Raw genomic sequence first — 140420 nt, forward strand, 5'->3', positions numbered from 1 at the left:
TTAAAAAAAAAATAAAAATGACAAAACATTTCCCAGGATCTCTGCTGAGGAATGTCACAGGAAAAGAAAAATTATTTTTGTGATCAAGACACTGAACTTCTAAACACCCAAACTGCACATCTCTGCAGGGCACCTTTCTGCAGGGTTATTAATAAGAAATAATTGTTTTAAATTCAGAAAAGTCTGTGCGCTTTCTATTCCCTTCCAAAAGCCCTGCATCGCTTGTCCTTAATGAATAATGAAAGATGCTTTTGTATTGCTTCCCACCCATAGGCTTTCAAGTGATTTTTAGGCAATAATAAATAGGACTCTGAAGAAAATCAGGGCTTGATGAAAACTTAATTCTGGACTAATAAGAGAAGCACCTGCTGTTGCACAAGTTTACAGACGTTCCTGGGGCTTTGGTGGGTGGAGAATTTTGGTGAAAGTTCTGAATGTTCCAATCCTGAGAAAATGTCACTAAATGATTCTGAAATGTTGTGTAGCTCCAAAGGAATTAGAATTTGGAAGGAAACTGGGAGATGCCATGCCCAGGACAGGCACTTTGATGCCCTGATCACAGCACTGCTGCAATGCCCTGTCTGATCTCACTCTGAGGGGGGATTTATCATGGAAAGCCAAACCCAAAGAGGACATTGTTCTCTGAGGAGAGAGGGAGAACAACATCCCACATCAGACTGGGGGATGCGGATTTCATGGGAAAACAATGTATTCCACCAGGAAGCTGATGTGGCTTTCAACCCTGCCAAGGGTTGGATATCATGGAAGGGATATCATGGAATAATGGAATAATGGAATGATGGAATGATGGAATGATGGAATGGGTTGGATTTGAAGAGACCTTAAGGCCATCTCATTCCACCTCCTGGCATGGACAGGGTCACCTTTTACTATCCCAGGTAGCTCCAAGCCCCATCCAACCTGGCCTTGGACACTTCCAGGGATCCAGTGATGCCTTTTCCTGGTCTTCAAAAACTGAGAGCTAGACACGGCTAAGAGATAAGGGGTTTGTGCCTCGGTATTTTATTAAGGATCCCTCTTGGTGCACTGCTTTGCCAAGGTGGAATGTGCCGTAATGCACACACATGATATATCACATATACAATTTCTAGACCTTACAAATTAGCATATCTAACAAGGATACCCCAGTGGGAGGCCTGGACAAATGGTGTGATATTCCTCCATCCACGGTATTCCCTCCTGGATGGGCCAAATCTCCAGTTTACAGGGTCTGTTCTAGAGAGGACCTGGATTTCCCAAGATAGTGTAGGGTTTTCCAGCCTCCTATGAGGCCTTTAGTATGTTTGATCTCTTGGCCAAACAGAATGCTAGGCCTATGCTAAGTTATCAGACTTTAGGAATTACAAGTGTGCATGCTAGGAGTACCTAGGATACATAAAAGGCATATAAAAGGTATATAAAAGGTATACAAAAGTCAAAAAATTATCTTGGCATCACTAGGGACAGCCACAACTTCTCTGGGCACCCTGTGCCAGGGCCTCACCATCCTCAGAGGGGAGAACTTCTTCCTGATATCCAGTCTAATCCCTGCCCTCTGTCAGCCATGAGTTTCCCAAATTAATTAAGCTGAAAAAGCCAGTTAATTGCTCACATTTGGGTTGGTAGGTACCGAGTTCTTGCCTGCAGTTCGCAGCCAGAGAGGTCTTGGTGTTGACAGGAGAGTTCAGCTTACTGAGGGCTCTTTACCCAACTTTCTGAGGTATCTTCTGAGTACCTCAACACTCCCATCAGTCCCATCAGGAATCAGCACTGTGTCAGATACTTTTGAGTAACTGATCACTCAAATACCTCTATAATTCTATTGGGATCAGCGGGGAAAACTTCAGGGGGATTTGCCTTGATTTGTCCATTAATTATTTGTGCTGTGGCACTATCCCAGGCATGCAACAGGAATAAATTTCTTCACTGAAAGTGTTGTCCAGCCCTGGCACAGCTCCCCAGGGCAGTGGGGGGAGTCACCATCCCTGTAGGGATTTAAAAGCTGTGAGGATGTGGCACTTGAGGACATGGATTAGTCGTGGGCTTGGCAGTGCTGGGATAATGGTTGGGCTTGATGGTGATTCTATGATTTATGCCTCTGTGATGGTTCGCTCCTGCTGGTGAGCTCTTGCCCTTCCCTAACACGCTGTTGAGAGCAGCTGCATAAAATTATTTGCATTGGTGTGATCTGAACACCGCTGCCGTGAGCTGGGAGCACGCAGCGGGAGCCGGTGGAACCCGTGTGCCACCTCCAAGCGATGCTGTCCCCAGCACCGCCGGCGCGATTCCCTGCTCAGCTCAGCGTGTCTGTCCCTCTAGCGCCGGGGCTCTCAGCCTGGGCTTCCCACGCGTTTAGACAGTGACGAAACGCTGGACGTTCATTTCGGTCAGGAAACATCATTTTCCCAAGAGAAGCGTTTTCTTCCTGGTGAGTGCCAGGAGCAGACGGACACAGAATGGAGCAGCCGACCTGAGCATCGCGCTGTTACCGAGAGCCCCCGGGGCGGAGCGGCCGGGCTGGAGCCGCGGCTCCGCTCCGCTCTCGGCGGGGACGCCGCGGGTGCCAACTTCGGCTGCGGCTCCGGTGAACCGGGTGTAGGCAAAGAGCGAGCGGTGCCGGTGCGAGCGCTGGGAGCGGCTGCTCTGCAGGTCCCGGGCCGCGCTGCGGGGTCGGGACCCCCCAATACCGGGACGCCGAGCACAGCCCGACCCCGCCGCTCCCTCACGGGGATCCGCGCTCGGAGCAGCCCCGCGCGCCCGGCTCCGCCCGCGCCCGCCCCGCTCTGGACTCTTCCACCGCGCGGGCAGCGGAGCGGGATGGAGCGGGCTGTGCGGGCCCAGCGGCGCTGCCCCGGGCCGAGCCCCGGCGGCGCGGCCGTGTCCGGCTCAGCCCCGTGAGGGCGGGTCGGTGCGGGCCGCGCCGCGGCAGCAGAGAGAGCGGGCGGCGGGCGGCGGGGTGAGCTCTCCGCGGCGTGCCAGTTCCCCCCGGCGTGGAGCCGTGGTACGGTCGGCGGGAAGGAGCCGCGGTGCGGGGCGGTGCGCGGCACTGAGCCGGCGGCTCCCGCGGGCGAGGCGGGACGGGCCGGGCCCTCCGTCCGCACGGCACCGACCTGCCCGGCACCGACCTGCCCGGCACCGACCTGCCCGGCACCGACCTGCCCGGTGAGTGCTGCCGCCCCTTCCCCCGGCTGCTGCGAGGGGCCGCTCCCACCAGCCGGAGCGTGCGGTCCGTGCCGGCAGTATGGGTCCCCCTGCTAGTGACTTAGTGCCGCTTTATTTTTTTTTTTTTTTTTTTTTTTTTTTTTCCTTTCCAATCTTCGCTTTCTCCACCGGTTTTCTTGCGTGTGGTTAGGTTTTTCCGCCCCTTTTCCGCACGTTTTCCCCGTTTGACGGGAAGCGGCGATGCCCGCGGGATGGGAAAGTGCCGCGCCTGGAAGCGGCTGCGGGTGGGTCCGACCCCGCTGGGGCTGGCGATGGCTCAGGGGCTGAGCCCTCCGCGGGTCCCGGACGCTTGGGAGGGATGTCCGCGGTGTGACCGCACGATAGCGGGGAACTTTGTGCCTCCTGCAAATCGGAGATGCTCGGCCGCTCTTCCAGCGGGCCCTCGGGCGGCCGGGAACGGCTTCGTAGCGGGAAAACAGGCGGAATATCGAGCCCGAGCGGCTGAGCCGCGCTGCGCCCCGCGGGTCCGTGCGGAGCCCCGCGGACTCCAGCGCGCCGTGCCGGAGCCGCCGGAGCTTCTCTGTCGCGATCATGTTGGGGCTGCTGACTTCTGTCGGGAGTTGTATTTGGGAGCAGGTTCCCCAGGGAAGTGGTGGAGTTACCATCCTTGGGAATGTTAAAAATGAGCAGATGTGGCACTCGGCCGTAGGGTTTTAGTGGCCATGGGGGGACTCGGTCAGAGGTTGGAACTTGATTTTGGAGGTCTTTTCCAACCTTAGTGATTCTGTTGATTTGAGGCGATGTATGAAACTCCGGGTCTTACTCCAGAGCAGCTTTGGTGAGTGTGAAGCAGTCAGATCTGGCCGTGTTTTTGGAAGGGTGTCCGGCGGCTGATTCCCTCTTTAGACAGCTCAGGCGGCTGAGACACAATCTGCCGGGATGGACAACAGAGGGGATGTGCACCTTTATTTTCCTGATTTGTTCGTGAAGCGCAAGATCCCACCTGCAGGAGCGACCCATCTCAGTTGTGCTTGCTGCAGTGCTTCAGCACAGAATCCCAAAATCCCAGAATTACTTAGGCTGGAAAAGCCCGCTAAGATCGAGTCCAACCATTAACCAGCACTGCCAAGCCCACCACTAAACCATTGTCCCCAAGTGCCGCTTCTACACCTCTTTTGGATCCCTACAGGGATGGTGACTCCACCACTTCTGAGTCTAATTCTCCCATGGTTTTGGCGTGGGGAAGGGCTGGGAACCAGCCCGTGCTGGTTGTGGCTCCGGAGCCTTCCCACACTCCAGCGGCTGCTCGGGCTTTTGAGGAGGCTGCAGTCAATGGCATCGCGGCTGGCTTGAGCTGACTTTCAAGGCCAGAAGGAAACACCCTCTTATTTCATATTGAGGAAATTGTTGTCTTTCCCCCGCCAGTAAATCCCGTGTGGTGACCGGAGCCGGCGCTGGCCGGGCGGGGAGGGAGCGCGGCGGCAGCGCAAGTCGGACCCTGCTGCCAGCGCTTCCCGAGCTGGCAGGGGCGGCACAAGCCCTTGGCATTTGCCCTGGACCTCAGCGCCCTGGCTGAACCTGTTTTCCTTGGCTGTGTCATTAGCCGAGGGGGCTGGGCTGTGTCACAGCACCTCCGGATTGTCCCTGCTGTGCGGGGGAGGGCTGAGCTCTTCCACAGGTGCCTCCGCTCTTGGTCTCCCTTTAGCAGTTCAGCAGGAGATGGTGCTTTCCCTTACATTTTGCCCTTTTATTCTGCTCTTTGTTGGGATTTGGGCTCTTTGCATTATTCTAAAGGACGAGGAAGGAGCCTGGCTTCTAAGTGAGCTGCGGGGTGAGGACCCTGCACGGATGGGTGGAAAGGGAAGGACTGCTGTTGTCAGGGTGCTGAAGAGCTGTGCCACGGGCAGAACCTCAGACGTGTGACCCTGTAGCACCTTCGTGGGCTGCCTGCTCTGGCTGACAGCTTGTCACGAGGTTTATTGTTCCTGGAAGCCTTTTGTGACTTGTTTTTGGCCGCGTGTGAAAGCTTCCTTGGGGAGGGGTGGGTGTTCAGACGCTACTCCAGCTCTCTGAGCCGGGAGGAGTGCTGCTCTTACACGTCTGTCAGGCTGATACTGGAGATGGATTTCAGGGGAACGGCAAAGCAGAAAGAGGTGTGTCTCTTAAGAAGCACTTTCTTTAGAAATGGCTGATAATAGGCAGTGAGTTTGGGGAGGATGTTTTATTTAGGGATTGAAAAGAGAGGATTAAAGCTCCTGACAGGGAACAGTTTATGTGGAATAAGTGATGGGACTTGATCATTCAGAAAAAGACTCTAATGTGTTCCCATCACCAAGACAGCTTACAGCTCTCCTTGTCCCAAATCATTCAATAAAAGCAACAAAACTCCTTTTGATTTGAGTTCTTTGCTGGTAGCTGCAATAAGGAGTTTTCAGACCTAGCAGTAAATTTGTATCTGCTCAAAGAAAACAGCCTATGGGTGTAAAAATCTGTGATATGCTCAAGGTACTGTGGACTTATCCAAGGTGTTAATTATAAGCATTGGAAGTACCTGTGCCTGTCTTGGCGAATTGCAGCTTTTCCTTCCTTGCCCTCTCCCATCACGTTACTGGCACAGGGCTGTGCTTCTGGATTTGCAGAAGCACAGAGTCACTGCTCGTAAAATTACTGAAATAAAAAAGGCTCGTGCAGGGGAGAAGAAACGGGAATCAAATTTTAGGCTCAAATTGTGATTCCAAAACAAGTTGCTCATTCTTCTCACAGCTTGAGGTTTGTGATGGAAAGGTCGAAAATACCCAGCAAGAAAAACAGGCTGGGGAAAAAAAACTGGAATAAACTGAACAGAGTGAAATTCAGAATAAACTGTCATCAGAGAGTGTTTATAAACCTGCTGGAGAAGAGAGAGGGAGCAGCCATTCAGATCAATAACAAGTTCTTTTTTTATAACTGCAGAGCTTTAATCATATAGTTTAAAAAAATAATCCTAAATGTGTACAATTTTATACCTGTGCTGGTAGCTGGGGCTAAATCTGCAGAGTTCATGCTGATCTGGGTAATCTGAATCAAGCTGAATAGTAAAGAGGCTCTTAGGAGGATCTGAAACCCATGAGGCATTTTTCAAACCTGAGTTATGTCACTTTTTTTAGAGGTGCCTCAGGCAATTGCATTTTAAGAAGACAAAGCTTTTGTTTTCAAGCTGGCCTAGAAAAATGCCAAGGATGAATCCAAAGTAAGGGCTTTCAGAAGTTGTCATTTGTGATTAAGTTGATTTTGCCGTTGTGCACAGGAGGCCGCTGCCTTCTCTGGTGCGCCGAGAGCTGGGGCTATTCTTGTTTTTGCCACCAGTCCTGGTGTACCTGTTTAATTCCAGTGAGTACCAGTGCCCAGGGGGTGTCACCTGCAAGTGTGTATTTAATGAGAGGTCGGGTGTCTGCCAGCTCCATCTCCAATAGAAATGGATTGTAGGTGCATTACAAAAGGCAGAATTGAGGCGATAGCGGGCAGGGATTGACTTGGATGGGTGTTCTGCAGAATTAACATCTGTCTGTGTCTAGTTTAGCATTTGAGATGTTGGAAATAGCGAAGCCAAGGCTTCGAACCGTGAGCAAAGGCTGTTTCCTTTCAGAGAGACCAGCCTGCACGCACGCAGTGAATCCAAAGCTTTTCTTGGGGCTTCTCATGTTACTCGCAGCCTAAAACAATCAAGAGTATCCTGCTGTTGCCAGGCTGTGGGCAAATAAGAGGAGCTGCTCCTGCGGAGCCTGAGCTGTGGGAATATTGTGCAGGATGTAACAGATGATGCTGGAGCATGGATGTGGAAAAGTCTGCTGCCTGCAATCTGGAGTGCCGTGAGCTCCAAGTGAGATGCTCCCTGTTAGAGAAAGGTGAAATCCTGCGAGTATTGTAATGACTTCTTGTTCTTAAATAAAACGAGAGTAGCTTTTGTCTGAAAACCTATCTGAAAGCAGCTCTGGCTGCAGGAGCAGTGCCAGGGCTGTCTCACCTGGCCAGGAGGTGTCCTTGGAGCCCCCCTAGCCCTGGGAGCAGCTGATTCCTCAGCCCTGGCTCGCCTGGGAAGGGCTATAAGGGCAGCCTGAGTCATCCTTTTGGCTCTTGTATAACACCCAAACAATGCTGTTTGTCCTGCTGCTGAGGGCTCTTGGATTGCCCAGCACACAGAGGTGCGGGACTGGATGGACCCTCTTCAGGGGCACCTCTGAGCTGCAGCTTCTGGAGCAGCTGCGTCCTGCGGTTCTCACCCTGGCACCTCACAATCTGAATATTTTATTATGTTTTTTAAAGCAGACCTTGAGGATGTGTTGCAAATGTGAAGAGCAAGTGGTGCTGGCGATCTGAGACAAGACTTGGCCTTGCCTTTGCAGGGAAGGTCCCCAGTTGCTTTCTGGGCTTTTCCTTCCCCTCTGCTGCTGGAGCTGCCCAGCAGGATGTGCCCAGCAGGATGCTGAGCTCCGTTCCAGGAGCAGCCCTGCATCTGCAGCAGAGTATTTCCTTTACTGAACATCCACAGACTTTGCCAGTGATGTTGTACAACTGCCTGGTTTTTGTTTGGGTGGGTTTTTTTGGTTTGTTTGTTTGTTTTTTGGTTTTGTTTTTTTTGTGTGTGTGTTTTTTTGTGTGTGTGTGTGTGTTTTTCTTTGTTTCTTTGTTTGTTTGTTTTTCAATTTCTTCCAAAAGATCTGATTTTAAAATAGAAAACACAATGCCAGGTTGCTAGGGTTTATTTCTACCAAGAGTAAGGTAAATAGATGGGCACCCCTGGGCTGTGAGTGTGTGAATTCAGTGACTCCCGGGTGGTATCTGCAGCATCACCTCCGTGTGGGGATGGTACCAAACAACAGGAGCTGAGCAGTGCCAGGGCTTTATCTGATGCTTTTGCAAGCAGCTTACATTTCAACAAATACAGCCGCGCTGGGAATGAATGTGAACTCATTTTCAGGTTGCTACTGCAGGCAGAATAAGAATGGCCAGGTTAAATGTGGGAGCAGGAGTAATAACTGAGGCAGTGCAGCTCAGTCTCCTTCTGGGTCAGGACTCCCGGTGGCTCCTGCTGTGTCCCACCTTCCCTGGAAGGAAGAACATCTTCCCCTGGGGCTCTGCCTGCTGGCACTTAAACGGGAGGCGATTTCCACAAGAGAAGGTGCGGAGGAAAAGGTGGCAATGGACACTCGGAGGAAAAGGTGGCAATGGACACTCGCTATGGAATTGTTCATTTTAATGTGTGAATTCCTGAGTTCAGGATAGGCTGGCAAAGGTCACAGGGTGGACAGAGGTTGCAGGTGTCAACCCCTAGCAAAGCTCTTGATGTCTTTATTAGTCTAAATCTTGTGCTGCCCTTCTGTCTTTAGCAAACTTTCTTTTGGAAGACTGTCTTGGGAGCATTTGTGAGGGAAGAGGTTCCTTTGGAAGGATGTGGGGAGCGCTGGCTCTGCCAGTTCTGCACAGGTGTAGTGGTTTCACACTTACTAAATTCTGGTATTAGTACCCACTTTTTTTTTTTTTTGTGGGAGAGAGAATAGGAGAAAAATGAGAAGGGGTAGCTGTTGCTGTGGCTGGTGTGTCACTGGCACCTGTGTCCGTGCCCTCAGTGCTCATGGCTGCGTTCCACCTGGCCTTCAGTGTCATCCTGCACTTGCCAGGACTTCAGGGTGACTCTTCTGGCCCGGGATGTGGCCCATGTGTAGAAGACTGCAGGTGGCTGGTGCTCCAACATAATTGTTTTTATTTGAATCTAGAACAATGTCAGTGGTTGCTGTGGGGCAGAGCTGATGGTGCTGCCTGGCCTGAGCTGTGTTCCTGCTGAGGGGGAGCACTGGAGGGGTTTGGTGCTTCAGCAGCTCCTGGTTCCTGTCCCTGGAGCTGTGTCTGCTGTAGAGCAGGTATTTCTGTTGGTGCTGCAGCAGTCTGCAATGCTTGGAGCTCTTACAGCTCCCGAAGCTCCTTCTGAAGCTGGTAAAAGCTGTAAGCACTGCAGAAATCCTCTAGAGTTCTTCTAGTAATTTAAACTTTATTATTATTTATAATTTTTAACTTCTTCTCCAAAGCGTGCAGCGCTTATGTTCACACATTTCAACAGGCCAGTAAAACCTTGCCTCTCTCTGTGATGGCTCTGAGAGAATCCCAGGATGGTTTGGGTTGGAAGGGACCTTAAGGCCCCTCCAGTGCCACCCCCTGCCATGTCAGGGACACCTTCCACTGTCCCAGGCTGCTCCAAGCCCCATCCAAGCTGGCCTGGGACACTTCCAGGGATCCAGAGGCAGCCCCAGCTGCTCTGGGCACCCTGTGCCAGGGCCTCACCACCCTCAAAGGGAAGAATTCCCTCCCAATATCCCATCCATCCCCACCCTCTGGCAGTGGGAAGCCATTCCCCGTGTCCTGTTGCTCCATCCCTTGTCCGAAGTCAAGGAACTGGCTCTGAAATTTCAGTTTAGGATGCAAAATCCTGGGTGGAGCTCACGCCCTGCAGCCAATGTCCATCCTGTACCTCTGGTGGCACCTGGGCACCCTCAGGGCACGGGTGAGGGTGAGGAGAAACACCCCTTGGGAAGTTCCCCTGGCAGGAACCCTGTGCAGGTAATGCTGTGGAGCATCTCCAGCACTGGGGGAGTGGCTGCTGCCACTGCTGCACATCAGAGGTGGGATTTGTGTGTTTTCCTGTTAACGAGGAGCCGAGTGTTTCCCTGCAGCTGGGCTCCCCAGCCATTTGACTGCGGCATAAACAGCATTTCCAGGGAGGCCACGGTAATCAGGCCGAGTTTGCTGATACCTCCTGTGAGCACAGCCACACCTCGTGGCACGAGAGAGGCAGGGAGGGCTTAAATGATGTAATTAAAGTTGTTGGGAGAAAGAAATTAAATTTGGTCTCTCGCCCTGCTTGTATTAGGAGAGAGTGAGCGTAGCCTTTCTGAACTGAGCCATTCCTTACCTTCTGTTTGCCTTGGAAAAAAGCAATTTCTCTGTCAGCTTTTAGCCTGGCTCCTGAGCCCCAATTGCTTGTTTATCTTCAGCAGCTCCCCAAATCGCTTTGAAGATGGGCTTAAACATTGATCATCTCTTACAGTCCATTGTCTTTGTTCTGCCAGCAGACATTAGGAAAGATACTTTAAATTACCTTTTCCCCCCAAATTACCGGGCTATGGATATGAGCTGGGAGAATTAAAGCTCTTGCAGCCACAGTATAAATCAGCTGCTCCCACGTTTTTGCCCAGTTCTCCTGGATTCATCTTCTAGCCCAGTCTGCAAAAGCAGCAGGGATTCCAGGAAAGATAAAAGCCAAAGTGCAACTTAATTTTGAGGCAGAATCTACCAGTGTTCGGTTTGGGGAGCAGGATCCTGTTTAAAAATGTCTTTTTCCTCCCCTTATTGCAGCAGTGGGATCTTTCCTCTTGCTGCTCCCTAGGGAAGGGCTGGGGGGCTCCGTGGGGTGATGCTGTTCAAACAGTGGGATGCAGAGGTGAGGTGATGCCTGACTCTGGCACCTGCTGGTGGGGCAGTTTGGAGAAGAAACTTTAGATCTCTCCCTTTGCCATTTGAGCACTGAGATATGGAGGAAAAAAGCACTCGCTAACAGCAGAACATTTATTCTGTGTCAAACAGGCAGCAGACAGCAGAGGTGGTTAATTCAGCATGGAAAAGCCCAGAGCTACAGCTGAACAGGCAGGAAGGTTTAATCAATCATTTGGAGCAGGTTTCTGATGCTCCTTTATGCAGACACAGTTTTCTGTGGTGTTGTTGTTAACACTTTATTGGTAGCAGGTCACACCAGCCTCTCTCCCGAGCAGAGCAGGTAATTTAGATGCACAATCACCTTATTCCTGATGCATGTCCCAAAATACTGCTGAGAGGAGGTCCTGGAGGGTTGGGCTGAGGGGTTTGGCTCAGTGAAGGGGGATGCAGCAGCCTGAGCTGTGTGTGGGTTCGTGATCCAGGCTGCATTCATTGCTTTTATTATCATTTAGCATATCATAGAGTCACACACTGGTTTGTGTTGGAAGGGGCCTTAAGGCTCATCTCATTCCAGTCTCCTGCAGTTCAGTTTGCAGGTTCCATATCCCCATCCCCTTCCGTGTGCTGATGCTCTCTGCCTTTTCAACGCTTCGTTTGCAAGAAGAGGAAAAACAGTGTGACCTCAGAGTTAATAGATTTTAGCCTTATATGTAGCATAAACATCTATATTTTATAGTTTGTTGTGAGGCATTGGTGCAGGGGATTCTGGCTCAGCGAGTCAGAGGCTTTTTTACCCACTCAGTGATGTGAGTAATTTATGGCTTGTCCCAAGTCTGCGCTGCTGGGTTGCTGAGCTACAGCATGTTGGGGAGTAAATATTGCATGCTTACACAAAGCCTTTTCTCTCCAAGTCCCCAAAAAGAGGATGAACCACTTTAACAGGGTGCTCAGGCTGGGTAGGTGCCATATCCCGGGGCAAAATGCAAAAAGCAGCCCAGCAATCTTACAAATACAGTGAATTTTAAATTCTTTCCCGGCTTGGAACAAGAGGGGAGCATTCCTGAGCATCTCCACAACCTGCAGTAATGTGACAGTGATGTGAGAGAAAAAGCTTTGTGCAGTGATGGCAAACTTTAGATCCACTGAGTTTTTGTTAAAAGAAAGTGGTTTTGGAAGTAGATGCCCTCAGCCCATGCTGGAATTGTTTTCCCTGTTAGTACCAAAGAGGCTGATGCTGCTGAGGTGCAGGGAGCCAGGACTTGTGCTGCCAGTGGTTGCTTTATAATTTTTCCAGGTTAAATCAGGCTGTAAGCTTAGATTTTACTTATTTTTTTCTTACCCTGAAGCTTGTCAACTTGTTATTCTGCTCTTGAGTCTCACAGTCCTGAGCAAGAGGAATCTCCAGCAAGTAGACCAGCTGATAAAATTGATGCAAACAAATTAAATCATTTTATTAGAAATATGAAATACTCTGGAAGGGACCCACAAGGACAGAGTCCAACTCCTGGACACTCCAGCTATCCTGCCCTGTGCCTGAGAGCATTGTCCAAATATCCCTTGAGCTCTGGCAGGCTTGGTGCTGTGATCACCTTCTTGAATTCTTGTTCATCCCTCGAATTTTGCTTGCTCAAAGCTTTCTAGTGAGAGTAAAGGCAACCAGGAGGTCTGGATAAGGCTTCCCACCCTCTAGAACTGCTTTTTGTTCCCACCCTGAAAGAAAGGAGAAAATTAACTAAATCTGAGGGATCTGTGGGATTTGGTGTCCAGTGCTGACATTTGCCCTTGCAGCAGGGCGCTGTCTGAAGCTCTGGGCTTGGTGAGGAGCAGCGTGGCTCTGGCGTTGATGCTCTAAATATATAACAGGTAGGAGGGACTGTGACTTGGCCTGACCTTGGGCAGCAGCAGAGCTGGGAATGAGGCCAGGTCTGAGCTCCCAGTTCCTGCTCTGTGACGTTTCTGTGCTGCTCTGGCCTCGTGCAGACCCTGCAGATCCCGAGGTGCGGCGTGCCCGAGCCCGGGCGCTGCTGCTCCGGCCATGCCCACCCCATTCCTGGGGCTTTGCCCTGTCACAGCTGATTTTCTCGGAGGGATTGGACTCTGGGGAATGCCTGGCATGTGGGATTTCACTGGGTGCAGCGGCATAGCAGCTATTTCTGCCAGGCTTAGCATTGAGGAGCTGGCCCCGCTCTGGGTGCCCTCCTTGGCAAATCTGCCCGCAGCACCTGTGTCCTATTGCTGCACCGACTGATTTTCCTGCCTTTTTTGTCTCGGGGTTCAACTCTGTGAGGTAACAGACACCTGAAATTACAGCATCACTGAGGTTGGAAAAGACCTCTAAGACCATCGAGTGTAACTGTTTACCCAGCCCTGTGCTTGCTGCTGACCCACGTCCCCAGGTGCCACATCCACGTGGTTTTTGAACCCTTCCAGTGACTGTGCCACTTCCCTGGGCAGCGTGCCCCAATGCCTGACTGCTCTTTCAGTCAAGAGATTTGCCCTAATATCCAATCTCAACATCCCCTGGCACAGCTTCAGGCTGTTTCATCCTGTTGCTTGTTCCCTGAGAGAAGAGCCTGACCCCAACCTGTCCTAATGGACTTGGGCTTTGTCAGGTCACCTGGGTGCTGCAGGAGTGTGCAGCTTATTTCAGGTGAAGAGGTTCTGCAGCAGTGCTGGCAGTGCTGTGGTTGTCCCCTGATTCAGCAGCCCCAGGGCTCTGTCCCTGTGCTGGTGCCATTAATCATCCTGTGAGGATTCCTGGGGGATGGATGTCCATCCTTCACACTGCTGCCCAAGGGAACAAAAGCTGTGTCCCAGTCTTGAAAATCCTAGAATCCTGCAATGGTTTGTGTTGGAGGGACTTTAATGATCATCCCATTCCACCCCCTGCCACGGGCAGGGACACCTTCCACGAGCCCAGCTTGCTCCAATCCCTGGCCAGCCCAGCCTGGCCTTGGACACTTTCAGGGATGGGCAATCCTGGGAAGTGTATTTAAACAAAACAACCCCAAAAAAGATGGACGTGCTGCTCCCAAGTTCCCATCTGAATCCTGGTGCAGCGCTCCTGTGCACAGCTGCCTTTTGTTCCTGCACGTTCCCGGGCAAAGCAGGTGGTGTTTAATTTTTTTCTGCATTAAAAAAAAAAAAAAAAAAAAATCTGTGGCGTGCTGTGCGAGGCTACTCACATCTGTGCACTCTATGTAGGTCAGATGTGTAGTTGCTTCTTTACGAAGACTAAACTTGACAGCGTTTCCTCGCTGCAGCCGGCGAGGGAGGATCACAAAATTCACATGCTGCCTCCACGAGAAATGTCCTTAGGGAAGACCCCACGGAGGCTGTGTGTGCAGGTGAAGTTTGTTGCCTTCCTGGTGTGCTCCGGGTTTGTGACAATGAGCTTTATTGATGAAAGATTTGTCAGAGCCGTGTATCCAGGCTTGATTCAGTGTCGTAGCAGATTAGCCTTGCAGCTGGAAATGCTAAATGCTTCCCTGCCCTGCTTCCAGCAGCTGCCTCTTGCTCTGCTCCCACTAAAAGCCTTTTCCCTAATCTCTGCAGCCCTGTTTCTGTTGCTGTGTTTCTTCACATGCAAATGCCTCTCCCTCCCCTTTCCTCCCCCCCAGCCAATCCTGTTCTGGGATTCCTTGACCTCTTCTGACTCTGGCAGTGGTGGAGAAGAAAATAAGTTGGAAGCAGGCAACCTGTCATGCCCAGGAGCAAGTTAGGGACCTGATCTAACACCTTTTAGAGCAGTTGAGAGTGTGTTTGGTCTTGTGGGAGATGCTCCACCTGGATGAAAGTAACAGGGATCAAGGACACTGTTCCTGCTGATCTGCCACTCATCAGGCTCCTCTGATCTCCTCAGTCCGATCCCACCCCATGAAACAGGAGACCCAAACCACTCTGGCTGGTTTGTACATGTTGGGAGTTTCTTCTATCCTCGGTCCTGAAGTTCTGTGGGTGATGCAGAAACTTACTTTCTCACAGAAGGAGCTTTTTTGGAGGGAGAGCTTGAAAATGGGTCCCTAAACATCCATTAAAAACAGATAAACAGAGGACCTAAGGTTCATTTAAACCTGAAGAGGGAACTGGCTTTGCTGCCCACGTTGCTTTTCCTTAGCTGAGATGACCTTGGAAGCGACCACAGTTGGTGCAGTGGCAGGGGACACCATCAGAGCAGATGGATATCTGGATGTCCTTATGCAACCCAGTGCAGGGTGGAAGATATTTCCAGTATTAAAATTGTTCTGCCTGCTCCAAGAGCCTTACTAGGAAACATTTGAACTGAAAGAAGGGTTCCACCTGCCACCTCCTCCTCTGAAAACATCTGCAACAAAGGAAGGATTGTCTACAAGCGCTATCAGCTTTCCAGGAGACTCCAAATGGGATGGGAAGTTGTGTCCTGAAGCAGCTGGATGAGCAGCCAGGAGCTCGGGACAGTGGCAGTGAGCAGTTCCTGTGACTGGAGCAGTAAATGGTGGTAGGTGGTTGTGATTGATCCATGGATTTGGGGGCATTGCTCTTGGGTTGGAGTAGGCTTCCAGTGTGAGGAAATGGACTCTGGAATTCGTGGAGTTGCACAAAGTTTCATGGAAATGTGCAGCGTTGGAACCCTTGAAGGGAAATGGGAATAATTGAAAATCGCTTGTCCTACTCTACAAGAATTCCAGCTGCAGTCCTGATTCTCGGTGTGTAAATGAGTGTGAGGACATCCCAGTGCAGCTCTCTCTGCTGCTGAGAGCACCTTGCTAATTGCTCTGCTGCTGTGTTCAGCCACAGATCCAGGGATGAGATGTTTCCCATGGCTGCTCCTTCCCTTCTTCCTAAATAAGATGAAGAGTGCCTTGTTAGGGAAGCTCCAGAGTGCAACCAATCTCTTAAACTCCTGCTGATCAACTGAAACTAAGAGGGAACTAATGAAATCCCTATTGCCACAACACATTTGTTCTGACCTTTAAAAGGAAAATGTGCTGGTGAGTCAGGAGTCCCACCAGGAAAACTGGGCTTGTTTTGGGCAGAAGATGGAGTGGGGACCGTGGGGGTTTAAAGTGGAGGCAGAGAGCAGAGCAGGGGGTGAATTTGCTGTGCTCTGAGGTCTGGTGAGCTCACAGTTGAGGTCCCCTCAGCTTTTGGGGGCTTCTCAGCTGTTCTGGTTGTAAAGCAAACAGAGGTACTCAAGTATTTTGCAGTTTTCTCCTGACTTGATTTTAAAAGCAGGTATAATCTCCTTGTTTTTAGAGATGAAGAAAGGGAGGGAGGAAGGATCCTGTGCCATTCTCTGTGTTCACAGCAGAAGTGAAATGACTTCTTTTGGCCAAAACAATGATCCTCAAGCATTTTCATGGCAGAAAGTCCTTCTGAGAAAGGTTTGGGGGAAGTTTGTGTCTCAAGGGGAGTGAACCTGGCTGAGAGTCCCAGCAGCTCATCAGGGCCTTTGTTAATTGGTTGTAAATGCAGGTGTAAGAAGATGGCTAAGGCTGAGTTTAGTGCTTTGAGGAGGTTTTCCTCCTGAAAGTTCAGAGGAAAAGAGGATTTTGCATTCACCAGGACCCCCATCCATGGCAAAGTGGCCTTCAGCTGTTGGGGCTGGCCTTCTCCTGGCAAAGACCTTGAAGGTCTCTGTTGCCAAGTTCAGCAAAGCTCAGGTGTTTGGAGGGCACAGCCACTCTGGGGTTCTCTCTCCTTGGCTCTGGTGAGTGTCTCCTGGGCCTTTCTCGGGTTCCAGAGGAGCACGTGCAGCCAGTTCCATCCTGGTACCAGTGCTGTGGTGGTGGTGGACACAAGCTGTGCTTGCCCTTAGGGTGGTGGGCACCATCCTGCCCTGAGGATGCCAAGAACCAGAGGCTGGCCCTGCACAGGGACTGGGCACAGCTGCTCCCATGGTGCCGGGGAAATGATGTTTGTGTGACAGCTGGAGGCAGCAGCTCTGCGTTCTTGGCATTTTGGGATGGATTTGCTTCCAGAACCAGGCTGCTTTGCCCAGCAGCCTGCTTGTTCTCTCCCTCCTTAGAACTGGAATGAAATCAGTCCTCTGCCTGAGCTGTTGGAATGGTTTTTGTGACAACTCAGGAGGAGCAACAAGGGCCACAGAGGTCGTGGGATTGTCAGAAGTCTGCCAAACTCTGTCCCTGACCCTGCCACCACCCTGTGTGCCCCCAGTCCTTTTCTAAGAGGAATTTATTAACCTTCTGCAGTAATTTTCTGTCTGGCTGCTCCTTGTCCAAGGCAGGGGGGGATTGAGGTGGAGCTGCCCCTGGGGCTGCCTTTGGGCTGGATTCCACACCTGTCTGCCTAGAGAGCTTTTCTCTAGGGAGCCTCTCCACATGGAGCCTTGTCCATCCCTGTGGCTGATTCCGTAGCAAACCACCCTGGTCTGAGTCCAGAAGGCGCTTCAGGGTCTCCAGCACTCCACTGAGGTTTTCTCCATTAACCTGTAGTGTTAAAAAGGAGTAGGAGTCTCTGGTGCTCATTTGGGAAGTGCTGCCTTGTCCCTCTGCTGCCACTCCAGGCTGCCACCAAGGCTGTGCTTTGATTTGCCTCCATGCACACATGGATTATTTTGATCTTAAATCACCTGGGAATGCCACAGGAGCTGGGAATCCTGCATCCCCTGCTCACTCCAGTTTATTAAAATCCCCCATCCATAAACAATAACTCTTCAAAGCTGTGTTCTGCAGAAGCTGCAGCGCTGGGCCATGTATAAAACATGACCCTGCCAAAACCAGCCCGCTCCTCTGGGGGCAGCTCAGATCTGGCCATCCTTGAAATAATGCTCAAAACAAGTTGTCTTCTGCTTGTTCAGCAGAGCCTGAGACTCCTTTAAATAAAAATGTGACACTGGATTTTGTCAATAGGATCTGATTTGTCCCTTGGAATGGGAATTATTTCCTGACTGATGTCAGCAGTGCCTCTGGGACGGTGGGATTTAGCTGCAGATCAGCATGAGTTACTTGGTTTAAAGGAAGGCAGAAAACATGCCAGCCCAAGCAATTTGACCAAACTTTGTTTTCCTGTGTTGCAGGGACAGTGGGGAGCTCCAGCAGCTCCGGGCTGGAGCTGTCAGTCAGTGCTGGTGGCCATGTGTGGCACCTTCTCCCCCTTGGAAAGGGGGTCAGGAGATGGGAGAAGTCACTTTTTGTGCCCTTTTTGGGGAAGGAATGTGCTGATTTCATGGTGACTGAGTGGTGGGAGCTGGGGAGGGCTCAGCAGTCAGGTTGAGTGACAAGCCCTATTCAAAAAAGACTGGACGTGGCAGTGCCATGGTTGACTTGAGGAGGAGGTGTTGGGTCTTAGGTTGGACCTGATGATCTCAAAGGTTTGCTCCAGCCTGATTCATTCTGTGATCCTGTGAGCTCTACACATCTGGACTGTCCCATCACTGCTGCACATTTCCCTTGGGTGGAATTGCAGCTATTTCAAAGTGATAATCTGGCACAACCAGCTAAAATGTTGAACCAAACCCCATTCCTATTTGTGGTATTCACTGAGTAAAATCTCTTTCAATAAACTTTTGCTGTCCATATATACATCTTCCATTCTTGGTGGTTTTTTTTTACTCTTTTCTGTCCCAAGATAAATATCCCCAAATGAGTGGTCTCATGATTTCAAATTCTGTATTATTTTTTTGAGTGTTGCACTTTTCTTGCCTCTCTGCCTTTTGCTGCCTGGCCTCCTCTGGGGGATGTTGTTTTCAAGATTTATTCTGCAAGATTTATTCTTACAGCTTTTTCAGCAGGATGGCCAGCAGCAGGCATAGGGGAAAAAAAGCCTCCAAGACCTCAGGATTTTCATGTTTCTTGACCTCGGGAGCCCCAGTAATAAGCACTGCCAAACCTTGGAAGGTGGTGGGAGCGGGTGACCTTGTAGTGCATGTTTGGAGAGACTTGTGCTGCAATTTCAAGTTCCTGATGCTCTCTTTAAAATGCCCCTTTAAAATGTGTGACACCTCTGCATCTGATGAAGGTATAGGAGTTTTCTCTTATTATTTTTTAAATTATATTCTGATTTAGGCCCCGAAAGCATTGAGGTTCCTTAAGGCTCCCCTGTAGTAGGTGGTTTTAATTCCCATGTGCTCATTCACCATTGCAGCAATGAACTTGGAAAGGCGGCACAGGGAAGTGATTATGGTAGATATTTAAAAAAACCCTAACTAGATTTGAGGAGCCTTGGGGTGTTGCAGAGGATACATCCTCAGCCTTGGTCTCTGTAGGACCAGTGTGTGTCTGTGCTTCCATGTGAAGTCTTTTCACACTTTCTGGGCACTCTCGTTTCCCTGCTTCCAGTTTAATTCTGCTGTGTGCTGTCTGTGAGAGAATCCCAGGATGATTTGGGCTGGAAGGGACCCTAAAACCCACCCAGTCCCACTGCCTACCATGGGCAAGGACACCTTCCACTATCCCAGATTGCTCCAAGCCTCATCCCAGCCTGGCCTTGGGCACTGCCAGGGATCCAGGGGCAGCCACAGCTTCTCTGGGCACCCTGTGCCAGGGCCTCCCCACCCTCCCAGGGAACAATTCCTTCCCAGTATCCCATCCATCCCTGCCCTCTGGCAGTGGGGAGCTGTTCCCTGTGTCCTGTACCTCTATCCCTTGTCCAAAGTCCCAGCTGAGCTCTCTTGGAGCCCCTTTAGGGCACTGGAAGGGGCTCTCAGGTACTGGTTTTTGAAGATGTCCTGAGTTATCACCTCTATCTCTCTGTCAGTCCAGTCTGTCTTCAACTTGCCAAGTTCTTGATCTTTATGGTGGCATCTCTTGGGAGATGCCAGAGGTGTTCCACAGAACAAGGTATTTCCTTGTATCAGGAAGATTTTATTCACTGTGCAGCTTTTCCATGCCAGAACACTTCTGCAGCTGATGAGCTGAGCTTGGCTTGCTGATATTCTGGTCTGAGCTGGGAGTAATTCTGGTTTCACTGCAGCTGTTTTGCTACACAGTAATAGAAGAATGGAGCTCTGTGATAAATGGGGCTTTGACAAGGCAGGAGTGTTGGCAGACAGCACACCTGGAGCACGCGGCTCAGAAGAAACCTTCTTGTCCTCAAGAAGTAACCTTAGATTTTATTGTTCCTGAAAAAAAAAATTCAGGTTTCTCCTTTTCTTTGTGTTGTGCGGACTTTTCCAAAGGATTCCCTGCAGGGGTTTAGGCTGTGCATTTCAGGGAATGGGACACAGACCTTGGGGTGCTCCCTGTGCCCTCAGCCTGGGGGGTTTGTCACCGCAGTGGGTTGTAGGAGGCTCACCCCAGCTCTGTGGTGGCACAGGGACCTCAGAGCAGGGATGTGCCCAGGCTGTGGGTCAGCTTTTGCCAGGGGATTGTGCAGGATCAGTTCTGCTGCTCCAGGAGCTCTGTCTGTCACTCTGGTGCTCTGTGATCTCTGCTCTGCTGAGCTCATCCCGCCGGTGTTGGACCAGCACAGCCAAAGCCTTTTATTTCCAGGATTATCTAATTCCTTGTTTTGTATGCCCTGCAAGTGTGTGTGAGTCCCTCTGCTCCAAAGCTATTGAAGAGAGTCTCTCCCTAGTTTACTAGTTCTTGGATGGGATTCCAGCTGTTCATGGGAAATCTGGTGCCAAGCCAGGGCAGACAGGCGCAGGAGTTCTGCATTCCCTCTTGGAAGCCTCATCCCCAGCATTCCTGGGAAAGGCAGCACTGACCAAGCCAGTTGGGTTTGACATAATCTGTGTTTTTCAGGAGCTTCCTCTTCCCCTGGGCATCTTGGATGTTTTCCATAGTGAGGAGGGCCCACCCTCAGTGCCAGCAGCTTTCTGACAAGCACAGTCTCTGGAATGTGAAATCCAAGAATTAAATCCCGCCACACTCAGATGCTTCTGCTGCCCATGCAGGGCAGCTCTGCTCACAGCCCTGTCCCTTCTGCTCCTGCTCATGTGTAATGCTGAAAATCCAGGGCTATTTTTGCATCTTCAATTAATTAAGGAAGGATGGTTGATTATTTTCTAAATACCATCTTCAGGAAGAAGAGACTTTAGTGAAACTTCATTTCCCTGGCTGCCTTTGTCCTGTGGTTGATAATTATTTTTAAACAGCCCGTCATGTTGTGATCAGGGTTGTTGTAGAGTTTTTTTGCAGTTGTCAAAATGTCAATTCTAATGAAAATCTCCACAGACACGCCATACCTAAGTGATTTAAGCCTTTAGGCTAAACAGGCTGCTGGTAAAATGCTGCTCATTTTCAGATGAGTCAGAAAGGTTTGTGTATGTCTTCTTTTTTTTAATATATTTTTGTTTGGTTGGAATGTCTTCATCAAAATTGATTGTTGAAAGTTTTTTTTTTTTCCCTTTTTAAAGGCTAAGCAGCTGCCTGTCAGCTCACCCCAGAGCTGCTTGGAATTCAGCATCTTACACAGCAGTCGCATTTGGGAAAAGGGAAGTTCCTGTGTAATAACAATAATTGAAAATTAATAGTAGATTAAATTAATACATAATTAGAAAACACTAATGCTCCCTGTGAACAAAGTCTGATTCCTACAGGAGCCTTGTGAACTGAAGAGGGAAAGTGTATGAGGCTTTCCCTGGGCCCTGTCTATTCCAGCCTGCAGATCATTAAAGCAATTATAATTTCACAGAAGTTTGATCTGGAATTGATTTCTTTGTGATAATTCAATTTGGAGCCTTGCTTCCTCCGGGGAAGCAAAGGACAGAAGATGAAGTGTGTAATTCCTGAGCCGTGTCCTCAGGCCTGGGGAGGCTGGAACCCCCCAGGGAGGGACCAGGACCAGGATGGAGCCTGGGACTTATTAGGGCTTAATTAGAAGATCATCAATAGCAGCTTCCTTTGGGTGCAGCAGGGATGGATGGGGGGTTTGGGTCCCTGCATCCTTTAGCTGTGCCAGGGAGGGTCAGGCTGGATATCAGGGAAAGGTTCTTCCCCAGAGGGTGCTGGCAGTGCCCAGGCTCCCCAGGGAATGGGCACGGCCCCGAGGCTGCCAGAGCTCCAGGAGCCTTTGGACAGCGCTGCCAGGGATGCCCAGGGTGGGGTTGTTGGGGTGTCTGTGCAGGGACAGGAGCTGGGCTGGGGGATCCTGGGGGTCCCTCCCAACTCAGGACATTCCCTGATTCTCTGATCCTTGTGGGAGTGTATCCGTAGAATCTCTGTCCATCTGTTTCACAGCCTGTGGTGAAAAATTCTTAAGGGTGTTCTACCACATGAGCCCAGCTTGGTGTTTCCAGCCTGTCAGCTGGTTTGGATTCATCCTGATCACCACAGAGCCTCCAGAACCTTGGTTGTAGCTGGTATAAGCAGGGCCTTTGGTCCTCATGATCCTGGAATGGTTTGGGTTGGAAGGACCTCAAAGCCCATCCAGTGCCACCCCTGCCATGGCAGGGACACCTTCCACTGTCCCAGGCTGCTCCAAGGCTGGCCTTGGGCACTGCCGGGGATCCAGGGGCAGCCACAGCTGCTCTGGGCACCCTGTGCCAGGGCCTCCCAGGGAAGAATTCCCTCCCAGTGTCCCACCCAACCCTGCCCTGGGCCAGCCATCCTCTGGCCATGGAGGAGCTGTGGGGATGCAGGAACGGGCTGTGCTGCTGTTTCACTGGGGCACAGCAGGACATTTGCTGCTGCCAAGGCTCTGAAGGGCTTGTGAAGGCTCTTTTTCAGTAGCCAGCCCTGGGGTTGTGATAAAACAGAGAGAGATGAGGAGGAGGAAGAGAGGAAAGAAAACAAAACACAGGACAACACAATACGCAGCGGCAAAGCAAATTCCAGGGCAGAAGGGAAAAATTGGGACTTCATGAAAAATAATGATAAAGTTTGCTAAGCAGCTGCTGGGCTCCATCCCTCCCCTCCCAATCAGGCTGCATTAGGGGCTTGTGTGCAGCGCCACAGTCTGCTGAAACTAATAGAGGCAGAAGGAGCTATTCCTTGGTGAATTTGCTTTCTTCTTGGCCCAACACAACATTTAACTTCTATTTTTGTAGCTTTGTGTACAAACTCCCTCCATTTCCCTCATCTCTGAGGCTGTGTGTTTGGGAGTCCTGGAGGAGCTGCTACTCGAGCTGGGGTTTTGTTCCCACTTCTGTTTGTGTGAGTTGTGACTTCAGCTGCTCCTCTGTTCCAGGGCCTCAAAAAAAAACACCAATAAATGGAACCTGTTCAGAAAGGAAAGAAATTGAGAGACTTCTATCTTTAATTGCAATCATTAGGTTTGGTTATGATAATAAGGGGATGTTAGGGAAAGATGAATTTAAAAAAATCCATTATTTCAATCAAACGTAGGCAGGAAGGGTTCATGGCTGATTCCATAACACTTCTAAGTAGCGAGTGCTTATTCAATGAGTGCATTTATTTTGATCTATCTTATCCCTGTATTTAGTGAGGGAGGCAAAAAGCCATCTTAGGCCTGCAGTTGTACCTCGGACTGGTTTGGGTTGGAGGGAGCTTGGGGCTGATCCCATCCCACCCCTGCCATGGGCAGGGACACCTCCCAGTATCCCAGGCTGCTCCAAGCCCTGTCCAGCCCGGGCTGGGACGCTGCCAGAGCTCTCCGCGGTGCTGGGCTCACAGTGGTTTTTCATGGCCTGGCTGCTGCTGCTGTGGGGAGCTGGGGTCTCCTCGCTGCAGGAAAACGAGGGGGGACACAAGATGTTTCCAGTGTTAGGGTGATGTGGGAAGCCCGAAGAGGGGATCCCAAGCCCTGGGGTTAGGGGTTGTCACTGCTCCCAGGGGATGAGTGGCAGGACAAGAGGAGATGCCCTCAAACTGTACCAGGGAGGATTTAGATTGGATAGGAGGGAAAATTTCTTTCCCGCACGGATTGTCAAGCATTGGAACAGCTGCCCAGGGCAGTGGTGGAGTCACCATCCTTGGAGGGATTTAGAATCCATGCAGATGTGGCACTTGGGGACGTGGTTTAGTGTGGCCATGGCAGTGCTGGGGAGTGGAACCTGGTGACCTGGGAGGTCTTTTCCACCCTCAATCACTCAGTGGTCCTTTGGGTGTGGCACCTCCTCGTTATGATCCCAGTCATGATCAGTGGAGACTGGCTGGAGCTGCAATGAGGAATTTGGGGCTGAATGGCCTCTGATGTAGAGGGGAACCTTTTAAGTCACCTCTCCTGGATTCCTTTGAAGGCATCTCCCACAGAGCAGTGCCCTGAGCTGCTGCTGGTGCCAGGTGTGATGAGCAACCCTCCACTGCTGCCTGTGGAGAGCTTCTGGAGCTGGGGATTTGTCTGTAAGAAATTCTAAATGCTTCAGTATGTGACATCTTGACAAGAACATCTGACAGACTCCAAGTAGTGCTCACGGAATAAAAACAAATTTGGAGAATTTGGTGTTTTCCACTTCACTGAGGGGGTTTGCAGTGCCATTCACATAGCTGGGGATGTCAATAAAATGACACATAAAGTGGGGTTATTTTGCTGCTTATTTTGTTGCTTTCAAATACTGGTTAAAAAAAAAAAAAAACCAAAACTTTTTTTTTCTTTTTTTTTTGCTTTCACATTTCTCATTAGAAAAGAACCCCTCAAACTGTACATTTTCTTTCAGGAAAAGGGAAAGTTTTGTTGAGGATTCTTTCATTTTTGTAAAACCCCAGGTGCTGAGGTTACTGCTCACAAGGTTGCTGTGGCTTGGGCTTCCTCTGATCTGCATTTTTCATTCTTACAGTGCAAAGGGACAGAGCAGGATTATTTCTTTCACAGAATCCCTGACTGGTTTGAGTTGGAAGGGACTTAAAGCTCATTCTGTTCCACCCCCTGCCATGGGCAGGGACACTTTCCACTACCCCAGGTTGCTCCAAGCCCCATCCAGCCTGGCCTTTCTTTCTGCAGTCTAAATGTGTCCAGAAAAGCAATTTTGGTCAAGTGCAGGTCCACTGCTGGAGTTAATGTGGTACCTGGGCAGTGGTGGCTCTGTGGCTGCCACTGCTTGGGCACAAAGTTATTAAACATTTCGTTTAATAAGTTACTAATAACACCAAGCTATTGAACTTTGTGTCCTGAGCAGGTTCCGTGTGGGGCAGGGGTGTCTGGATGTTTTTTTCCTCAACAAGCAGTGGACACACAGAGGCTGTTCCTGGATAGAGCAGCTCCTCAGTGCTGGGCTGCAGACACCAGGCTGCTCTCTCCTCCTGGGCTCTCTCCTGTTATCACTCCCAGAAAGGGTGAAAATGCAGCTCAAAGGGTCATTCCTGCTCTGACAGCTCATTTTTCACCTGGCAGCAAGATTCATCTGTGTGATAACAAGCTTTAATATACTAGAAAAAATGTGACTTAAAGCAGCTGGGTCAAATTGAGCTAATTGGCTGTGACCTCACTAATTCAAGACCCCAATTAATTCGGTGTGTTTTGAAGGCTGGGCTTTGCTGCTCTCCAGGGCACTGCCCAGCTCTGGGCTGTGTAAAAGCAGCTGGATGCTGGGCAAGGACTTTGGGACCAAAATGAGCGATGGCTTTGTGGTTATCTGCCTGCCTGTGATTGAGGAGTGACTCCATCAAACCTGCTCTTTCACGAAAGGCAAAGAGTTGGTGACTATCTGAAATGAGTATTTTGGGAGGCTGTTTGCTCAGAGGTTGGGATCCTGGCACTCTCAGCAGACATTAACTTGGACTGGAGCAGCTTGGCAGTGGGATGAGCACAAGGCTGCCCCAAACTGTCTTGAGCTATTCCAGATGTTTCACCCTAGGAACTGTGAAAAGTGACATTGTTGCTTAGAGGGTCTAATTCTGGAGTGGGATTCACATCTGCAAGGACCAGTTCCTTGTAGGTGGAATCCCCAGACTCGTGGAATTTCACGCTTGGAGGCACCACAGCTGCAATATCCCAGGAACTGCCGCTGAATCTCACCTGAGCCACGTGCACACAGTACTTTCCAGTACTTCCTTCTAAGCCCTGTTGGGCACATGGCTCCAAAGCCTTCCCTCCAATGCTGCACCCAGCACATGGAGTCAGCTGCTTGGAATTTGTCCTTTGCTGCTGGAGCCACAGGCTTTGTTTCTAGCCCCCTTTGTGTGCAGGGGTGGAGCTGCATGAGTGGGTTGGATTGAAACAAGATATTGTGCTGCTGGAGGCAAGGTTTGAATTGGATTCCTTCACCATTTGGTAAGATGAGAGGTCAGTTTGTTTTGGGAGAGATCCCCAGGTGGATTCCCCATCCCAGAATCCTGGGGAGGGAAGGGTGATGCTCCTGGCTGTATGTTCCTGGATCCCACTCTTGCCTTGCTCTGATAAGGCCCAGTGTGGTTACATTTAGGGGATTTGAAGTGCTGAGCTGTTCTTAAAACTGTTAAAAGATGAAGAAGATTGGGAGACTCTAGGTTTAGGAGAATTGGGAGATTGCTGTTTTAGGAGCTGGATCCTGGCTGGCTGGGTGTGAGGCAGCTGAGCTTATGGAATTTGGGTACAGGCAGCAGCTCCAAGACATCGCAGGGATGCTCTGCTCTCTGAGCTGGGAGAGGAGGAAGGAGCCTGTGGATTTGGGAGCTGGGGTCTCAGCCTGTGCTCTGATAATCACAGAATTATGGAACATCCTGAGCTGGGAGGGACCCACAGGATCCCCCAGCCCGGCTCCTGTCCCTGCACAGACACCCCAAAATCCCACCCTGGGCATCCCTGGCAGCGCTGTCCAAAGGCTCCTGGAGCTCTGGCAGCCTCGGGGCCGTGCCCATTCCCTGGGGAGCCTGGGCACTGCCAGCACCCTCTGGGGAAGAACCTTTCCTGATCTCCAGCCTGACCCTCCCTGGCCCAGCTCTAGCCATTCCCTCAAGTCCTGTCAGTGTCACAGAGCAGAAATCAGTGCCTGTCCCTCTGCTGCCCTTTGGGAGGATGCTGAAGAAGGATAAAGGGAAAGTCTCTCTCAGTTGCCCTATGCCCACAGAGCTGTCCTCTTGGACCAGTCTGGATCAGTGGGACTAAACCTTTCAGCACCGCCCTGTGTCCATGGGAGGGGGCTTCTTTAGAGGCTGCTTAGAGCAGCAGTGGCCCTGTGAGATACTGCACATGATGCCTCTCTGCTCTGCCCCTGCACACTCCACTCCCTCCTTTCCTCCTGCCTGGCTCCTCTGCACCCCAGATCTTCTGTTTCTGTCCTTGCTTCTCAGTGGGCACCTCCATCTGCAGCCTGGGAGGTGGCATTGCCCATCCCAGGATCTCTGGCTTGCTGGGTACCACTCCCTCCGTGGTTCAGCAATGCCTTGGGACCTGGGAGTGATCAGCCTGAGCCCTACTGGAACATTTTCCCGGTGTGCCAGGAGCCCTGCAGGCTCCTGGTGTTAGGAAATTGCTCATCTGCACAGCTTGATCTCTGGTCTGGTGGAGAAATGCCCGTTGGAGCCTGCTGAGCTGGAGTGAGAAGGGTGCAGATGCACCGGGCACTGCTGCAGCCTCAGCATCACTGATGAGACAGCCCAGCGTCACTGGGAGTTTGAGCTATGCTGGAAAAAAAAAAACAGGAATCCTTTGCTCCGCTGCAGATTTTAAGGAGACATTACAGCCACAGTCTGGGTGAGGAGGAAGGGGAATATTGGATGATCTGTAGGGCTCAGGGCAAATTGAGCAGCATTTTTCCTATGAGAGAGGTGAGGTAGAAAGCATCATTCCTACAAATGGGAAAAAGTAGGGGAAATTTCCTGGTATTGGGAGGCTGGGTGGTCTCTGTGAACCTCTCTGGGTACAGCAGCTGGAGATGTGAAGCCTCTGTCTGCTCTTTCCTGCTCCTGTGAGCTCTGGACTGCAGGACTGTCTCTGGCTGCTTTTCCAGGCACAGCAGTGCCACCAATTCATTGTCTCTGCTCTCTGACCTGGTTAATTTATGGAGCAGCCCAGCGTGGAGGAAGGGCTGCTGCATTTTGATTTTTGTCCAGTTTTGAACTGGCGCCGTAGTTTATAAGGACTAAGAGCTTATTTTGTAGAATGAGAGAGAAAAATCTTCCAGGTCCATGTGCAAGGGTGGGTACTGGTGCCAAACAGCTCCAAAGCACATTTGGAATCCTATGACCTGAATGTAACATGGAATCCAAATGGGAAAAGGGGGGAAGCAATTTAATGGATTTTAGTCTTTTTATTGTCCTGGTGCTTGCTCTTTAAACTTAATGAAATATGCACTGCCATGAAAGCACTGTAGGGTTTGGATTTCATTTTGTTTGGGGTTTGTAAGAGTAGGGAATGACTGAATGTCCATGATTGTTATTCCTCCTTGCCCATACATCCCAGGAAGGAAGCCAGGCTTGAACTGCAGGGTTGGGTTTCTGTAGAAGGGACTTTGTGCCCAGTGAACAGATGGGTTGGGAAACTTGGCTGGGCATAAAATGTCTCATGGAAACTTGTTCTTGTGGAAAGATGATGATGGCTTCTTGCGAGAGGAGAGGCCACAGAGACAGCAGAAGGGCCTGGTGGGCGAGGGATGCTGTCCTGGTGGCACCTCCTCTTGGGTTCTGGGGAAGTTGTTGTGTGGGATGTGACATTCTCAGTGCAGATGTGCCTCTGCAGGTGGAGCCAGGACAGCTGGAAAAGTGGCTTGGGCTCCCTGGAAGTGTGAGATGTAGAGTGTTGTAGAGTCTGTCGTCTGACCCAGATAGCTGCTGTGTTCCCAGAGAGAGGTCTTGCTGGAGACAGCCTTTCCAGGGGTCTCGGGCAGCCTCGGCAAGGCACAGCCAGGGGCTGCAAGTGGTTTCAGCTCTCAGCAATGATTTCAGCTCTGCCCTGTGAGGTTCTCCCAGGCCAGCTCGAGGGACAGAGAGATGAAAGCACCGTGTAGCAGTTCCACAGGATAGCTTCAATTGTCCTGCAAAGGGTGGCCAGGGATGACAACTCCCTCCTGAGCAGGGTAGACTCTGGGGTATTTATGGGGGAAAGCCGGGGTGGTACCGAAAGGGAAGAACCAGTGGGTTTGGGAAGGTGCATCAAAGGATTATGGGTGCCTTGTTCTGACCTGAGAGAGAGAGAGCTGCCTCAACTAGGTCCTCTCTCCTGGGAGGGAGAGATGAGCTTATCACCTTCCATTCAAGGGACATCCCTCCAGGGCAAGGGCCTGGGACGCTCATCCACCTCCACTATTCCCCCTTCTGTATTTAGTAAAAAGGCATCCCTAACAGCTCTTTTAAAGCAACATAAAAGGCATGAGAACATAAGTAACACAATAAGGATCACAACAAAAATCCACAGAATACCTTTAACCAAAGATGAAACCCATCATGTCAATCCCCATCATGAAAAGTTCATTGACCCACTCTGGGTTGTTTTTCACTTCTCTGTCCTTTACTTGTTCCTTCAGTTTCTGGATGTTTGCATGGGTGGATTTTGAGTGTGAAGAAAGGTTGAAGCAGCACATCCCCTCAAAGTCCTGGCAGCCGTGTCCGTGGGTGAGCGGTAGGAAATCTGTGGCCGTGTGATTTTGTAAAGATGCGTATTTTGTAGTCTCCTCATCCCTTAAAAGATCACTCAGGGCAGCAGATGTCACCTTGGCCTGCTTGCTAAGCCAACACCCCAGGTGATTTAGCTCATCAAGGGCTTTAGCTGCGGCCACCCAAGGTAGAAACAATGAGACCACGACTCTCTTTCCTTTATTCCAGTTAGGAACTTGGCTATCACAATTTGTATCAAATTCAGTGTATGATCTCTTTTGGCACACCAATTCCCCCTTTTATTTCCAATTCTGAAGCAGAGTGATGTTTAGGGTGAGGGTTAATCCAGGCTGCAGGGACCTCCCTGGGGATGTGAGGGGATCCCAGCCCACACTTGGTCACCACAGATAAGAAACATTCCCCGGGGTAACACTTTGGGGTGGAGTGAGGGCACAGAGAGTACTGGACTGGTGTAATTACACTAGTTTACATTATTATAGACTTTGTTAATTGGTGATAATTTTCTGGATGTCTTTGAGGTTCATCCACCTCCACAAGGTGCAATAATGGAGGTAAGACTGTACTTTGTAAGCCATGATTAACGTGGTTTAAGTGTTAACATTGAAATGTGGAACAGCCAGACTTTGAGTGGAGCTCAAGTCTCTTCCTGACTTGTGCCTCATTTGCAATCCAATGAATTCCAAGGGTGTTACATTCCCCAGATATTTTTGAGAAGCCAGGCCCAACAGCAGGGGTGGATCAGAGAATCAGAGACAGGTTTGGGTTGGATGGAACCTTAAAACTCATCCAGGTCCAGTCCCTGCCGTGGCAGGGACACCTTCCACTGTCCCAGGCTGCTCCAAGCCCCAACGTCCAACCTGGCCTTGGGCACTGCCAGGGATCCAGGGGCAGCCACAGCTGCTCTGGGCACCCTGTGCCAGGCCTTGCCCACCCTCACAGGGAGCAATTCCTGCCCAATCTCCCATCCAGCCCTGCCCTCTGGCAGTGGGAGCCATTCCCTGTGTCCTGTCCCTCCAGCCCTTGTCCCCAGTCCCTCTGCAGCTCTCCTGGAGCCCCTTTAGGCCCTGGCAGGGGCTCTGAGCTCTCCCTGGAGCCTTCTCCTCTCCAGGTGAGCACCCCCAGCTCTCTCAGCCTTTCCTCAGAGCAGAGGGGCTCCAGCCCCCACAGAATCTCCAGGGCCTCCTCTGCACTCCCTCCAACAGCTCCAGCTCCTTCCCATGCTCAGAGCTGGGGCAGGGCCATTGGAGAAGTCTCCTCTCCGCACACACAAGGGAGAATCCCAAGTTGATACTCTGCTTCAACAAGACCTTTACATTTCCTAACAGTGCAGATCTGCTTCACTGCAAGAACCAGAAATACTCTTCCCAGCTGTTCTCCTCTTCCCTTAAGCCAGTGGGAATGGGAAATCAATTAAGGACAAACTGGGCTCAATCAGTGCGAGGAGGATGCTCTTTTGAAATCAGGGAGTTCTTGTATCTGCTGCACTGGCACCTTGGCACTGAGCTGCTCATGGATGGTGGGCTGGGGACGGGTCAGGGGTCAGGGTGTGCTGAGCCCTTTGTGGAGGTGTCTGGGCAGGTGAGGGCAGTGCTGCTGCCCTTGGAGGACAGGCACAGTCCTTTGGAGGAGGTGTGGACAGGTGTTCACAGGTGTTCCCTCCTGGGACAGCACTGCCCAGGAGAATGGCCGGCTGTAGTCTGAGGGGAACACGTGTTCTACCTGCACTGTCAGGGGTAATTCCAGAGGGGATTTCAGCTGGCAGTGTCCTTTACCAGAGGCACACATGGCTGCAGCCCTGCAAGGCGCCTTTGCCCTGTAATTACCTTGAAGGCAGTTATCTTTCTCCTGCAATTACCACCATGTTACACCCCCTCCCATGTCCCTGTGACTCTTCCCTCCCACCACAGACACAGATTTAGCACGCCCTTCATTCCCAGAAGACAAAGCAGTGATGGACAGTCATTCTCCTTGGGAAGGGTGGGGAGCAGGAGGGATTTGTGTCAGGACCCTCTTGGATCCGGTTTCCATATCTGTTGGATGCAGGAGCATTTCACTAGAGGACACAAAAGATGCTCATAGATCTGACTCCATGAAGTTGAAGGGTGAAAAGCTTTTATTATTTACAAAAACCTTGCTCATATAGGTTCTGAACAATGACCAGGGATTGGAGAACAAGGTTACCACCTCTCCATCCCACTGGCCAGGCTAGAAGTCCATCAGTTGACTCTCATCAGAAGGGAATGTGAAAAACATGATTGTTTACAGTACAGCTCGTGAGAATTCAGCTACAGAGCTGTAAACATCTCAAAAAGCTCACATAATACAACAACGGGAGCAGAGCCCAGCAGGTTCCTGTTAATCCACAGCTCCACCTCTGCAAGGGCACGGCTGGAGTGTCACTGAGAGATGGCAGCACGGGAAGGTGGGGCTTTCCCTTCCCACTCCCAAATGGAATTTCCAGGGTCCCAGCTCTCATCCCATGGGCTTTCACAGCCCTGTGTGAAGGAGCACAGTGAGCTGAGGTGCCCTGCTTTGTGCTGAGGAGGAGTCTGCAAAGCAGGAGCGCCCAGGGTGGGGGTTCGGGGGGAACTGGGCTGTGGGCACAGCAAAGAGAAGGTGCTGGGGCTGCTCCAAGCTGGGGCTGGTCCCTTGGCAAAGGAAGGAGCTCAGTCCCTGAGTTAGATCTTTCACAGTGGTGGTGGATACTTGGAACAGGGGAGAAGGCCATGTTGGGGTGCTGCCCGAGGGGGACCCTTTCCAAAACCTTTGGGGGTGTACTCAGGCCGTCCCCTCCGTGCTCCCACCTCTCTCCATCTGGCTGGGCCAGCAGCAGCCACGTGTGTCCAGCAGGAAGGTGAGCCAGGAGGGGACAGCTCCAGCTGCCTCGTGGCTTTGCTGACCCCAGCTGGACTGTCAGGTCCCCCTGCACAGCCCCACTGTGCTGGGGACGGTGGGGTAGGAAGGGACCTCTGTTTAGGTCAGAACTGTGTTGGGATGCAGGTGCAGGGCTGGATTTGGAGCCACTATGTGACCAAGGATTCACATCCCATCCCTGAATCCCAACCATCTGCATGATCTGCCCCAGAGCTGAGGGGCTGGGTGAGCAGCCCCTGGGCTTTTTGTGCAAGTTTGTGTTGCAGAAGCTGGTGGGGAGCTGCAGGAGTGCCCTCAGTAGATGTTACAGCACCCCTGCTATTCTGGTTTTGTGAGTACCTTTGGACTAAAACTGGAGGATTTCTGGTTTTAAGTGAAGTGGAAATGAACTTCTGCCCTAAATCCATCTACTCTAGGCCTGTTCTCGGAGTATTACAGGACCATCATCCTCAGAAACTTCCTGTGCATAAAGGGGCTCCAAGAGAGCTGGAGAGGGACTTTGGGCAAGGGTCTGGAGGGACAAGGACACAAGAATGGCTTGTAACTGAGAGAGTAGGTTTAGATTGGGTGTTAGAAAAAAATTCCTGGCTCTGAGAGTGGGGAGGCCCTGGCACAGGGTGCCCACAGAAGCTGTGGCTGCCCCTGGATCCCTGGCAGTGTCCAAGGCCAGGCTGGACGGGGCTTGGAGCAGCCTGGGATAGTGAAAGGTGTCCCTGCCCATGGCAGGGACTGGACCTGGGTGAGTTTTAAGGTCCCTCCCAGCCCAAACCATGCTGGGATGGTGCTGGGAGCAGCTCTCCAGGGGCTCAAAGTCTCTTGTTGGATGCAGGTTCCTCTGCACCAGCCCCTGCTCCAGACAGGAGGCTTCTCCCAAGCTTGTTCATCAAGTGGTTTTGGTGAAGAGCTCTCAGAGTTCAGCTTCAAGCAATGTTTGAAATTCCAGCTTTGATGCTTGTTTGTGATTGGCCTGGGAAGCTGGAGGATCCCCAAGAGTCACTTGGGGTTGTGACTGCAGTCACTGGGAGCCTGACAGCTGAAGGGGAGCAGGAAAAATGTTATTCCCACTAACACGGGGGAAATTTGAGTAGCAGGGACCATGAACCTAAGGGAAAGCTGTGGAAAAGGAAGAAAACCAGATTTTACTATATAATCTGACTCACCTGGTTGTGCAATTAAACATTTTGTTTAAATTAAGCTCCAAACATGACTGCAAACATGTATTAGAGTCCTTCAAATGTTTGTGAAGGACCTCCTTTGAAGTGCCCCTTAATCAAATGTTCTTGTCCTCCTGCGTTACATGTTTGTGTAACTGGTTCTCCCTTTTCTCACCTGCCAGAAACAGTTTCATGGAAAAAAAAAAAGAACTCTCCAGGAGAATCCACCATTTTTGGGCATTAGAATCTCCACTTTTTGACCTGCTGTCTTCTCTCTCTTTCAGCTTTTTTCAAATCCTGACACGAGTTTTCCCAGCTGGATCTGAGCCAGTGGAGGTGTTACAGGTGTTCCCTCCTCAGAGGCTCTTTGGTGGCCCTTTGGCCACCCCTGAGCCAGCCAAGGGAAGGTGTGGAGCATCCCTTTGGCTGCCACCTCGTCCCTGAGCACAGCCTGGCCGTGTGAGCTGTGCTGCACAGCCCTGCCTGGGTGGGAGGAGTTCCTTAAGGTGCAGATACTGCTCAGGGTGGCATTGCAGCTGTGTGTATCTGATAGCAGAGCTGGCTGTTCACTTACCAGTAAATAACTCTGTGGCTGGGGGCCATTTCTGGCTTCTTGCTTCATTTCCCCATCTGTAAAAATAGTCTAATGGAAAAGAGAATCAGGCTCAGGTCTCTCAGGAGAGCATTTTCTTGCTGCTTCCCTCAATGTTTTGTGCTGTTGGTGTTTTCCTGTGGGGTGCAGAGAGCTCTCAGCCCATTACAGGTGCCTGGTGCAGCGCTGTGCCAACAGCTATCCCAGGAGGAAATGGCCAGGGAGCTTTTCAAGGCTGCAGTGCTACAGGGTGAGTCCAAATCTGCTCCTGACCATGCCACAAGGTGCTTTTCTGCCCTGGGGTGAATTGAAATGACTTTGGGTTCAGTGTCCCTGCCCCAGCTGGAGTGTAAAAGCATCTGGTTGCAGCCTGGTCAGGCCAGGTTGGATGGAGCTCAGAGCAGCCTGCTCTGGTGGGTGCAATCCCTGCCCTTGGCAGGGGAGCTGGAATGCCATGGTCTTTAAATTCCCTTCCACTCCAAGCCATTCCCTGATTTCTCTGTGTAGCAGTTTCTCTTTTAGCTCAGGTGATTTTCTGTCTGACCTGACTCTTGCCCCTGTGGAGAGCAGCCTGGATCACCTCTCAGCTGGTGTTTTCTAGGATACACAACCCAGAAAGGGCAACCAGCTTGCTTGATCCTGATGCCCCCCAGCTGGAGCAGCAGTGGGGCTGTGGGATCTGAGTCCTGTGGGTCACTCTCCCATCTCCCTGCCTTGGCCTGCTGCAAAAGCCTTCTGATCCATTAGGATTTCTCCCAGTGACTTTCTCTGTGCTCGGTACATGAATATGTCATTCCTGTGCCCAAGCCACAGTGGTGACTTGGGGACATCCCATCTCCTGCTCCCAGCTGGCTGTCTGGGGTTCCACCAGGGCCTGCAGCATCAGCCTCCTGATTGTGCTGCTTGAATGTCTCTGCAGGAGGAGGAAATACTGGCAGGAACTGTTACGGTATTTTCCACGTGTTTTTGCCTGATTTCTGCCTTTCAGCCTGATGTTGAGCATTATGCACACCTTGCGGAGGTCCCAGAACTGGAAATGGCATTTGTTCCAGGTTATCAGTCAGCTCTGGAAGCCCCAGAGGCATCTGTAGCTGTCTCATGTAACCCCACCCAGGCAGGACTTTTTCCACCGTGTGAAATAACTCAGTGAATTTCTAATTACACAAATCTAATTAAGGGCTGGATGTAATGGCTGTGCCTAATCGTAATGATGCACCCACCCATTCCATTACAGAAAAGGAATTGCTTGTGTACCACAAACCACCCAGCTGAGTGCAGGATGAGCATCCCCCTCTCCAGCTGGGGCTGTGTGGATGGTGGGGACATCCCTGGAGGTCCCCTGGCCATGGGGAGCCTCCTGTGGCTGCACTGGGTTCGCTGGCTCCTTTGGGAGGGGGCTCTCAAGAGGTGCCTGTGATGATGAGGGTGAGGAACTGGTCAGAGCTTTGAGGCATCATGGTCTGTGCACGGTGACCAGGGGTGCAGGTGGCCACTGGACTGGGATTTACTGGGTTTTGTGTCGCAGCTCAGCAGTGGCAGAGCAGCAGTAGCACCTTCCCTTCAGTTTCAGACCAGCTCTGCCTCATCGGATGTGCTCTCCGAGGACAAAGTGGCACAAAACTTCATTATCCCACGCTGGAGATCTTTTGTTCTGTGGCTCTCAGCGCTGCACCTGGAGCCAACAGCATCTGCTGATGGGTAAAACTCCATGGATGCTCTTTTCCTGTGAGGAACCTCTGCCACCAGCCTTGAAAATGAAGTACCTGCTTATCCCAGAGCTCCAGCAGCGTTCCTGTCAGAAGGATGTGGTTCCTTACAGCAGGACACAGACTAATCCATGCACTGGAGTGCGAGTTGCAGAGGGATCAGCTGCACTTACAACTCTGGAGTTTTTTATTCATATTTTTGCAGTAGTTAGTGCTGAAATCACTCTTGCAGAAGAAATGGGATGTTATCCTTTCTTTACCTTGGAAATTTGTCCTGCAGTGTGACGACTGTGCCAAATTTCTGTCAGCCCTGCAAGAATTTGGGTATCAGAGAGGAGCCAAAGCTGGGACAGAGGGAATGATGACATGGCAGTGAGGTTAAATAGACAGATAAGTGATCGTTTTCAGTTCTGGTTGGGGTGTAAATCCATTGTGGTTAATGAAGGAAGGCAAATTGAATTGAAGAGCCCTGTGCGGGCGGCTCAGCCTGGCACAGAGCCAGTGCCAGAGGCTCCTTGTGGTGTTCCCTTGGTGTTCCAGTGGCTCCATCCTGGTGCCACTGGGGTTTTTTATGCCAGATGAGGAGAGCTGAGCTCTGACAGCTCCAGTCATGACACAGGGTGCCCAGAGAAGCTGTGGCTGCCCCTGGATCCCTGGAAGTGTCCCAGGCCAGGTTGGACAGGGCTTGGAGCAGCCTGGGATGGTGGAAGGTGTCCTTGCCCATGGCAGGGGCTTGGAAAGAGATTGTCTTAAATGTCCCTCCCAACCCAGACCGTTCTGGGATTCTGTGATGATTCCATTTGGAGCAGGCTCAGGGAGGATCCCTGTCCTTAGCACTGCCAGCCCTGAATTTTCATCCCTCTGCTTTTGGAGGTGGAAACTTTCCATGGACCTCTGGCTCTTGGGGCTGAGGAGGGGCCAGGCCCCAGCTGTGGCAGCTGTGTCCAGGGGTGGTGGGAGCACTGTGGGCAGCCCAGCCCTGCTCCGGGTCTGGGACATCTCCCACTGGTAAAGGCTGGTAGCGAGATTCCATCTTGGATCCCGCTGACTTTGGACAAGTTTGTTCCCAGACCTTGATGAACCTGGATCCTGACTCCCTGTGGTGGTGGCAAGGTGAGAACCTTCACCAGGGCGGTGCTTTCCATCCTTTGCCTTGTCCCTCTGCTCCTGCACGTCACCCTGCTTTGTGCAGCAGCTAAAAATAACTGCAGGCAAGGTGTGAGGCTGCCCTGGGGCAGGGGACAGGGGACAGCCCTGTGTGTGCAGGGAAACCAGACTCCTCCAGCTGCAGCAGCCTGTCTGTCACGCAGGCAGCAAGTGCCACGGGCTCTCTCTGGGTGCTCACTGGCTACAGAAATAAACAGGCTCTCTTAACGCCTTTTGCCAGCCTTGACTTTTAGGTTTGTCTCTGTATTTTTAGCCTCAGGACACTCTGTCCCCAGGCCCAGAGAGGACCTGCTCTGTCTCATACCTCCCCGACGTGTGAAGCCAGCTCTCGCCCTGCCCCGCTCCCGATTTAGCAGAGGGCAGGGGGGCAGTGCTGCACCTTCCCACGGGCTCTGCTGGATGGGATGGGAATATCCCTTTGTCCAGGAGGTTATTTATGGTGTGATTGGTAAGGTGGTTGTTCAGTGTGGAGAAAAGGAGGCTCAGGGAAGACCTTTGGCTCTTTTCAGCTCCGTGACAGGAGGGTGCAGCCGGGGTGGTCTCTGTTCCCAGGTGAAAAGGGGCAGCATGAGGGGAAACGGCCTCAGGTTGTGCAAGGGGAGGTTTGGGTTGGAGATTAGGGAAAATGTCTTCCCAGAAAGACTGGTCAAGCCCTGGAACACACTGCCCAGGGCAGTGGTGGAGTCACCATCCCAGGAAGCGTTCAAAAAACACGTGGGTATGGGGCCTAGGGACATGGGTTAGTGATGGGCTTGGCACTGTTGGACTCAATTATCTTAAAGATCCTTTTCAGCTTTAATGATTCTGTTATTCCAAGTGAAGGAAAAAAAACCCCAGTCTTGATTACATTCAGCACATTGCACTATTTCTTTGTGTTTCACTGAGTGGGGGACAAGTTTGGGAGTTTATTGTCATTTATTTAGAAATACAGAATGATTTAACACAATGCAAAATTAAATGTCACCTTGAATAAAAGTCCAAATCTTTTCTCATGTGCCAAGTGCTGGGATGAGCACACGATTCATGATGTGGTACTTCAGTCATGCCAAATCCACCTTTGCATCCATCTCTGCTTGTGCAGCAGAGCCCACCTTTCCAGGCAGCTGACCCCTTGGGTTGTCCTAGTCCTGGGTTTGGAGCCTCCTGAGCATCTTCATCCTTGTCCCTGAGCTGGCTTTAGGGCTGAGCTCCTCTCCATGGCCTGTGCTCCCTGGAGCCTGTGTGTGGCCAGCAGGAGCAGGGAGGTCATTCTTCTTCTGTGCTCAGCACTGGTGAGGCTGCACCTCCAGTGCTGTGTCCAGTTCTGGCCCCTCAGTTTAGGATGGACACTGAGTGCTGTGTCCAGCTCTGTCCCCTCAGTTTAGGATGGACATTGAGTGCTGTGTCCAGCTCTGTCCTCTCAGTTTAGGATGGACATTGAGTGCTGTGTCCAGCTCTGTCCCCTCAGTTTAGGATGGACATTGAGTGCTGTGTCCAGCTCTGGCCCCTCAGTTTAGGGTGGTTGTTGAGACACATCCAGAGGAGGGAACAAGGCTGGTGAGAGGCTTGGAACACAAACCCTGTGAGGAACATCTGAGGGAGATGGGGTTGTTTAGCCTTTCTGTCCCCTTTTCCCACCTTTGTCCACCTCTTCCATCCTCTTCCCGTATTTCCCACCTTTTTCATCCTTTTTTCCCGCCTTTCCATCCTTTTCTTCCCTTTTCCATCCCTTTTTTCCCCAAAAATTCAAGAATCCCCCCAAAAAACTCCCAAATCCCCCTCAAACCCCCCAAAATTACCCCAACCCCCCAAAAAATTGCCCCCAAAAAATCACAAGTGTATTTATTTGCCAACATCCTTCTTTCCCCCTTTCCGTCCCCTTTTCCCCCCTTTTCCATCCACTTCCCTCTTTCCCCACCTTTTTCATCCTTTTTTCCCCCTTTCCACCCTCTTTTCTCCTCCTCCATCCTTTTCTTCCCTTTGCGTCTTTTTCTCCCCTTTTCCATCTTTTTTCCCCCAAAAAAACCCCAAAAAACTCAAAAATCACCCAAAAAAACCTCCCCAAACCACTTCAAAACCACAAAAATCTCCCCCAAATCCCCCCAGTGACCACTCCAAAGATCCCCAAAACTGTCCCATGGATTGTGTGCATCCAGCTTGGCCTTGGGCACTGCCAGGGATCCAGGGGCAGCCGCAGCTGCTCTGGGCACCCTGTGCCTCTGGATTGTGCTGGCACACACCAGGCTGGCACAGCACCATGTGCTGCACAAGGCTTAGCTGATCTTCTTTCAAGCAGAACTCTGCACAGATTTTTGGGGGGCAGCCATACAGTTCCTTAAAAGAGGCTGCTGCTGGATTTTCCTGGGCGTTATTCTCTGCCCTCCATGTGCAACTGGTGCTTCCCAGCCTCATAATTCCCTCTCTGAGTGCCGAGCTGAACAGCTGAGAGATTTTGCATTTTTTAATGGCTCTCTACTGTGCCTGAATTAATGAAAAAATGAACTGAAACCAAGATGAAGGTATTGAAGGGAGAGGATGACAAATTGGCTTTGGAGCAAGGCAGCAACGAGCACTGTCAGGGGTTCACGCACTGACCTTTATCTAAACAGAACTGTGTGTAACAGATAAGAATATTTAACAATAATTAATGTCACATCAGTGCCGCGAACAAAATGACTGCATCAAACGGGCAAGAAATCCACTGCAAATTACTCAAAAGAGAAATGTCAGCTCCTCCATATCTGCAACCTGCCTCGTGCTGATGGGGCTGGAATGAGGCGGGAGGGCACGCGGGGAGAGGAGCTATTAAAAATGATTTAGGGACTGGGTGATGCGTGCAGGAATGGAAACAGCAGCAGCTCTGCCGGACCAGAGTGGTGTACAATCAAACACCAAACCGAGCTGGTAATTGGGCGCGGGAGAAATGTGTACAAACCAATTATCCCCAGTGCTGAAGTTCTGACAGGCAGCTCAGGGCTTCTCTTTCCTTTCCCGTCTGTCTCCGGGGTGTCCCGGTGTGCTGGGATTCAGCAGGCACTGCCCTGCTCACTGAGCCCCACTTTGTGTTTTAGAGACAGGAGCACCCCTCTGGCTGGGCACGTTGGAGATGGTTTTCATTCCCTTTCTGTGGGGGTGTCCGGAGGCTGGCACGGCGCTCCACAGGCAGGCTCGGGGCTGGGGAGGGATGCAGGGATAGCAGCTGTCCTCCTGGGCATGTCTGTGCTCTGCCACCCCGATTGCATTTCACAGTGAATGGTGGTCATGGACCCTTCTCCAGTGCTGGATCTCATCAGTGTCATGACAACAGCGGCTGAGTGAGGAGGGGTTAACCCTTCCTGACCTGCCTCCTCTGCAGAGCATCCCCTGGGCTGGACATTGCACAGAGTCAGGGAATGGTTTGGGATGGAAGAGACCTCAAAGCTCTTCCCATCCCACCACCTTCCATTGGCCCAGGTTGCTCCAAGCCCCATCCAGCCTGGCCTTGGACATTTCCACAGTCACAGCTTCTCTGGGCAGCCTGTTCCGCTCAATCTGCTCAGCCCAGACGTTGTGAGAATATTGGGAATATTCAGCTAATGCACAAGTCTGGTGAAAAGCTTAACCAAGTACCATTTTTATTCTAAATGGACCTTTGTGCCCATCCTAATGAATGATTTCCTCACCATAAATTAATTTACCTGCGTGGCCGCGTCTGGAAAGTGTTATCGGCCTCAGTGGGTAGAGCACAGAGCTGGAGCACAAGGTCACAAAAGGAGTCTGAGGAAGAGCCAGGAGCTCCTCCTGAATCCCTTGAATTTTTGGCTGGTACAATAAAGGCCAGTTTTGTTTTGTTGCCAGCATTTTGCCAGTGGAAGGAGGCAGCCAGGTGCCTCTGGATTAGCCAGGGTGTGAACAATGGCTTTCCAACTGGCCTGGTGACCTCCTGACAGCAGGAGAGAATTCACAGGCAGAAGCTGGAGATGTCAAGATATAAAATTGGGGACGATGGGGAGCTGTGTCTGCCCCTTGAAGTGAAACAGGAAAACCTGTCCCTGCTCCCATCCTGGCCTGGGACGTGGTTTAGGCTTTCCTGTCTGTTGCAGAAGGTGCTCCTGTTTGCCTCGTGCGAGGCACATCCTGCTCCCAGGCAGAGGCTCCTGCAGCAGGACAGTGTGGGAGGGAGGTGGGAGCAGAGCCAGCTCCCAGCACGTGCCCTGAGCAGCATCCTGGCCCCAAAGCTCGGTCAGGAAAGGTGGCTGGTGTGCTCAGTGGCTGAAGAAACCCAGCCCAAGGTGGGATGAGCAGAGAAGTGATAATTGAAGGATCTAAGCAGCCTGCCCATGGCAGGGAATTGGAACAGGATGATCTTCAAGGTCCATTCCAACCCAAACCACACTGGGATTCTGAGTATGGATCCGCGGGGGAGAAAATAGCACGTTTAAAGATCAGTTAAGACTGAAGCCATACTGAGGTTTTGTTTACAATGAAAGGCTGAGAATTTGCATCAGAATACAGGAGCAGGGCTTTGACAAAACAGGCAGTTAATTAAAGTGCATCAATTAAACAGGGTTCCTCACTATTTTGTCTCCCATGAGAGGAGGTGTAGAAAAAGTACTTGTTAGAAAAATAGATTTAAATAAATCCAGGGTGTTACAGGTAACATCTGGAGAAGCACAAAGGGCAGAGACCTCTGCTCTGGTGCTTCAGGCATCTCTTTTCCAGGAGGAATACAGCCCTTCCGGAGCTGAGCCACTCTGCCTTTGGCGTGAAGACAAGTGGTTTGGTTTGTCCAGGATTCCTGCCGGTGTCTCCCAGTGCTCAGGGGTCACGCTCACCCCCTGGTTTTTGTTTCTCACCCAGGAGAAGCTGGGGCACAATCAGATCCAAGCTCCCAGCTCCCATGGAAAGCTGGAGAAGTTCCTAGTGTGGAGGGAAGCATGTGAGGATTCTGATTTGGGGCTTCTTCAGAAGAAAAAGCCGCAGCTGTGGAAGGTGCTTTGGGCAGGTTGGAGCCAACTGCGCTGCCTTGAACTCCATGGAGATTCCCCAGCAGCTCCAAAGATGAACTCCAGGTTTCCCTTTCCTTAAAACAAGGAGCATAACGCATCCATGAGCTCTCCTTGCTCTTCTTGGAGTCTGCTCCCTGCAGGTCATCTGAAACCCTCAGTATGAAAGTGATTTATCACATCGCTCCTCCTGGTGCTGGAGCACGGAGAGAGGAGCTGGGAGCCCTGAGGGAAAGCAGAGACCCTCTCCCACCTGCCTCAGCTCCCCAGGCAGACATCAGCACCTTGATGTCCCCTGTCAGGGACAGGCCCCCAGGGAATGGCTGGAGCTGTGGCAGAGGAGCTTTAGGTTGGACATCAGGACAGCTCAGGTCACCTGAACCTTGGCTGTGCTGATGATCTCCCCCTCTCCATCCTGGACACCAGCACCGGCCCTGCCCCACAACTTCAGGGGCCATTTCAGGGGCTTCATTCTCTTCCTTTCAAACCCCTTGGCTCCCTGAGATGCCATTTCTTTTCACCCGTTTCAAAAGTCAGTTTTGCAGAGAGGTTTGAGGGGAGAGAGCAAGAGAGCACCCAAAGGGAGCAGGAGTTTTGGAAGCTGCACCACCTGATTCTCTCTGAGACACGCTCCTGCTGTCAGCCCTTTTCATGCACATCCAGAGCCGGTGCCATCTCACACCTGCTCCACACTTGTTTTTAAATGACACATCTTTATAATAGGCACTGCAAAGATGGATCTTTATCCCAAATTAAATGGCATTTTGTGTCTTTTAATTTCCTGCCCCAGCTGAGGAGCAAATCCCTGGGGTGCAAGCTCTTTAACGAAGTAGGAGGTGCCTGCGAAATTAAAGGTGATCTTGTTTGCTGGAAGAAAATCAGTGCTGATTCCTGGTGTTTCCAGAACACTGGCCTTGTGTGTGGTGTCCTGGGAGTGTTTGAGATGACTGGAAGTGCTGTTGTCGGGATCCCAGGTCGGATGTGAGAGTGTTCCATGTGGGAATTCTGAGCTGCTGCTCCAGCACTCGGATTCACTCTGACTCTTCCCTTTTCCTGGAGTCCCCAGATGAGCCTGGTGTCAGTGGGACAGCCCTGGCCCCACGTGTCCATCCTGCAGGGCCTTTTGGCTGAGCAGGAAGGGCACTTCTTGGAAATCCCACAAAAACCCCATTTGTTTGCAGGTGCTCTGCCCTCAGCAGTCAGCAGTGGGTACGGAATTGTGGCTTTCAGGAAATGAGCAGGTGTTTTTGTCCGGGTCTCCATCCCCAGGTGTGGTGCTGGGGTGACACTGGCTGCGTTCTGGGCCTGCTGGGACCCCAGACACCACATTCCAACCCCACAGCTGTGCTGGGCATTCTCCCTTTGCTGCTCCATCCAGCTTTAGCCCAGCGTGTGGAGTCCCCGCCCCGAGGACCAGTCCCGGGTTTTTAAGGGGCTGTGATCGATCTTAGTCAATATCTGCGCTGTTCATCCCTTCTGCCCTCCCCTGCTCCCTGGGAATGCCATCCAGCCCCGGGATTTATTGATCTTCAGGAGAACTTCTGTTTAATTTTTATGCCTGTTCTCATTCAGGGAGAGAAGGGAAAGGCTTGGGGAGCCCAGAGTGGAAAGAAACCAGCACATTTTAGCGCAGTTACTTTGTTCAAGCGATGCTGTGTTTCGGCAGAACACTTGCCCCTATTCTCCTTCACTTTTGCATTGTGGGTTGAAGTGATTCTGCAAAAATCATGGGATGGGGCCCTCTGGATCAACTCCAGCCTGGCAAGGCCTGGGCTCAGCTGCTTTAGCTGCCTGAATTCCACAGGACTCGTGCAGCAAAGGGGAATTTGGTGTAAGAGCAGGGGATGGCCTTGAACTGGAGGAGGGTAGATTAAGGTTAGAGATGAGGCAGGAATTGTTGCCTGTGTGGGTGGGGAGTCTCTGGCACAGGGTGCCCAGAGAAGCTGTGGCTGCCCCTGGATCCCTGGCAGTGTCCATGGCCAGGCTGGATGGGGCTTGGAGCACCCTGGCACAGTGGAATTTGGCCTTTTTCAGCTCCCTTGGTTTTGCTCTTGGTGAGGTTTTTCTGTGGCATCTCTTTGCTGCTTCCACTCCAGGTTATCAGTCAACTTCTTAGAGCTCACACAGGTCTAATTTAACAACCTTGGAGGCACAAGGAGCTGAGCATCCATGCTCTGCACCCTTCCCTGTGAAGAGCATCCCTGGACACCCTGTCTGGACCAACCCCACTTCTGCCAGTGGGTGCTGAGGGTGACCCAGCCAAAAAACACCTTTAAAAAGCCCTGCAGTTTCCACTTCTGAATCGTGGTTATGTGCCCACCAGGCACATCTCTCATGCTGGGCAGGTCAGCCAGGTATCTCAGCCACGGCAGGGAAAGGAAAGCACCTTCGTTTAAAATTCCAGGAGGATTTGGGGTGTCTCAGGGACACAGACGAACTGACTTAAAGCAGAGCATTTCAGTTTCATCAAGGAATAGTTTCAAGCTGGCCTAACCCATAGTAAAATCTTCAGTTTCAAAAGCACGTTTTCCAAATATTATATAAATAAAACTATCAAAAAGTTTTATACTGTGGGATATTTCACTTGGAAGAAACTCTGTTTTTCACCTGAGCCATCGTGCCCAAAAATTCCTGCATGCTTCTATCCTTGTCCTCTGCGAGCTTTTAACCTGAGGGAGCAGTTTTTGTGGGGTTTCTGGTGCCTGAGCCAGCCCAACCCACGCCCCAAGTGCTGAGCCCTGGGAACACAACCACCTCTGTCTGCTCTGCTTCCAGCTCTGTGCTAAGCAGCTCAGAGTCTTAGCTCAGAAAGTCCCGGCTCTGATCCTTGCAGACAGCAGCAGCTTTGCTTCCCAGCGCTGCACACCCTCACAGAAAGTCGTGGATTATCTGCTTACCCTCCCTCCATGTCCTGGTTCCTGCAGGGTGAAGAACCACAGAGAGGAGCTGCGCCTGCTCCCGCTCCGGGGACGGGAGAGTGACCGAGCCCAAGTGCCCAGCCAGCCCCGGTGAGTGACAGTCTGTGTTCCTGGCTGTGGGCTGGGGGAGACATCCCTGTGGCTCCCAGCTGGGGGACACAGCCCCGGGATTTGGGGCAGCACCGACCGGGCAGGAGATGAGCTGTACAGGTCCCTTGGTTCTGGGGTCTGTCAGTCTGAGGATTCCTCCCTTGGAGCCTGCTGGGAGAAGCTGATTTTCCCTCACCCTGGCCTAGTGGGGTGTTCAGGGAGTCAGAGGTTGGTGTGTTTGCTGAGAACCTCCCCCTGTCCCCGGTGCTGTTGGCGGTGGAGTTGGGATCGCTTTGAGCCCAGGCAGGCGGTGGAGTCACCGTCCCTGGAGGCATTCGGGATGTGGCACTCAGTGCCAGGGTCTCGTTGACAAGGAGCTGTTGGGTCAGAGGTTGGACTCAATGATCTCAGAGGTCTTTCCCCAGGTTAATTCTGTGGTTCTGTGAGTCTGCGATTACTCCCCGTGGCTTGTTCTGGACACGAGTTTGGGCATGTCTGCATTTGAGATTCATTGCTCGTGGTGCTCCTGAAAGTTCTGTTTGCAGTTTGTGGAGATGGAAACGAGTGTGACTTGTGGGTGACCTGGAGGGGAGCTCTGCTCCTGACCCCGCTGGGCACGTCCCAGAGCCAGGGCGTGCAGGGAGCACGTGGGGGAAGTGGTGCCCGTGGGGAATGCTGTGCCTGGGGCAGGCAAGGTGCAGAGCTGGTGTGAGGGGCTGGGGGCAGAGTTTGGTCAAACCTCTGGTGCTGTCTCTGACAGGGGGGTACAGAGCAGCCCCTGGCACCTGGGCTGGAAGGGAACATTCCCGTGGTATTTCCTTGTTGGGGCTGTGTTTGTCAGTGCTAAGGTCAGGACAGAGGAGTTCCCCAACCCCAAAAGGTACTGTGGTCCTCAGGCCACATTTAGGAAGTTTAACATCCCCCAGACCTAGCTTGGTCAGGGGGGCTGAGCTGAAGTCACCTCTGCAAAGCAGAGGTTTTATGAAGGGATGGGAAGGGATTTAGGGATCGGGTCCAGTGGCAGCATGACCTCAGGGTTGGGAAATGCTGGCCTGGGAATGACTGTGGCTGCTGGAAAGCTGCTGTGCTTCCTGAGCCATGAGGTCAGGGAGGGCTCTGCCTGCTCTGCAGGAGTTTCATTGTGGTAAGAATGGATTAGCAGGACTGCAGGGGAGCAAAACCTGGAGTTTGCTTCAGCACAGGGTGAGGATTTCAGGATGTCCTTGATCTGTGCTCAACTCATGGCAGGAGGATGCAGCAGTGTTTTCAGCAGTGGATTTTCTCTTCCAGTTTCTGGGCAGATGGATGAAAGCAGAAACTTTAAAAAAAGATTAACAGAGTGGGTAAGGAAGGGACCTTAAAAACCTGCCATGGGCAGGGGCACCTGCCACTATCCCAGGGTGCTCCAAGCCCCGTCCAAGCGGGCTGGGGGCACTTCCAGGGATGGGGTTCTCAGTTTCCAGTTCTGAACTTGTGTTTTAATTGGTATCACAGTTGGACTTTTCCTGTGGATATTATACAGAAGAGAGAAAAAATAAATGTGATCAGATAAAACTTCTTATCACAGAGGCAGGAGCTCTGCTGCTGTGTTGGACCCCCGGAGATACCACACACAGTAAATAAGGATCTTACTTGGAAATCTAATCCAGGAAACTCCAAATAACAGCAGGGAAAAGATTCACCTGAACTTCTTCAAATCAGAATGAGGCGGCTGTGGGAGAAAGGGAACTTGGGTTTGATCAATTTGTCTATAACCATTTTCTGTTCCAGCTTAGTGTACCTGCCCATGGTGGTAGTGAGGATATTCTGACACAAAATATTTTGGCACACAGATACGTTGAACACCCTTTCCTGCATGACTGACAGCTACTGTACCTTAATTCCATAGACCAGGATTTAACTCAGCAAATGAAATTGTGGGATTCAGCAGCACTGAAGAAATACATGGATTTTTACTATTGAAGACATTTTTACAAAGAGCGCTGCCAGAAATTTTTCCGAGTTTTGTTTTGGCTGTTGGCATATTCATTAGAGTTTTGAAGTGTGGACCCTTCTTTCTGTACAAGGTTCTTACTGTAAATGGAGAGAATTGTCTTTTATCCAGCAAGTTCTTCCCTTTTGCAGGACTCCTGGGCCCCTGAACTGTGCTGGCTGATGATTTGCTCTTTCATTTTTCACTTCTCCCTGCACTCACTGGTGGCACACAGAATAAAGGTAGATTCCAGAAGGAGCTGCAGAGCTCCCTGTTCCTTGGGAAATATTTCAGTGGGGAAATATCTGTCATTCAGGCAGTTAGAGAAGAACATAGAGGGTGACTGAAGAACGAGGAAGGCTGATGAAAATGCCCATTATTCGGGGAATGCAGGGAAAGTGTTGGAAATAGCTGTAATTGAGTCCATCCTCACAGGGCTGGGAGTGCCCCGTAATGAGAGGACACAGAGGAGCATCCATCCTTAAGTGGCTCAGCAAAAGGGCATGGCTGAACTTTTCTGTGTGTCTCAGAAAAGCCCAGGGTGCAGGGGGCCATCAGGGCTCTGAGCACAGATAAATCCAGGCTCTAATCACCTGCTCAGGTCCTTATCAGCTCGGCCAGTTCTGTCTGGCCAGGATTAGGGGTCACCGGCGGCCCTTGAGGCTGCGATCTGTGGTGACCTTCTGAGCACCCCGTGGGCCAAGGAAGGAAGGGATGTAACAGCTTCTTAATTTAGAGAGCACTGGGTCAGCAGGAGGCTGCAGACCCTGGAACGCGGCGGGGGCAGGAGCTGGGAGGGGCGGCAGTGTCCGGGGCAGAGGAGCCTGTGGGACCCTCACAGGGCTCATGGTCGAGCCTAAAAAAGCCAAACTCTAGGCCTGAGCTCCCCTCTGTGCCTGAGGTGCCTCTGCCAAGGAATGGCGTGGAAAATGGATTTGTAGGGAATTCTCAGAGCCTGACAGAAGGCTCACACAGTCTTGTGCATCCGTACGCAAATCTTGAGATAAGGTATGCTAACTTAAAAAGGCCGTGGAATAGGACAGACATTGCTGAGAGAGGAATGGAACGAGAAGCAAGTTTCAAATGATAACCTTGCAAATAGACTAAGTATTTTGGAGAAATAGAACTATGGAAGATGTATTGTAGTAGGTCCCACGAGGGGTAATTTTAGATGATTGGCTTTAAGGCATTAGCAGCATTGTGTAGCGAAACCTGATAGGCTAAGAAACATAATAATATGTTTATTATGGCTTATAATAGGCTTATATTGTTATTAGGAAATAGTTTGGCTTCTGATTGTGATGGCGTGAATTGTAACATCTGTACCGTCTCACCATTCACATGAGGCTAAAAATGGAATAAAAGTTTTTTAAATGCCTCTCAGGAGCCCCACCTCTAGGTCAGAAAAAGGGTTTTTCTGACAGAATGGGTGGTTGGATCACTCAGGTTGGAGCTCATTCCAGAGGCTCCACAGGAGCTGTGAACCATTAGAAACCAGGCTGTGGAGGGCACAAGCAGAAATTCCCCCTAGAATGCACTCTGCCCAACCTCCATCTGCTGTAAAAAAATGTTCAAAGACACAAAAAATATTTCCGAGTTAAAACTCATGTTGTAAGTGGGCTGCCAAGAAGCACTGCCCTTGTCTGTGCTGGGAATGGTCTCATGGCATGGACACTTCTTGGCAGTGGTTGGCTGGAGCCTGTTCCCAGGGGTCTGGAGGGGGTTGGGGCTGGAGCAGGCTCACTGCTGTCCCATGGAATGGGCTGTGGAGCCCCCCTGGCAAAGGCAGGCTGGGAGGAGAGCTCTCCTCACAGAGACCGCGGTCCCTGACCACTCTGCAGGGAAGCTGAGGAGTTTGGGGATGTTTGTGGCACACAGTCTGTAGTGAAAGCAAGGCACAGAATTCCAGAATGCCTTGGTTTGGAGAGGCCCATCCAGAGACCCATCCCACCGTCCCAGGGTGCTCCAAGCCCTGTCCAAGCTGGCCTTGGACACTTCCAGCACGAGGGATTGTTTTAGGTTGAGGATGATTTGGGGTCACTGGGTGTTTGCACACAGCAGGAGTGGGGTGTGCAGGCTCAGCCCCTGGTGTTGTCCAGCCCTGGAGTTCTCAGGATGGAGCCATCCCCCTGTGCCCCCAGTGCCTGGGGGAGCTGAGCTGGGCTGGCTCGGAGTGGGGATCCAGGCAGTCCCAGCAAGGATCAGGTTTTCCAGAGACAGCCAAGTCCTGACACCCCGAGCTGCCATGGTGACCCTGGACCTTCAGAGATGGGACACTGCGTGAGTGAGGGAAGAGGAGGTGCTAATTAACCCTTTATAAACACCCCCATGGCTCTGTCACACGTCCTTGGGCTTACCTGGGCTTTTAAATTAGCCAGTGAAGTGCCTGAAGCTCTCAGCTCTGCCGAGGCAATAGGAGAGATGCCAGGTGATGCAGGGCAGGACCCTCTGCTCAGGACCTCGGTGGTGCAGTCTGACCGGGAGGTCGTGTGCCTCAGCTGGAATCTGGGCAGGGCAGAGTACTGGGTGTTATGTGAGGGCTGTAAGGCTGAACAGAAAATCAGCAGAATCGTGTCTGATCCCTCAAACACGAGTTCCAGCAGCAAACATGATCCAGTGCCTGCTTCGGGATGTAAAACCTGGAGAAGCCACAGAGACTTGAGCACATGTGGAATTGTTAACCTGTACATTCAGGGAAAACTCTAATGCTCCAAGAAAGCCATGGGTTAAAAAAGCATCTCCCTAAGCCAGTGATTCATCTCTAGAGCTGAGCTGGTTTTCTGTGATCAGCCCAAATGTTTGATTCTTTTAAGAGCTGAGCAAGTGATTCTTAATGAACACTCAGTTTTCTGCAAATCTTGATCTTACTGAAATATGATGTCGATTTAAATTATCTGACTGGGGGATTTTTTTGTTTTCTTTTTTCATTCCTGGATTTCTTTTTTGAAATCATCTTGTTTCTCAGAACCTCTCAAGACTTGGAGGTTAATTCAGATTAAAGTAGTGCGTGAATGGAAAATAAAAAATCTTTTTCCCAAATAACTGCTTGTGCAAACACCAGACAGATGATGGCACGAGTCCCTTCTTCTGCTGTGCCTGTGCCCAAACTTTGGGTGAAAATACTGGCAGAATGTCCTCTCCTGACTGGGTGCAGCTTTGTGGCTGCATTCCTCAGTTCTGGACCTGGAATGTGAGTCAGAAAGGATGGAATCAAGGGGCTGCCTTCAAATGAAAGTACAAAAATAGATCTCCCTGCACATCTTTACTCAGCTTCCCCTACAAGGCTGCACTGACGTGTGCTGGATGGGATATGATGGCTCTGGCCTTGGCAGATGCATCAAATACGACGTGTGAGCGTGGATTTTAGGGGGGTTTTAAGGAGACAAATAAAGGTTGGCAAGAAATGCAAAGAAGATAAACAGTGAAGTGGCCACAGGCCTTCATCTATAGGAACCCAGGCCTGAGATTTGTTTCCAGCTTGGCCTGAACTGGAGATTTCAGGAAACAAGCTGAAAAGTTGCTTCTTCTACCATTTTTTCATCAAATGTGCTGCTTCCCTGAGGCACTGACCTTTCACAGGCAGTGCTGTGACAGAAGATGTGGTGAAACATAAGGGACCTTGTGGTGCCTGGAGAGGTTGGACTGTGCTGTGCAGAGCGTGGGAGATGATCCACACTCCCTGTGACTGTGATGAGCTGTCTGATGTAGGGTGCTGGGGCTTTTTTCTGCTAAAAGCCTTTCTTTTTAGTTTCTTCCTGGGGATGGAGATCCCATTGGAAAGACAGGGTCAGTGGATCAGTGAGGCTGACTTTGGGATATGCTGGGCAAGCTTGGAGGACTGATGTGGGTCCCCAGCTTTCCTGTGCTGGGTGAACTCTGCAGAGAATCCTCAGGGAATGGGCACGGCCCCGAGGCTGCCAGAGCTCCAGGAGCCTTTGGACAGCGCTGCCAGGGATGCCCAGGGTGGGGATGTTGGGGTGTCTGTGCAGGGACAGGGGCTGGGCTGAGTGATCCTGTGGGTCCCTCCCAGCTCAGGGATATTCCAGGATTCTTTGGGACAAACCCTTGATTGTGGGCTGTTCCTACCCCTTCCCAGGAGAGAGACACAAAAGGGCTGTGGCAGCCTTGGTCTCTTGCCTGTTTTTCCTGTTGTACTGGGGAAGAGCCCTGTGATCAAACCTTGTTTCATTCCCCCACATCCTTCCCTCCAAGCCTGGGTTTGCTGTGCTGTGGGGAGCCAGGACATCTGCACCTTGTTCACCTGCCATGGGGTCTCCTCAGAAAATCTTGGAATTGTTATGCTTGGAAAGGGCCTCCAAGATCATGGAGCCCAACCCTTAACCCAGCACTGCCGAGATCATCACTAACCGTGTCCCCAAGTGCCACATCCATATGGTTTTTGGATACTTCCATGGGTGGTGACTCCACCACGGCCCTGGGCAGCTTCTTCTGATGCCTGACCACCCTTTTAATGAAGAAATTTTCCCCAATATCCAATCTGAATCCCCCCTGGCACAGCTTGAGGCCATTTCCTCTTGTCCTGTCCCTTGTTCCCTGGAAACAGAACCCAGAGTTGTGGAGAGCCAGGAGAAATCCCCCCTTTTCCCCTCTTTATCACAGCTTCCCTGAGCCTGTAGGAGTGGGATGCAATGAACCATCCCTTGGCTTCCACAGCTCTGGTCCGAAGCCAAGGAGAAGTTTGTCAGGGCAGGGAGAGGTTTGTGGGCCGCTGAGCTTTCTCTGATGTTCTCTGTTAATTATCCATCATTTCTTGCCCTACTTTCCCTACAAGCCTTCCCTGCCTGCTCAGTGTCTGCTGGGACTTGGGAAAGTCCTTGTGCTTCTTCTGGGCTGGTTGCTCAGCCCCACAGAGACGTTCTGAATCTGTTCCTTGTCCAGCCTTGCTTGTCACTGTCTGTGCCTTCATCTTCCTTGTACCCCTCCTGCTAGATCCAAAAAGTCCGCTGCATTCTTTTTTTTTTTTCCCTCCCGTTTTCTTGTCATAGCTTCGAATGCCTTTATTATTCCTTCTTCCCTCCTCTGGCAGAGGTGTCTCTGCTTCTAATCTTCTTAGCACTGAGGCAGCCTGTTCATTTCAAAGAAAGCTGCTTTAAAGGCAGGTGTGAGCCAGACTTGGCCGATTCTTTCTTTTCCCCTGTGGCTTGAAGGGCCTGAAAGTGTTCCTGTAATCATTTCACAGAATCCCAGAATGGTTTAGGTTGGAAGGGAACTTAAAGCTCCTCTCACTCCAGCCTGCCACGGGCAGGGACACCTTCCAGCGTCCCAGGTGCTGCAGGGAATGGACTGCAGGGCTTTGGGCTGGCCCCATGCAGCTCTTGGGTGATGGGCACGGGACACCAATGGCACTTGAGGCAAGTTCTGCTCCCCCCATGCTCTAGTGAGGTGCCTGGGCTGTTCTCTCCCAGCTCATGGCACTACTGTGTTCAGAGTGGAACAGCTCCAGGTTCCAAGGGCTCAGCCAGGACAGTCCTGGAGGAAGCAGGCTGTCCCCTGTGCACTCACACCGGGCGTTCCAGCCCCCACGTGGCTGTGAGTCTGTGCTTGTTCTGCGGCCTCCCCCAAATCCTGCCTGTGCCAGCAGCCTGCAGAAGGAGGCGGCGGGATCCACCCCACAGCTGGGCTGAGCTGGGCTGCAGCAGCCAGGGCTGCAGGGTTCAGCTCAGGAGATGCGGGATGCCTGCGGGGATGGCTGCAGGGAGCCTGGGGTGCATTTGGGAGAGCCTTCGGGGAGTCCTGGGGGCAGGCAGCTGCAGTCTCCCCCCTGGGCTGTGTCTGTGCAGACAGCCCTGGGCACAGCCAGGGAAATGCCCCCCTGGCAGTGCCCCACGCTGCAGCAGCACCCTGTCCCTCCCGTGGGGCAGAGGGGCAGGTGGGGGAGCTCAATACCCCGCTGCATTTTGGCTACAAAAGCCGAGGAGTGAAGATTGCTATGCCAGCACCTCCTTCTGCAGGAGACTTCTTTTCTTCTCTGATGCTTTCCTACTTCCCGGAGTCTAGAGATGCATCTGTGTTGTTTACCTGACCCTCCATGCGGTCACAGCCTTTACAGCCACTGCCTTGGCTCCTCTTACACTTCCCAAAGCCTCTTCATTGCCTGGCTCCTCTAGTCCTTCCAGGAGCACCCATGTTTTATGCCTTGGTTATGCCTCCCTTGCTTTTAATTAATTTTTCACAGTACCTTGCTCGTCCCTGTTGCCCTTTTTGATTTAATTTATTGCTCACTAGCCATCACAACACCTGGGCAAGCCTTTAATTTATCTATTCCTGTGTCCCTTGCCCCCCCCTCTGTCCTCTCCCATTATTGATTTCTCCAGTTTGGTTTCACCCTGAGCTTGCCAGTGTCATCTCCCACCCTTCCCTCCCACTCAGAATTGCCTGGCTGAGTTTTCCCCCCCATTTGTGACCTTGCTGCTTTGTAATTCGTGGCCCAACAAGGCTGGGATTGCTGCTTGTCAAATCCCTTCCCTTACCTGGGCTTGGCTGCCACCCCAAATGTCTCAAAATGAACACTGGGTAATTCCCATCCCATTCCTGAGACAAAGCTCCTTTCCCAGTGAGTCTCATCCAGATGGAAGGGCTTGATGGCCACGACCTGGTGTCACTTCTGTGCTGTTTCCTGCAGGCAGGGAGGTGTTCCAGGGACAGGGCTGGGCTGGGCTTTGCTTGGTTCCAGCTCTGAGCAAGCAGGGAAGGCTGTGCCCCCAGCAGCTCTTAATTCCTGCCATTATCCTGGAGATGAGGATGTGCAGCTGAACGTGCCCTGGGGAGCCCTGGCTGCTCCCAGCCCAGCTCTCCTGCTGCTCCGAAGCTTTTTCCTGGTCTGCATTGAAGCAGTGAGGAAATTGTGGAAGGAAAGAGGGATTAAATTACTTTCCTTCTGTCTTTTAGCTGCCCTGTGGCTGCCACAGCTCAGCTCCCGAGAGCTCAGACAAAGAGGGAACCCCTGCTTTGAGGAATTGAGGGCTTTTATTTGCCCCCATAAATGGTCCATTTACTTCCAGAGCAGTCCCTGCCATTACCACAATGGCTTTGGAAGGCACATTACTGCAGATGTTCAGGTTATTTTGTCATCTGTGGCCATGTGATTTGCAAGCTGAGCCCGAAAGTGGGAAAGGGGTCAGAGGATGGGAAGCGTATGTTTGTTACAAACACGCAGCAAGGCAAGATCGTGAGCTATTACCTGCTCCCCTGTAGGACAGGCACAAAACACAGCAGGCTGAGGCTCAGGAGAGTGAGGATCTACATAGCTCCCTGTTCCTGCTAAAAACCACTTTGGTTAGAGCTGTGCTCATATGTGGGATTTCCATTCTCGTGGGGTCTTGAGCTGGTTCTGTCTGATGGAGGAGCAGGGTGTGGAGAGGGTGGGGCTGGCTTGGCAGCGGTTGGATATATCCTGTCCTTTGGATATTGGAGAAGGTTCTTCTCCCACAGGGCACTGCCCAGGCTCCCCAGGGAATGGGCACAGCCCTGAGGCTGCCAGAGCCCCAGGGATGCCCAGGGTGGGTTTGTTGGGGTGTCTGTGCAGGGCCTGGAGCTGGACTGGGTGATCCTGTGGGTCCCTCCCAGCTCAGGACATTCCAGGATTCTGTCATTCCACCTCCTGACTCCCAGGGCATCAGACTGGCAATCCCTTGAGTGTAACAGCCCTGGGATGTTACCACCATATGGAAATGAGGAGGTACAACAGATGCATGTAGAGCTTAAAAGATCTCAGAGGAGCCAAGGGAGCGTTGTTGGTTTAATTGGTGGTTGGGTAAAATACCTGTAGTTCCACAGTGAGTTGGATGGTTAGATTTGGTTAGGGAATCAAATGTGGGAACTGTAGGACTGTAATTGCCCATGGCCTGGAGGAGCTGGCTGCTGCACTCAGCAGAGGTGTGTAGGAAACATGGGAACTTGTTCATTCCATTGATTTTGTTCTATTCTCTCTCTTATTCTCTTCTCTTCCTCATTCTCCCTATTTCCCATTCTTCCCTCTTTGGCTGAGTTTGGTACTACAGGTAGGATTACCCTATAACTCCTGAAGGTGGGTCAGTTCCCTGATGCTGTCAGGGAAATCTGTGGGTGCCTGTGAGGTGCTGACCCTTTGTCCAAATTAAGAAGCTCTCCTTGTCCATCTTTGACAATTTCTTGTCAATGCACGAGCAAAGGAGAGACTGCCTCCCTCCTCCCTCTGTCCCCAGGTACAGAAATATCCTTTTTTCATGTAGGAACAGCCCCTCATTCTATCCATCCTTACCTTACCCTACTTTTTACAAAAGTGTGGCATGATAGAATAAGGGGGAAAGGCTTTAAGTTTAGGGAGGGCAGGATTAGATGGGATATTGGGATATTGGGATGGAATTGTTCCCAGTGAGGGTGCTGAAGCCGTGGCACAGGGTGCCCAGGGAAGCTGTGGCTGCCCCTGGATCCCTGGCAGTGTCCAAGGCCAGGCTGGACGGGGCTTGGAGCAGCCTGGGACAGTGGAAGGTGTCCCTGGCCATGGCAGGGGTGGCACTGGATGGGCTTTAAGGTCCCTCCAACCCAAACCCTTCAAGCAGCCCATGGCAGAGCAGTTTGCAGCACTTTGGGAGGATTTGTTTTCCAGCTGCCAAAGGAAACCTTTGAAGAAGCTGGAGACCATTTGGGGGTCAGTCAGTGACACAGTTTGAGATTCAAAGTGAGACTCCAACTTGAGCAAACTCAGAAACCGGAGAGGAAAGCTGTACTTTACTGATTCACTTCAAAGAGGGGATCCTGCTCTGTGTTTTGTGGAGGTTGTATGGAGGCAGTAAGTGCCAGACAAGGATGTGTTTGGATCTGTTTGGATAATTTATCTTCTGTTGTGAATTGTTCTTTTGTGAAACACCCCAGGCCCCTCGGTGTGGTGATTGATTCAATCCATCTGCCTTCCCCTGGGAATGGCACCTCTTCCCCTCTCCATGGGCTCTCTGCAAACAAGGAGCTATAAATAAACACCAATATCTCTATTTGCAGGGGGTGGAGAGCTGCACTGGAGCTTTGCCTTTGTACTTGTAAATAAAAACGGGCAGGTAAGAGATGCTCCAAGCCAAAGCCAGGCAGCAGTTGGGAACACACACAGATGCTGCTTTGTGGCACGTGAAATCTGCAGAACTGTAAAATTGGGTGATATTATTTTGGAATTTGAGGAGTTTGAGGATGGAGAGTTTTTGATCTGGGCCCAGCCAAGTCTCTCAGTGAACTTTTTCTTTCTCGTGCTCACAAGCAGAGGATAAATGCTGCAGTTTGTAGTGCTGGAGAGTCAAGATTTGATGGCCTGGCAGCAGTGATGCACTGCGAGGGGTGAAGGAAGCTGCACTTGTCTTCTCTGGCTGTGGAAGGTCTGCTGAGACCCATCTGCAAGGAGATTTGGGGAAAAACCTTCTTCTTGTGGCGCCCTGGCTGGTTGCTGTGGTGTCCTGTGTGATGGACATGGTATAGCAGAGTAAATTGGAGCTGCTGGAAAGTTGATCAGCAATGTAAAACTCGGCTGAGTTTTGGCTCTGGACTCTGGTGAAGGAATTCCCATCACTACAGCTACAGCTCATGGGCAACACTCAGCTTGGGAAACGTGTCCAGGAAAGGGAACAGAGCTGGGAAGGGGCTGGAGAATTCCTGAGGGAGCTGGAAGGGGGCTGAGCCTGGAGAAAAGGAGGCTCAGGAGGGACCTTGTGGCTCTGCACAACTCCCTGACAGGAGGGGACAGCCGGGGGGGTTGGGCTCTGAGAACAGGGAACAACAGGACAAGAGGGAACAGCCTCAATTGCATCAGAGGAGGATGAATTGGATATTGGGAAAACTTCCCTGAAAGGGTGGTCAGGCATTGGAACAGGGCAGTGGTGGAGTCCCTGGAGGTGTTCAAAAAATGTTTTTAGGGACTTGGGTTGGTGCTGGGCTTGGCAGTGCTAGTGGTTGGACTCAGGGATCTTAAAGGGCTTTTCCAATGATTCTGTGGTTCCTTGAGCCTGAAGGATGAGTCCATCATCCTGCTCAGAGCCAGCTGCAGAGTTCCTGGTGCTCAGCTGAGAGCTGTTCTGTCACTCTACAGAGCAGTTTTTCTAAGAGAAATGACCCCAGAGAATGGTGGCCTGAGCTTTTCTCTACAGCACTGCCATTTCTTCCTCCTGAGCACTTCTCCTCAGAGCTGTTTCCTTGGTGAACTGTGATCCACAGATCAGGAGCTCCATCCCAGAGCCACATGTGGCAGGAAAATCCTTCCCCATCTCTTACCAGCACTGGTGGAATCCCAGCAGAAAACCCAGCCCCAGGAGGGGCTCTGCCAGCTGCTCCCTGCTGCCCTTTCCATGCTGCCCTCTGAACTCCAGGGCTGCACCCAGGGAGGGATGTCCCAGCTCTGGGGACCCAGCTGGTGTCAGCTCCTCATGCACACTGGAGAAGTGCCCCCGAACAGCCCTGCTTTGGGGCCAGCACAGCACCTCACATGGAGGGAGGTGTCCAATGTCATGGTGTCTGCACTGAAACTATTCCTGGAGGCAGGACAGGGGGTGGAGATGGAGCTCCTACCTCTGGCCCTTTCTGGGAGCCCTCTCCAGAGCTGGGAGGGAGCAGGGAATGTCCTGAGGGCTGCTCCCAGAGTCTCTCCACCCTGAAAGCCTCTGCTGGGATTGATGCTGCTGCAGCTCCAAGGGTGCATGAGGTCTGTGATCGTGGAGTCATGGAATCATGAATGGTTTTGGAGGGAACCTTAAAGTTCATCCTGTTCCACCCCCTGCCATGGGCAGGGACATCTTCCATTATCCCAGGCTGCTCCAACCCCATCCAGCCTGGCCTTGGGCACTGCCAGGGATCCAGGGGCAGCCACAGCTTCTCTGGGCACCCTGTGCCAGGGCCTCAGCACCCTCACAGGGAAGAATTCCCTCCCAATATCCCATCCATCCCTGCCCTCTGGCAGTGGGAGCCATTCCCTGTGTCCTGTCCCTCCAGCCCTTGTCCCAGTCCCTCTGCAGCTCTCCTGGAGCCCCTTTAGGCCCTGGCAGGGGCTCTGAGCTCTCCCTGGAGCCTTCTCCTCTCCAGGTGAGCATCCCCAGCTCTCCCAGCCTGGCTCAGGTCAGAGGAGCTCCAGCTCTTGGGGCATCTCCAGGGCCTCCTTGCCTCTTGTTCCAACAGCTCCCGTTCCTTCCTCCACAGGCAGCTCTGCAGGTGGGGTCTCACCTGAGCAGAGCAGAGCAGAGGAGGAGAATCCCCTCCCTCAGGTGTTGATGAGCTGCCATTGCCTCATGCTGCAGGAGCAGGGCACTGCTGCACCCCAAACCACTTCTGGTGGGCTCAGTGAGACCTTTCACACGTGAACTTCCCCTGTCCCTCACTGCCCCTGCTCTGCTTCACCCCATTTCACTTGCAGAACTACTTCCAGAGTGCCTGCAATAGCCCTGCAGTCCCTTGGGATGTTTGTGCTTCTGTGCCTTCATCCTCTGCATCCTCTCTGTGCGCTCGGTGCCAGGGCTGCTGTGCTGGTGCAGAGGAGCTGGGATAACATCCCCTGCATTCAGCTGACTTGCATTTCCTCCTTATCCTTGGTATTAATCCCAAACTTGCAGAATCACCAGGTATTAGGATTTGATAGAGACGCTGCTCTTTGTGTGATGAGCCAGCTGATGGAAGTCTTAATACTGCAGGTGGTGAGCTGCCAATCCATCTAAAGCCAGGCTGCATTAGCACTCTGATACCAGAAATTTCCCTTCTGATAGCGGGAAGATCCCTCCAAGGGAGAGCTGGGGGAAGCAGAGTGCGTTGCCTTTGTGCCTGGGCTCGTGTGTGAGCGCTGGCTCCGGCTGAATCTGCGGGGCCTGGCACATCCAGAATGCCTCCTGCCAGTCTGGATATTGCTGTGGAAGAGAAGAGAGGACAGCATCCTGCTTCCAGAAGTGTCAGGCTGCAGGGGAGGAGGCAGGAGGAGGGACAGGGCTGAGGGAGCAGGTTTGGGTTGTGCCTGCAGGACTGAGGACACTCAGGACGTGACCCCCACCCAACAGAGGTGTTCGCTCCTCGTTCCTCCATCATCCTCCATATCCTTCCATAGCCCTCCTCTCCCTTCCCTGGTGAGACAAGGCCACAACCCCGTGGTCAGTGTGGGGTCCTGAGCCTCCCCAGAGTTTGCGACCCTGCCTGGCTCAGGGATCCCACATCCGGACCCTGTCCCAGGACAGGGAAAGGGATGCTTGGATGTCTGAAGTGTGATTTGGGCTGGTAACTACACCACTGGTGTTTTACTACCAAAAACCTGCTTTCTGTCAGGCCACTTCTATTTTCCAGTCCTAGGAATAAGCTAGAAGAATGGGCAGGAAACAAAATATGTCATTTATGAAATGAAACTGTTGCAGTCATGGAAAACAACATTTTCAGAAACCTCTTTTCCCCTTTTCTCACTGTAATTCTCCGCAGTGACCAGGCTGGTTTTCCCCACCTGGTTCCAAAAAGCGAACACAGCTTAGTTCAAGGTAAATCCTGCTCATCCCTCCAGGATTCATCATTCCCTTGCCCTGTACCAGGTCCATCGCTTGTGTGGTCAGAGGAAGGGCAGGGAGGAGGGATGGGCTGCTCTGAAAACCCCAGCTGTGATGATGGAGCAGCATTCCGTGGGGTGGGAGCAGTCTGGGCAGAGCAGGCAGTGCATGCATATGGAATATATTCTATGAAGTAACTTGGTCATTCCTAATTAATACTCTAACTGCCCCTTTTTTTAATTATTGACTCCAAAATTACCGAGCTGAGTTGCAAATGCTGTGAAATATAAAAAGGAAGGAAGGACTTTTTATTGACATTTCGGAATTACAAATTATGTTTGTTGTGAAAAAATGAGAGACCGTCTGTTTAATTGGTCGTAGGATGCAATTTGTGAGCACTTAGGTAAAAAAATACAGCTACCTAGGGGAATGTTAAAGATCCCTTTCCTCTGAGTCAGCAAAGCTCGGAGCTGGGGAGGAAGCAGATCTATACTCCATAAAATTCAGAGTAACAAGGAGCTCTGTCCCAGGGATTGCTCTTGGCAGGGAGAGAGGTGCTGGCTCGCGTGGGATGGACGGAGAGGAACAGAAGGTTTGAGGGCTCAAAAAGAAAAAGCAGAGGGTCTGCTGGCTAAGGTGGCTTGATCCTATTTCACATTCCCTTCTGGAATGTGGGGCGAGCCCCCCGGGTCAGAGGAATTTTCTGGCTGCAAACAGAAAATAAAATTTAGGATTCTTCTAATGGTTTTTAGCTTCCTGAGGGTAGATTTAGATGGGATATTGGGAGAGAGCTCTTCCTGTGAGGGTGGGCAGGCCGTGGCACAGGGTGCCCAGAGAAGCTGTGGCTGCCCCTGGATCCCTGGCAGTGTCCAAGGCCAGGTTGGACATTGGGGCTGGGAAGGAATGTGATGCTGGTGTCATTCCCACAAAGCCCTTGGAAAAACACCCCTGGAGCTTGCTATTGCAGGCAGGTTGTTAACAGCAGTCATTAGAAGTGAAGCCTGTACTCCAGGTAAAGGCGGAAGCCTCTGGAGATTAAAATCACCGTTTGGACTGAGAAAGGCTCTGCTCTTACTGGATGAATCAGGATTTGGCACAGGATTTTTTTGTGGAGAAGGAAATCAGGGCTGTCTGGTGCCATCATTTTCCATCAGAGAGCGGGAGAAGAGAGTGCTGCAGGGATGGATGGCAGAGCAGGACAAGGGATGGATGGCAGAGCAGGACAAGGGATGGATGGCACCGTGTCTTAGATTAACTAAGTGTCTGCCAGGGAAAGCCGAAAACTCCTCCCTTGGAATGGAGAATGCAAACCCCTTCTCCAAATTATTACGATTTCGAAATTAAGCGGCTCTCAGGCAAAGGTGTGGGGGTAGGAATAACAGTTCTTTACTGGTTTGTACAACAAGGCAAACAAAACAATAACCACAGCATTAACAACAGACAGAACCGTGAGGGCTGAGACGGGAAGGGGCGGAGGAGACGCTTTGCTTCACAAAGCCCGGGGCAGTCGGAGGACCCGGAGAGCACCAAGCTGGAGGCAGGGAGGAGCAGAAATGCGGCTGCTGGATGAGGTGTGGCAGAAGGCCCGAGGTGTTCCGGGCAGAGCAGCGCTGAAGGAGCCGGACAGCGGCTCCAGCAGGGCAGGAAAAGCGAGCTCAGGGTTCCCGGGCACACGGGCAGATGGTGGTAGATCCCTAGGACTGGGCTCCGGTGGTGACACTGAATTCTCCCCGCAGTAAACAGCAGCCTGACCGTGCTGCTTCCGATGCCGAGGGCGAGAGAGAGCAGCTGCCCTCAGCCCCGGCCCCCAAAGCTCTGGGTGTCTTCCCCCTCCGAGAGAAAACTCCCGGAGACAAAAGGAAAGCGCGGCCCTGTGCTACACTCCTCTCCTCTGGCCGCTTCCTTTGGGTTTTGCCCAAGTACCTCTAAGTACCCAGTAGTTAGTTTCCTAGCAACTTATGGGAAAAAAAAAAAATCCGTAAGTAAAAAAAGAAACAAGTCTAACCCCGAGCACAGCGCAGTGAGGGATGTGTGGGGAGAGCCGAGGGAAGGCGAGCGTGGACCCACGCCCGGATGCCGTGGCTCTGCGGGCTCTCACCTCCTGTGTGCCCTGGGGTGTGGCAGGTCCTGCCCGCAGCGCACCCCACCCAAAACCAGCCCTGTGGTCTGGGTAGCTGATGGGACATGGGTGTCTGCCATCCCTGTCCCCAGCTGGTCACCGTCGCCTGATGCTGGCTGGGACCCCCTCACGCTCAGCTGGTGTAGGTGAGCGGCACCAGCAGGGCAGAGCCACCCCACCCCACCCCACCCCGAGCGCTGCAGCCCCCTGAGCTCTGCGGTGGCCCCTGGGCTCTGAGCCTGCTGCGCTTTTAGGGACTCAGAACTGCGCAGGGAACAGTGGTGTTGGGGCAGGACAAAATTATGGAATCTGGAATGGTTTGGGTTGGAAGAGACCTCAGTGACCATCCAGTGCCACCCCCTGCCAGGGACAGGGACACCTTTCACTGTCCCAGGCTGCTCCCAGCCTGTCCAGCCTGGCCTGGGACGCTGCCAGGGATCCAGGGGCAGCCACAGCTGCTCTGGGCACCCTGTAGGTTGCTCAGCCTGTAGGACAGGTCCAAGTTTCATCCCTCCCTCTGTTCCTGCACCATGGCCAGTGTGGGAGAGGCCACCAGGCACTCTGCAAAGACGTGATCAAGGCGAGGTTGCTCCTGGTCTGCGTCAGGATGCTGCTCTTGCAGTGCCTTTCTCACTGGAAAAGCTTTTGCAGCTTGTGGACCCATTTCCCTCTTTGGACTCCAAATTTTCCTGCTCCTTCAGGCTATTCCTGCCTCTGGCTGGGTGCTGGGGGCAGAGCAGCTCAGGAACTCTGCCCCTGCCCCTCAGCCCGGGCTGTGCCATCCCCTCCAGCCTGTTTGGTTGGGCAGTGTTAAACGCTCACCCACTGCAGCACCTTGGAAACAACACAATTAACAGGAACTCCTCACCCCGGGCTGACAGTGAGTTGAGGAGCGACTCTAAGCTCCTCGTGTGATTTTTTTTTTTTTCCTTTTCTGTTTGTTTTACCCAGATCTAATCAATGCTATAAAGGGCAAAGCAGCAGTTTTATTTATTTATCACGCGGAGCAGCACAGCAAATAGTGAAGCACTTGGCAGTTTGCTGACCAATGCTCTCGATAATCAGAATTTTTAGGCTCTTTGCAGGGAAGTCGTGTGGAGTGGGGATACATCAATAATGCCATGATCACAGAGTTTGATGGGAAGGCCACCTTTTATAGATTCATAGCTCTCCATAGCGATAACATTGGGGATTTCATTCTACAGAAGAAAAATTGAAGGGTGAGTTTCAATTAAAGTTTTTTGGTTAAAAATTACTTTTTCAGTGCAAATTGACATAGAATTATACAATGACAGAGTGGTTTGGGTTGAGAGAAACCTCAAGGATCATGGAACCATGGAATATTTGGGTTGGAAGGGACCTTACAGCTCATCCAGTTCCACCCCCTGCCATGGGCAGGGACTCCTTCCACCATCCCAGGGTGCTCCAAGCCCTGCCCATCCTGGCCTTGGACACTTCCAGGCATGGGACAATTGTCATAGACAGTTTTTCATTTTGGAGTTGTCATGCTTCTCATAGGAAAAATGAAAGCTGTAACCTTTACTGAGAAACGTAAATTGTAACTTTTAATCTAAGAAAGGGGGCCGGGGTTGATACTTTTTTCTGTAAACTTTGTGATTTCATGGTAAACCCTTTCCTCTCTCTTTCCAGCTGCTCTCCAGCATTGTTGGGGGTATTTTCTTATAGAAGAGAGAGAATTCCTCAGCAAAGCCCCTCTGATCTGTCCCTCTCCCAGAGACCTGAGAATTCCATTTCAGGGAAGCCTCGTGCATCTCATTTGCCTGGGTCTCTTTTCCCAGCGTGTGCTGCTTCCTCAAGGGCAGCATTTGCTTCCAAGCCCTGCCAGGCCAGCGTGGGCTGCTGGAGATAAGGGTGACAAACTGGCACACAAGGAATGAAATGAACTTGGATCCCTGAATAAACCTGGGTCCTTGAATGCCGTATCCAGCCTTTCCTGGGATGAAACACAACCAGGGCTCAGCACCTGGGCAGGTCACAGCTTACCAAATGTCCTCCTTAGGATGCTGAAAACGTTTGTCTTGGTTCCCTAACAGGGATGGTTCACCCTGTCCCCTCCATCATCAGTCCCTGTCCCAAAAGCCTTTCTGTTCAACCACTCCCAGTTTTCACCTCCTAATTAGCAGTAATTGCTTCATCTCTGGGGTGGCTGAGCTGGAATTTTTTCTGGACCACAAATGGACATTTTCATGAGCCTGGTGTGGGGCAGCCTGTGATGCCCAAATCCAGCAGCTCTGGCAGCTCCACCCCCAGGCAGGGATCAGCAGGAATGGTAAGGAGCATTCCCAGACACAGGAAAAGGGATGGATCCCACTACTGCCAGCAGTGCCCTCTGGAAAGGTTGGCTCTCCCCAAAACCTGCTGTCTCCTGGTTCAAGGAGCCAGAGAGATCCTTGCCCAGGAGGTTTCATGGATCAGGTCCCTAGAAAGACTTCTTAAGCCTCTGACTTCGGGTTTTCCAGCAGGAAGTTACTGGATGTTAGCTGTGTCCTCTGCTCAGGACTGGATTTGGGGTTATCCCAGCAGGATTCAGGAGCAGCCTCAGTTTCCCCCAGGCAGGCACCCCGAGGTGTCCCTGGGCACGTCCCCTTGTCACAGCTGTGTCCCCTGCTGGCTTTTGCTGGGGCTGGGGCTGGGGCTGTGGAGGAGCAGCCTCAGCCGTGCAGCTCCCCTCGATCCATCTCCCAGGGGCTGTCAGGCTGCAGCACACAAACATTTGCTCAGTCGAGAAGCACTTGGCAGCCTGCAGGTAAATACTGCTGGAGCAGGGAGGAGCAGGGATTCCATGAATGCATTCCCAGGGATGGGGACACCTCTGCCACCAGCAAGAAGGAGTCCTGGGCTGGGAGAGCAGCCTGTGCCCCACCAGCTCAGGGCTGGGCTCCCAGTTCCACCCAGAGCCACATGCAGTCCCTCAGTGGGTGCTGGGTGTCCTTGGGGATCAGGGAAAATACATCCTCCACCTTCAGCCTCTGAGAAATGAGCTGGGTATCACCCCTGGAATGGTTTGTAGAGGGGAGAACCTCGGCACACCAAATGATTTCAACCAGGGCTCCCTGGGACTGCAGAGCCACTTGCCTGTGCCCATCCCTGGTGCTCCCAGGGTGTCACTTGGTGCAGGGTGGCAGCTGTGTGCCGTGTCTGCACACTGGATGGCAGGGAACATTCCTTCATGGAAAGGCTTGTCGAGCACTGGCACAGCTGCCCAGAGCAGTGATGGGGTCCCCATCCCTGGAGGGATTGAAGAGGAATGTGGCTGTGGCACCTGGGGACGTGAATTAGGACATGGTGGTGATGGTTGGACCCGATGGTCTCGGAGGCCTTTTCCACAATGATTCCATGATTCTGTGCCAGACAGGGAGTGCCCAGAGCCCGTGGTGGCCACGGCCTGACCTCAGTGGGAAGGTGGTGCCTGCTCAGAGCTCCAGCTGGGGACAGCCAGGAGCTGCTGGTGCTGGGGGTGAGAGGAGAAGCCCCGGGGCAGGGCCCCCATCCAAGGAGGACCCCGAGTTCCACGGGAGGGTCACAGCCCTGCAGCTCCCGGGTCAGTGCAGTGATTTGTGCAGCAGCTGCTGTCGGTAAAGTCCGTGGATGAGCCTCATTAATGCTGCCTTACGAGTGCAGCTGAGTATTGTTCGCTGTGCTTAAAAACCAGAACCGGGGGGAATTGCCAGAATATATTCTCTGGGTGTGAAATGTGGGATATAATGGAGCTGGTGTTTAGAGCAGTGTTAAAAAAAAAAAAAAAAAAAAAGCAGAGCTGTGATTTAAGGGAGCAAATAAAACATTTCACGTGGTGCTGCAGTTTTACACAGACAAGGCAGGGTCTCACAGCTGCTTCTGCAAAGTGGGAGGTAGAGCCCAGTGGCAGAGATTTCCCAAACCTGGGAAATCATCCCACAGCAGGCTGGCATCTCCCACGAGGGCAGGGTTAACCTGCTGCCTCTGACCCGTGGGAGGATCCCTGGGGATGGATTTCCTCAAGGAGAAGCCTGGAGGTGTTGGGATCAGCCCATCAGTGTCGTTTCACCATTGTTTGTGCCTCCTGGTGCTCCCTCCCAGTCCAACCCAGCACTGAACCTGAGCGTGATTAAAGTGTCTCTTTCAGGCAGAAATGCAGTTAAGATGTCAACAGTCAGACTCCCCTGCCCTCCTTGTCACTCGTGCCAGTGGTTAATCATTTCCCTGCTATAATTTGTGCCCTTTATCTCATTTGAATTAGTTGGGCTTCAGCTTGCAGCCATTTATTCCTGTTCTGTCTTTACCCATTTGATTAAAGAGCTCTTTGGTATCTGGTATTGTCTGCAGATGAAGGTTCTTACACACAGTAATCACAGTAATCACATCACCTTCCCATATCCCTTTTGATAAGCGAAACAGAACAAAGTCTTTAATTTTCTCTTTGTGAAGCATTTTCTTCCAGCCCTGAATCACCTTTGGGGCCTCTTGCTGCCCTTTATAATTTTTATCTTTTAATCTGTAGAATTTTGATCTTGAGCATCTCAATTTTCAGATCAGGAGTGCAAAAGTCCTGCCAAGCCCCGAGTTTAGGGTCTGCCCCGTGCCCTGGAGCTCACCCTCCACAGAGCCCCCTGTGGGTGCAGGTCATGCAGGGAGCCCCAAAGCCTGGGATTTAGGATCTCTGCTCTGGAGCCAGGCTGGGAGAGCTGGGGGTTTTTCACCTGGAGAGGAGAAGGCTCCAGGGAGAGCTCAGAGCCCCTGCCAGGGCCTAAAGGGGCTCCAGGAGTGCTGCAGAGGGACTGGGGACAAGGGATGGAGGGACAGGACAAGGGGATGGCTTCCACTGCCAGAGGGCAGGGATGGGTGGGAGATTGGGATGGAATTGTTCTTTGTGAGGGTGGGAGGCCCTGGCACAGGGTGCCCAGAGCAGCTGTGGCTGCCCCTGGATCCCTGGCAGTGCCCAAGGCCAGGCTGGACATTGGGGCTTGGAGCAGCCTGGGACAGTGGGAGGTGTCCCTGCCATGGCAGGGGTAGGAATTGGATGGGCTTTAAGGTCCCTCCAAGCTGAACCATCCTGGGATTCCTTCTGTGCTATACCACACAGTCACAGCCATCAGCCTTCAGAGCAGGAGCGTGACACTGCACAGAGCCAGCTCAGCAAGGTGTCTGCTCTGGTGCCTCCCCAGACTCTCCAGGTGTGCCAGGCCAGCTCAGGGTCAGGACAGAGGCAAGTGCCCGTGGATCTGAAGTTCGTTTCTCCAAGCTTTGCTCCTGCTGCCTTCCTGACGTGACTCCCTGCACTGAGGGCACCTCCAGCTCTGCATTTTGCTTTCTGATCCTCCTGTCCAAACACACAGAGGAGCAAAAGAGACACCTGAAAGGACTGAGTTTTGTGAAACTTTGCTGGAATTCCCACCACAGCTTTTGGCCACTTCTGGGCTCTTCCAGCTTGGTCTGTACAGGTGAAGACCCCAGGGGAGTGAACTGCAGGAGGCAGCTCTCCTATAACAGCTGGAATTCTGGGATATTCTGCTGAAGCCATTGAGGATTAAGCCTTTTAATCAAGATTCCTGTCACTGTCTCAGAGCTGTTCCAGCAATCGTGCACCCTCATTTCTTTGCAGCAAACCTTGCAGTCGACCCAAAGAGGGGTTATATTTGCACAGTCCTCACTTTCTTTTATCGCTCTCTCATGTTTTTTGAAAGCTTGGATATCTGAAGCACTTAGCTCTGCGTTGAGTGTCTCATTAAATTGCAGAACCCTGCTTTTCTAGGCTCTGTTAATTAAGCACTTGATTGAAAGTCTAAATCTGAAGGCTTGGGTATTGACTCCAGCTTTGCTAACCTGAGGTGATCTGCTCAGAAAAGTTGCAGCTTGCCCAGCCAATTTCTGAATGTCCTTTCCCCTGCTCTCCCCAGGCATCCCAGATTGCTGCAAACCCTGGTGTTTGCACTGCCTTGGCTGGAAAGTCTCTGAGATCTGTTTTAGCTCTTGAGCTCTGCTGTCACTGGAGTTTGCTGCTGCAGTTGTTGGTTAATAAAGACTGCCTGGCCATTTAGCAGGCAAGCAGTTAATGACCAGCACGGATTTTGTCTTGGATGCTCGAGTAGCATGTTGGTTTTGTTATTTTATTTTTAAATTTTATAGACCATTTCATGTATTTGTGTAAGAAGGAGCCTCCCTCCAGATGCCAAAGTGTTTTTCACGTCAGCGATTTGAACTTCAGTATTTTCATCGGTGTGGCATGGAGGTGTTCAGGGCCAGTCTCCCCAGGGACACCCAGGTTTCCAGGTGGGAGTCAGGGACCTGGTGAACCTGACCCTGTGGGTCCCACGTGGGCAGTCCTGGGCTGTGGAGCAAGGACACTGCAGCCAAAATGCAGCAACCTGGCTGCCACGTGCTGCTCCTCCAGCCCATGCTGCTTCTCCATCAGCTCCTGGGGGAAACCAGCAAGGCAGGAGAGCAGATGGAAGGGAGAGCAAAGGACAGGAGGTCTGAGAGGTCTGTGCTCTTTGCTGAGCCTGCTCTGTGGGAAGGGGGCAAAGGAATGGTCCCAAAATGAGGTGTCCCAGGCCAGTCTGGAGCTGGGTTAGCAGGGGATGGCACAAAACTCCCAGTCTGGGCAGTGGAAGACCTTCAGTGCAGTGAGTCAGGGAGGCCTTTGCAGGTGGGTCACAGCTCTGGGTTTGTGCCCTGTTTCTGTCAGGCCCAGGCCAGCAGCACACGAGGAGACACCGGGGCCAAATCCCTGAGGAAATGCCAGAGCCACTGCATTGACTCTGCAGCTTTCTGTGCTGCTCACATGGAGTGTGATCTGCAGCTCAGGCTGCCCTGCTCACCCTGCTGGGCACCACCTGCTGCTCACCCTGTCTCCCCCTCTCTTTTGGAAGCAATGATTTTCTGGGGTTTGTTTTTCTAGACTCTCCCTGCCTATCTCACAATTCCTTACTTTAAATTGCCTCTTGCAACTTGTTTGTTCCAGCTGTTCCAATATCTGCTCTGGGTCCTACATCTCCCATCCCTGGACACTTCTCCTTCCTGCTTTTCTTCGCTCCCCAAATCACACCAGAGGGTCCCTCCTTGGTGTGCCCATTGCATCCCTGCGAAGGGGGCACTCAGGGTAGGCTGTTATTTAATTGAATTTTCTTCTGAAGCTGTAAGTGGAATAATCCTAAAGCTTAGCTTTGCCTCTGAGTCACAGCCTTTGTGATCTGCGAAAGGTTTTCTTTATTAGTTTCTTGGTCTAATCAGCGTCTCTGGTTGCTGTCTTTGCTCCTGAGGAATATTTCTGACTTGTTTGGAGGTGGAGGATTGCTGAGACCACACAGCTGCTCTCAGAGCTCCCTGTCCATGTGTGTGCATAGGTAGGGAGGCTCAGGAGTGGATTTGGAGGGGAACAAAGGTCCTGCTCCATGCAAAGATAGCCTTTTTATTTTGTGAAGGAAACAGGCACTTTCTCTGCTTCTCCCAGAATTTAGAACTCATTTAAAGGGCAAGTGTGTTACGAGATACAAATCTGCCCAGAAGTGTGGCCAAAATGAAAAAGGAGGCACTGAGCAGCCCCTGCTGTGGGTTTGCTGTTCACTTGTTGACCTCTGTACAAACCTTCCCTGGGCAGGCTGTGCCCTCCCTGTGCAGGGTGGCAGTGCCCTGCTGCCACAAGCAGTTCATGAATTAGCAGGGACTGGGGCCGCTGCCTGGGCTCCACTTGTAGATGGCCCTGCAGGGGTTAAATAAATACCTGTCCAGGCCACCTGGGGCTGTGCCTGAGCTGGAGCTGGATGCAGATCCCTCCTCGCAGTGAGGTGAATGCAGGACCCCCGTGCTGCAGCACCAGGGCTGGTTTGGGGTGGCACGGGGTTAATTTCCCTCCCAGGAGCTGGTTTGGATCTGTGCTGGGAAGGGTGCAGGTGTTACAGGGATGTTGTGGTCACACCTGAGCAGGGCTGGCACAGAGGTGAGGTCTGTTCTGCTCCTGGCCCCACTGGTGCAGCAGCTTGCGGGGCACAAGGAGCTGGAGCAGGGATATTCCAGGCTGTGTGGGATCGTGCTCAGCATGGAAAGCTGGGGGAAGAAGGAAGGAGGTGATCTTTGGAGTGATGGGGTTTGTCTTCCTGAGTCACTGTTGGGTGAAGGAGCCCCGAGATGCTCTGGAAGTGTTCAAGGCCAGGTTGGAACGGGGCCTGAATCCTGATCTGGTGGAGGTGTCCCTGCCTATGGTAGGGGTGGAACAAGAGGAGCTTTAAGGTCCTTTTCAGCCCAGACCATTCCATGAATCTATAATGATTCTGAAACCTGCCTGTCCATGGGAAGTGTGGGATGGATTCCTTGTTTTGCTGTCTTTATCCCAACCTGTTTTCCTCATTTTTACCCTTCCAGTTCCAACATCCCACCCAGGGGAAGCAAGGGAACAGCTCTGTAGGGCTGAGTTGCCAGCTGGGGTTAAACCCTGCAACAAGGTGGAATTATGAAGAGAGTGGCTTGGGATGAATGGGACCCAGATGAGCTCAGAGCAGCCAGATCTGGGGAAACCTGGTGTTACTGATGTGCTGAGGTTTCCAGTTCAGTGCTGACCACCCACAGCCACAGAGTGTTCAAACTGGCAGCAGCCAAACCCGCCTCCAAACCAGCTGCTGGTAAAAAACCTTCTGGAAATCCTGGTGGAAACACGCAGGAGGAAGTTGACATCTTGTGGAAGCTGGAAGTTTCCAGTGCTGCTGTGTCACCGTGAAACACAAAGAAATCACACGAAGACAAGAGATTTCTGCAGAGGTTCTTCTGATCCAGCTTCCAGCTGAAAGGGCGGAGAGAAGAGCCCCCTTTGTTTATTCTTTTACTTTTATACATTTGTGGGTCTAGCAGAAGATTGGCTTTTTGGGGTTTCCACCCCTCAGCCTCAGTGGCCAGACAAATTGTCAGTTACAATTGTTTTCAGGTTAGAAATATGCAAACAAAGGACAAAGAATGAAAAACAAAGGGTTTGTTTATATTACTTCTGTGGGAAAGGTAGAAAAACTGCTCTAATATTCTACAGTAACTAAAAGATCTGACTCTATTTATGAAAATCAAAAGGCTAATAAAGAAACTCAGAAAAACTAGGGTAACACTGCTGATTTGGGATGTTTTTGGTTTTCCATGGCTTGATTTTCAAGACCATGTTGGACAAGGCTTGGAGCAACCTGGTCTGGTGGAAGGTGTCTCTGCTCATGACAGCAAGGTTAGAACAAAATGGTCTTCAAGGTCCCTTCCAACCTGACCCATTCTATGATTTTGGGGAAATACGGGGATTTTTTGACACGGGGTTAGAGAAGCTCTCAGCAAAGCCCATGGTTTTGGGGCAGTCCTGGTGGGGCTGGCAGCAGTGCTGCTGGTGGGTCGTTAGCAGGTCACCACCACAGCTGGAATCTCTGAAGCTCTGCAGGCTGAGGGAGAAATGAAGTGTCATTTTGGTCATTACAGGCACGTAGCTGTGCAGCCAGGTCTGGCTGTGGAGGGTTTCAGGGGGTTGATTTGTATGAGGAGGGCCGGGAGGGAGAGAGCTGGGGTTTGTTGGTAGATTGGGATAATCCCCCTTTGCCATCCTGACTGCTGGGCAAATTCAGCACCTCCAAACCGGGGAGGAACCCTGTTGTTCCACAGGCAGTGCCTTTCCTTTGTCCTTTGCATGGCTCCAGGTGAGCTTTGCTTGGACCTGGAGGTGGTTCTGCCCAGCTGGACCTGCTCCTGGGAGGCAGCAGCTCAAGGACCAGCTCTCTGCAGGTGTGGGCTAGTCCTTTGGGGGCATCCAAAATCAGTGTGAAAGCCTGAGTCACACAGTCTTGTCCCTCCTTCGAGGAAGCACAATCATTCCATTTTTCTCTTTGTGACTGAAAAGATAAGATAAGATAAGGCTGGTTCCTTTTTAGGTTCCATGCCAGCACAGCGTGGTGGGCAGGGGAGGACACTCGCTGCGGGCGACGCTGATCTTCTCTTCTCTGCCTTAAGACCACAGCTCTCAGCTTTTCAGAATATAGATTGTAAACTGAGGAGGGCATTCCATAAAGGCTGCACTTCTCCCTCCCGCCTTCCCCGTCAGAAGAATTTAATCAAAATCCCTCTGTATTCTGCACAGAGCCCCTGGCTTTATATTTTATACCAGGGAGCTGGTCCAACAAAACACTTAAGCTGGAGGGGTGTCCTGTTGCATCTAATTAGGCTGCTCTTGAGCTCAGGTTTAAACAAATAATTGAGTGTCTGGACCAGCACCAGGGTACTGAGCACTTCCACAACTGCCCCTTCTTCCTGTTGTGGAGCAAAGGATTTCACATGGATGGATCCTGGTGACAGGATCAGCCCAGGGAATGGCTGGAGCTGTGCCAGCGGGGTTTAAGCTGGATATCAGGAAAGGTTCTTCCCCAGAGGGTGCTGGCACTGCCCAGGCTCCCCAGGGAATGGGCACGACCCCGAGGCTGCCAGAGCTCCAGGAGCCTTTGGACAGCGCTGCCAGGGATGCCCAGGGTGGGGTTGTTGGGGTGTCTGTGCAGGGACAGGGGCTGGAATGGGTGATCCTGGGGGTCCCTCCCAGCTCAGGAGATTCCATGGTTTTTCCTGTGATTCCCTTCTGCAGCTGTGCTGGCTCACAGAGAATTCCTTGAGAACCTTTCCACTTCATGGGCTTCAACCTTCACCCCAAGGCCAAACCTGTCTTTGTCGGGGCAAAGATAAAGCTGCCTTGAATGGAAAACGAAGAAAATCGGAAATCTAGGAATTCGCTCTGCCGTGGAGAGATTTGTATCAAGCATCACTTTAGCCCGTGTTTTATTTTCCTGTTGGGTCCAGGGCTGTGTTTTGTTGTGGAAGTTGCAGGAGCTGACATGCTGGGAAGTTTTGAAGAATGGATTTCCCAATTTTTAGTGCATCCTACTGGGCAGGGAATGAATTTAGCAGAACTGATGCTGTGGTACTTTGGATGGGATGTGTTGTGTGCCAGAGCAGCACCTGGACTTGTAGATGGTTAAATCAAAGACCACATCTGTGGTCTGGAAACTGCAGTCTGGAGCCCAGCTCCCTCGAAAGGCTCGGTGCCAGCAGTTTCCAGGCTTTCCCTGCCTCTCTGGATGACAGTCCAAGGAGGAGCAGCAGGAAGGGAGGTCAGGGCTCCTGTGTCAGGCAGTGGTGTGGGTGAGGGCAGAGTGAAGAGGGCAGCAGTCACCTCTGCCAGCTTCCCTGCCATGTTCCATGGAATCCCGGGATGGTCTGGGTTGGAAGGACATTAAACCCCGTCTCATTCCACCCCCCTGCCATGGACAGGGACACCTTTCACTCTTCCAGCTTGCTCCAAGCCCTACCAAGCCTGTCCTTACAGCACTTCCAGGGGGTGGGAATGTTTCTTTGCTACATTTTTTCACTTCCTCTATGAAATTATTGGATGTATTCAGTATTACCCTACACACATTGTCCCCTGTCCACAGAGACCGGGGCGGATCTTTGGTTCGCCCTGGGCCAGCAGTTCGGATGTTCCTGTGCTTGGTGGTGCCAGGAGCAGTTTCTTTAAAAGATTTGGAAGATGATTTCTAACTGGAGTTTTGGAGAGCTGGTGCCTGTGTCACAGCAGCCACCCAAGAGCAGCTTGGATCCTGTCCATGGCCACCTTCTCCAGCCATCCTTGCTGGGATGATTTGGCTTACACAGGGTCTGAAATCATGGGCATGTTCTCTGTGCTTTGGTCCAGTGCTGTCCCATATCCCGCTGCCAAGGGCACTTTGGTGACCTGTGTGGATCCAGGCAGGATCCCCTATAAAGAAGAAGAGATTACACTCAACATCTCTGCCTGCGAAAATCCCTGGGTAGTTTGACGAGTCATGGGGAAGTGTTGACTGTGCAGGACATTTATCTCTTTCCTTTTTTCGGTAACAGCACCAAAATGTGTGCTATCAGGCAGAAAGGGAAAGCGGCTCCCCAGAGCTCCCAGCTGGGGCATTCAGCCTCTTATCTGAGTAAGCGAAATCCCAGATATCCAAACACAGGCAGGGCCAGGCAGCCTATGGAGTGCCTGCAGAACAAAAGCCTCTTTGCACTCCCAATAAATTGGTCCCATAGGAATTTTGCTTTGAAATTCTAATTGACCCAGGGAAGAAAATTATTTCGTGGACTTTGAACTCATTAAAAAACTCCATCATTCATCCACAGTTTATTCCTGACACTTAATCAAAAGCAATGTAATGATCTTTCTAACCAACATAATGTGATGTTGGTGGGAATGTGTCTACTCCCCAGTCCACAGCACGTTGCAGGAGTGGAAAGTGTTTATTAGCTTTTCTATTACAGTTACCAAGCGCCTCTCGGGAGTTTCAGAAGTTTCCAGAATTAAGAGCAAATTTTTTTGGCATCTTTTAATCACGGATTTTTGGGGAATTCTATCTCTTGTGAAATTTTGTATCTTTAAAAAGATACAAAAGTTCTTTCTTCTTTTATACAAATGAGAAATAAAGCATCAAACCCCTGATTAAGAAAATCTAGAAGATATTTTTAAAACTCAAACTTGAGTGACCATTTTAAATCGAATTTCAGTGCACAGATGTTAAATTACAGGGCATTCACAGCACACCAGCAAACCCCCCAGAGATGTGAGAAAGCAGCTGGAAGTTCAAGGAAGAATTTTCTTTGCAGCACCCTGAATCCACCATCTTCAGAGAGAGAGACAAGATGTTTTCACTCAAGGGTCCTCAGTGAGATAGAATGTGGGGGGGGGGAAATCACATTTCCTACTCAAACTTCGCAGTTTTTACCTCATTTTTAAGTGTCTTCTGAGTGGGGGGTTCTCATCTGAACAAGTGATTTCAGACTTAGCCAAGGTCATGGCTGTGGGTAGCCTGAGTTGTGCAGTACCCTGCAGAAGTCTAATTCCCCCAGTCAAACTCCCAAACTTTGTTTCACCCCAAGTCGTGATAATCTGCTAACTCTGAGATCACAAGGTGTTCTGGAGAAGGTGCTTAAAATACAGACCTGTGGTTTTCACTCATCCTGAAAATCAGAGGGTGTATAAATGCTCTGGAAGTTTGTAAATCCTACCATTACCGTAGCAATTCCTTACTGAGCGCTGTCACCTGGCGGTGTCTCCCCCCGGGTGGATAAAACCAAGTCAAGTCATCCTGGTGTTTCCTATGGGACCAATCCTGCTGCACTGAAGTTAATTATTAATTATAGTTAATTGTCTTCTGTAAAAGCAGGGCACACCCTGGAGTTCCACGAGCAGCTGGTGCTGCCGTAGCTCGTGCAGGGCAGTTTTTGGTCTCTGTTCATGGATTTCCCCACAGAATTGTGGCCGTGTTCAGCCCAAGCTGTGCTCTTTCTGGGTGTGGGTGGATGTTCATGAGTGGCTGGTGGTGGGGAGAGGCTGACACCTGGATTTTCTCATGTGCTGGGCTGGAAGGTTCTCTGCAACTGCATTGTTCAGAAGTTCCCACTCCCTGTGCCTTCTCTGATGTCTAAAAAGGGTCGTGCTCCTGTCTGAGCCTTACCCAAGGCTCTTTGGGGCCTTCCTAGAGGTGTTCTCAGCCACCCATTTTTATGGAACTTGTTGTAATTTACACCTGAGATGAAGGAGCATGGGCAGCTCTCGAGTTTGCCAGCAGCAGGTTTGGAATAGACACACAGTCCCATCTCATCCTTCTGTCCTGGGATGATGTCCTTGGCCAAGGATGGTGAGGACAAGAAGGTGAGGCAGTGTCTGTGTGGTGATCCAAGTCAACCTCACCTTATCTCTGAAAGCTAAATAGACTAGGACTATCAGCAACACTTGGTTAGTATCTAGAGGAGATTTAAACCCTTCAAAAGCTGGTGGGGTAGGCACAAAGAACTGGTTGAAGGGCTGGGAGAAAACTTCCCCTGCTGTCATTTCCTCACAGAAAGTACCATTCTTAAAGTAACCCCAAAAACATGCACTTAGTGTGTGATAGCCATGTATCCATGTGCCTGCCTTCCAGAGGCAGTTAAAGATCCATGAATTCCTCACCTTATCAACCCATAAAGCAAACTTGATAACATCCACAGTAGCCTTAGTTATAGGGCCCTTGTTTAGATAAGGGCCTGCAAATGGGAGGAATACGGCCACAACCAGGGAAAGCCAGACCACATGATGTCACCTAGCGAGGATTCTATATCCAGCACACACACTCAAGGAGGAGTAGAGATGAGAAAAAAAGAGGTGGTTCCTGGAAATCCACCCCAGAGAGACTCCCAGCTCCTGGTGACACCCCAGTGCAGGTGTGGGGTCACGGCCACGCCTTCCTGGGCACGGCAGAAGGTCTCATCTCCATCCCCTCAGCTGGGCCAGGACTCGCCCAGCAGCCCCTCACAGCCCCATGGGAGACAGCCCCGAATCCCCCCCGAGACCGCCAGCCTGTGTCAGCACGGCTGTCGAGGTGGGGGAGCGGCCAGTGCAGCACCGAGGGTCCCACAGCGGGGACACGGGGGTGGGGAGGGCCTGGAGGAGCAGCCCTGTGAGGGGGGCACTCGGTCTGATCAGCTGGAGCAGACTGAGGGGAGACTCGACACAATCTGCAGCTTCCCTGTGAGGAAGAGGAGGGGAGGACACTGATCTCTGCTCTGTGACAGGAACGGGACCAGGGAATGGCTGGAGCTGTGCCAGGGAGGGTCAGGCTGGAGATCAGGAAAGGTTCTTCCCCAGAGGGTGCTGGCAGTGCCCAGGCTCCCCAGGGAATGGGCACGGCCCCGAGGCTGCCAGAGCTCCAGGAGCCTTTGGACAGCGCTGCCAGGGATGCCCAGGGTGGGGATGTTGGGGTGTCTGTGCAGGGCCACTCCAGGATCCTTGTGTGTCCCTTCCAGCTCAGGACATTCTGGGGTTCTGTGATTCCATGTGTTTGCTTTGAGCCATCTGTTGGATTCCCTCTGTGTGACAGCTCTGGATCTCCACCTGCACCGCCCTGGCGTGGAGGTGCTCTCAGCTGATGTGCCTGTCCCTGGAGGCTGTGGGGTCCTTGATGGACATACTCCTCTGGGGAGCTCAGGAGAGACATCTGGGTTTATTCCTGCCACCTTTAAAGTCTAATAAAGGCATTAAAGGCACTGCTTGGCTCTAATCCTCAAGCCGGGTTCCTGCGAGTGCACGTGCAGATGTGAGCCTGGAAACCAGGTCAGGAAATAGAAAATGACACTTTTTAAAGAAAAGAAAGTGTGTAAATCTCATAAAGTTTCCTTCTCCTACCCCTGCCTGTAAATCCTGCCCGTGCTGGGAAGCAGCAGGGCTCCCTTCCGTTGTCTAAGCTTCTCAAAATGATGAAAATCCCTCGGTGGCAAATCCTAAAATTATTGGGGCTGGGGAGTGCGAGCGGCTGTGCAGATCCACACTGTCATGGGCAGGGTCAGGGGGCACCAGGAGTTTATTCTGCCTGGCAAGGGGGTGTTGGAGAGCTGGATGTGCCCAGAGCACCCCTGAGAGGAGGACAAGGCCACCATTAGTCACCTGGGCTGTAAATGCAGAGCTGCCCCTTGCCATCCCAGCTCTGAAGGTATTTCCCCCTGGGCACAAAGAGAAGGCTGACCTGAGGAACAGCTTTGGGGATGAGGTTTGCTGTCCCTTGGAACACTGATGCCTGGCTTTGTGTTGTACTTCTTGTCTGGATGTCTTTACCCAGACAAATTAATTCATTCTGGGGCTTTGTGAGAGTGTGGCTGGTTGAGCAAAGGGGCTGTGGAAGATAACAGGGCACAGATGAGCACTGGATCAGATTCAGGCTGGTTTTGGCTGTTCCCAGCAGCAGATCCCCACCTGAGCCCTGCCAGCTTTCACCCAGGGGAAGATTGTCCCCACAAAACCAGCTGGGTCCCGTTCAAAACTCCCTTTGTCTGGTCCCATTTATCCTGGATAAAACCCCAACCCAGTCATATTTCCTCTAAATGGAGGCGTTTTTCATACAGTCATCCCACTGCAAAGCAGCATCATTATCCATGTGTGGTTGGGCACAAAACCCTCAGATATATTTTGAACATCTGACATTTTTCCAAGAATAAACAGTAGGAGAGTTGGAAAATGTTTGCAAACTTTTCCTTCCCGCTTCCTAACCTCCAGGGAGCAAGCAGAAGATGTTCAGTCCTTTCAGATGTTAATGAAATTTTGTATTTTGAAAGAAAAAAGTAACAAACAGAAACATTTCTCTGCCCAGCTGATGCTGTGACTTTGTCCCTTCGTTCTGCCATCACGGTCACTTTGTTCCTTTCATCTTGTTAAGAAGTTTGTCCTTTTGTCACATTCAGTGGGTGGAGTGGCTGAACTGCTTTAAACAGAAGGTTATAAAGTTTATTCTGATCTTTCCAGGACCAAGTGAGTCCCTAGTGGAGGTGGCCAAGGTAGAGAGAAGCACAGCTGGGCTGGGGACACTGAGGCAGGACCTGTCCTCTCTCTATGCCTCATTTGCCATCTCGGCCTCACATCCCTTATTCTGGCTCCCCAAATCAATCACCAACAATAACAGCAACAATGTGAAAACTTCTAATTCAGAGTGTAAAGGGGAAGCATTGCTGGACATGTTCATCTGCCTCCTCGGCGGTGAGCAGAAAGGAAATTTGATTTACCATCATTTTATCATCGTTTCCATGTGGGTGTGGCTCTTGGGGACACAGTGGGCTCGGCACTGCTGGGGGAGCATTTGTGCTCAGTGATCTTAGAGGGCTCTTCCAAGCCAAATGATTCCACGATTCCATGATTAGGCTGGATGCAGGCGGGGCGCTGGTGGCTGTGCATTCCGAAGTGGAGCATCCGGGCTGTTCCCATGGTTTCAGCACTTGGGGAGCAGGTTGCAGGAGTCAAAGCAAGCCCTTGGAGGAACAAATCAGGGCTGCTGTGGGGAGAGATGATGAAGCATTATTTTGTTATCGTTGCTGCTGCTTGTCTGGTTCCTGTAGGTGCTGCAGGGTGGGAATGAGCAGCAGCCCGGGGTGGTACCAGCAGGTTGGGTGTGCTACACCTGGAACCATGGGAAGAGCCACAGGCTCCAAAATCCCAGCCACGATCCCACTCCTTTCCCACCCAGCCCCTAGGGGATGTCTGTGTGCAGGCGTCAGTCCACTGGAGGACAGTGACCTCAGCCTGTGGTACTGGAGGGAAAACCTGAGCACAGAACTCCCCAGGGACAAGCCCAGACCCCCAGGGGGCCAGAGGCAGAGGCTGAGTCAAGTCTGTGTCTCATGGATTTCAAGTCAGTCCTTTATTCATTTCATTCCACTGAGCCATGGAATCATCCCATGGAATCCAGAGTGGTTTGGGTTGGAAGGATCTTAAAGCCCATGCCATTTCATCACCTGCCATGGGCAGGGACACCTTCCACCATCCCAGGCTGCTCCAAGCCCCTTCCAGCCTGGCCTTGGACACTGCCAGGGATCCAGGAGCAGCCACAGCTTCTCTGGGCACCCTGTGCCAGGGCCTCCCCACACTCACAGGGGCATCTAACACTTAACCTAAATCTCCTCTTTCAGTTTAAACCATTCCCCTGTGCCCTTTCACTCTGCCTGTGTAAAAAGCTCACTGGAAGGGGCTCTGAGCTCTCCCTGGAGCCTTCTCTCCTCCAGGTGAACACCCCCAGCTCTCCCAGCCTGTCCCAGAGCTGCGGGATTCCAGCCCTTGGAGCATCTTTGTGGCCTCCCCTGGACCCTCTCCAGCAGCTCCATGTCCTTGTCCCCTGAACAAGGTGGGGTCTCACAAGGGCAGAGACTCAGCTACAGCCCTTGGGTGTAACTCAACGCTTGAGGCTGGTTTGGCCTCGGAAAAGTTTTGTCCAAGATTCTGGCTGGGAGCCTGGGGAGATGTGAGCCAGTTTTTGGAAGCAGGACCCTTCAATCCAGCAGTAAACAGTGCATGCCTGCTGCAGATGGTGTCTAACCCATTAGAGAGAGATCCCCTCCCTGCTTATTTACCTCTGTCAGAGCTTATGAAAGAAAAATAAATGCTGTGGGATTAGTCCCCTAATGAATAGACCCGTGTGTGCATGCATGTAGTGCAGCATCTTACAAGTCCATCTCAGTAGTTTTTAGGCCTGAGAATGAAAGTTATAATGAGGAAAATATTGATTTCCCATAAAAGGGCTTTAATCAAATGCCCTGACACCCCAAGGGGGACAGAGCTCTGCTACAACACCAAATTGCACTTCATATACCATCTATTTCTCAAACACTGTATAAATGAGCCTGCCCAGTGGATATATGAGAGTTCCCAGATGTCGTACATCACGGGAGCAGGGAGAGCTGTGAGGAGAACCAGCGCTGCCTGGCTCGGGAAGGGAATGCTCTGGGAAACCTCTGGGGAGCTGTGGGCACAGCAGGCGTGTTCTTCCCCTGGGCAGGTGAGGTCTGGTAGAGGGGTGCCTGCTCAGCACTGCAGAGTCCTGGTGGCCCTGTCTGTCCCTAGGTGAGGGTATTTGTTTTTGCCTTGAGGCTGTGAGCTCTTCCTGGAGCATTCTCTGCTCCAGGCGAGCACCCCCAGCTCTCCCAGCCTGGCTCCAGAGCAGAGGGGCTCCAGCCCTCAGAGCATGTCTGTGGTCTCCTCTGCATTCTCTCCAGCAACTCCACGTCCTTCTGATGGTGAGGACCCCAGAACCCGGAATTAAAAAACCTCCCAGGGTCTGGGGTTTGCTCTGTGCCAACACAGGGACAGAAGGAAGATCGCTGCTGCTCAGATCAGCAAACTTGAAAGGAGCTTCAAGGTGTTGACCCCGAGGTTCACACTTCTCTTGAGGAAAATAACAGAGCAGTGGAGACCCAGATGAAAGCTTTGCCTTCAGGAGCCAGTTCAGGTATTTCTGGGAGCCAGTCAGTCTCAGCAACTTGAGCGATAAGCTTTAGTTTTCATTGCTTCCATATTTCCTCCTCACCATCCTCTTCTGCCTCACCTCACCCTATAGTTGGGAAGTTCTTTATTTATGTTTTGGCTTAAATCAAATCGCCTTGGCTGTGTAGCAGGGAGCCAGGAAATATTAGCACCAGGGAATCAGTATTCTGGAGGTGCATTGCATTGCTTCCTGAGTGCTTATTTATCCATCCTGGAGGAAGGGAGGCTGTGAAGTGTCTGTGCCTCGTCGTCCTGCCAGGAGCATCCTCCCAGCCCAATATCTCCCTCCAAATGGAGCTGGGTGCCAGGGTTCTTCCAGGAGTTATCTGAACCACTGTTGATTTGATTAGAGCAGTTTGTCCTTCCCTGCCACACATAATTCCTGTGATGATGGCTCATTTTTCTTGGCTGTAAGTGGAATTGCAGCAAACAGATCAGCTGTCTGGCTCTCCCCCCGCTGATGGATCATGCTGCTTCCTCGCGGTGCCCGCGCTCGCTGGCTTCACTCCTCTGCTCCACAAGAAATACTTCCCTATGCCCAGCGCTCTGTAAATCTCACCCGGAGCCTGGAAAGTTTGGGAAGTGCTCTGTCAAGTCACAGTGTCCTGGTTACTGGAGCCTCCTCTCTGGATCTGCAGCTTTTCTGTGCTGGGGCTGGGGAAGGCTGAGCCCTGCCGTGGGCACACCCTGGGCACACGGAGGGAGGCACCAAAGCCACCCCTGAGGTTCCAAGGCCACCAGCACCTCCTCTGAGGCAGCCAGAGGCTGCTTGGAAAGTGATAAAATCACAGAACTGTTCAGTTTGGAAAAGTCCTCTAAGACCATGGAGTCCAAGCATTCCCCCAGCCCTGCCAAGGCCAGCACTGGCCCTCGTCCACAGGGTGCCACAAGTGCCACATCCACAGGGCATTTGAACACCCCCAGGGATGGGGACTCCACCACTGCCCTGGGCAGCCTGTCCAGTGCTTCACCACCCTTTCTGGGATGAAATTTTCCCTAATCTCAAACCAGAATTTTCCCTGGTCTCAACTTGAGGCCGTTCCCTCTCCTCCTGTCCCTGTTCCCTGTTCCCAGAGCCCGAGCCCCCCGGCTGTCCCCTCCTGTCAGGGAGTTGGGCAGAGACACAAGGTTCCCCTGAGCCTCCTTTTCTCCAGGCTGAGCCCCTTTCCAGCTCCCTCAGCCTCTTCTAGTGCTCCAACCCCTTCCCCAGCTCCGTTCCCTTCCCTGGGTACATTCCAGCCCCTCAAGGTCTTTTGTCATGAAGGGCCCAAAACCATCCCAGGATTCGAGTAAAGAGAGGTACCAGTGCCCTGGTCCTGCTGGCCACACTGGCTGAGAAATTAGTGACAACCCCAGAAATAAATCAGGAGCAAATTACAGAAAGCAGCAACTTCCACCTCCAAAATTAGGGTATGAAGGAGAACCACATCAGGAGCACTCCAGGGTGTGATTACAGTGATTATTGATTTTTCTGCAGGAGTGAACCATGGAGCAGATTAGGAAATACAGCCCCTCTCTGCAAGGCACAGAGCAGGTGATCTGAGGGACAAACTGGCTCCAAAGATCTTTTTTGGTCATGGTCAGGCTGTTGGGACCTGGAAACCCCAGTGGAGCATCCTTGCTTCTCGACTTAATGGGTGGGATTTTGGAATTTAATTGAGGCACCGGAAGCTGCTGAATTCTATTAAGAGCCCTGATCTGCCTTAATTTAACTTTGCACAGGGGTTTTGAAGTATAAGTACATTAACAGGTTTAATACTCCAGTTCATACCCTCTGGCATGGCCCTGGTTTTGTTATGGTTTACGGCGTTGCGGGGGAGGCTGAACAACATAAAAATGCGTGTCAGAATTTACACTCTCAGATTGTCAACCATTCACAAGTGTCACAAGGTTAATTACAGGCACCCAAACCCTTCTCACTTTCTCCTCTTCAGATGTGATGTTTGCTCCCTACTCTGCACTGAAGTGTTCTGGACTTGGGGTGGATTTTATGAGCAGAAATAATGTGTGACTCCAGAGTAATGTGAGACTCCAGCTCTACTCTGTTCTGTAAGAGATGAAATATATCAAAAATCATCCAAAAGGGTTTTTGCCTGGCCATTACACACCACCCCTCCTCCTCCTGGGACCCTTGCAGAGAAGCCTCTGGCATAAGTGACACTTGTGAGGGTGGTGAGACCCTGGCACAGGGTGCCCAGAGCAGCTGTGGCTGCCCCTGGATCCCCGGCAGTGTCCAAGGCCAGGTTGGGATGGGGCTCGGAGCAGCCTGGGACAGTGGAAGGTGTCCCTGCCCATGGCAGGGGTGGCACTGGATGGGCTTTATGGTCCATCCAACCCAAACCTCTCTGGAAAGCCGTGGTGAGTGAAGTGTAAGCAGAGCAGATGCCTCCAGAGGCAGGGCCCCCTCCAAACTGTCCCGGCAGTGTTGCACACAGGGGTCTCACCGTGAGTCCTTTTCATGCTGGGGTCTCGGAGGGTTTCTGGATATGGAGCAACCGTGCACAGTCATGGTGGGCACTTGGACATGGTTTCTACAAACCCACAAAGATGGTGAAGGGCCTGCAAGGGCCATAGGAGGAGCAGCTGAGGGCACTTGGTTTGTCCAGCCTGGAGCAGGGGAGTCGGGGGCTGCAGCTCCTCCCGAGGGGCAGCTCCAGTCTCTGCTCTGTGACAGGGACAGGAGCCAGGGAACAGCTGGAGCTGGGCCAGGGAGGGTCAGGCTGGATTTCAGGGAAAGGTTCTTCCCCAGAGGGTGCTGGCACTGCCCAGGCTCCCCTGGGAATGGGCACGGCCCCGAGGCTGCCAGAGCTCCAGGAGCCTTTGGACAGCGCTGCCAGGGATGCCCAGGGTGGGGTTGTTGTGGGGTCTGTGCAGGGACAGGGGCTGGAATGGGTGATCCTGTGGGTCCCTCCCTGCTCAGGACTTTCCAGGATTCCATGAGAATGAGGCTTTCACTGCAGGCACACGCTGCCTGGATTCCTGGTGTTACAGAATTACCTGGGATACACAAGTCAGCAGGGACTGAGCATGGAGGAAACCACACTTGAAAGGGCCAGCACAGAAAGGAACCCACCCTGGGAATTAATTCTGCAGGAATTGCATTCATGGCCAAGGAGAAACCTGCAGAAACAGGCCTGGGGAGCTTTTATCCAAATGTCTGGGAGCTGAAAGGCAAGATCCTGCAGCCTCTGCAGCACACCCATCCCACCCTTCCCTTCTCTCTGCCTGGGGAGAATGGAGGGGGAAGAACGTATTCCAGGCTCATCAAGCCCTCTTTGGAAAGCCTCCAAGAGCTCTTTCCACCCCTTCCTTCTTACTGGCTCAGTTAAATTTTAGTTTAACCAGGGCTGGATGCTAAACTGGCCCAAGCTGCCAGTCAGTGTGGGAGCAGCACAGCCCTCCCAGGGCAGGGAGGAGGTGAAAACAAGGAGGGAGCCCAGCAGGGTGTTGCCAGTGCTGAGCTGAAAGACCACCCCACCTGTGTGTGACGATAAAGTACCTGCACTTTACTCCTCCTGCAAGTGCTCCACAGGGACATTTTGGGAGCAGTGCTCAGCCTACCCCAAAACACAGTTTTTAGTCAGTGAACTACTCCTGTGGAAATGTGCTTCCCAACTCTGCTCCAGCAGTGCTTTACTCACTGTGTTCATAAACCCGTGTCCTCCTACCACCCCCCTTCACTCTCCTCACCTCCCTTGTAAAGAAGAGATGCTTTTTGTCTGCACTGTATAAAATATACATTGGTACTTCCACATGGGGTGGGCCAACCGTTTCACTGGTCAAACAACCAACCTTCCCTCACAACAAAATCTTCCCACCTTCCTGTGGGAGAAAATCCTCACTCCATTCATTTTTAAACATTCCTTGTAAATTAAGACCTCGGTATTTTCTAAAGCCCCTCACTTCCCTGCCTCATCATTTATAAGCTTCTAATCCCTTTAATCTCTCTAGTCAGGAGGCGTCCAGGCAGCAGGGAGCTTTGTAAAGGTGTGGAAATCTCCCCAAATTCCTGCGTAATGCCCTCCTGCTCTGCCATGGCACCTTCCCGAGAGGGGGAGCACAGAGGGGCACTGCCCACACGGTGGGATGGTGATTTCAGAAGATGAAAGCTGATTAGGAAGAAAGGGGTCTCTTTCTAAACCCTTTCCTCTCCCACCTTCAGGGAGTTTTAGCCCTCTCCACCATGTCCTGGAAGGACCATGCCTCTCTTCGGCTGTCTGGCACCAGCCCAGGGCCAGGACGCTGCTGCTGAGCTCCTTTGGCACAAGGAGTCACAAAGTCCACGTGAGGAGGTCAAGGCACAACCTGTGCAGAGCTTCAAGGTGGCCAAATTTGAGCTTGGCTGAAGTTTTTCCACCTGTACCTATTTAATGCTTGTATTTGCCCATCTCCTCCTCACTAAGCTCCGTTGCATTTCCCAGAGGCTGTAACTGATCATTTAAAGAGAGTGAATAGTGTGATTTCCAGCGAAGTTTTGTTGCCCAGACGGACACCCGATTCTGAAGAGCAGGAATGAAATGTGGTGGTGGCATGAATTGTGTCATCCATGGCTTAGCCATGGAGCTTCTGCAGAAGTCCACTCAGTCCTTTGGTTTGACGTGTTAGAGTCATAAAATCATGGAATGGGTTGGGTTGGAAGGGACCTCAAAGCTCATCTCATTCCCACCCCTGCCATGGGCAGGGACACCTTCCACTGTCCCAGGGTGCTCCAAGCCCCGTCCAAGCTGGCCTGGGACACTTCCAGGGATCCAGGGGCAGCCACAGCACCTCTGGGCACCCTTTCAAAGAGAATGGAGAGTAGGTCCTCAGCATCCATTAAATGGAGGAACTTGTAGTTTAACAGGCAGAGATACATTCTTAGACATTTTTAATGGAGAGTTAGAACTACCACAAGCTTTAGCAAGGCAAGTGGACCCCCTGCTTCTGCCAGGATGTCCTGGTGCTGGCAAAGGGAGAATTCTGGATGTGAAACTGGAGGGAGACAGCGCCATGTGCGTGAGCTGTCATGTGTGTGATAAATTGCTGAATAAATTTATTAAGTCAAATGATCCCTTAATCTGACCACCTGTATAACTCAGGCCCCAGGACTGCCCTGGATTCCGTATAGGAACACGTAAGAGGTGGCAGGTTTTTTGGGAGGATTATCTGCCTCGCTTTAAAAGCAACAGAGGATCTGCCAGGGCAAGAAGCCTCTCAGGCTGATTACCCCCAGCATTAAGTGTTTGTACCTGCTTTACAATCTGACTTTGGCCTCACCCTCCAGCTCCTGGGTGTTGTCATGGCTGCATTATGGCACTTGCAGCCCTCAGCCAGGTCCCAGAGTAAATGTTCAGACCTCAGACTGAAAACACTGAGTGAAAACAAACATCTTAAAGAAGTCTCGGTTTATCGATACCTCTTTATAAGCTCAGGATCTTGCTGTAAAACAGTCCCTCTTGACTGGATGAGATGTGTATTGGATGTGTGGGGGGTGATTGGCATTAATGACCCTACAGAGGGTCTCTGTAGCAGATATCACTGCCCTCATTGGCATTTACAGCTGCTTTTCAGGTGAATCACAGCCATGAGCAAACCTTCATGGCTTCATCTTGAACCCAGACAGCAACTAACGTGGACTATGGCATGGGGAGGTTAAAGATCAGAGAGAAAGAAGGAGAATTTTTCCCAGCTCTCCCATCTGAGGTGTTCTCATGGCTGCTCCAGAAGGGGAGGTTTTCATCTCCTCATTCTTCTCCATGAATGCTCTTCATGCAGAGCCCTCACAGTTTGAAATGTCCTGAAGTGGCAGCCAGTCCCAGAGCCTGTGTGAGCCACAGCGACAAGGGATTAAATAACTCTGGAGGAGGTGACTGCAGGGGTATTTCCTCCTCTCTGCTCAGGAGTGAGGGGTCCTCTGGGCAGGGAGACCAACACAGCTCTTAGGAGTTCTTCCCCCATTCTCTTCGCTAGTTTGGTTTTTAACAAAAAAGGGAGCATTTTTAAAATAAACTCTCCTTTCTCTTTGTTCCTGCCATGTCTGAGGGATATGGCTTAGGGGTGAGTTTGGCAGTGCTGGGATAACAGCTGGACTCTCTATGATCTTAGAGGATATTCCAGCCCAAATAATCCTAAGGTTCTGTTCGGAGTACATTTGCTGTTCTCCACTGCCGAGGCATTGAGGAGAATAGCAAATTGTAGAAATAAAAAAAAAAAAAAAATTAAAAAAAAAAATTTTTTTTTTTTGTGAGTTTCAGAAAATGCCCTGGCACCAGGAGAAAGCGCTGGTCACCAGTGGGTTCCCAGTGCAGGCATTAAATGGGTGCCAAGTACTGCCAGTTCCAGACCCCACCTGCAAAGAGCTGAGCAGCTGTCACTAGTTTAACAAAATAAAAGCCGTGTGGATGGAGTGGGGTTAGGAAAACCCTTCCAAATGGAATTTTCTTCCTTTTTCTGCCTCTAATGTTGGCAGTGTGCAGCAATGAGGTCCTAAGCAATAACCATGTGTGGCACAGAGGTGTTGCCATGGCTCAGACTCTTGTATAAAATAGAAATGCATTATTATAAAACCTCCTGCCTTTCCCAGAACCGGAGCGTGACCAAGAGTGTGGAAACTCATGTGTGTCGTGGCTGTGGGTGCATCAGGGGGGTGATTCCATGCACAACAGCACCTTGGCAAAGGGGGAGGTGAGGGAAAGGCTGAAATCCACTACAGTGAACCACAAAATTCCATAAACCAGTTTAAATTCCCCATTCAACTTCATCAGCTTCAGCTCATCACGGAGCCAGGGCCGGGCCCCTGGTGTTTGTGTGGAGGAACAGGGGCCACAGTTCACAGCAGCTCATTTAGCACTGCAGATGAGCACTCACCAGAGGAAATGAGTTTGGGTTGGCTGCTCAGGGTTTATCCAGGAGGGTCAATCACAGATTCCCTGGGGGTCCATCATCCATCACACTGGAACAAGCCCTGGGCATCTGAGAGCTGAGACTGAGCCTTCAGCTCATGTGGAGAACGCTCTGGAGCAGGAGCAGCGTGGGGTCTGCCTTCCTGGGGGATGGAAATAACAGAGGCAGACTCATCCAAGCAGGGCAGGGGGAACTCAAGGTTATGAAAATGAAATCATTCTTCTTCTGCTGCTTTCCCAATGACTGCTACTGTTAAAATGAATAATTGTGGAGCAGCCGTGTCCAGACAGATCTGTGTGTGCTCACAGCTCTTAGTGACAAAGATGCCCTGCACAGCCAGGGAAGCAAACAGAGCTGGAAGTCACGCTGGCTTGGGTGAGCCCCAAGGGGTCTGGGCATCCGTGGTGGAGGGCTCAGGCCCAGGCAGCCAAGTTTGCTGATAAAAGATCAGTTTTGACTGGGTTAAATAGGAGAAAATTTGGTTAACAGGATAAATTCCTGCCTGCTTCCGTGTGAGGGTGAATGAAGGGTGATCAGCTTTTGGGCATGGGGATGTCAGGCACACATGGAGCAGTCCAGGGCTGTTCTTTGTCATCTCTGCTGCTGTCACAGGCAGGGCTGGGTGTTGGCTCCTGCCAGATGCAAGCCAGAGCTCCTGACACTGCTCTGCCCCATCGTGGCAGCCCCACAGCTGCAGTGCCACATCCCTGCTCTGCTGTGCTCCCCCAGGACACCTCAGAGGGCTCAGGGAGAGGAAATTCTGGAGAGAAGCTTGTCTCAGAGGTTTGACTGGCAAGTTTTGTTGCCTGGAAAAGCAAGGTTTGCCCCTGGGAGTGCCCCCTCCACCAGGCCCAACAAATGAAAGCCAACCAGGAAATGTCCATGGGCCATTACCCCTCTCCCAGAGGGGGCTGAGTGTGATGAGGGCCAGATTGCCATTTAATGTGATCTGATTGATTTTATAAGCTGTTGTGTTAACAAGAAGCTCTCCAGTGTCCCTTGGCATCACCCAGGCAGTTTGACAGGTGACGTGTGCCCTTCCCCAGTGGCACTGGGAGAGGCTGGGAGGCTCCAGTTTCGTGTGTAACCCCCACACTGGGGCTGGGCCCCGGGAGAGGGCGAGAGAAGGGATCTGCAGACACCTGCAGAGCTTCTCCCCTCCTGCCAGGACTCAGGGGCCAGCAGCCCGTGGTGTTTGGGGACATGAGTGGGAGCAGGAGAGCCTGCCTGCTGTGGGGAAGCTGCTCAGCATCCCATGGGAAGGGCAGAGTTGAGCATCTCGTGTGGGTGAGGAGTTGCAGGGTCCCCAAAGAGCCTGCCCTGCCCTGCCCTAGAATTTTGGCTTCGCCAGGATGATCTGTGGGGAGCCACCTCCATCCCAGAGCAGAGCCAGAAAGGTCCTGCACCCCCAGAACTGTGTACAACACCAGCTGCTCTCCCAGCAAGCTCTCCACGCTCATCATCTTCATCAGGAGCAGCTTCCCTGGATGGGGGAGGCTCCCAGTGCCCCAGCCCTCAGCTCCTGCTTGGGACACTCTCCATCCACCGCCCCAAAGCTGGGCCCAGGGCTGGGCTAACACTGATAAAGCCCCATGTCACTGGTCCCTGAGCCTGGGGCTGAGGCAGGGACCTGCCAGCTCTGAGGAATGGTCCCAGCAGCTGCGAGGACGTTTCTGTAGCTCTTTGTTTATGGATTCCGAGGGTCCCTGGTAATTGGAACACGGCAACTCCTCACACATAACAGATGAGGTGCTGGTGGAGAGGATTTGGCATTGCTCCACTCCCCTGCAGCAAGAAGGGCTCATAAGTCACAGCTGACAAATCTGTTGATGACTTTTAAACTTCATTTACAGAAAAGAAGGACCATAACAAACAATGATGGGCTACTAATGTTGCTGTTTTATTAAAAGGGGGTCTGTGTCTTCAGCTCCTTCTGTGGGGGCTGGCTGCTGTCCCCAGGAAGGGCTGGCAGGGAGTGAAAGCAGCATCAGCAGGGAGTCCCAAGAACCCTCGCAGCCCTGACCCACCATCCTGGCGTGCATGACTGGCACGCTGATGCTGATGGAGCATGAGAGCAGCAGATGACGGCTTTGATCTCAGCTTTGGCCCAGAGCCCGCGTGGGAGGGAAATCCCCAGAGCGTCAGTCCCAGAGGGGAGCACAGCACCCTGTGCAAAACCAGGCTTGGCTTTAGTCCTCACATCCATGTGCAGATGGAGAGGCAAAGGCCAGTAGATCAGGAGCAGGATTTGTTGTTTTTCAGGAGGAAAAGGAATGGCTGCCACCATAGGCCTTGCTGTAGTTGGCCCCTCGAGCAGCCCAGGTCTCCCTGTCCCACCTGAGATGCTTTCCCTGGAGAAGAAGGTGCCTCCCCAATCTCTGTGGAGCCTCAGAGGTGGCATTTAAACAAGCAAAGCTCAGCAAGTCCGACCAGGAATGAAGTGGGAGCCACATCGCAGCCGCTCCACAGAGATTTGTGTCTTAATTGTTCGTGTCATTCTGCATATTGGAAGTGTCTGAAATAATTGTGAAAGGCAATCAGCTGGTAATTAACTCAGAGAGAAGAAAGGACCGTGGCAAAACCCTCAGCGGGTACAGGTTCTCAGTGAGGCTCCCTGAGGCTCCTCATCCCATGTCCTGACTCCCCTGCACCGAGCCCAGTCTCCGGGAGCACCTGTGTGGCTTTGGTGGTACCCGTGTGTCCTGGTTTGGAAAGACAGGTGTCTGCCAGGGAAAGGTGGAGCCTCTCTTGGAACGGAGAATGTGAACCCCCTCCCTCTGAATTATTATCATTTTGAAATTAAGGGGCTCTCAGGCAAAGATAGGGGAATGTGAATAACAACTCTTTACTAGGAATATTAAAAATAAAAAGGTAGTAGTACAAAAAAAGCAAACAAAGAGAAAACCCTGACAGAGTCAGAACACAACCTGACCCCTGTTGCTCAGGATGTTGCTCACAGCCCAGTCCAGTCCTCCTGCAGTGACAGATGTGGCTCTGTTGCAGCAATGATCCTGCAGCAGGGTGCAGTTTTCCTCTGAAGCTCCAGTGGTGCTGAGATGGCTCCGGGGTTCCTCTGGCAATCCAGGGCACACAGGCTGTGCTGCTGTTCTGAATGCCAGGTTTGATCCAGGTGGGAATGCTGGGCTCCTCCCCTGGGTGGAACATCTCCCAATGGATGATGGAATTGTCTCAGCCCTGCAGTGAGCCTGGATGGCCCAGGAACAGCAGAGATCCCTGCAGGGAGGATGGGTCCTGGAAGGGATAAAGAACCCTGCCACAGCTGGTTTAACAGCTGGTGATAGAATACAAACTGCTGGGTACATCTTGCATTGCAGCCCAAGGCACCATGACAGGGAGTCCTTCAGCAGGTGGGAGGACAATCAGGTGGTTTTCTCTGCAGGAGAACATGGACAGGCCTTCTGGAAGATCAGTCTGGTCTGGGTCCTTGGGCCCCCTTTGATCTGGGTGGAGACAGTCCTGCTATCCTCGGCTCAGGATTTTGCCAGGTCTCCTGATAGTTGGTGCTGTGCTAAAATCCCCAGGGACAGGGAATCTCTGATTTCTGCTCAGTCACTCAGAAGGAGCAGAAGTGACCTGGGGGATGAGCAGGACCAGTCTGGCTGGGAAGAGCAGCCCTGGAGTGCTAAAGCAGCTGTGGCAGCACAGTGCAGGACCTCTGCTTAGGAGACAAGGTTAATGCTTGGACTTGGATATCTTGGAGGTCTTTTTCAGCCATAATGATTTAAGAGACCACTGGAGCTCAAAAAGGGGATTCCTTCCAGCAGCTCCTCTGTGGGAGCAGGAGGGGTTAAATTAAATTAATTGGCAGCACAAAATGGGGGCCTTCCTGGGGCCCAGATTTTCCCTCTAGTTCAGCATTTCCCTGTGGTGAGAGGTCCACATGTCCTTCCCATGGGAACCTATATCATGTCCTGGGAAGGGGGGATGTGGCCCAGCCCTGGAGCTTGGGAGAGCTCCTGGATATGGCCAGAGGGGTTTGTGTGAGGAGGAGAGCCCTGGGCTCATGGATGGGGACAGGGGATGCTGAAAGCAGCAGCAGCAGCAGCAATGCCAGTTCATTACCAGCTAAGAAACTTCCCTTGGTTTTCCCCAAAAATAAATCAACCCTTTGCTGTTAAACAACAATTGGGCTGGTGGGGGGATGTTCATTAAGGAGCCTCAGAACCCATGTGAGTGGGAGAGGAGGGATGGAAACATTGTGTTTTTCTGTTAGGCTGGAAATGTTAAGGAATTAAAGAATAATTCTCAAGAAATTAGTCATGGCCAGCCATTAATGAGCATCTCAGTAATACACTAATGAGCTGACTTCAGCTGCCTGTAAAAAAGGCCTTTAATTAGATTAGTGCATGTAGCATTGTCCAGTGGTAGGTGATCATCAGGTTTTGCATTGGTGGGATTACAGATGACATTCTATTTAATTGCTGTTTCCTTTTCATTTTCTTCCCCCCCCTTTTTTTTTTTCTTTTTGAAGATTCTTTCCTCCAAAGAATTTTTTTTCTGTTCTCGAACAGAACCTAAATGTTGTCCATGGAATTCTGCATCTGAAAGGACTGCCAGACTGGGCTTATCTGATTCAATTGACCTTTAAAATTTATTTTGCTGCTGTCAAAAAGAATGTTGGTCTGTTCACGAGAGATTTCTGAGATGGTTGGAGGCAGAAACTCCTGAAAACTCCACTTGTTGCATATTCTGCAATCAAAGGATGCTCCTATTGGGGGAGGGAGGGCTTCTAGGAGAAAAGGGCCTTAATTTAAAATATATTTTCATGGAGAAAATGCTTTCTCAAAGACAAAACTTCAGCCTTGTCAAGCAGATGGAGATGCTGGCCGCCCCATCCCTGGGAATATTCAGGGCCTGGTTGGACTTGGAGCAACCTGGGACAGTGGAAGGTGTCTCTGCCCATGGCAGGGGATGGAACAACCCAGTCTTTAAAGGCCCTTCCAACCCAATTCCATGGTTCTTTGGGGTAAAACACTCTCCAAAGGGGATGCAGGTGAGCAGCTCTGGGATGAGCCCCCCCTGTGCAGTGAGCTGTGCAGCATTTGGGGGAGCCCCAGATGTGTGGAGACAAGGCAGGGTGAGGAGAGGGGCTGCTCGGGCAGCTCTCACTGTCCAGCTCTAGGTCACCCTTTATCACGCTTATTAGGGAGGATTTAATGCTCTAATGAATAGATTTTTAAGCTTCTACAGGCATAAATAATACATAGGACAGATGGTAACGAGCCACAGCTATAAACTGAATGCTGACCTGATAGACTTTGTGACTATTGTACCTTTAACAGCTGATTAAATGCTTATTTAAACAGCTATTGATTATTTATGGCTCCGTTATGCAGGATTTCAGAAATTTAAACCAGAGCCAGCTTTTCAAAGGATTGGCAGGATTTCTGCAGTTCGAAGCGACTTGTTTTAATTAAAAATTAAAAAAGGCTCTTTGCACAGCGGGAGGAAGATTGGGGGGGGGGGGGCGGAGGCAGTTCCATCCCCAGTGCCCGGGCACAGCCCTGCATCAGCCAGGGGTGAATCCCGGATTTGTGGGGGCATCACTGCACACCAGAGGGGTTAAAGGAGCTGCTCCTGCCCTTGGCACAGGTGACATCAGCCCAGGGGCCCGGTGACGCTGTGCTGGAGCAGCTCCAGGCCAGGATGCTCCCAGTGCCAATTCCCCGTGCGTCAGTGGCGTGAAGCAGCAGGGTCAGGGGCTGGGGCCGCCCCTCCTGCAGAGCCACATCTGCCACGGGCTGTGGGGACGGGCTGGATTAGTGCTGACATCCTGCAGGACGCGTGCCTGACGAGCCGGACCTGCCTCTCTGCTCTCCCCTCGTGTTGTCAGACCGACTTGGGGATGGTGCAGCCTCCACCTGAGCGTGGGGACGGGGAACGGGGCGGGGAGCAGCTCCCCCATCACCCACCCCATAAACCGAGGGGAGCAGCGGGGGGGTCAGGTTATAAACGGGGGTGGGAGCCCCAGTTCCCTGGGGGTATGTATCCAGGTGCTTGCAGAGGCAGGGATGTCTGGGAATGTCTGGGTGCTCTGCCGTGATCAGGGGGTGCAGAGGAATCACCGCCTCCGTCCCTGGGGCTGTCCCCAGCCTGGGGAGTGACAGCTGACCCTGCAGGTCGGGTGTGAGCACAGCGTTTCGTTCTGCCAGGGCAAACGGGGCTGGCAGCTGGGCTGAACCTGAGCCTGCCTGCTCAGGAGGGGAACCGTGCCCCTGGGCAGGACGTGGCCCCGCGTTTCCAGCGGGTACCTGGGGATGCACAGGGGCTGCATTGGTGCCTTCTGCATCTCTGCTCCAGCCACGGGCTGGCCATGGAGAGGGGGTAGGGGACAGCCAGGGGGCCCCAGCAGGGGCTTGGTGCACCTCCGCAGGACCAGGAGGGCAGGGACTGCTCCTGACAGAGCCTGAGCCCGGACAGGCGGGATGCTGATGGCCTCAAGTAGTGCCTCAGGAGGTTCAGCTTGGGTGTTGGGGGAAATTTCCTCGTGGGAAGGGTTGTTAAGCATTGGGACAGAATGCCCAGGGTGGAGTCACCATCCCTGGCAGTGATCAAAAAACCTGTGGCTGTGGCACCTGGGGATACGCTGTAGGTGGTGCTGGGCAGATGCTTGGAGCTGATGATCTCAGAGGCCGTTTCCAACCTTACTGGTTCCATGGTGTGCAAGGTGGGGAAGTGTTGGGAGAAATTCACAGGCCCTGTAGAAGGAGCCCCTTGTCTGGTGGGAGAGGGAACAGCCCAGAATGGCACCCGAGGGACCCGAGGACCTGCTCTGCCTGCAGTGAAAGGATCCCCCATACTGGGATGTGCTTGGTTGCACTTACAGGGGGAACAAAGGGACCCCACAGCTTCACAGTCCGGCTCCTGCTGAGCTCATCTCCGGCTTTCCAGCCCTCCCAGCTCTCAGCACAGCAAATACTCCCCCAAAAGACAGCCCTGGGCCTTCAGAAGCAGTCTAATAATTGTGGCATCTTTTTCTACCCTCTTTTTTAATAACTTCCCAGTCCTTTAACACTCATGTTTGGGAGGATTGAAGCTGTTTCCCCCCCCTACCAGAAAACCCAAGCACCATTTTCCTCCCAGTTTATTCTGTTTATTGGAGCACACAGCAGTGAGCAGGATCTTCCTGCTCTGTGGGGAGGGCTGAGCCCTCCAGGTTTGTGTGCAGGACTTGCTGGGGACTCAGGAGTTATTGAAAAGAGTGCAGGGGTTGTGTTGGTTATTAAAGCAACGCTCGGCTCTCGTGTTTGGGGACTCACTAGGAAATTACTTCAGGGCTCTCCAGGGAGGAATGATTGGCACTGGAGGTGGCAGGAACTCTGCTTCCCAGGGTTTGTGCAGCTCTCTGCTGCCGATGGAGCTGGGCCCTGTCTCATAGCTGGCTGTGTTTCTTTTCAAAACGGCCTTTTCTCAGCTTAAAGAGGGAAAAAAAATCAAAATAAAACTAACAAACAAACAAACAAAAAAACAAAAAAAAAAAAAACAGAAAACAGGAGCAGGTTACCCAGAGAAGCTGTGGCTGCCCTGGATCCCTGGCAGTGTCCAAAGCCAGGTTGGATGGGGCTTGGAGCACCCTGGGACAGTGGAAGGTGTCCCTGGACATGGCAGGAGCGTGGAACAGGATGATTTTTAAGGTCTCTTCCATCCCAACCATTCCGTTAAATTCTCCTAAAGCCCTCAGAGCTAAGGAGAAACTTGATGGCTGCCCAAAGTGAGATCCTCCCTGTGGGACAGATGTGCCTATTTCTTCTAGGGAGTGTTCACTGCCCAGGCCTTCCCTAAAACTCATCTTTCTGGATGCTTGGAAGAAAGTGCGAATCACTGCTGTGGTGGACTTTTGTCTTCCAACGTAATGCTGCTGATTTAGCCTTTAAGTTCATAGAAACAGAACGGTTTGGGTTGGAAGGGACCTCAAAGCTCATCTCATTCCACCCCCTGCCATGGTCAGGGACACCTTCCACTGTCCCAGGCTGCTCCAAGCCCATCCAGCCTGGCCTTGGGCACTGCCAGGGATCCAGGGCAGCCACAGCTTCTCTGAAACCCTTTGCCCGGGCCTCCCAGCCTCACAGGGAAGGATTTCTTCCTAATATCGATCCAAAATTGACCCTCTTTTGATTTAAAACCACTCCCCTGTGTCCTGTCAAAATGGACCCTACTCAGAATTTGTCCCCATTGAGTTCAAAAAATTTTCTGTGCTGCTCCCTTGCGAGGAGCAAGAAAGATGTTTGGACATGGAAGGTTTGAGATGAAAGCTGCAAGGGCAACCTCCAAAAAGCAGCGAGGTCAGGGCTGGGGTTTGCCCTGCACAGGAGCATCTGAGATGTTAAAGAGACCTGAACAAGGCGCACCCCACTCACACTGGAGCTCCACAGGCTGGATCAATGCTGGATCAGTGCTTTTCCCAACGCCCCAAATGCCAAATTTGCCCCAAACCTGGCAGGGACCAGGTTTGTCCCTGTGCCTCGTGCTGGAGATCCCTGCAGGATGTTTGCATTCGTCAGACCTCCAGGTTGGAAAAACGTGTGACTGGTGGAGGTGTGGGCAGGATAGAAAAGCTCATCTCCCCTCCCGCGATGAGAGGGGGAGAAGAGCCCGGCTGCTGCCGTCACAGCGACACAGAGAGCTCCTGCAGGAGCTCTTTTTGCTTTGGCTTTGCTTTCTGCTTTCCCTTCTCCTGCCATGACAGTTCGTCACTCACCCGGGGCCCCTGGGGTTTGCAGCCACCTGGCTCTCAATTACCCAGCTAATCTGGGAAACAAGGCACTGAGAGCAGGGAGGGGACAGCTTATCAGCACACCAGTGCCAGCCTTGGGCTGTTCCTGTGCAATAGCAGGAGTTTGAAGGGATTCCTGCGCGTTGGCAGCTGCAGGGACAGTGTGGGACATCGCTGCCAGGTGTGCTGTCACAGGAAGAGAGGAGAGGCAGAGGCATGGAGAGGAGTTTGTTGGCATCCATCCCCCTCCCAGCATGGAACAGGGGCATGAGCAGGTGGGCACAGCCTGTCCTGGGGTGTGGGAGCTCACTGGGACCCTGGAATGGTCCTCACCACCCCTTAGAAATGGCACAGGGGATCTTTGAATTCCTGGGGTGCAAAGCTCAGTTAATCCCTGCTGTGTTTCCTTCTCACCTGGCAGCGGCACCCAGGTGCCCGTGTGCCCAGAGGGATGATCCCCTGGAGAATCCTGGCTAAATCCCAGCCCCCAGGGGTGTGGGGGGGGCCAGGTTGCAGGGGTGGTGTCACAGGGTGCTGGAGAGCTCAGCCTGTGTGCAGAGGACACCCCCAGGTGCTCCTGGGGTTACCATGGTGTGGCCTCACTGCTGTCCCCTGCACACTCACAGGGACTCTCCCTGTGCACAGGCAGGAGGGAGGGAAGGAAGGAAGCAAGGAGAGGGGGAAGGGAGTAGGTTTAGATTTGATATTAGGAGGAAATTGTTCCTGTGAGGCTGGGGAGGGTCTGGCACAGGGTGCCCAGGGAAGCTGGGGCTGCCGCTGGATCCCTGGAAGTGTCCAAGGCCAGGCTGGACTGGGCTTGGAGCAGCCTGGGACAGTGGAAGGTGTCCCTGCCATGGCAGGGGTGGGATGGGCTTTAAGGTCCCTTCCACCTCAAGTGATTCTGTGATTCTAGGAAGGGTAGAAGGAAGGGAGAAAGTATGGAAGGAGAAATCTTACTCCTGGCAATCTCGTCCTTAAGTCTCCTTGTGTCTTCGGGGGCATTTGGGACTGGGGAGTGCCGCTGTGGTATCTCTGGAGGCTTTGGTGAGGCTGGGGGCACACACCCCTCCACCCCAGACCTCTCCTGTCTCAGTTTCTCTTGCAGAAAACAGGGATAATCCCAAATACTCTGTCCTTGATGTTCTCCGGGGTCCTGGAGTGAAGAGCCCCTTTACACGTTCGTTTATCCATGTCCAAGTATTATTCCTTGTTGCCTTTTGTCTTTCCTCTTTTCCATCTTGTGGCAGTTGTGGGATGGGGGATGAAAGGTGAAATCAGAGCTGTGGGAATGCACCTGCTGATGCCGGCAGTGGTTACTGGAATATCCTGGAATTACCAGGAATATGTGTGTGTGCTGTGTGGGTGTTTCTGACTCAGCCCTGCTGGATGCTCCATGGTGTATCCAAGCGCTGATGGTTGGAGAGGCCACCCTCCACCCCAGTTGTGGGGCTGTGCTGGGAAACCCCAGCTGATGCCTGTGCTGGATTTCACCTGGACACACATTCCCTGCTGGAATGCGGGGAGGGGCAGTATGAAATATCAACAGCCATGGTTAAAATGCCCTTTTCCAGTTGTTGCAGTGAGGAGGACAGTAGGTGCTGCCAAGTGACTGCTGCGTTTAAGAAGAAATCCCAAATGAGCGGGACAGGGGAGAAGGGGAGGCTGATTTCTGCAGGGCATGCCTGGCTCGAGTGGCAGCAGCAGAGCACTGTGCGCTGGGGGCTGGCACACGCAGTGCCCAGGCGGCTGTGACACACCCATGGTGGGGCCCAAACCCTCCAAATTCCCCAGCCTTTGGCCTTTCCTCCTCCCTGCTGCCAAATCCCTGCTGCCTGCCCGGGCAGGGCCAGCAGAGCGTGGGCAGATGGCCCCGGAGAGCTCCCATCTGCAGAGACACCGGGGTCCCGCTGCCTCCCTCCCCAGCCCTCCCAGCAGCGTGGCCATCACCCTGCCTGACCTTGGCTCGGCCATCTGGTGGCCCTGTCCCATCTCCGTCAGCCCAGGCACGGCCCCTGCACAGACCTGCCGTGTCCTGAGGTGACGCTGGCAGTTCCCAGGGGTGAGCCCCCCAAGCTGCTCGTCTCATGTCCAGAGGTCCATGGCAGCCAGAATCTTCGTTGTGAGAGATGCCTTGGGAGATTTCCTTCTCCCAGTGAAGATCCATCTGATACATTCCTGTCCACACCTCAGCTCCATCCAGATCGGGTTTTTTTGTAGCAAACCCACAATGGCTCATGTGGCACCTGCTGAGAGCCCATGGAATTTGAGAGAAAACACAGTTTTATCTCCCCGCCTTCCCCACATCCCACCTGAATCCTGCAGCCACCTGTTCCAGCCCAGGCACAGAGCTTGACCCACATCCCTCCCACACAGCCTTAAGGAGCTCAGCCCGTGCTGTAATTGGGGTTTGCAGCTGCAAACAGCTGGGCAGGGCTTCAGGCTCATGGAAATAATGCCTGACTAGGCTGGTTAGTCCTTGGGGAGGCTTTGGGCTTTGCCTGGTTTAGGATTGGGGCGTAGCAGCAGCAAAGCTCTGCAGTGCTGGGGTGTGAAAGCAGAGCCAGGGGTGTATTTGATGTGAGTGCTATGTCTGATTTTGAGGAAGAGAACATTCCTCAGCAGTGCCTACAGCAGGCCCAGATCTGGAAATTTGACCAAGCTACTTTTTTTCTGCAGCAAAGTGACGTGGTTGGTGTCTGCCCTAACTTTGGGAAGGCTTTGGACACGGTCCTGCAACATCCTGGCATCCAGGTGGGATCCAGGCCCTAGGGCAGTGCAAGCTGGATGGTGAATTCCAAGGATGGGGAGAAGGGCTCAGACTCTGCTCAGGCACCAGGGGAATTTTTCTGATATCCTGGGGAAAGGAGAGCCGTGGGTGGGTAGAAAATGGGTTGGAGGCTCCAGCAGATGAGGACGGAAAAGTGGGAGTGCATCCTGTAGAGGGAAAGCAGCTTAGAGGGACCAAGGGTGTCCCCATGGCATGGCCCAGGGTGGGGGAAAGAGGTGCCAGGGCAGGCTGAGTCTGAAACAGGAGACTCCAGGTGTCACCAGGTGTAAAGCCACGTGCTGGAGTCACCTGTGTGCCACTGCTGAATCCCCAGGGACAGGAGGGCTGTCCGTGGCTTCACAGCAGGTCTGATGTGTTCTCGGGGCAGCTGCCTGCAGACTCCCCAAAGTGTGCAGGCTCTCTGAAGGTCCTGCACAGCCCCAGCCACTCCAGCACGTTCAGGGTGGAGATTCCCCAGGTACTGGCCACCCTGGAGCAGCCTCCAGCCAGGCTTGGTGCACATCCTCAGGATTTCTGTGAAATGAGTCCTCGAGGCTTAAGCTGGGTACCCAGAGTGACCAAAGAGCTGGGAAAAGCCTCTGTTTCTCCCCATCTGCACCAGTTTCCTTTGGGAATTTCTTCCAGGTGGCACTGCAAAAATAAGTTCAAATAGAGAGCATTTAACAAGGGCTGATGTAGAGGTGGAAGTTGGAGCACCGCTTACCAAAGGTTGAGAATTGGATTCACCTAGATTCCTTTAAAAGTCCTATCCTTTGGCTATTTTCCCCAGTGTTTTTAGGAAAACTCAGCCTGCCAGGAATTGGTTTTAAAGTAATAAAACAAAAGTCTCTGGCTCTTTTAATCTGCAAGTGTGAAAGGGAAAATACGAGCCAGACTCAGACAAAGTCTAACTTTTTTTTTTTTATGATTGGATTTAGCAGGAAGATTATTTCCAGCCTCAGTGGCAGGTTAATGGAGTTGCAGGGGTTGGAGCCAGAGGAGATTTATTGTGGAGCCACATCCTTACAGAGAGGCTCAGGCTTGCCAGGTGCCTCCGGTGCTCTGTGTGGTCTGGCTTTAAGTGGTAAAAGGGATGGAGTGTCCAGCTCTTTGTGCTCCAGGTGGGAAGGTGGAGGTGGGAGCTGGGCTCAGAGCTGGGCACAGAGCCCATTGCTGTGGGACTGTTCCAGCGTCCTGTGGCTCCTGGTTCAGGCTGCAGACACCCTGTGGGGATGGGGCAGTCTCTCCTGTGTCCCTGTGCTGGACTGGAATTTCACATCCTGGGGCTTGGAGCACTGGTGAGCCCTAACAAAGTCTGTGTGGGCTTCCTCGGGCAGAGTGGGACTGTGGCAGGAGCAGATCCCAAGGGAGCTCAGAAGGGAAAACATTAACCCCTGAGGAGGCAAAACGGGGCTCTCCTGGCAAAGGGTGAGGTGGCTGTGATGGTGTTCTCCCCTCTAACAGAGGAGAGACAAGCAACCGGAGATTTCGTGTCCTGTGGGGAATCTCTGTGCAGGAGAGCACAAGGAAGAAGCAGGACTGGAGTTTTGGAAAGTCTTGGATGCAACCCCAGAATACTGTGCCCTCCTGCCTGGCTCAGCCTGCTGGGGCAGGAGTGTAGGAAAGGGAAGTCCACGGCTTAGAGCTCAGCAAAGCTGGAACATCCCATAGTACTCTTGTCAGTGCCTCAGGCAGGTTGGGCTGGGGCAGCAGAGCCTACCAGGGCTTGGGGACCAGGGGGACATCGTCCACAGGGGCTGCACCAGTGCAGGCAGGCAGCTGCCACTGTCCCCACCGTGGGCCAGGATGGTCAGACTCGGGCTTGGAGCCCAGAGAGCCAAAACCCCAAAGCCAGGCAGTACCAGGGCAGGTGCTGGGCACCACCAGGCAGGGGACACCAGGCCCTGTGGTAGCAGTGCAACCCCTGTGCCAGGCTTGGGGCCCTCCAGAAGTTGTGCACACCCTGGTGGTGTTTCCCTTGGGAGTGGGAATACCTGTGGGTGCTGCTGGAAGGGGCTGGGGAAGAGCAGCACCTCAGTGTGCATCACAAAACACCTTGCACGGCTCCGGGGTAAATCCCACACCTGTGTGTGCAGCGCAGCGGGGATCCCAAAGCATCCCTCTGGGTCTGCAGGGTGGAAATCAAGCTGATGTCTCTTGACAGCCATGGGTTTTGCTGGAGTTTGAGCAGACGGGCCACACTGTCTGGGATTTCACACGATTTCCAGCCCTGTCCCTCGTGCTCAGAGGGCAAACCTGTTCCCAGCAGCTGCCCACGAGCTACCCGAGGCACGAAGGAGGAGGACGCTGCCTTGCAGCGGCAGGAAGGGGCTTGGAGCGGCTCCCAGCTGATGTGATGGTGATTTCCGAGCTAACAGTGACACCTCCTGTCTGCACAAAATCCAGCCCAAAACGCGGCGTGCAGGCAGTGCAGTGCAGGAGCACATGGGCTGAGCACTGCTTAAATCTCCTCATTTACATCCAGAAATCCCAAGCCCCCTTCCCAGGTGTAAGTGTGACGCCACAGGGACAAACCCATCCCTGTGCATGGTGAGGGCTGGGCTGGGAGGTGTTGGCAGAGGAAAGGCTGGAAAGCAGGCATGAACCAAGGTGCTGGATGCAGACCGCTTCAAAAGTTCATTGATTTGTGATTGAGCATAGAGAGGTGAAAGCTTTGGTATGACAGCATTAAAGCTTTTACTTAGGTGTGAAATGGATTTAAGTCTTGGTTTCTCCCCTAAAAGAAACCTTAGAATCACAGAATATCCTGAGTTGGAAGGGACCGACAAGCATCATTAAAGTTCAACTCTTGGCCCTGCACAGAACCAACCGGGTGTCAGCCTGATCAATTAATTTCTACCAAGAATTTAGGACTGACCATGCCAGTGGTCTCCCAACACCCAGTGGCTCCTGGAGACAGGATCTGCCCCACCGTGACCAGCTGAAATTGCGGAGCTGTTTCCTCCGCCGAGAGATTTGGCCCCTGCCCCGTTTTTCTGCGGATTTCCTTTGCACGCCCTCCTGACCCCCCACCTGTCCTTGCAGGCGTCCAAGATGTCCTTGAAGGTGCAGACCAGCAACATCACCAACAAGAATGACCCCAAGTCCATCAACTCGCGGGTGTTCATCGGCAACCTCAACACGGCGGTGGTGAAGAAGTCGGACGTGGAGACCATCTTCTCCAAGTACGGGCGCGTGGTCGGCTGCTCCGTGCACAAGGGCTACGCCTTCGTGCAGTACTCCAACGAGCGGCACGCGCGCGCCGCCGTGCTGGGCGAGAACGGCCGCGTGCTGGCCGGCCAGACGCTGGGTGAGTGCTGCCCGGGAGCCTGCGCGGGTCTTGGTGCCTTTTCCCCACCCCAGTTTGGAAACGTGTCCGGTTTGAGCGGGACAAGAGAGGCTGCTGCTTGGTGTAAAGCAGTTTATGACGCGGCCAGATCAGTCTCGCGTAGGTCAGAGCGTTACAGTCCGTGCCGTTACGCAAAATGACTTCCAGCATAGAGTGCCCGTGTCCCAAGCAGCAGCAGCAGCACTCCCAGTACAGTGCATTCTATCCAGAAATCATCCAATCAGCTACAAACACAATGCTATTCCTGTTTTTTGCACCTATCCTGGTCTAACACAGTTGTGTGGCAATGGTCATCATTTCTTACACGAGGCCTGTGCTTGTACAGCCTATCTATTCTGTCTAGCAATGGTAGCAATGCTATGTTACATTTATATTATGTCTAAGACTTAGTTAACTTTGTACAAGGTAATGCTACTGCACTTTAAACTGGGCTTTAGGGCTTTTCTATCAACTAATACAATCTCTTATCTGCTTAAGGCACTTCAGGCATATTTTTACTCACCTAAAACTAAAACTTATATCCCCACTTCATGTCTGTGTGACTTTATGTATAATCTCAGTTTCTCTGTGAGTTTCAAACCAATCTCTGCATTCCTTTCTGCCTCCAAACCTGTGTGCACGGCTCCCTGGAAGATTTCTATCTGCTTTCCAACAGAAATGCAACTCAAGATATAAGGGGGTAATATAAAAAGTGGATTTTTATTTTCAGGCTTTTAGGGACAGTTGTGGAAAGATGTCCCCAAAAAGCCCACTCAGCCCACAGGGGTGAATATATTTTTATAGGTTTTAGGAAATTAGCACAATTGATGAGAAGTTCCAGTTAGGAGGAGAAGTTGTGAGGCAATTCCCCCCCCAGGTCAAGCCCCTTCTCTAGAGTCTCCCTCTTGTTACTGGCTGCACTTTGTCCATGAAATGCATCTCCAAGAGTTGTTCTCAACCTTGGTTCCCAGGAAGAACCAAGACAGCACCGGGGCCTTGTAACCCCCCAGAGCCTGGAGCTCTGCAAATTGTTTTGTCTTTCTGCCTAGGGAAAGACCATGGAAAATTACTGGAAAAATTAGTCACTAATACAATAGGCTACAGAGCTACAAACAGATGTGTGAAGAATAAGGAGAGTGTGTAAAAGAATAAAGAAGGCAAAACAGCCTCAGTTCCATAGGGGATGGTGAAGGCATGGCCAGTGCCAGGTCAGACTGGGATGTTGGATCTTCTGAGCGGGTCAGAGATGACCCAGCAGGGCCAGAGTGACAAGGCAGGGTCAGCAGGATCCGTGGCCATGCACAGAGGTGAGGAGCAGCATTCCAACAACACCCCCAGGTAGCAGCCAAAGGCTCCCAGCTCCCGTCTGGGATGGGATCAAAGGCATGTGTGACATTGTGGCCCAAAACCTCAGCTCTGGGCTGTGACTGTAGGAGCCAAGCAGCAAAACCACAGTTCTGGATCGTCCCATGGCCTTGTCCTGGGACTGCTGGGGAAGAACAAGGATGGGGAAAGATATTGTCTGGTATGAAAGACATGGATAGCACAAGGAAATGGCTTTCCACTGCCAGAGGGCAGGGTTAGATGGGATATTGGGAAGGAATTTTTCCCTGGGAGGGTGGGGAGGCCCCGGCACAGGGTGCCCAGAGATGCTGTGGCTGCCCCTGGATCCCTGGCAGTGTCCAAGGCCAGGTTGGACAGGGCTTAAAACAAGCTGGATAGCGGAAGGTGTCCGTGCCATGGCAGGGGTGGGACTGGGTGGGCTTTAAGGTCCCTTCCAAGCCAAACCATCCTGGGATTCAGTGATTCCCCTCGAGGACCAGGGCCTTACCCTCAGCCTGCCAGGAGAGCGGATCTCCAGAGCAGCTCAGCCTAACTTCAGCCAGCAGATGTTAAACAAGAGAACTTCCCCCCAAACCTCCACTGTGGTGGGATGAGAACTAACAGGCAAATCCCCCCAGGTGCATCTTTGCTTTTTCAGATTGCCCTGAGGTTTCATATTCTGAGGTGCTCTTGTCACCAGCTCCAAGCTGAGAATTGGAACTGGGGACAGGATTTTTAATGAAAAATGGTGATTGTCAAGCCTGCTGTGGGCAGTAGGCACCCAGGAGAGCAATTTGCAGCCCATTCCCACCCTGCTGCTGGCACAGCAGCCTGACGTATGAAGTTGTGCTGAGGCCATGCTGCTTCCTCTGAGGTTTATCCAGATACCAGAAACTTCTGCACACTTCTCTGGAGCTCCGGAGAGTGGAGCTGCAGACCTGGCAGAGCTCAGCATGCCAGGAATGCTTCCAGCCCAGATGTTGCCCACATGTGCAGCCTGAGATAGGATGGAGAGAGCCTTGGGGAACCCAGGAGCTCCTTGTGATGCTCCAGACAGACAGAGGAGTTTGGCCAAGAGACAGGGAGCACCTGCACACTTGGCTGAAGAGAGATGAAAGGTTTGCCGTGAGAAGAGCTCTCAGCTGGTGAGATGGACCCTGGCAGCAGGAGGGGTTCATAGCCAGGGAGCTGCAGCTGGGCAGGGCTGTGTCCTGAGCTGCAGCAGGGAAGGATTGATCCCTCTGTTCCCCTGCAGTGCCAGCAGCCTTGGTGGCTCAGCAGGCTCAGAAGGGTGACTGTGTGTGAAATGTTCCTGCTGGCAGCAGCTGGCCCTGCCCTGTGCCCATGTGCTGCCCTCTCACCATTCAGGCTCAACACTGTCCTGCAGCTGGAGATGGCAGGGTGGAGGGAGGAAGGCAGCGAGGAAAACACAGGCTCTGATGGGAATGTGCCTCCAGAGCAGCACTGGGTGCCATGGCTGAGCCAACCACACCAATTTGCTGTTCAAGCTCAGAAAGAGGCCAAGCTCCAGCTTCAGCAGGAATAAGATCCCTTGACAGACCCTTAAATGCAGCCAAGGAATTGCACAGCAAGGCCCTGGGCAGTGGGAGTGTGTCCATGCTCCTCCAGAGTCGTGTCCTGCATCTCCTGCTCAGCTCATCCCAGCAGTGCTGCAGCCTTCCTGTTTCCCTGAGGATGATTTTCCTGGTTGATACCTAAATCAGCAGGATGCTCCTTCAGATCACTTTGTAGGCTTTTTATTTTGATGGTGTGTGGACCCACCTGTCCACATTTCCTCATAAAGTCCCTTCATAAAGCATGGAAAAAACAGAAGTTTTAAATGGCCTGATGTGCTAAAAGTTGGCTGGATGCCCCCTAAGGTGCAGGTAGCAGAAAGCAAGGCATTGTTGAAGAAATTCCTCCCTGTGACAATGCTGAGACCCTGGCACAGAGTGCCCAGAGCAGCTGGGGCTGCCCCTGAATCCCTGGCAGTGTCCAAGGTCAGGCTGGACAGTACTGGGAGCAGCCTGGGATAGTGGAAGGTGTCCCTGCCATGGCAGGGGGTGGAATGGGATGGGCTTTCAGGGAGGATTCCTTCCAACCCAAACCACTCTGGGATCTTTTCCTCCCACCACCTCTCTGGTCCATCCCAATGCTCCCGTGGGCACTGGAGCTGCAGGAGGTACCCAGGGGTGGGACACTCTCAGCCCCTGGTTCTCTGGGGGGAACAGGTCCCTCAGGGCAGGTCAAGACAGGCCCCTGAGGACCAATCCATTCAGTGGGTCACCCACCTGTGATGAAGAGTCTTGAACACACTCAGCCTTCTCCAGAAACACAGGTGTGGCTCCTCCGAGCTCCTGGACATCACTGGCCTCACACCAGCTGATGGAGAGGGTTCTTACCAACCCCATGGACTCAGCAGCTGGTTTTTCACTCCCTCACCTTCCATTACTTGGATTTATGAAACAGGAGGGGTGTTTTTACATAAATACTCCTTTCTCTTTATTCCTGCCGTGTCTGAGGGCCGTGGTTTCATGGTGGGCTTGGCAGTGCTCATCCACATGAAGAAATCCTGTCTTGCCCAGCTCAGGTCTGACATGCCCAGAGGTGTGACTCTTCTTCATACACATAGGACCTGAAGAACCAACAGGGTTTAGGGCTGATTGGAGAAGGCAGCGGGGCATTTGCCACCGCTCACCTCTCTGAGTTCTGGCTCCACACCCGCTGTGGGATTGCCAGGCTCGTGGCAGCTCCGTGAAATTGGCTTGATTCTCACATCAAAAGCATGTTTGGCACCGTGGCCAAGGAGTGACATTTCCTCAGGGGACTGAGGAGCTCATTCTCCCTTCCCCTGGCAGAAGATGCTCCCCCAAGAGCAGCTGCAGGCACGGGAGCCCCGTGCAGAGTCGAGCGCAGCCAGATCCACAGCAGTGCCCGGCTGGCTGGTGCCCAGCATTCCTTGTTATTCCTGAAGGAACAAGGGGTGGATGCTCAGCAGTCAGCACCACGCAGCAGGTTTGGATTTTGCCTTATCACACCAAATTCTCCCAAGAAAGCTGGATTTGTGTGTGTGGAATGGGCCGTGTGCAGGGCGCTGACCGCCCAGGGAATGGTGAGTGGCTCTGGAAGGGCAAAGGAAGGGATTTGCCAAGTGCCAGGGTTTATTCACCTTCCTGTGGAGCTCCAGCAGGCCCCAGACGTGCCAGAAGCGGGTGGGAATGGGTGGGGGATGTGGGGGAGCTCCTTTCTCCCTGCAGGGCTGTGTGCATCCACCCCAGCTCCGTGCCCAGGTGGGGTGAAGGTGGTCAGGGACATGCCATGTCACAGCTGCGTGTCCCTTCCTTGCAGACATCAACATGGCCGGGGAGCCCAAACCCAACAGACCCAAAGGGCTGAAGAGAGCAGCCTCTGCCTTGTACAGGTAGGTGTTAAGCACAGTGGGTGAGGTCTCTGGGCTGGTGTTTGCCCTCCAGCAATCCCAACCACTGCCCTGAGCTCCCTGCTGCCTATCCCCAGCAGTCTGGGCACTGCTGCTCATCCAGAGCTTCTCCCAGGGGCTCCTTCCCTTGGCAGTGGCAGCCCCAAGGTGGGCCCATGGTGGTGTTGTGGGAGATCTCGTGGGCGTGGTCCCACCTGTGCAGGTGTTGGACCTGGAGGGGGTTGGAGAAGGGCAGTAGCTGCTTTAACCACACCACAGGAGGGATGGCAAGAGGAGCAACCCCTGCAGCCAGGGAGCAGGAGTGAGCACAGAGGTGCTGGGAGTGGGGGAAAAACAGGGAACAGGGATGATTTAGGGAAAGAGAAGAATGATGGTAGAAGGGAAGAAAATAGGAAGCCCTTGGGTGACAAATGGAGGTGAACTGAGGGGGTGGCATGGGGAAATTCCCAAGGGAGCCTGTTCTGAGGAGCACAACCAGGGGATCAAGGGAACAGGAGGGACATGGAGAGGTCTGTGGCACGTGGAGCGTGTTACAGATGCCAGTGAACCCTCAGCTCGAGAGAATTTATCATTATTTCCACAAGAGGTGAAGATTTTCATTTAAGCCCTAGACTCTGGAGTGAGGGGAATGCAGGAGAAGCTCATTAAGTTCTTGCTTCTGGTTGCAGAAGGGGAAACTTGAAAAGGTCTATCAGGAGTGTCCTGCAGGTTCAGGAACCCAAAACTAAATAACACGGTCCCCAAATGTGTTTTATTTATAAATTGTCATAATTTTGATGCCAGTCTCATGGTGAGGGGAGTGAGGGGCTCTGAGGGGCCAACTCAGGAGTTGGAAGGTGTGAGATTGGGAGGAAAAGACTAAAATCAGTATTGGGGTTATAGGTGGGTGTAGCAAAAGGGGAAATCATGACAGAACTAAAGATTTTTTCTAGAAAAAGAAAGAATGAGTGTGAGGGGTGAAGAGAACCTTGTGATTCAGACTCAGCCATGTGGTCCTGCACCGGTGTGGTGTGGAATGGCAAATCCTGGTTGGAAAATGCAGCTCTGGCACAGCCAGACCCCCCCAGAGCCCCAGCAGCTTCCCACCACCCCCAGGGCATCCATGGCTTCCTTCCAGGAGCCTCTCAGCCCAGCTCCCCCTGGCAGCTTTCAGGCACATTTCTCCTCCCACCCTGGCACCCTTTGGCCTTTCACAGGACGTGGCTCTGGATTCCCAGGGGCTGCCAGAGGGGAAGGAGATGGGAGCAGAGATGACACAAATCCTGCTGTTCAGCTGCACGTGGACTGCTCACGTGGGGCTGGGGCCATAACACACATCAGCTCCTTCCATACATCTTGCACTAACGAGCTTTTCATTTACTGCTCAGCCGTGCCTGGAGCACTAATCCCTTCCTCTGGAATGACCAGTATTTCAGACTTCCAGACTGCTGAGAGAGATGTTTGCTCCCTCCCACAAATATGGATATGCTAAAATATGGGCCAGGGAACTGCACTGCTCCGAGCTCCAGCAATATTTCATCCCAGACTGGCTGTCAGATTAAAACTTTGCCATCTGGACTGGCAGGACTTACGATATCACCTGGAAAACAGGGATCCCAGGTTTGCAGTGAGCTGTGGTTACAGCTTCCCAAACCACCATCAATTTTACTAAACGTTAGACTTCAAGAATCACAGCACTGTAATTTATAGAAGTGGCGTGTTAAACACAGCAGAGGATTTTTTCCAAATGCCGGGTTTTGCTTTGCCTCACTCCAAGTCGGCATGGGAGGGTCGAGGGGAAGGCAAGGCAGGGGAAATTCCATTTTGAACTTTGTGTAATTTTCACCTATCCACCAGCCTGGGTGGGTGTCCAGGTGTTTAACAGGAATCCTTGGGGATGTAGCCTCCCATCCACCTCCATCCAGGCTCACGCCACCATCAGTTTTCCACACTTCTTACACAGCCTTGCTGCCAGCACTGCTCTCCTCCCCTCTTGGATCTCTGGGCCTCCCTCCCTCCCTCTGGGGCTTCCCAGAGCATCTCTTTGCACAGGGAGGATCCCTGGATGCTCCTGCCTGGCACCCTGGGCACCACTACAGATGTGGCCATGCTGCCCGTGGGGGAGGCTGGGCAGTGACTGTGTCCCCAGGGAGTCACTCACTGCTTCTCCAAATCTGCCTTCTGGCAACACTTTTATTTATTTTTTTCCTTTTTTTCCTGCACAGCAAATGTCTGGACAGGATTTTCTGGGGCATTTGTGGCCAAGTTGAGGTCGGTGCCAGAGATCCCACCCAGATGCTGTCAGGTGGCTGGGAAGGGAAGGTGGCTCTGCCAGTGCCACTCTGGGCTTTTGGAGGAACAAATCTCTGCCCTGCCCTGCAGAGCTGGGGCTAAAGCTGCTCCATGGCCAAAAAGACAGGGAGGACAACCTAAGCAAGAGCTGCTGGGTGTCTGCAGCCCCAGGAGGGGTCTCTGAAGTGGTGACAGGGACAAACCACTGCTGACTGTTACAGACAGTGAACACTGGCATCCATCCCCTTTACACCAAAGCTGGTGTCAGCCCATCCCAAACATCCCTCCCAGGCCCTGGTGCTGGAGCAGTGACATCCCAGTGCCAAATCCACAAGGACAGGGCTGAGAGCAGCCCTGGGGCAGAGGGGAAGACGAGCAATTGTGTCCCAGCCCCAGCACTCCGGGAATGCCAGGCTTCATCCCACATTGCTTTATGTCCCACTGCCTTGGCTGTGTGCAGGAGGAAGGAGTCTCACACAGCTCCACAAGATCACTGTTTGAGCAATGCCACATTTTCCAGGCAGCGTTCCAGCAGGTGTTCCTTTGCCCACTGCAGTAATGCCATGACAGAAGGGTGGGAGCTGAGCTCACCGTGGCACTCGTGATTAGCAGTATCAGGCAGTAATTAAGGCACAGATGCTCAAATACACATTTGCTGTTCAGGTCCAGGCTCAGAAGTGGCCCCACAATTGTGGAGGGGCAGCCCATGCAAGCAATCACCCCTCAGTTATGAACAGTTGCATTTTGAACCTGAGGCAGTTGAAACATTGTTTGATTGCTGAAGGCCAGCAAAGCAGAGGCAGTGCATCAGGAGGTGGAAGCACGGCGTTCTTGAAGCCTTCCTGCTTTCCAGCCTTTCACTCTGGTTGTCCCTGCTTTATTCTGAAAGGGTGCAATGTCACCAGCTGTCTGAAAAACAGCAAAAGCTATTCCTGTACACAAAGACAGAGCTGCCAGGTCGCTGAGGAATGATCCCTCAGTCTCAGGATTGTTTATCTTTTGTGCAGTGGAATTTTCAGGATAAATCACCCATGCTGAAACACTCCCTTTTACCAGCTTTTTTCCTGGATTCATTCTGAAAGACCTGCCCTGTGCTCAAAGCCTGATTCCAGGGATGCTGCAGCCCCTGCCTGCCTTGAGGGCTGCCCCGTGGTCAGCAGGAGTTGAAGCAGCACTGCAGAGGCTGGGTTCATGTTTCAGGAGCTCAGGACCAATGGTGCAATGATGGGATAATGATGCCCCTAATTCCTTTTGGAAAGGGTGGAAGTGTCTCCAGTCCTATAAGGATTCAGGGCCAGGGCAGAAGAACCCCTCACCCTTGGGCTTTGCACCCACAGATGCTCTGGGGCCCCTGCCCTGCAGTCCAGGTATGGTGTGAGACCTTCACTGCCTCTGGGAATGCCCTGCAGAGCTGCCAGGAGTGATTCCCACCAGGAAAACTCAGGGCTGCCCAGCTTTGCTCCCACATTCCCTACAGAAATAGGGAAGAAAACAGTGCAACAGGGTTCATTGGCCACTTCATCCAGCAGATGAACTAGTCTGGGAAGAGGCTTCACCTGAGCTTTTGGGCATCTCTGTCCTTCTCCAGCTCTTTAACCTTCTCCAGGTGGGATCTACAGATGTTTGAGGCTGAGCTTCATCCTATTCGTGCTGGAGCCAAGCCTAGGAGCAGAGCAGAGGTGCCCAAACGCCTCAGGGCAGGGTCAGTGCTGGAGATGGAGGTGCCCACCCCATTCAGGGCTCCATTCCTTGTTCCCAGGTGCCAGGCTTTGCCCAGGACAGTGCTGCAGCAGCAGGCAGTGCTGCGTGCTGAGGCTGCAGCTGCAGCTCCTGTCCATCCCCACAGCCCCATGGAGCTGCCCTTGGGCTGATCCCACAGCTCTGTCCTGGCTGATCCCACAGCTATGCCATGGATGATCCCCCAGCTCTGCCATGGGCTGATCCCACAGCTCTGCCATGGGCTGATCCCACAGCTCTGTCCTGGCTGATCCCACAGCTATGCCATGGATGATCCCACAGCTCTGCCATGGGCTGATCCCACACCTCTGCAGTGTGCTGATCCCACAGCTCTGCCCTGGGCTGATCCCACAGCTCTGCCATGGGCTGAGCCTACAGCTCTGCCATGGATGATCCCACACCTCTGCCATGGGTGATCCCACAGCTCTGCAGTGTGCTGATCCCACAGCTCTGTCCTGGCTGATCCCACAGCTCTGCCATGGGCTGATCCCACAGTTCTGCCATGGGCTGATCCCACAGCTCTGCCATGGGCTGAGCCTACAGCTCTGCCATGGATGATCCCACAGCTCTGCCCTGGGCTGATCCCACAGCTCTGCCATGGATGATCCCACAGCTCTGTCCTGGCTGATCCCGCCGCTCTGCCATGGGCTGATCCCACAGCTCTGCCATGGGCTGATCCCACAGCTCTGCCATGGGCTGATCCCACAGTTCTGCCATGGGCTGATCCCACAGCTCTGCCATGGGCTGAGCCTACAGCTCTGCCATGGATGATCCCACAGCTCTGCCCTGGGCTGATCCCACAGCTCTGCCATGGGCTGAGCCCACAGCTCTGTCCTGGCTGATCCCGCCGCTCTGCCATGGGCTGATCCCACAGCTCTGCCATGGGCTGATCCCACAGCTCTGCAGTGTGCTGATCCCACAGCTATGCCATGGATGATCCCACAGCTCTGTCCTGGTTGATCCCGCTGCTCTGTCCTGGCTGATCCCACAGCTCTGCAGTGTGCTGATCCCACAGCTCTGCCATGGATGATCCCACAGCTCTGTCCTGACTGATCCCACAGCTCTGCAGTGTGCTGATCCCACAGCTCTGCCATGGGCTGATCCCACACCTCTGCAGTGTGCTGATCCCACAGCTCTGCCCTGGATGATCCCACAGCTCTGCCATGGATGATCCCACAGCTCTGCCATGGGCTGATCCCACAGCTCTGCCCTGGGCTGATCCCACAGCTCTGCCCTGGGCTGATCCCAAATCTCTGTCAAGGAGCAAAGGCTTGGAGGAGAAGCTGGCTTAGACCAGGAGTGTGAATTGGCATCAGGAGAAAGAAATTTGGGCAACTCAGGATTTTGCGAGACCCCCAAGCTTTGTATTGTTTATGAACCAATGCTCCAAAGCTGCCTTGTGGTCTCCAAGCCACAGGGAGCCTCCCAGCAGGAGCAGCTCCTCGTGGAGGGAGTCTGTGCTGTGGGTGAAGGTTCTGCCTCATCCCACACCCGGAGCCATGGGGAGATGCCACTGTCTCCTCTTGCCTGGGACTGGGGAGAGCACTGTCTCTGCTGGAGAGAGCCAGAAGCACTTCACCAGAGCCTGTCAGGATTGAAAATATTACAAAATTGCAGCAATTTCATTTGAGTTGCATCTAAGGAGGGGGGAAAAATTGAATAGGGAGAGTCTGACAGTGTAGAAGCATCCTACTTCAATTTTCCTTTCAAATGGCTTCCTATTTTGATGGTATTTTGTATTTATTGGATTCAAAGAGACCTGGAGTCAAACATCCTCAGTGATCAAAGTGAATTGGCAGGCTGAGGGGAGCTATTTTCTTGTAGAGTTTTTGTACCTCCAGGTTTCACCCCAGGTTAGAACAAAAATCCAGTGACCCATCACAGGAAGCTCCATGGAAGTGCCTCATTCCATGCTATCCATCCCCTCAGCCCCACAAACAGCTGGATTCATTCCAGCTGTCCTGGGAGGAATTGCCTTTCCCTTTCAATCCAGAAGAGGGAATAAATAAACACAGCTCATGCAGCGGCTGGGACAGAGGCTGTGGATTATTCCTGTCTCCTCTGAGCCCAGCAGGGATGTTAGCTGCAACTCAGGTCAGAAGGGAAGGAAGGATTCCTGAAATGAATCTGGAATTCATCTGTCAAAAATGGCTCTTTTCCACCATGCAGTGGAATCTGGGAGGGTTGTGGGGATTACACCTCTGCAGTCACATCTCCCCACCAGTCTCCTTGCTCGGCAGTGAAACCCTGCACTGGGAATGCCACAGGCAGCAGCTGCTCAGGGATAAGGCCCAGCTTTATGGAATATCTCCTCACTGAAATCCCCATGGCAAGGCATGACTTGTCCTTAACCCTGGCACCAACTCCTTGGCTCCAAAGCAGCTCTGGTGTCTCCAGCCATCCAGAGGTGCTCAGGTACCCCCTAGGCACAGGCTGGGGCTCCAGTTGCTGCCACAGGCATCTGGGGAACACAGGGAGCATGGGAAAATCGTATTTCAGAAGCCAGCCAGTTACGGAAACTAAACACTGGCTGGGAAGCTCAGTGCCAGAGTAGGCAGGACAGACCTCCTGGGTCCAGCCTGGAATTCCTGGTCCAAACCACACTTCCCACCAGCCGTCCCAGTCAGCCACACATTGTTCTTGCCACTTCTGTCAAAGATGCAGGACACCAAATTAACTCTCAGCTACACTCTTGGGTGGTCACCCTTCCCTGTCCCCAGTTCCTCGGGGCTCAGCCCTTCCCTCTCCCCCATCAGTCTCTCATTCTTTTTGGCCACTTCCAGGAGGCAGGACAGGCTTTGCTTTCTGGGGCTGCACTAATTCTGTGTGTTCAGAGCAGAGAGGAGACCACCAGCATCACGTCTGACTTGGGCAGCGTTAACTGAGCCTCAGCACACCAGGGAAGGGTGCTGTGTTCAGCTGGGGCAACATCCAGCGGTGCGTGGGGTCACACCTGACCTGCTCTGTGCTGCCTTGTGAAAAACCAGCTGCAGCAAGAGGGAGAGTGCTCCTGGGTCTCCCGGGAGTGGGGAAAGCTCCTGCTCTGGGTTAAAATGCAGCTCAAGCTTTAGAAAATAGGACGTGGTCACTGGGTGTGCGGGAAGAGATTTACATCAATAAACATCCCCTTTGTCCCGGCTTTTCTCCACATCTCGCTCCTCCCGGAGGTAAGCGGAGTAACCTCCCTCTGCCAACACCGCCCTCCCCGGTGCCTTCAGCGCCGCCAGCCTCCCCCTGGGCCCCGCCAGGAGAGCCCCTCATGAGCGGGGATCGATTTAGTTATCCTTGATGGCCCGGGGGCGCTCAGCAGGCAATGAGGGAGCAGTAATAACGAATTAGCAGCACTAATTAACCTCCGATGCTCTGACTGTCTCTGCAGTGGCTACGACTTCGATTATGACTATTACAGAGACGACTTCTACGACAGGTGAGAGGCCAGCCCGAGGGGCTCTGTGAGGGAGGGCGGGGTTGGAGTGCGGGAGGCCCGGCCCAGCCTGTGGGGTAACATCCGCTGGCCCAAATCACCGGGATCGCTGCGGGGCAGGGCTGCCCCAGGCCCACCTGCCTGCCCTCCTTCCCCTCAGGATCTTCGAGTACCGGGGCCGGGTGTCGCCGGTGCCGCGGGTGGTGCCGGTGAAGCGGCCGCGCGTCACCATCCCGCTGGTGCGGCGCGTCAAGGCCGCGCTGCCCGTCAAGCTCTTCGCCAGGTCGGCCGCCATCGCCAACAGCTCGGCCAAGCTCAAGTGTGAGTACGTGCCGCTGTGGAGGCCCTGGAGTCCCGAGGGGCAATTCTCAGGGTCCTCCCTTGGAAGGATGGACCACAGAGTGGTCCCTGCCTAGGCTGAGAGAAAGTTCTTCCCCGTGGTGCCGTGCACAGTGTGCTCTGCCCCGGTCTCTGCTCTCCCCGTGGGTGTCGTGGTTTCGCCTTTCCCTGTTTCCATGTCGGTGGTGGCATCCCGGGTGGCCGTCCCGTCCCCTCGAGAGGTCACTGACCCTTGTCCTGCTCTTTGTACTGCCCCTTGCCCTCAGACCGTAGGTCCCTGACCCCTGTTTAGGTCTGTGCAGACCACATGGCCAGGTCTTTTGTTGTGATTCCCTTCGGCATGCTGAAATAAGCCTACTGGATCTGATTCATACGAAAGCCCTTCATGCCTCTCCTTGCTGAGCTTAGCCATGGCGTGTGTGAAGTGTGAGCTTGGCTGCTTTGCCTGAATCCTCCCCCAAGCGGCTTTTCCACAGGAGATGCTTATTGGGATAGAGGTAGCAGCTCCAACATCTAAAAAGCACACTGCTGCATGCCAGGGCTGGAGACACCTGTAGGGCAGCACAGGAACCTCCCAAAAAAACCTCAGCCCAAAACATTTGGAAGCAGCAGCCCAGCTGCAGAGGATGCACCTGGGGAAGGTGCAGGTACAGCCTGAGCCTGGGGTCGGCCTCTGCAGCCTGCCTGGACACAGCACCCACAGGGCTCTTCTGGGAGCAGCCCCCCAGCTTCCCTGCCAGTTTCCCAGCAGGTTTCCATCGGGGTTCCTCTGGGTTTTCCTGCCTGCTCAGGGAGGTGCCCTGGGCCAGGCATGGGGTGGGGCTGTTCTGCAGGACACTGAGTATCTTCCTTTCCTTCCTTCCTTCCCCCAAGTGAAGAGCAGCGAGCTGCAGACAATCAAAACTGAGCTGACACAGATCAAATCCAACATTGATGCTCTCCTGGGCCGGCTGGAGCAGATTGCTGAGGAACAGAAGCTGTCTGCAGGTCAGTGGGGTGCGAGGATGCCTCGGGGCTGGCCTTGGGCATCACAACTTCCTCCAAGCTCTGGTAGGGAAGTGTCAACCGCCAGGTTCCTGGGTAGAATCACAGGCCAAAGCTGCACACCAAAATTGCCGAAATTACTGGGGTTTAAAACGAGGAGGTGTTTTTTTCTTTTGTCATATAGTTTGTATATTTTAGTTTGCTTTTTTTTGTTCTACTATTCTATTTTACTCTGTCATATCCTATCTTACTGTATCCTATCCTGTCTTATCCTCTATTCTAGTCTATCCTATTCTAGTCTAGTCTATTCTGTTCTTTTCTATTCCTTTCCCGTTGCTTTCCTTTTAATACCTTATCCTATCCCTACTCCCATCCCATCCTGCCTGGCTCCCACCACCCTGCTGGGGGATGCAGAACCTTCCCTGCCCTCTCCCAGCTGCCTCCTCACCATGGGCAGGCCTCCCCAGTGAGTGCAGGAGGCGTTTCCATCCCAGTGGACGGGGGCTCTGTCCCCGTTCCCAGCCCTGACGCGCTGTTCCCCGCAGAGGCGCGCAAGAAGGCGGAGAGCAGCAAGAGCGAGGTGTCCCAGGAGGACACGGCCTCCGAGGCCGAGGCCACCGCCGAGGAGCCGCTCAACGGGGACGAGGGCGAGGAGGAGGGGCTGGCACGGGAGGAGTGCGAGGATGAACTGGTGAGAGAGCTTGGGTAACGCATCCCTGCAGCAAAGGAGTCCAGGAGTGGGCCACAGGTTCACTGGAACTTGCCAAGTCCCCAAGAAAAGTAGTTTTCCCTTCCTCCAAAGAAATTGCTGTGTTTAAATCTGATTGTTGCCCACAGCTTGTTCTTCCAAGCCACTCTGCTGCCTGCAGAAGCACTGCCCATGCAAACACCTGTGGAGGTGCTGAAGAAACGTGGCTGGCTCTAGAAATTCAAACATTTATCCTTGATTTCACAGCTAGGAGCGGTTTAAACGAAGCCACTCTGCTCCCAAGTGATTCTTAGATGGATTTAAACACACAGCAAACACAGGCTGTGTTAAATGAGCTGCATTTGCAGTGCCCTTGCAGCTGACCAGACATCCACAGAGTCACAGGAGAGTTTGGATTTGAAGGAACCTTAGACAGCTTCTCATCCCACCCCCTGCCATGGGCAGAGACGCCTTCCACTGTCCCAGGCTGCTCCAAATTCCATCCAGCCTGGCCTTGAACACTGCCAGGGATCCAGGGGCAGCCACAGCTTCTCTGGGCACCCTGTGCCAGGGCCTCACCACCCTCACAGGGAAAAATTTCTTCCCAATATCCCATCTAACCCTGCCCTCTGGCAATGTGAAGCCGCTCCCCTTGTCCTGTCACTCCAGGCCCTTATCCAAAGTCCCTCTCCAGAGGCACTTCTCCCATGGTACAAGCCAAGGTCTGACCCCAGTGATGTGTGGGGCACACATCAGCCCCACTGCTCCTAATCCTGCCCCAAACAAGGGTGTTCCTGTGTCCCCAGTGACAAATCTGTGCATTTGGATGGGAGCCCAGTGTTTGGGCACAGAACAGGTCATTCCAGGCACTCTGGTAACACTGTCATTTATCCCAACCCAAAACTTGACTGAGAACAAGATCAGCTCCAGGTCCCGGCTGAGGGCTGCAGGGTAGGAGGGCATGGTCTGCCCTGAGTGGCCCCTGGGACAGCTCCAGTCCCTCCCCACCCCAGCACTGGTGGCAGCAGAAGCGAGGATGAAGCTCAGCATCCCTCTCCTCTTCCTCACCCCGCATTCCTGGGGTGACCACGGCACACATCCGCGGCACTTCCCAAGGCTTGAAACTCCTCCAGCTCCAAACAATCCCAGCTGGTTTGTGCTCTCCTGCTCTGTCCTGCTTGAGCCATGATGGGTGAGGGCTCTGAACTGGGTCCTTCAGCTGTTTTGGGTCTGGGGCCTTGTGGCTGGAGTCCATCAGTCCTCCTGAAGGGGATGTATCATACCAGGCATTGGGAAGAAGAAAGGCACAAGCTCTGTGTCATGAAAAGGAAGGGCAGTTTGAATTACATCAGGGCAAACAGATGGTAGAAATTACAGGGAATCTTGCTGATGTTAATGATGATAAAACAGCACACAGCCTGTCAACAAAAAATGTGCACTTCTCTGCCTTTGCTGGGGTAAGGAGACAGTGGAGAGACATCTGCTGGCAGTGGTTTGGGAAGAGCTGGTCCTTATTAAGAAGAAAAAGATGACTGTTTCAGCTCACATCCCTATTTTCTGTAACTACCTAGTCCTGATGTGGCATCAAGGCCAGAAATATTCCGCTGCCAGCCTCAGGCAGGCTCCCAAGTGCTCTGGATGGTCAGGGCAGTGTGTGCTGGTCATGTGTAGGGAGCTTCTCGAGCCCTGCAAAGCAGCTCACCAGAGCTCACAGCACTGAGCAGTTCTGAAGTCCCCCAGTTCCTGGGAGTGATTCCTGTGGCTGTCACCACCTGCTGTCCATGGACATGGCACCCACGTGGGGTCCTAAAATCCCTTTGGCTCTGAGGGACAGGGCAGGGGCAGGAGAGGAGCCAGAGGTCACTCTGACAGAGCTGAGGGAGTTTATTGAGTTCTGAGCCATAAATGTGGATATGGAAAATATCGATCAGGTGCAGCTGGGTTGGTGGTCAGTACTATTTACTACACTTAGTAGGGAATACAAAGATTATTGTGTATGTGCCTTAAATGTCACTTGTGTGCAAAAAATGTCACCTGCCGGCCCATCCGTGCCTGGTGTCAGCTGAGGGGTGCCTTGAAGGATGGCCCTCCTCCAGGGGAGATCTGTGCATGCACACAGCTGGAGGGAAAGCTAAAGGGATCCTGATGTGTTCAGGTATTTACAGCACACAGTGGTTGATTTGCAGTCAGATTTTCTTCTGTTTTTATGCAGTTTTGGTCATTATCTGCCCAGTCTGCATCTAAACAGTTTTTGGGGTTGGTGCTGGGTGTCCCCAGGAAGTCAAGCCATAGGAGTCCAGATGTCCCGGCCTCCTTGGCCTCCAGAGCAGTCTCACATGGGATTTTACCACACAGATCCCTGAACAACCCATGATCTGCTCTTAACTTCAGGGGTTTGATCCTGCTCTTGGTGGTCACTTCTCTGGAGTACTCAGGTCCACAGTCCCATGGGCTCTGCAGCCAAGGCTTCTCTCCATCTTCACATCCCTGAGCAGGTGTTCCTTGGCCATCAGGAACCAGAACGGTCTCCCCTGCCCAGCTGGCTCAGAACTTACTCTTGATGCTCTCCAAAAGTCTCTCTGTTCCTTGTTCCAGCCCTGCTCCTTCCCCCAGATGCCAGGGGGTGGAGGTGCCACAGGGGCACCACTGGTGTGCAGGAGATGCCTGCCACGGTGCCACCTGTGCTGGGCTGCCCCTGATCCTCCCCCACAGGCTCCCAGCCTGTTCAAAGGCACATCCCACTGCAGCTGAGCTCTGCCCTGCCCAGAGCAAGGCCACCTCCCCTGGCTTTCAGGCAGAGCCTGTTGCCTTGCCTTTCCTTTTGGAGCCCCTCGTGTCCCCTGCAGACAACTCCTGGATCCATTTCCATCCCTGAAAAGCTCAGCCTGTGCAGGGGGTTAAACACCACTGCTGAGCAGCCCATTCCCCCAGTGCTGCTGCTCTGCACACCAGCTCCAGGAGGAAATTCCATGGAGAACCATAAAGGGTGGAAAAGACTTCCAGGACCATCAAGCCAGTCCGAACACATGCCATGCTTTCCAAACGCCCGCATGGGGAGCAGTTCACCGTTATTGTGGCCTCTGGAGTGATGGATGAGTGTTACCATGCTGGATAATGAGTTCTGCTGCAGACTGGGACCAGTTCCTGTGCTCAGCAGCAGAATCAGGACACTGATTTGCCTTTGTGGGGTTTGGCAGCACTGGACAGTTCCAGGGAGCAAAAAACAGGATGAGAGGAAATGGTCTCACACTGCCAGGGGAGGTTTGGGTTGGAGATCAGGGAAATGTCTTCACTGAAAGGGTGGTCAGGACTGGAACAGCTGCCCAGGGAAGTGAACATGGAGATGCTGGGTTAATGGTTGGACTTGATGATCTTGGAAGTCATTTCCAATCTAAATGATTCTGTGATTCCGTTCCTTCCAAGCCCTGGAGGGAATTACACACCCCAGGTCTGTTTGGCAGAGCCATTTCAGAATGAGGAGGCAGAGGAAATTTGTGGTTTTGCCTGGGCCTCTGTTGTTCCAGAAAGCACAGCCCTGGCCCCTGGTGCCCATCCCAGGTGTGTTTTTTAGCTGCTCCATCACACTGAGCACCCTGGCATTGCTCTCCCGCAGCAGGGGACCAGCTGGTGACCACAAGCAAGGTGTCCCAGTGTCCCAGGCAGGGCAGGAGGGACACAGGGTGATTTACTGTTTGTGGTTCCCTTTTCCCTGCAGGAGAACAGCCATTACACAGACGTGGAGGATGCCAGGCTACAGTAACCAGGTACAGCTCCCGTGCTGCCATGGAGCCAGCGCTCTCCTTCCGTGCCTGTTGGGCCTGGGGGGTTGCTGCTTCAGGAGAGGCTCTTTTCCACTGATCCTCTGTGTTTTCCTAGCATGGAGCTTGGCTGCTCAGCTGGGACACTGGCCAGCCCTTCGCCCCCTTTCCTGAGTGACAAATCTCTGGGGTTCAAGGACAGTGCTGTAGCTCCCCCTTCTCTCCTTGCAGCTGTGAGCAACAGTGTGAGGAAAGCACGAGGCTAAACCCTGTCCTGGCACGTTGAGCGAGACAAGCTGAGTGGAAGTGCTGCTGTCATCTCTACCTGGCATTCAAAGGAGAAGCACGGCCCGACATCTTCCATCCATCTGTACAGCAAAGGCAAAGAAAACTCATCCTCCCAGCAGATCCCCACCACCCCTGCAATGGATTCGGAGCTCTGCAGCCAGCAGAGGAGGAGGAGCCAGACCTGCACAGCCCAGAGCCACCACAGAGAGCAGGAGAGCAGCTGTGTCCCCAGGGGAGCCAGAGGTGTTCCAGAGCTGCTTGCAGGAGAGCAGAGAGAACTCAGCCCAGCCCCATAAAGACATTTTTCCTGTGCGAGGCGAGAGCCAGAGCATTTCCTAACTGAGGGAAAAGCATTGTCTCCGTTTGGACAGTTTGTGTTCTTGTGCTGAAGATCCTGTCAGGTCAGAGGCTGTGGAGTGAGCTGTCCTCCAGCACGGCCACCTCCTGTCACCTCTCTTGTGCCCCATGAGCTGCTCTGTGTCCACGGTCACTTGCAGGTGGAAAGGAGTTAGTGCTGGAGCAGTTGCTGTGCTCTGGGAAGCTGCTTGGAGAGGGAAGGGGAGAGGAAGCTGCAGGAAAGCAAGTGATCCCAAGCAAGCAAACGTCACCCTCTGCTTTGGTGTCCTCATTATCCACTGTGCCAGGGCTGAGCAAGCGCCTGCAGAGTGAGGGGTGCCAGCAGGCGTGGATGAGACCCTTTCCTTGGACCAGCTGCTCCCCGGGAGGCATATGGAGCACCCAGCTCCTGCAGCCTGGAGCCAGAGACATCAGCTCCTTCCCTGGCTGCCCACATCTCCTCCTGCCCCGGCCGGGACACGTGAGGAGAGCGCTGCGACCGCTCCTGCTCCTGCCTGAGCTCCATGGCCCGGGTGGCAGCGTGCCCGAGGCTGGGGACAGCGAATACCCGAGCACAATGCATGTGGGTGTGCCAGCACTCCCCTGCTCTCCAGATCCCAACTGCTCCACCCCGTGCTGTGAGCAGAGGGCTCCTCCTCACACCCGAGAGGCCTCAGCCGTTCTCCTCCTCGCTTCTCCCTGGGCTCCTCCCGTTCTCCCGGGGTGGACGGGACTGAAACTCACACAGCACTTTATTCAGACCTGGTGTGTCCTGCCCGCCCCTTCCCCTCCAGAGCACACACACCTCAGTGCTTGGAACCCAGAGCAGTGTCCACACCTTCCCCCTGGCCAGTCCCTCCCACACAACCCCTGCGAGGTCCTGAGTGCTCCAACCTCATCCACGGCATCTCCTGGAAGGGTGAAGGGAAAACAGCTCCAGGGGTGACGCTTCCTTGCCCCTGGCACCATCCTGGAGCACGCATGGCTCTTGAAGCGCAAAGTTTTCTTTGCATTTCTTAGTTTGGGCTGCTTGAGGAGGGGTTGGAGGGAGACCCGTGCTTGCCCCGCCCTTGCCCGGTTCCTGTGCAAGGTCTGCACCGAGTTGTCCCGAGCTGTTCTCCAGGCCTGGAGAGATGAGCTGCAGGTTTGGCTCTGAACTGACTGTGCTGCTGCTGTTTGGGAGAGAGGTGACCTTGTACATACAATCCTGTATAATAAAAGAAAGAAATCTGTTTTGCTTCCCCTCTCTTCTCTCTGCTGTACATGCACACTTGTTTCTTCTGTTCCAGACAAGTCTTTTTTCCCTTTCCAAGCCTCAGCTCTGCCCACAGGATTTACTTCCGTGCCCAAGGTATATCCCACTGGGCTGAGCAAAACATCTGTGTTCACTGGGGTTCTGGGATTTTCCCCTGGAAACTTCTTGGATGCAGGAGAGCAAATCCAGGCCTTTAATCTCTGGACTTTGCACTGGTCCAGCTCATGATAGACTGGAAAAATCTGGCTGCTTTGCCACTTTGCACAAGCCAGCAGTGCTAAAAACTGCTCAAGCACAGTGTTGCTCTGGTTGGCACCAGAGTGGTGTCAGGAGGGACCAGTGACCACATGGGGAGAATCCCAGAATGGCTGGGGTTGGAAAGGACCTTAAAGATGGGGACACGTTCTACTGGACCAGGTTTCTCCAGGGCCCATCCAACCTGGATGGGTTCTTTGTGGCTGAGCCACCATCCAGCCTGGAGGGTAAAACTGCCTGAGTTTATGGTGAGTCTGAGATGTGTGAACATCCAGCTGTCCATCCATCCTGCCATCCATCACGTGAGAAAGCAGCAGCACCAGACTGATGCTTGGGTGTCTTTGTGGCTGGCAGGGGGAACAACAGGAGGGGGAAAGAAAAACCAAACCAAACCAGGTCAAACTGGCTGTCAAGAAGATGGAAATCAGCCCAACCTTCAGGCTGCTGAGCCACAGACCCAGCTCTGAGAGCTGCAGTGCCTCAGGGGCTGAGGCTGGGTCACCACAGCTCAGCTTTAGAGCACAGGTGAGGCCTCCCACCAAACAACTGCTTTGATTTTGTTCTTTTTTTTGGGAGGACAGCAAGGGACTTTCAGGCAGGCCTCTGCAGGGCAGCTCACCCTGCTCTTGGCTGTAGGTGGGGCCCCAAGGAAATGAGTTCTGGGGTTTTGGTGCTCAGTGAGGACTGTGACCGTGCAGAGAACCCGGGTGAGGGGGTGGGAAAGGGACACCCCCAACCCCTTCATTGCCCCTTTGGGCCATGAAGCACCTGCAAAGCTCCCTGCTGGCTCCACTGGTCTGTCAGGAGAGGAATGGGGGCTCAGGAGGGGTCACCCCTGCTCTGAGCATGCTTTTCCCACAGACCCATTCAGGTTGGAAAAGCCTCTAAGGCCCCCCAGTCCAAATTCCCCCAGCTCTGTCAAGGCCATCACTGACCCATGTCCCCAAGCCCACATCAACTCTTTCAAACCCCTCCAGGGATGGGGAATGACCACTGCCCTGGGCAGCTGTTCCAATGTCTGCCCACCATTTCAATGACAAAATTTTCCATAATATCCAACCTAAACCTCCCCTGGCACAACCTGATGCCATTTCTTCTTGTCCTATCCCTTGACATCTGGGAAAAGAGACCGGCCCCCAGCCACATCCCATAAAGGAGAGGATTCTCCTTAGCCCTACTGTTTATTGTCTTCTATGGCAGTAGACAGATGAAGTTCAAGTTGAGCTTTGACCCTTCTTATTTCCTCCCTGCATAACCCCATGACACCCTTGTAGTTATCCTAAATTGCCTCCCTGGTCTTCCAAAAGGCAAAAAAATCTTTTCTCCTCAATTTCCAGAAGAAATTCAGCCAAGCCAGTTTTCTTCCCCATCTCATCTTCTGGCACACAGGCACAGCCAGCTCCTGGCCCTTTAGGGTTGTCCTGCCTAACAGAGATGTGGTCTTCCCCAAGGCCCCTTAAACATCCATGACATAAAAAGATGTCAGATCCTATTAGCCCTTGAATGAATGTAAAGGGTCCCACCCTATTTGCACCCAACCTTCTTTTCCATGGTCCAATGTTCCCACAGAGTCGCTCCCTGTAAATTGTCCCTGCCCTGCTGGGATGTGGAAAGACAAGGGTTGGGCCAGTCCATTCTCTCCAGAACAACCCCACAGGCAACAATTAATTCAACATCAACATATTCTCAAGAAAAGTGATCAACACAAACTGAGCAGCTCAACTGAACATACACAGTTGCTATGGTGTGAGCTTGAAAAGAAAAAAAGAAAGCTTTTGTGACAGACTTTCCCCACCACCCACCGAGGGAAGGTCCCGTTCCCAAGGGTCCTGGACCTCCCCTGGCTTCTTTCTTGTGCTGCTGTTTGCTGCCATCCCATCAGTGCCAAAAGCAGCGTGATCTTGGTTAGAAATACCCTCGAAGTCTCAGTCCCTGCTGCTTTGTCTGGACCTCTGCAAAGGAAATGGGAATGTCTGAGGCTGCTAACAGACTTTGGGTTAAATGGCATGGCAGGCACAGGATCAGCAGATGTGCAGGAAGCTTTGGTGCTCTGGTTTCCCTACGCTGGGCTGGACATTAGAGCAGCAGAGCAGGTTTCCTCCAGTCCCAAGTGCTCCTTCCATTGCTTCTGGACGTGGACAAACAATCACTGGGGCCAATGCCTGCAATCATTCATTCAGTCTGAGTCAGGAAATGCAACAAAAATTCCCACTTGTAGAAATGCCTCCTCCTGCTTGCTGCTGAGGATTCCAGGACGGTGTGGATGAATGTAGACGAGAGATCTCTGAAGTTAGGTTTTAGAAGAAGAGGTTTATTGTATAGGACGTGAGGCCTTGCTCGGAGCCGCCAGGCGCAGCTGTAGCATGGCCTTGGAAGGTGGGGGCAGTGAGAGATAAGGAAATTCCAAGAGCAAGATGCAGAGAGCAGAGCAAAGGAGAAGAGAACAAAGAGACAAGAGAAGAAACAGAAAAGAGGCCCACTCTCGCAGCCCCCTGATAAGGGGTCTCGAGGTGGGCTGTAACAGGGTTGTGCCAATGGGGTTACAGATACCTGATACTTCAGGGGGTGTTACAAGTGTGGGATGAACCATACATTGGGGGTTGTTTTTGCAGGCATCTAGTAGCTAGGACATCTCAAACATCAAAACTTACTCTCAATTCTATCTCAGTTACAGGTTTCACATTCTCAAAATTTAAGTAATCATATTTATAGGGCTTTCTGGCTTCATCCTTCCCAACACCCACTGACTTTAATAACTCCCGTTAACTTTGATGAGCATCCCAGTTCCAGGCTGTGCAGCACTTTGGGAACATTTCAGTTACTGCAGCTCTAACAGGACTCCTTTGGGGAATTTGTGAGCCAGTTGCTGTGTCCAGTGGTCATATTCCTCCTGCAATGGTCTTCTTGTTACCTGCAGGAACCTTAATTCCCTCCTCTCAATAAAGTTTTGCATGTGGAGCTGTGGTCGAGAACCCCACAGGCCCCTGGTGGAGCCTGTCCATCCTCTGGCAGGAAAACACCCCCGAGCCTTGGATGGGGACTGTGGTGCCAAAAGGACTGGGAATGCTCTGCCTGCCCTGGACAGAGGCATGTGGCAGGACGGACACCCTGTGGACACCCTGCACTGGTCCAGCAAGAGAACACCGAGTTCAGCACCTTTCATTGCCCAGATTTCCTCCCAGCAGGGGGATTGTTGCCTCTGCCGGGCTGGCCCAGGCACAAGGCTGCAGAGCCCCCAGCCCTCCATGGGTTTGCTCCGAGCTTCCTCCTGCTGGGTGAGCCTGAGCCAGGTGGGGTGAGGACAGCAGGTCTGGCAGGTCAGAGGGGGCATCCCCTCCTGGGCTGCACCCTGTGCTCCAGCCCAGCCTCTCCCTTCTGTCCACACAGGCCAGAGCATCCCCTGTGCTGCTTTGGGCCAGCTCAGGAGTCACCTCTCTGCCTGCAGCCTCTCCAGAGGGACAGAGGGGCTCCAGCCCCAGCACACTCCACCTTCTTCAAGTCCAGGGATCTTCTTGGCCAGTGGCAGGATTTAAAGGCCACCTCCCTCATCCAGAGCAAAGAGTAGAGGGAAACAGTGTGCTTCAGCACATGGTTTAAATGAATTTTGGGGAAGTGGAGAAGGTCTGGAATTAAAAACAAACTGCCATCTGTGGAATACTGGAGACCTCCTGCCACAAGATCATTTAAGCAACTGATCAGATCACAGCAACCTTTCTGCCCCTCAGCTCCCTGCATTTGAGGGAAGGGACACGTGGAATTGTGCTCCTTTCTCTGCCATAGCATTGACTGTTCACCCCAAATCCTTTCAGCTGTTAACCCAAACTGGAGCCACTTGAGTTTTCCCAAGGTGGACAAGCCCCTGGAAGCTGAACCAGCTGTAAACTGCCAAATGTCCCTACAAATGCAGAGAGCAGAATGGGGCAGAGCCAGACAGGTCCAGCCTAACCCTGGCTGCTCCCATGGACACTGAGGGAATTCAGCCTTCCCCAGCTGTGGGCCCGCTGGCACTGCCACAAAAACCAGGAAAGCTTTTCACCAGCACAGGCTTGTCCTGACCCCTGCGTGACCTGGGCTCTCTGCTACTCTGGCAACAAGGCACCAACCTTCACCACAGCAGGAACCACTCAGAAAAAACAGCGATTCTTTTAGGAGCTGAAGATGCTTTGCAGTTTGCCCTCCATCCAGACTGAATCTGAACTGCTAAATTCTTACGCAGCCACTGATTTCTGCTCTATGTCTGTGTTTAAATCCTTCTCAAGGCCTGGCCTCTCACCTTCTTGGATACTGTCCCAGTAATCTGGAATACACCTCTAGGAGAAAACAGCACAGGGGCAGAACAGAGAGCTGGAGAAAGGTTATTTAGAAGATAAACAGATAAATTCTAATGATTCTCAGCTATCAACATCACACTCAACTTCCCATTTTCTTGATTTTCAGGAACTTCCAGCTGTTTCTATTCCTGTACCTCCCCCCCAGCCACCACCACAGGTCCTTTCACCTGAATAAAGCTCAACACCCCCTGCAGTTCATGACAAACGCCATTCAGGTGGTAGCAGCTTTGAAAATCTGCTTTTTTCCTCTCCTTGCTGACAACCCCAGGTGCCCCAGTCTCCCCGAGAAGCTGCCCCAAACCAAGGATCTGATTGAATGATTTCCTCCTTTACACCAGTTTTGATTACAAAAAATTATTAAACTCTTGCTCTGGCCAGAAGCTCCCAGCAATGGAGTTTATTCTCACTGATTTTCATAGTAGCCACCACTGATTTCAGCAGAGCAGCACATGAGCCCCAGGGCAGCTGATCCCACTGGATTTGTGCTCAATTAGGGAATGAGATGTTCCCAGCTCCCTGGTTACTTCAGGGACATGAGCAAGGTCCCCAACCCTCTGAGCTGCCACCACCTGACAGTGGCGATAAAAGCACATCCTGGCAGAAGTGGGGAGAGATTTTTCTTTCAAGGCATCAGTAAATGTCAGCAATTGTCTGTTCTCCCAGCACCTCCAGGGACAGGTATCAGATGATTTTCTCTTCAATATTCTGGGCTGGAAGATGTTTCACCTTCACTGCTGGGAAGAACATCCCTGCATTGCTCAGATTATTTGGATCAGGTGGAGAACTGGGCACGACAAAAATCCATGGAGAGGAGCAGCCCTGCTGTTGGTCACACAGGGACTTTCAGTACCTAAAATCTGGCTCCCACATCCTCCACCCAGCCAATCTTCAGCTCAGAGAGAAAAAAAAAACATGGACAAAACCAGCTCTGCCTCCAAAAAGGTATCTGCACACAGACCCAGGGCAACCACAGCTACCCCCTCCTCTCTTAAGAACTCCATCCCTAAGCTGCTTTCTCACAGCCAGCGCAGTGAAAACATTTTTGCCTCTGAACACAACTGCACTTCAAACTCACAGCAGCCTCACAACCAGCATGAGGCATTTGTGTTCATACAACATTATTTGAATGCACTCTGGAAGTTTTTCATAAAAAAAAAAACCAAACACTTTTCCTGCATTAGTGAGGTTATTCCACAGCAGAATCTGAGCCCACAGCTTGAGATGCTGCACTCAAACATAAATCATTAAAAGCCTTCGGGGTTTCATGCACAGACTTAAAGCACATCTACAAAATACACCTATGAAACTCTCCTGCAAGCCAGAGCTCACAGCTGAGAGGCTGGAACAACAAATTATCCCTTTATTAACTTGGATCTTTTTGATCCAATTTCACTAAATCAAACTTTTCATTTAAAGCTCTGAAATACAGCACCAGCTCAAGGCCACACTGTATTTTTAAAGTATGTTAAAGGCATTTGACCCAGGGAAAAACAAGCATTTAAAAACAAAGTATCATTGCTCTTCAGCTATTTCAGGGTGTCCCACCAGCAAGTCACCAAAACAAAAAGGCAACTCGCACTTCTCCAAGGTTTTACTCCCAACAGGAGACTCTTTGCTAGAGGAAGAAATAAGAATACAACAATAATGTTACAAGAGGCACCGATCCTGGCTTTATTCACTTTAAGATACATCCAACATTGTTATAGCTCACTTGAAATGCAAAATGCTTTTAAGAAACCAACCATAAAACCTTGATTTTTCACCTTACAGCGCTGTCAAAGTTTTCAAATAGCAAGTGAGTGACTCCCCAGCAATACTGTGCTCTGTGTTATTATACAAAGGTTAAAACTTAGTAGAAACCCTTCAAGTTGTGGTGTTTGCTGTATTGCCTTCAGAAGGACCAGCTCCCCTGGGGAGGAGGCTGCTCCCCTGACCCGCAGGGGGGGCTGCCCGGGGCCCTGAGCTGCGGCACCTTTCTCTCCCCCTGGGCCATTTTGGCAATCAAGTGACAACTGTCCCCACTTCTGCAACCCAGGGGGACCTTCACCCCCACCCTGCATCTCTGTACTCCCCAGCTGGAACAACTTCTACGCAAAACCCAGCGAGGACAGCACCAGGTGTCCCCTCGAGGTCACCAACACTGCCAGCAGAGGAAGGGCACGGGAAGATCCTGAAGCAAAAAGTGTTAATTTGGAACCCAAATTACTTGGCAGTGTCTCCTGCAAATTCAAGACTTATAGAAGACTATGTTGCAGCCACCACACAATGATATTTAGACCTACTATTTTTTTTTGTTGTTTTTTTGCCGCATTTAGATTCTTTTTAAAGTGATGAAGAGTGCAGGACTTCAGAAATATAAACGTTTCTCTATTAGAAATTGCAAAATTTAGTACTATGACACTATGAAAATTTACAGTACAGTTTATTGATTCTGTGTTAAGATCAGCACCAATCTGGTGTCTGAACTCTCTCAGAGCTATTTTTGTCTAATTAAGCAGTAGCAGCATGCCCTGACCCCCATCTGTGCACAAGGCACCCACGGCTGTACAAGCAGGAGCAGGGCTCATGTTGGCCCGTCAGCCCTGGGACTCTGTGACTGGTTTCTCTGTTTCACGACAGCACAACTAAAATAAGCCTGTTATGTAAAAGCAAAATAACCTTTATCTTAAAACTTCCTTCTGGGTCTTGGACATAGCTCAGCGACATGATCTTCAGAACAACACACCAACCATTCCCACCAGCGTTTGAAGAGGAAACTGAAGGAAAAATCCAAATCCAAGACACTCACTGTTATAGTATCTTTAATTTATCTTGTGTTTTACAGAAGTCTGAACGGATTAAAAAGCACCTCCTTTCCCACCACGCTCCTTACAGTTGGTAAAATATATTCAATGAGCAAATGTATGTGAACAGCTTGAGGATCTGCATCTTGCAAGGATTTCACAGACCAATCAATCAAAAGCCAAATTTCTTGTCGTTTTTTACAACCTTGCTTTAATACAATGGTAAATCCACTCCGATCGCAAACCTGTCCAGTCCCATCTCCCCAGAACACTTTGCCAACTCCAGTGTTGATTAGCAAACCTAGTTAGCTTTGGCACGGAGCTGTGCTCTCTTGCCTGTGACAGCCTGGAAGCCTGTTTTGATGCTGGCCACGGAGCAGCGGGAGTGGCAGGTCTCGCACTGCAGGAAGTATAACCTGGTGTCCTTCTGCAGGATGGTGTCGGGGGAGCGGCACGTGTGGCAGGTGACGTACTCCTCTGCAGGGAAGAACGGGCAGTTAACACAGCAGCAGCTGCTGCTGCACAGCTGTCGGCAAAAGCTCTTCAAACACACCCACCAGCCCAGATGGGTTATGAGAACCTAAAAATCACCCCTGGTTATCCAAGAGCAGGTTTCGTGTGGTACGTTATGCACTGACGCTGTTTTAAAGTTAAGAACCAGTACACACTTCCCACAGGGGTTCCCTGAGTTGCTCTGCTGAGGCAGCACTGCCAGGTGTCAGCAGCTCTGGTACTGACACAGCACTAAAGCAGGAGCTTTGTGACTTAGTCCGAGTCCTCTGACGAGCTGTGGCACACCAACACTGCATCTGTCAATTCATGGCTACAACATCCAAAATTAGCAATTACAGTTCCTTTCCACAGTCCTCATCAAAGCCAAGATACGAAGCTCAGATGAAAACAAGCAGTTTTCACATGCTCTGTTTTCCTTGGCATGTTTTAGTGCAGGACAGAGTACAACCCATGGTCTAACCACGGCAAAACCACCTGTATTTGCATTATTCCGTGATAAAGGAAAAGTTGTGGCCCCTCAGCCTCCTCCATGGTGGGCACGCACCTGGGCCACACATGGGCCCCTGGGCATCACAAGGGGCCTGAGAGAAATCTGCAGTGGGAAAGGGAGTTTCTACTTACTGATATATCTTCTCAAGACATTTTCTATCTGTTTTTGCTGGAATCTTCCTTTGATTACCAGTTGGTTGTTACCATCTATTGAACCACTAATTGAAGAGAAAATTAATTATTTGATTTGCAGGTGTAAAGCATTAAAACAAATCAGGAACATGAAGCAACATAAGGACATGTTCTTCAAGAAGAGCACAGACACAGTTGTGTTGTAGGGAAAGAAAATGTAAAATTCTGAGGTACTTAGAGCTACTTCCTACAGGAAGTTTTGCCCAGGCACAACCCTCCCCTGCCTGTCTCAGGGGAGTGAACAAGACCATTCCCTTGGACTTGGGAGTTTCCCTCTGTACCTCCCCACTAAAATGTTCTCTCCTCCATCACCCAGCACAGCACTGAAGTGTAGGGAACAAAAGCCTCATTTTCCAGCATATCTATACAGATCTAACCCCAAAAATATGACCAGTATCAACCCTCAGTACACCCACAGCCCAGCAGCCTTACCTTGTACCCAATTCTGCCAACAAAAATGCCAGGAGATGTTTTGGCTGACGATGTAATCTAAAAATGAAGTAAGGAAATGTTTAACCTTCCCCCTTCAGAGAAATTTGGAATTTATACAGGACTGGAAGGGTAAATCCAACTTAAGTTAGAAAGCTTCAGAGTGAGCAGTGCCAGGGGTCTGCACCAAAGGGCACACACAAAATTACTGAGGACACAAGAAACCTAAACAGCCCACACACAAAAAATCTCCCACTATCCCAAATTCAAGATTACAGCAACTAGTGAAAAGTTTTCTATTAAAGACTTTTCATTCTTACTGTCTCATCCCCTGAAAAAACATTAGTAGCTATCATTAAAAACTCCCTCTAGTGCACAACCCAGATCCTCAGCAGGGTTTCACCAGGCCTGTTTTGTGGCACACTTCTGATACCCATCAGATCTCCATTCCCAGAAGTGCTCACAAAGAACAGAGCTGCCTCCACAAGACATAATTATGACACAGATATCACTGCAGAAAACAGTGGGAAAACACTACTGGAGTCCATACCACTTACCAAGAGAACAGTATGTGTAGCCAGCCCCAATTAGAAAGAACTTTTCCCACCCGTCTCCTCAAGGCTTGCACATAAATGTCACTGGTGACCCAACTTGATAGAAGCCAATGAACTCACCAAGTTTCAGCCCATGTACCATTTTCGTAATTTAAGTATAAAATTAGAAATTATCTCAATAAATCATGTTCAGAAATATCTTCTCACAGAGAAATGTAACGAGCTCTCTGACTGAAATAGCTTCCACTCCTGGTTTGCCACAGTCACTCGCCAGAAAACTCTGCCTTCAACACAGGAGCACAGAGCAGTGCATCCATCTGCTATTCCTGCGAAATCCAAAGGGGAAACTTACAATTTGCAGATATCTGTGAAGTTGACAAAAGACGTCTTCTTGGTCCCTACTCTCACAACCTGCGGGGGCTTCATGACAAATTTCCGCTTCTCTCCAGCCACCATGTCCGGGTTCTTTTCCCTCATGATGTTAAAAACTCTATTGAGCAACTGCAAAACAAGGGAGTCACACCCACATGAGCGTTTTCCATTTCCCAAAGTACCTCACCTCTAAAAGCCACTTGAAACAGCATTCACAGTGAGTATCAGACTACCTTTGCCTAAGAGCATTTCCCCACCTTGCTTCAGAACACACTGAAAATGTTCTGGTAAATGCAAAATCCCAACACTGTTTCCCCCAAGGGTTTGCTCTATGACCAATACTGTCCCATGTGAAAATTACTGTGATAGAGGACATGCCTTGTTAGCTTCTGCTCATGAGCTTCTGACCACAAGTCCTTCACTCTGAAGTTAGAAATAGGAAATATGAGCATAAGGCTCTACTGATGCAGATGAACATGGAAAATATGTTTTAGAAGTCTCTGGTACGTTACCTCATCGTATGTGTAGTCCCTTTCTGAGCCTGCCCACGCAGGTCCTGACTGAAGGCTAAAAGAAATTCCATCATCTTTTTTGCTATCTTCATCCTCAAATGCTGTAAAGAAAGTTTTTGGGGATTCATTAAGAAACATTCTTTAACCCCATGCTTACATGATTTCTAAAAGGTACACAGGAGAAAATTCCACTGAGATGTGGACCCAAGTCTTCTCTATCAACAAGGGACACCAGCACTCATGGGAAATTTATACAGTGCTTTTATAAAATATTTTCTGATAAAATTTGGAACAAAAGAGGCATTTGAACAGAACTTATTCACATACAAGGTGGACTACATTTCACTTGTGACATCTCACTGAGCTAGGTTATACTTCTACCTTCATCCTTCTCCATTATCTCATCTTCATCTGGAAACTTCACATTCTTCTTTTTCTTCTTTTTATTGCCCAGCATGATATCAAGGTCATCTTCAGGTTCTACTGTCTCTGGCACATCCCCTTCAATTTTCAGTTCCTGCGAAGAAGTAAGACTGTAGTTCATCCAGTGTTAACCATAGCCCTTCATTGCACAGCATCAGAAATAACACCAGCTGCACACTAGAGAGGTGACTACTGATGACACCCCACCACTGCCCTGCAACCCAACAGGTAAGAATGGAATTCCAGCATGTTCAAGAGAGCCCTACACCCTGCACTACTGCCATGAGCAGGGTCAGATTTGCACCCTCTGGCTTAACTTCTGGCTAACCACGAACAAGGTCAGGCTGCACTTAAAGGCAGCAGACATCTGAGGACAGGAGGGAACAAAACACCCCTCGTGGTGGCAGCAAGGGAAAGCAAAGCTGTGCTGCTCTAATTTGTTATCACAAGTCTGCATACTGAAAGAACACAGAGCAAGTATTTTGTCTTCTGAGGCAGATCAGAGGAACATTTTCTTCCCCAAAAGGCAGAATCTGTAGAGAAGGTTTATGCATAACAACATTTCTCTATCCTCTTGCTCTCCGGGCTTGCCAGTTACACTGACATGTGATACAAAAACACTCCTTGGAATAAAACTTGAGAAGAGTAAAAATATCTTGTACACCTTCTGGAACACAGCACAGTAGCCAATCCTTTCTAAAGAAAACACCAGAGTGAAAACACATTTCTTGGCAGATATGTGCACTTTATTTGAAGTGCTGGCCTTTAGAGGACTGCTCTGTGCATGGCTTCTGACATCCAGTTACCTCTCTAACCCCAAAAGACAATTAGCCTTGAGGTTAATCAGCCCTTCCTACTGACTGGTTGTGCAGGGTGGGCAGGTTTTTCCACTTCTGGACAAAAAGCCCAGGCAGGAGCAAAATGTTCACAAAAAAGACAGACATGAAAAGTTTAGTTATGAATTGCTCCAAGACACAGTGACAGACTTGAGACAACTCCTACACTGACAATCTCCAGAAAATGGAAGCAAGAGAGTTTTCAGCCATAGTCGAGTTATGTAAACAAACCTTTACACCTTCTTCTGCTTCATCTATATCAAAGATCTTTTTTGTTTTTTTCTTTTTTTTCTTTTGATTGAAGAAGTTTAAATCATCCAAGTCGTCTGTTGTATCTAAAAAACAAAAACAAAGAGTTGCCTAAAGAAGTGGAACTGTAGAAACAGTTCAGTCATTAAGGTTTCTAATTTACATCCAAATCTTTGAAACATTACAGTAAGACATGAGCAACCATCCGTAACCCCTGTGGATATCCTTCGGGTTTGAAGAGATCATCCTCCTCTGCCCCCAAATACTGTTTTAATCATTGAATCTTTCTGCTGTACAAGACAAATTAGTCACTTTTGTCATTAGAGATGCTTAGACAAAAAATGAGAAGTGCAGGACAAAGGTACAGCTTCTTTGGTCTGCAGCAGGAGCCAATTTTATCAACAAACTGGATTTTAGTTAAGGGCACTCTCTGAATTAGGTAATCTTGAAATGACATTGGCCTCAATTGAAAAAGCAAGGTTCTATACGCAATCACACATTTACTTCCTGAAAGATTCCAAATAACACTCTGGTCATCACATTCAGGATTGTCTAAAAACTAGAAACTCCTTTAACCATGTTTCTGTTACTCACACTGTTGCTCTTTCAAATGAAAAAGAGCCATAATTGTGGAATTACTGCAACAACGGCACGTAGAAGATTTAAAACTTCACACTGTTTTAGAGAGTCTCTTCTCAGTGCTTCACACAAAGGACTGCTTGAGTTAGAAAACTGGGAATTACATGAGCCCCTGGGAGCTGGGTGATGTCTGTTCACATGATTCCAAGCAGGAGGGCAATCTGCCCTCCAAACAGGCAGCAGAGATTAATCACAAATCTCTGAACAAACCAAGGCTCTGGCATGAAACTCTGGGATGCCAAATTCTTGAAACTGGGCTTGTAGTCTCAAAACAGGACCTTTGAGAGTTTATCTACATGGATTCACTTTACCTTTCTTCCTGCTGTCTTCTTCATCTGCTTCAACATCTTTGTCTTCTGTTGGCTCTGGTTCAACTTCCTTTGTTTCTGATTGCTGAGTCTCTTCCGTTTGTGTGTCTCCTCCTCCTTCCTCATCCAGCATGAAGGGCTTCTTTTTCTTCTTCTTCTTCTTGCTCATAGTAGGATCGAAAATCATCTGTAAAAGTCAAGAGCTCCTTAGCAGCTCAATAATCACCCCCCATTTATTATTTGCAACACTTTTCCCAAACCGCTCCTCCCCTTTAACCTTAACTGTGCTAATTACAAGGGAAAACTGACAGTTTACAGCATCTACTACTTTTCCTGTAGTCCAGGTTTCCTGCCACCTATTTATTAGTGCAGCTGAAAATACATTAAAGCTGTGACTGGGACGGACTGGCTACCATCTCTATGACCATCATGGACTCCAATTCTGCAGTATTAAATACAGCACCACTCAACACAGAAAATTTAACCCCACCAAAGCACATGGTCTGGTCACATATCACTTCCACTTGTGAGACACATTAATTCCCAGATTTATTCAAGGCAAGATTTGCCAACAACTCTTTTGACAAGAACGCTCAGCATGAGGAGGAAACCTAGAAGGGGCTGGTGATACAGCAAGACCTGCATCAGCTCTGAACACTGTGAAATGGCAAAGGTGTCATCCTTCTCCCTCCCCAGACTGAGAAACTGAACTTCAGTCACCAAGTGATTAAAAGCTGTTAACGAGCTCTTTAGCCATCAAAGCAGCTTAATTCACCTTGTTTGGCTGTGAAGAAAGCACTAAGCCCAGACTCACTTTTAACCTATTCATCATTTGTCGACCTAAGGGATTTTTTTCCAACACATTAAAGCCTGTTTCACTTCAGACACAAGCTGACATCCCAGCAGTTGGTCAGTTTCTTACACACATCTGCCTGGAGTGTCACACCATAGTATATATTAAATTTTAGACACTTTTTCCAGTGTTTCTTTCTTATCCAGTAACGGAAGAATGTTCTCACAGAGCTCTACTTCACCACCATGAACACCCTCACTCAGGAAAGAACCAGCACTTCACCAAGGAGTAATTCTCCAACTTCCTGCCCAGCTACCCCCTGAAGTTGGGTGGTTTTCCTCTCCCCACAACACAACCTTTCCTTACACTTCTCATTCTCCTACACGTGCTGTTCTTGTGATAGTCTTCCCATTTTCTGAAACATACATGTTTCATACAGGCTCTACTAAAGGCATCAAGTTGCTCATACAGGTGTCTGAGGCACGACATCCCCAAAGCCTGCACATATATGGGGGCCACTGAGGCTTTTGAACTGCTGAAGTGGGTTTTTAGCTGTACACACTGTGCTGGAATGATCTTCAAAAGAGTTCTGTCAGAGGGCTTCCTTTCCTCAGCTGCTTCCTCAGATAGTGGTGCAAATCATGCTGCTGTAATGCACCGAAATCACAGCATGTCCAACTGGTTCCACATCTGCTTCCTCCTGGACCTCCCCAGCCTGCTGGGACAGCAGGAGAGCTGCCTGCATGGGCACACTGCACAGCCTCGGGATCAAGCACAAGTGCCTGACTCATTTCCATGAAGACGCTCTGAAAGACTCTGACGAGGTTTTTATTGTCTCACGTGAAACAAACCTAAGATCATGCCTTGTGCAGATGTAACAGTTTCTAAGAAGGAACCAGCCCACCCACCCCAAATCACTCTTTTTGTGAGGGAAAAGACATCTGAACCACCATGAAGGATCTCTTGTGCCTACAGAGGCGGAGTGTCTGCAGCCAAACCACACTGAACTGAACACACCAAGACAACTCCTGGATGCAGGAGATTGATTTTCAGCATTAAACCCAGGTGGCCTTGAGCAGGGCCTCCCCAGCCAGGCAGGGCAAGCCAGGCTTCTACACACCCAACACCTACTCAGAACATGTCACACTCCACAACCTGAGGAGGAGGAGGCCTAAGCTTGAAATATTTTGTTCAGCAACAGCTTCAACAAGCACTTAGGAGGAGCCTCAGGTCACATTTGCTTTAGTAAGTCATGACATAAATGAACCAGCCCGATAACCCAGCTGGTCATGTCCTGGCTGTCTAAGGCAGGTGTTTCCAAATGTTCTTTATTCCTTTTCTCTGCTCAGCACATTGGCTTAGTCTGAACTTCGTGATACCATTTAGCGGTGACAAACTACAAAGCTGCAGGTTTTCTACTGAAGGAACCACAGCCCCCAGCACAAACACAACAAACCTGAATGCTTTTCTTGTGTGAAAGAAGTTATTAAATTCCTGTCCTGTTCCAGCTGTCAGAGCCCAATTCCCATATGGGGTTTTCTCCTCTGTAGTCCACATGGTTCCTTCTCATATCCATCTCCATATTACCTGCTCCTTACTTCAAGTGCCTACAGTCAAAATCCCAACTCACAGAAAATTTGCAAGCGAAAACTGAGGGAAGAAACAGAATCAAAGTTTCACAGAGCAAATGCAACTCAAGACTGAAGCCAATGATCCCCTGAACTGCTGTGACAGTGGCAAACGGCAGGGATTCCAACAGAAGTCACAAATAAAACCCATTTCTTTAGTCTGAATAAACACAGACATGCCTAAGCAGCAGACATCATCCTTGCCCCGATCAAGTCAGTTCAGGTGTCCTTACACTACACTGACTTATATCTAGGGTGAGGGGAAAAAGTACTAAGGCCAGGCAGCACTTCAATCTTCTGGCTGCTCAAAACACAGCAGTCTCTAATATTATTGCCCGAAGCTTCACAAAACCGCGGGATTTAAAGAACTTTTGGATCTTCAGTGGGATTATGTATTTTGTAGAGTTTTTAATAAACTGAACAGACATTAACAGACCACTTCCCCCTAGAAACTGGGCCTGTGCTGCCCCTGCCGTGCCCCAGCTTTGGATAGCACTCAGGATGTTCCCAGCAACGAGTTTCATTCATACACAACCCTGAAAACTGAAACTGAAAGCTACAGCCCAACACAATGAACTTCCCATCTATTCCAGTTTCCAGTGTTAATTTATCTTCATGTGTCTTCACAGGCTTTAAAAAGTTTCACCAACTTAACAGCAATATCAAAGTATTTGGCTCCCAGCAACCAGAGACACAGTAGTTCTGGAAGGCACCTGCACTCACTGCACAGGAGCCTGAAGAGCAGTGCCAGCTCAACTGTGTTACCTGCCATCATCTTTATTCTCTGCCACATAAGGCAGCCCAGAGGTGGAATTTCACTAGGAAATCCCAGGAATCTGATCCCAGGAATCACCTCAATGTCAAATTAACCCACTATGCAAGAAAAACAGTTTTACTGATACAAACTAAATTCAGACCAGGACACTCCATGAGCTGTTGCATGGCCCTGTGATCACCTGAGACAGGCAGCACCTGATGCAAGCATTCCTGTGTGCAGAGAACAGCCCAGACATGAGAACTGCAGCTCCCATGACACATTTAGGCACAAAAATGCAACGTATTCATTCTATATGTTAAAGCAGCTGAGTAAGTCAGTCACAGCTACCACTACAATAAGTCGTAATTACACCAGTTCTTCCTTATGATGTAGGACAAGCCTGTCTCCAAGGCTTGAGTGATCACTTTACTCTGAAGGAAACAAGCCACACAGGTATTTTAAACAACACCAGAGAGAAGATACAAGGCCAGAAGCAGCCATCTCCTGGATCCAGCCAGAGCAGCCTTCCATGGGCTATACCACGCTGATGAACACCTCATACACGGAAAATTTTCCTTTTTCCCATGAGAGCAATGGGAATGAGGCCAGTAAAGCTGTTAACAACGGGCACTTACAACAACTGAAAAATTTCTCAGACACGGATGTATCAACTTCCCTAGTGCTGTGCCTAGACAAACACCACCAGATCTGGAAAACGTGAAGTTATCATTTGTTCAGATGTTGCTACTCGGCTCTCAAGGTTAAAACCCGAAATATTAAAGCTCCTAAACGCTGCGTTTCGCTACAGAGCGCAGAACACGATGGAGAAGCGGCGACGGTGCCATCGGCCTCCCTCTCCGGCTTCTCCGTGCCGGGGGCGGCCGCCGGCAGCACACCCGGAGCTCCAGGAGAGCTCCAGGCCCTCCCAGGACTCACGGTCCCAGCCCACACCCGCGGCCCCGGCGTGGCTCCACGCAAGGCGCCGGCCCCGCGTCCGGCCCGGCCTGCGCCCGCCGCGCTGCCTCAGCCCCGGCCCGGCGGGACCCCCGCCCGCCCCGGCCCCGGCCCCGCGAAGGGCGGAGGCCGCGCTCGCCGCAGGCCTCAGGCCCGGCGCCCACATGGCGGCGGCCCCGGCGCGGCGCAGCCCCCGGGCGCGGCTCTCCCGCGGGTGGTGGTGGCGGCGGCCAGCGGGTCTCACCTCGTCGCCGGACATGTCTGCGGCCGGGGCCGCGGGCCGGAGGGGCCGGGGTCGGTCGGTGCCGCGGGGTCACTCCGTGCTCGGCTCTTGCATCAGCGCCGCGCGCCCGCCCCGCCCCGCGCCTGCGCGCGCCCGCCGCGCCGCCTCGCGCGACTTGCGGCGTTCCCGCGCTGCGCACGCGCCGGGCGGCGGCGGGAGCGCTGAGGGCGGCGCTGAGGGGCGGGCGGGGAGCTGAGCTCCCGGTGTGTTCGCACAGCCCCGGGATCCCAGCACGGACCGGGCTGGAGGGGACCGCGGTGCGGCATCTGGTCTAAACTCTCAGCTCCGGCAGGACCATCCCACAGCACATCGCACGGGATTGCGTCTGGACGGTTCTGGAATATCTCCAGTGAGGGAGACTCCACAACCTCCCCGTGCAGCCTGTTCAGTGCTCGGTCACTGCACAGGAAAGAATTTCTTCCTCATCTTGAGGTGGAACTTCCTGGGCATCAGGTCCTGCCCGTTCCTCTGGGGCCATTGCTGGGCCCCAGGGAGCAGAGCCTGGGCCCTGCTCGGAGCCCTCCCTGCAGGCAGGGACAGACAGGGCTGAGGGCCCCTCTCGGCTGGGCCTCCAGGCTGAACAGCCCCAGGCTCCTCCTCAGCCTTTCCTGGGCACGGAGATGCTCCAATCCCTCATCAGCTCCGCAGCCTCTGCTGGCTCCAGGAGCTCCCTGGCCCTGTGTGCTAAGGAGCCAGAGCTGGACACAGCACTCCAGATGTGCCTCACAGGGCTGAGGAGAGGGGCTGCATCCCCTCCCTGACCTCCTGGCAATGCTTTTCCCGGTGCTTTCCAGGATCCCAGTGGCCACCTTGGCCACAAGGACACACTGCTGGCTCGTGGAGAGTTTCCTGTCCACCAGAACTACCAGGTTCTTCTCCACAAAGCTGCTTTCCAGCTGGTTGGCCCCAGCCTGTGCAGTGCCTGGGACTGTTCCTCCCCAGGTGCAGAACCCTGCTTTGGCCCTTGCTGAATTTCAGAAGGTTCCTCTCTGCCCATCTCTCCAGCCTGCTGAGATCCCTCTGAGGGGATGCACAGTGACCCTGATGGGGGGGCATTGACCGCCTCATCCAAGTCATTGATGAACAAGTTCAACAACAGTGGGCCCAGGAGTGAACCCTGGGGCACACCACTAACAACAGGCCACACCTGAACAACACCTCTCTAATTCCATTGGTGAAACTAGAGAAACAGCAAAACATTACCTAGAGAAAGATTGTTTTGGGAAAGGATAGTTGTTTTGCCAAGATTGTTTTGAGAAGAAGCTTTCTCGAGAACTTTTCCCTTGGGAAACAATTAGCACTGCTAGCAGGCTAAAATCTCTTCAGACTTAGAAATGTCAGGTCCACATGTGGGTGCAGGAAAGGACTCTGAAGAGTGTCTGTTCCAAGCTCCTTGCTCATACAGGAGCAGCGGGAACAGGTTCCTCAGGACGTTCTGCTGAGTTTTGAGTGTTTCTAAGGATGGGGCCACCACAACTTCTTTGAGCAACCTCTTCCATTTTCACAATAAAATGTCTTTTTTCTATGTTTAAGCAGAATTTTCTGTATTTCAGCCTGTGTCTTCTGCCCTTTCTGTCACCCAGAAGAGTCTGGTTCTGTCTTCTATTCACCTCTGTACACACTGATATGATCTCCCTGAGCTTTTTCTTTATAGGCTGAATGACCAGGCTCTCTCAGCTTCTCCTCATATGTCAGATCCTCCAACCTCATTGCCATAAAATCACAGAATATTTTGGGTTGGCAGGGACCTTAAAAATCATCTAGTTTGAACCCCCTGCCATGGGCAG

The 140420-nt window shown here is 51.9% G+C and overlaps 2 protein-coding genes across 5 annotated transcripts; one reads left to right on the plus strand and one right to left on the minus strand.

Annotated features, from left to right (window-relative positions):
• Positions 1–3046: 3046 nt before the first annotated feature.
• Positions 3047–121297, plus strand: RALY (RALY heterogeneous nuclear ribonucleoprotein). Of its 4 annotated transcripts, XM_058422694.1 has the most exons (10): positions 3047–3162; positions 44322–44405; positions 101209–101473; positions 106163–106235; positions 113641–113688; positions 113846–114006; positions 114898–115011; positions 115554–115699; positions 119412–119460; positions 119686–121297. In XM_058422694.1, exons 3-9 carry the CDS (start codon positions 101218–101220, stop codon positions 119454–119456), a joined length of 843 nt encoding a protein of 280 aa, XP_058278677.1. In that variant the 5' UTR covers positions 3047–3162; positions 44322–44405; positions 101209–101217; the 3' UTR covers positions 119457–119460; positions 119686–121297. The 4 variants fall into 4 exon arrangements, with proteins under 4 accessions (XP_058278677.1, XP_058278679.1, XP_058278680.1 ...); XM_058422696.1 differs by lacking the exon at positions 119412–119460; XM_058422697.1 differs by lacking the exon at positions 115554–115699.
• A 7406-nt stretch (positions 121298–128703) lies between these two features.
• On the minus strand, positions 128704–138716 carry EIF2S2 (eukaryotic translation initiation factor 2 subunit beta). The gene is made up of 9 exons (XM_040080069.2): positions 138595–138716; positions 134222–134405; positions 133254–133357; positions 132145–132280; positions 131764–131864; positions 131232–131380; positions 130329–130385; positions 129837–129922; positions 128704–129179 (listed from the first exon to the last, which is right to left on the minus strand). Exons 1-9 carry the CDS (start codon positions 138607–138609, stop codon positions 129004–129006), a joined length of 1008 nt encoding a protein of 335 aa, XP_039936003.1. The 5' UTR covers positions 138610–138716; the 3' UTR covers positions 128704–129003.
• Between the last annotated feature and the right edge of the window lie 1704 nt (positions 138717–140420).

Source organism: Hirundo rustica, chromosome 16, assembly GCF_015227805.2.
Source record: "Hirundo rustica isolate bHirRus1 chromosome 16, bHirRus1.pri.v3, whole genome shotgun sequence".
In the NCBI taxonomy this organism is placed as follows: Eukaryota; Metazoa; Chordata; class Aves; order Passeriformes; family Hirundinidae; genus Hirundo; species Hirundo rustica.

Excerpts from the sequence above, each read along its gene's own strand:
- RALY (XM_058422694.1), top strand. The coding sequence starts at position 101,218 with ATGTCCTTGAAGGTGCAGACCAGCAACATCACCAACAAGAATGACCCC. Across the intron at positions 106,236-113,640 it reads GCAGCCTCTGCCTTGTACAG|TGGCTACGACTTCGATTATG; the intron begins GTAGGTGTTAAG and ends CTGTCTCTGCAG. Across the intron at positions 115,700-119,411 it reads AGGAGTGCGAGGATGAACTG|GAGAACAGCCATTACACAGA; the intron begins GTGAGAGAGCTT and ends TTTTCCCTGCAG.
- EIF2S2 (XM_040080069.2), bottom strand. Across the intron at positions 131,381-131,763 it reads GGGACTACACATACGATGAG|TTGCTCAATAGAGTTTTTAA; the intron begins GTAACGTACCAG and ends CTTGTTTTGCAG. Across the intron at positions 129,923-130,328 it reads TTGGCAGAATTGGGTACAAG|TGGTTCAATAGATGGTAACA; the intron begins GTAAGGCTGCTG and ends CTCTTCAATTAG.